Below are 141,749 nucleotides of genomic sequence, written 5' to 3'. Positions count from 1 at the left end.
TTACACACATCACCCTGTTCTAAAAGTACTCAGGCAGGACATCAATGACGCAATTTCACATTTAGGTAAACAGATTAGTCTTTAGTTGTCAATCGATGACTAAATGTTGGCTGTTCAACATAACAAGTGGTTTCTAAATGTCACATGATGAAAGTTATGGCTTAAGGGGTTGTTTTGGATTTGCATATTGATACTGATGCAGGCGCAGGTGTGTGTCCATTAGGTGTTTTACAGCAAATTCAAATTGAGCTCGGTCGATCAGAACTAAGGGCCATAACTTTGTGTTTCAGGGTGATAACTTCCAATATGTCTGTATGTGTTTCAGGGCTGTCTTCCTCCTCTCTTCTGCCTCTGAAGCCATGGACTAGAGCTGTGTCTGGTCCTGACAGTCCCACGGTCGTCAGATGGCTTTTCAACAACCCTCAGCAAAAATACAGAAAGTATGTGTGATAACTAACAGAACCAAGTTGAATCACAGTCATCCCCATTGTCACTGACGGCTGCTAAATAACGCTAAATGGATAAAAAAAGGCTAGAGGTATTCCATATTTCTCTAATTACTAACAAATGAAAAGACCAAAACCAACAATGAGTTGATCTTATTATCTAGTGAAGTCTGTGTATGCAAGGACTAATTTATAATCATGTGCCATAGAGCTCCATTGTTGACCAAAAACTAATAAAAACATACAAATACTATTCATAAGTACAGTACTTGAATAACCGTTGTACGTTTCACTACTGAACCCAGTACACAAATTGTGTCTGAATCCACCATTTGAATAGAGTGCCTATTTACTCCTGTTAAAGTAATTTTCTGTGTTTTAGGAGATGACTGAGCCTTTTTTTGTCTTTTTTTTAATAAACTACTACCAATTATAACGTATTTATAAAAAGATTTACATTCAGTTGGAAGAAGCAGAGTCTAAAAGCTTTAACAAACAGATTTAAAGCGATGTTGGTTCTTGTCTTTTCATGTCATTTGTTAAAAATAAGAAAAGTATGTCATAGTTCCTACTTTTGTTTGAGCCAAATACCTCATGTGTGTGACAAATATGCAAATTGTCATCATGAGTAAAGAGCAGCTGGACAGTCACAAATAGAAACACATTCATTAGGGAGTTTCTGAGTCATAACTACCTCCCACAGGGAAAGTGATCTGAATGAGGCTGTTCTTCAAGGAAAAGATGAGGTCATGGCTTATAATGACTTATAATATCCAGCTACTCCTGTGAGTATAGATAGACTCAGGACTTTTCCCCCTACAAAGCAATACTGTGAGGCTCGTTTTCTTTTTTCCAATCATTTTAGTTTAGTTTAGTTTTGCACAGGTTTCAAGTTAAATGACTCCAAAAGAATAGATCATAATGTAATAGCTAACCATACAAACAATCAGACTATACAAATAATATATATATATATATATATATATATATATTTATATATATATATATATATATATATATATATATATATATTTATATATATATATATATATATATATATATATATATATATATATATATATATATTTATATATTGGGGTGATTCTCACCTGATGGGCAGTCTATTATTTTGTACAGAGGTAAGTACTAAAGAGGGTAATTTTGTGTGCATATGTTCTATCCTTGTCTCTTGAAATTTAATTAGATTTCTAAGAAAGAAGTGCCAATAAGAGAACGCTACATTAGGGGTCACCTTTGATCTGATAACATGAAGTTTATCAATCACAATCTCATAATCTTTGACTGCTCCAGTGCATGGAACACAATGCGAGTGGCTGGCAGTAAGTAGGTCAGCTAAACTACAGCTTAAGTGCGGCTTTGACTCATTATTAATGCATATGATAAAGACTAAATTTGCTGGGTCTTGAACAAAGATATTTTCTCTCTGATGCCAATAATCAAGCAGTGCTCTGATGTCTTTTTATGTCTTGAACTTTTCATTTTCACGTCATGATAATACTAACTGAGAGCACGTTCTGAGATTGTTCTGTCATGGTCAGTTATAGATTTGCTGCAATGTCCTATCCACCAATGTGTATCCGCTCATACGTCTCAGAAACAGGAAACAACTACATTTTGTTTTGCATCAGCTGTATTTCCAGAGCACAGTGTCTGTGCCAAACTAAGCCAAAACCGGATGGACGCCCGGAGTCGGAGCTGTGATTACGGCTCAGTGATGTGGCCAGAGTATCAGCATGTCTCCAGCTTGCTCTCACTCCTCTTTAGGTCAAAGCCACAGACCTGAGCAGCCTGCAAACCTCTGGTCTGCACACACAGAGTCCCGGCGTCAGAGCTGCAAACCTGTGGGTGTTTGTTTCTTCACTGACAAACGCTCTGAACCCACACAGCCTCCAGAGGAATGAAAGCTATGCATGGGCTCATTCGTTCCATGTGCCGAGGGAGTGAACACTTGTGCATCAGAGGAGTGATGTTTAAAATTTAACAGAGACACGCTTGTTGATCATTAGAGCCGTGATGTTAACATGTTCTCTAACTAGGATCATACTAAGTAACATCACACTGAATCACTCCACAAACAGTTGCTAGGCCTGCTTCCTTGCTGTCCAGCTCATGTGGTTTAAGATACTGGATCATACCCAGAAACCCTTGGTTGGCACTCAGTGGCAGGAAGAGGGTTAGTGGGGTTTTACATCACGAGAGGTGGGCCAAAGGCTTTTGAGATAGGCAGGTGTGTCCTGGATACAATGCCTGGTCGTATTGTTGATAGTACGCCTGTGCTGTTGGATTTTATGTTATGACTGTTAGCAAGAGCTGGGAGGAGTTCTGGGAGTGGAGTGTTGTTCACAGTACTGTGTACTTCCAGCTTAAAGCATTACACATCAGTACAAGCAGGCCGAGACTGCCGGCTGGGATAGGAATACGAAAGAGGGGCCGACCAGCTTCTGTTTTCTCACGAGGTTAGTGAGTGATGGGTTTTTCAAAGTGTGGCTGAAATGGATTGACTATAAAATGGTGTCTTTTTCCAGATGACAACGTGAAGGCTGGCGTCCACCAAGGCCACCGCTGCACCGTGGGCAGCGCACACACATGATCACATGACTCTGGACATGGACGCGGTCCTGTCAGACTTTGTTCGGTCCACAGGGGCAGAACCGGGTCTGGCAAGAGACCTGCTGGAAGGTAAGTTACCCAAACTATTTTATTTATATATATATATATATATATATATATATATATATATATATATATATATATATATATATATATATATATATATATATATATATATATATATATATATATATATATATATATAATAAGAGACTCAATCTGTGGAAATTGGTGTTTTGATCGGCTGCTCCCTGTTGCGCTGTGGTTGAACTCAAGCGAACAGAGGAGAGCGAAGAACAGAAGAGAAGAGGAAATGAGCAGAAAAGAAAAGAAAGGACACAAAGGAGGGGAGGAGAGTAGTGGGGCCTGTAACAGTGAGCCAGCTTGCTGATTTAGAGGCCAGTGTGACGGTTTTACGAGTGCACTCCCCGGGGAGAGCTTTTGTGCCCATTCATTGGAACTCATTGAGTAGCAGAGTGCTACTGGCACTTGTATAGCTTACATACAGGTCCACTTTAGGGGAGAAAACAGGAGAGAAAAAAGTGCACACGGCAACTGAAAGCCGCTTGATGGTCAGTTGAATTAGCTTTCTTGAGACAGTCAAGTGAGGTTTGTTTTTTTTTTTCTCCCATTTTTTTTTTTGCAGCAATTTCACTTTCAGATGATTTCGCATTGCACTCAAGCATCTGGTCAAACAGCAGTGAAGAAATGCTGAACTCTTAATTTAGATCCCGTTTTGTCTACTTTACAGGAATAAAAGCATGCTCCACACAAATCAGACTTCCATTAAGGAATGAAATCCGTGTGCGTCCTGGAATTTTTTTTTGTCTCTGTGTGTTTATTATGCAGCTGGTGTCTAGTCTGATAAAAGAATTAAAGTGTTGGGTGTCTGTCTCTCCCTCCCCTTCAGTCATTTTTTTCTGATTCCGCTTTGGCACAAAGCCACAGGGACACTAACAAGACACCAAACAAGACACAGCACTCAGACAAGACAGACGTGGGCCTTGATGTCCTATTTCAGTATCAAGCCTGCTGCCTCTCTCTGGTGTTAGCTTAGCTCTCCAGACGTGCATCAATCAGCTGTGACCCGGTGGTCAGGATGTGTGTGAGGAGCACAAATATGACAGCTTGACCTGTGGTGCTTCCCCCTAGAGGTTGGTTTATGTACTGAAACATTTGTTTGGACATTTGTGGATACATGTATTGACAACCAAAACATTTCCTCTGTTCTGGGGGGGGAGGGTTTTACATCTTCAGAATAGGTAATAGGGTTAACAATAGGGTTAACCCTGCAAATGAATTTATCAGTGTTTCTCATCGCTGATGACAGCCATGTAAAAGGAAAGAGCTGAAACAATGCTTTCAATGTCGCAGTAATAGTAGACTAATGAGTAGACTAATGTATAAGCATTTAAAGAACATGTATTAGGTGAAGGTGGCTATGTTGCTGGACCTTAAGTTGTATTCCTGCATCTGTGCAGCTCAATAAAGTAGAACCAGTTTAGCATTGATCGACGTGAGAGGCAGTGTTCAGTGGCGCCGGGTTTCATGTTCAGACTGTCGAGAATGGTCATGTCTGGAAGTGAGGAAGAAGACAACTTCTTCTGGGTCTCCTGCAAAGGGAGTCCATTAATGGATCCTGTCTCACAAACATGCTCAGATTACATGCAGGAGCCCTCTGAATGTTTGCAATTTTTGGCATTGATGTGAGTTTTATAGACTTTTCTGCAGAAGGTTTCTGTGACATCATGAGGAGGCACACAGTTGTATAATAAGACTGAGGCTCGACTTGTTTCTCTCAAACCTGCTGGAAGGGAACTCTATTAGAGAGACAGCATCCGGGGGGAGGGGGGGGTTGTGCGTGTGTGCGTGTGTGCGTGTGTGTGTGTGTGTGTGTGTGTGTGTGTGTGTGTGTGTGTGTGTGTGTGTGTCCTGCACATCAGGATATTGCTGTCACCCTTTTAAATGATCTATCTCCCCTCAGCGTCTTCATTACCTCTAGTTATTCTTCTATCTATCTATCTATTTATCTATCTATCTATCTATCTATCTATCTATCTATATATCTATATATATATATATATATATATATATATATATATATATATATATATATATATATATATATATATATATATATATACATATATTTCAAATGTGTAAAGAGCTGTGATTTTTATCAGAATTTATTTATTAAAAAAATACCATTTGTTCACAAATTCAGGATACCCTTGACTAAATATTCAAAACAATATCAATATGATACCCTTCAATAATCAGACACAATATTTGTTGTTGATATTTGTAATCTGTGTGGATGTGCCATGAACCTGACCTTTTTGTTTGTGTCTCGCAGGTAAAAATTGGGACCTCAGTGCCGCTCTGAATGATTACGAGGAGCTCAGGCAGGTCCACACTGCCAACCTGCCGCAGGTCTTCAATGAGGGCCGCTACTACAAGCAGCCAGAGACACGTGACACGCCCAGCCATGTCAGCAAGATCGACCGGCCATGTGCCCAGAAGCAGGAGGACAATGCACAAGGTACGAGGGCTCCCTCAACGCCATATTGCCACCACCAATGAACCCTACCAGTTGTGTCTTTCTTCACTTGCTTCCCGTTCATCCATACAATTCTTACCTCTTCTCCCCTCTAGAGAAGCGTCTGTCCCGCGGGATCTCCCACGCCAGCTCCGCTATCGTCTCGCTGGCGCGGCTGCAGGTGGCCAACGACTGTACTAACGAGCAGTTCCCTCTTGAGATGCCCATCTACACATTCCAGCTACCAGATCTCAGCGTGTACAGCGAGGATTTCAGGAGCTTCATAGAGAGAGACCTGATCGAGCAGTCCACCATGATGGCTTTGGAGCAGGCCGGTGAGTCCTACAGGATATAACATTATACAATACATTCTGGTATACTTCTCCTACTACTGATATGAGATATGTAACTGAATGTTATGCATTTCAGTATGTCCTTGGTTTAAATTACACTGAAATGCAGCAGACCCACAAAGCAGTAGCAATGAGAAAATACCATTGAAAGTCATTAATGTTCACAGAAACTGAAAGTAGAGAGCGAAGCGGCAGCGTCTGGAAGCAAGACGACAACAACTAATTCAAAGCATCCGGGATCCCGAAGGATTCATCTCCCAGCTTAAGTTTTGAACTAACAGAGAGAAACTAGTTAGTGACGTTTCAAATCTTCCTGCAGATTTTTCTCACCCAGAAACTTCAGATAATGTAGTGCTGTTCTCATCTAATTCTGTCCAAAAAGAATATCTGGTAAAGTAAAAATATTGACTTTTTCATTTCTGTCTTTCATAAACAAGTAAATAAGATAGAATATGTTGAATAGTGTGTATACTTTTTCAACCCTCAAACCAGAAAATCTGATCTCATGTGAAAGATCTCCCTTTTCGTCTGGTTGAATATCAACCAGCACATTCATCATTCTTGGATATAACATCATTTAACAAACAGTGTAATAGTAGTCCAAGTTTCAAGAAAAATGTACTTCATATCCAAAAAATCAGGGGGGAAAAAAATGGAGAAATGCAAAACATCTGCATTTTCAGCCCATCCACACTGAGGGGTAAATCATTCAGAGCTTCTTCTGTGTTTACTGTTGTTAAATAAATGATGCAGTCAGATCACCCCAGGCTCAGAGCGATGAGGCTTCCTGCAGTAAAGCAGTGTGCCGTGCCCAGGGCCGTGAAGCAGTCGTCTCTCCCTCAGGGACAGTGGCAGGGCGGAGATGGAGCAGAAACTGGAGATACTGTAAAAGTCAGGCTGAGGAGTAAGATACTCTCAGTGGGTTTTTGAAGGGCTGCTGGGTATTTGAAGTGGCGTCGGAAAAGCATATGGCGTGTGCTAGTCATTGCCTTCAAAGTTCAGCTAATGAAGCTAATTATGCTTGTTGTATAATTGTCCTCATTGGGCCATGACTGGTACCTGCTCCAGTAGGGTGAGACTGGAGGTCATTAAGTTTACAGGTTCATCTGACGAACAAAATAAAATGAGAAGCTGACGAAAAGTTACGACGGCTCCGGTAAATATTCATAGTACATTTATGACAGATGGTTTTTTTACAGAATCTGGAAAGACCAATTAGACTAGAAACAGCCTAGAAAGCACAAATTGACAAGATGGTTAATTACATAAATCTCATGTCTAAAATAATATAATCAGGATATAAACTACACTCAAAATTACAATAATTGCATGTTGTTCAATTTGTCTAAATAAAGTATCCCATAATAATGTCATAAATAATGAAAAGATAATGTGCTAAAGAGTTTTTTATGGATCTGAGACTCATTTATGTATTGTGTTGTTCTTGCTTTATCTGAAATATGCCTTCTATTTACCTGAATGTGTTTGTATTTATATTCCTGATAAATGAGCACATTTCTGTTTAATCATTTGACCATTTCACCTATGGCCCCTGTTACTTCATCTCTTGGAATTGCCTCTCCCAAAAAATGTTGTTATGTGCTATGACACATTTTGTGTGCTATGACACATTTTGTGTGCTATGACATTTTTTTGCAGAATGTATTCTCCTCTTCGTAGAGATCTCTGTAAAGCCCAATTAGACATTATATTGGAAACGCACAAATATATTGTTGTGTGTGCATTTCAATTTGAGTAAGTTAAAAGAACATTAACTTGAAAATGGATTGAAACTAAATGTGTTTGCTCCTTGTTGTTACTCAGTTTTGTGTAGAATTCAAGGTCTTATAATGTCGTACGTGTGTGCAGGTCGTCTGAACTGGTGGTCCACCATGTGCACTAGCTGTAAGAAGCTGCTTCCTCTGGCCACCACAGGGGACGGGAACTGCCTCCTGCATGCTGCCTCTTTAGGTGAGCTGCTCATGTACACTTAAGCATGTCTAACACATGATATTACCATATCATCCATGACAACTGTCCAAGACAGTGTTAGTGCTGCGTCACAGTTGCTGAACCAAGAGGAGAGAGTACGAAGAGCAGAGGAAGCAAGGAAGGGAAGGACATAACTGACCTATACATTGCAGGAAACTGTCAGCTGCAGGGTTCAGAGGGTTGACAGTTTATTCAGGTCCGTGCCGAAGGAGATTGTTGACTTCCCAGTGTGAAGACTGCTGAAGCAGGAGCTGTCAATGTTAGAGGCGCCAGAGCTAATGCAATTCATACTGACAGTCAGACAACTAAGGCCCTTTGATGAATGATGAAAGACATTTTGAGACAGAAAGTTTAAGAGCTGGAGGTTTTCTCAGAATGATTATATTGTTTGGCTGTGTCATTCTTTTATGTCCTCAATCTTAACATGCAGTAACTGTGTCTTGTCAGGGATGTGGGGCTTCCATGACAGAGACCTGATGCTGAGGAAATCCCTGTATACCATGATGAAGAGCGGCGCAGAGAGAGACGCTCTGAAGAGGAGGTGGAGGTGGCAGCAAACCCAACAGAACAAGGAGGTTGGAAGAGTAAATGCACCACAACCACTTTAACGAACGATGCATTAATAATAAATCCGTAAGCGCAAGTAAAGAGATGAGCCACATGTAACTCTGTTATTAAGCGCTGATTTTAGCCTCCTTGCTGAGTCGCACATTTGGATTTTTGCTGCGAGGAAAATAGTCTTTTGATGATACCAAGTGTGCATTAGTAGCAGTGTTAATACTGTCAAATCCTCTGCACTTCCTCTTCCTTCTCTTGATGTTCATGGATTAAAGTATTTGCCAATCTATTAGAAAAATTGTGTCACCAAAGATAGCTCAGGCAAAGAAGTAGTCCAGATGCTCATATTTTAAAAATGCCTGGGGCGTCCTGGTGGCCCACTGATCTAAGACGCATCCCGAGTAAACGCAGCGTCCTGGTTTGTTGTCATCCATCTTTCTCCAATTACCCATAATCCGTTTCTGTTTCTTTCATCAAACCATCCAGGAACATCAAAAATATGACAAAAAATGACCCACATTTGTTGATGCATAAAGCTTCTGGAAAAAACGACGTCGATGAATTACGATAATGACAGTAATATTGTGTGGGTGAACAGAACATCAGCCCGTGCTTATTAGAATTTCTCTATGTATGTGTGTGTTGGTGCAGTCGGGGCTGGTGTACACTGAGGAGGAGTGGGAGAGAGAGTGGAACGAGCTGCTGAAATTGGCCTCCAGTGAGCCTCGCTCTCACCTCAGCAAAAACGGCAACACTAGTGGAGGGTAAGCGGTTTGACTCATATTTATCCACAATACACTCCCAAGACATGACGCATGTTTCATTCCTTGAAGCAGAATCCAGCAATGTTTGCTCCGTAATCATTGTATAAGATTGAGAATGGACCGAAACAGAGCATCCGTAGGGAGTTGCACAGCTCTCGTCCCACATCATACATTACACTCTCCTGCTGTGTTTTGAATGGCTTGTACGTTGAAACACTGCAGGAAGCCCACAATTAAAACAAAAGTGACCTTCTCACTACTATGGATCTGTCAGGGAAACTAATTGTTCCCACTCGCACTGTTGCTCCTTAAAATTGACTTCTTGATTTAATAACATTGTTGGAGCTGCAGTGTGCCATCTACTGGCGGCCAGTATTAATCCTTTGTCCCCTCCCCCCGACCCATTGCATAAACAAGTGTAAGAGTGGGTTAACATAGGCTACAGAGGCAGATTGAAAACTAACTCTAGTTTCCTCTTCCTACGCACAGAAACCTTCCGGTTTGTCTCTTGTTTCCATTCTCACTGAAATGATCATATCAGATCTCTCTATCTGCACGATGGGCATAGCAGCTATTTTGGTTGAGAAAAAACAACTCTGTTGAAAATAAAAAAACTTAAGGTTTCTGCTGTTGATTGGAATGTCATTTACTTTACATAAAATATGATTTCTGAACGTTGTGGTTGTCTCAGTGCTGACTTAAAAGATGAATGTAAAAACCTCCGTGCGAAAACAATGAAATAACTCTGTTAATTAGCTGACCTCGCCAGTGTTGACTCGTCCAGTACAAAGCCCTCTATCGCTGAATATATCCCACAATTTACTCATTTAGTCTGGTGGTTTTAACCTCTCATTGAGCTGGACTGTAATACAGTAATCAGGTCAGGGACGTTTGATGGTCCTAGTGTGAGATGAGCCCCTAAATAGGATAAGTGGGATTCACATATTAAGAGGCTCTTTATTAGAGTGAGTTTTGGCAGCGTGGCTGTTTGTGTGGCTGACAACTTAATTGTTGCACATCCTCTGGTTCCCCAGTGGTTGCATGCCTGATAGCTCTGCCTCTGCTTTTTCTCTCGGTCTCATCCTCCCTCCCTCTTCATTTCTCCCGCTCGCTTTAATTCAAACTCATGTACAAACAGATGGATTTTTGTACAAGTCCCTTAAAGGTAACCAGAGGGCAAAATGGATCAGGTTAGATCTTGCAGGCACATGATTTGCACTGACGTTAACTGTTTTGGCAGATCACTCAATTCCAAGTCAGGAAATTGTCATAGTATCCCATGATCCCACTGTGTTACATGGTTGTTGTTGTTTCTCTGCAGGGTGGATAACTCTGAGGATCCGGTCTATGAGAGTCTGGAGGAGTTCCATGTGTTTGTGCTGGCCCACGTGTTACGCAGGCCAATTGTAGTGGTGGCTGACACGATGCTCAGAGACTCAGGAGGAGAAGGTAGACTGACTGCATCTTGCGTAGATCTTCTACAATACAGTAGGATAAGCAATGTACTGACACTAGATGTTGTGTTCCAGCGTTTGCTCCCATCCCGTTTGGAGGGCTCTATCTGCCTCTGGAGGTTCCTCCGAGCCGCTGTCACTGCTCCCCTCTGGTCCTGGCCTACGATCAGGCTCACTTCTCTGCACTGGTGTCCATGGAGCAGAGAGACCAGCAGCGAGAGCAAGGTAAGCAACTGTGCATCCTCACAAAACCACTGACCATCTTGACGTGAAAATTTGGTTATATACGCAGATTGGGATGTGGGATGTAAACCTTTTCTGCTGTTCTTAAAAATCCCAAGTGCTACCTGCTGTAATGTGCATTAGTTAGGCAGTCTCTGGTTTAACTTTAAGTGGATAGATGGCAAGAATGAGTGTGAGTGGTCTTCTTGGAAGGTGAATAATGTATGAAACAGCAGTCTAATTACCTGTGATCCATTATTAAAGCAGGCCAGTTGACAGCAGCAACCAGGGAGTGGCCAACATGGATGGGAAATGGACAGCAGGCCACTTCTTCTGACTTACTGAGCTCTTATCAAATCAATTAATTGTATGTTATTGTGTGTCAACATTTTTCTCTCAGAGGTCACTGTTTGAATTGAGATGGTTGCAGTAGGTGTGTCTGTTTAGGGTTTCTCCTTTCCACGGGTCTGTGATGTGGTGCAGCGTGGAGCATACTGATGCTGTTATGTCGTGGCGAGAGGGTGATGATTTTCCATTTTGTTTGAGTGACTCTTGTTGTGCTTCCACTCCGGAAGTGTTGCTTATTTCTGCTCTGAGTAATCTTCACATGGAGTTCCTTTAATTGACAAATAGAGTGGATCTCCTTGACAACCTGTCCTAGTAGTCACGGCACTCTTCTTCATCTGACTCAGCGGGTGGATCTCACTTGCGCGGGGGTGCCGGCCAACTCCGTCCCTCTGCCTCTTCTTTTCCCTCTCAAACACAGATACACTTATGTAAACTGTTTCTTTCTCCATCTTGCCATCTTCCTTCTTTTCTTGTGCGTTTCCTATTCTCGGCGTGTAAACACCAACCTAGTTATTAAGTCGGGTTATGACCACTGCAGACTAGCCGACAGACTTGATTACTAACCTGCAGCCCTCTGCCCTGAAGTCATTCCTTTAATGCAAGCAGCAGATCAAAGGCAGCCTAGTATACAGCACATACTATTCAGTACACCCACCTTCTTTTATTTGGGCGCAGGGAGTTCCCTTTATGTCCACCAGATGGTGCATTTGTCAAAAGAACCATCTGTAGCTTGATTGCTACACTACTGCATGACTCTACTTTTTCATTCTGGTACACTGTGTCCTGTGATAGGATCTGAGTGCATTCTGTCTGCATTCTCTCTCTTCAAGTTGTTATGAAAACATTTGTACGCATAACTTGTATGTCATGTGATGAATCATTTTACACAGCAATGATACAAATCTGTGCTGCTCCTGGCACGTAGTCCTGCATTTGTTATGTATGATGAAGTAATGTGTGTTTGTGAATTTTCAAAAATGGTACAATGCTTTCTTCTATCGCTGAACAAATGCCAGACAGACAAGCAGAGGGTCAGACAGACATACAGACAGACAAGCAGAGGTACAGACAGACAGACAGACCTAATCTTCCACTGCCAATTAGGACGGAGCAGCGCCAGCCGGCCCCTAAGCCCTCACTACATCACCACATATGGGCAGGGTCCCGGACTGGGGCCTCAACAAACCAATGCTCTCTGCTTACAGTCAGGTCAGTGTGTGGACGTCTCAGGTAGAGGGTTTGGTCTCAGTTTCCCCCGGCACAGGGAAGAGCATCCGAGAGGTCGTCGGCCCTGTGTGTGTTCAGGTGGCAGAGGCTGGGTTAGAATACTGGCTCTTTCTTCAGCCGTCTGTATCGAAGTTTAGAACGAAGCTCCCCCCCCCCCCCCATCCCTCCCTCAGTAACCCGATTCTAAATCCCACTGACACATCACACTACTGACCCTTATATGGCACGGCTGCTAAGGCTATATTGATGGTGGATTGTGAAAAACAAAACAAAATGGGGGCTAGGGGTTCTAAAGTCAGAGGTTATTTTTTTAGGATTTATTTAATTTTTCTCCCTCTGGACACATTCCAAAAGCATGGTCACATTTTCTCTTCTGTGTAAGGCAGTCAGTTGAATCCAGAGCTTTCTATGTGTTTTTGTATCAGCCCTCTGCTGCTCACCTGCTGTGTGATAATGACTGGCTCCTCAGTAGACGGCGTTGGCAATGTCTTTTATCAGCGTGTTTGTGCTTCTGTGGTTAAACGATGTATGAATGGAACTGGACCTCTAAAAAACGAGTGAGCTATTTCAAGCTCATGGTCCCAGTACCAAAACACTTCCAGGTTTTCTTTGGCATCCCATCATCAACCCCCTAACACCAATTTAAATAAAGTAAATGGTCGTCTTTTACACAAAGACCACCTACATAACAGTGCTGTGTAACCATCCAGCTCTGGCCAGGTTCTACTTCTCTATCTAATAAAGACACCCAGTGTGTTTCTCCACATGCAGTTGGCGTAATTAAATCAATATGGCAGCCAGAATTCAAAAGCTATTTGTTGTGGTTTTATATGTTACTTCAAATGTGACGCTCTTGTAATTACCACCGTGGTTCCGCTGTTAAAATCGGTGGCAAAAAAAAAAATCTCAGGCTTGTTTATATGCATAACTGCTGTTTAGTCTGCTGAATTGGGTCCTTTAAATCTGCAGCTGTGCGGAGTGACCAGTCAAGGATTCAAATGTGCATTTTCCAGACAGTACAAATTGTTCTTGAATTGCAAACAGAGGAAACATTGGCTCAGTGTTCCTGCTGTGAATAAAAGCTTGTTATGGATGAATTTCTCCTCTGAAGGGAGTAAAAGAGGAGAGAGAATCATCTCTCTTTCTACTCTTATGACAAAAGGCATGATACACATATCCATGTTAATTTTGTGCAAGCTAAAAAAAAAAAAAAAAATCCTGTGATGCATTCTTAGAAAGGTTATCTACCTCATTTCCAACAGCTGTTTCCTCACAGGTTACACCCAAGTTCTCCCTCTGAATCAAAGATGCAAACTGAGCGAGGCGATGCAGACTGGCAGCTATGTTGCTGAGTACACCGCTCGCTTAGCGCAGAGGGCTATGATGTCATCCATGCATAAGCTATGGGAATCGGTCATTCAAGGACAACAAAACAGGGCTGCCAACAGGGATAGTAAATACATTACAGCACACTTTAGTCCCCCAGAGCTCAATTGGCAGTGTTGAATCTCTGAATCTGGACCGGGCCCAAGTGGGAACAACAGCACACACAGCAGTTTGGAACGGCGTGAACAGAGGACAGCTGCATCGTGGGAGCCAGGACGCCACCTCACGGACCTCCGCTGCCTGCTGCATGACCCTTAGTGGGAACTGAGTGGGAGCTGGTTAACTGCCTTCTGTCTGTCTGTGTGTGTTTGTGATTATGACTGATTTTTCTGGGCAAGAGTGTTCTAGGAAAGACCCAAGAAAACCACTGCTTTTTTTCTCCCAGTGTTCATTGCTTCCATTCCACTGCTCTCATTACTCTCTGTGGCTACAGGCAGTAGTATTGCTTTTTTTTTGTGGAAAATGTTGTAAAAATACATTTAAATTTACAGGTATGAAGCAAAGTCAACTTTGGCATTAAGGACACGTCTGTGGACAAGTCTAGTTTGTCAGCACTGCTATTAGTGACTCAGCTGTTGGAATTTGTTTGCTGGGCGACTAATGGTGTCAGATACAAATAAGTGATCATGTTTGCAGTGTTGAATTTGCTAGCATGGGAGTTGCCTGCACTAATTCTGTTTTAAAAAAACGTAAGGCATCATCACTATGCATGTACAAACACTTTTTGGACACGTCATGATTAATAGTGTACTTTGCACCTGTGCATAGACACTTGAGAAGAGACCCAAGAGGGAAAGAGTGAGTGTTTGACCTGCAGTTTCATCAGGGACACAGGAGGGGCGGTTGCATGAAGCCTGCAGAGCAGAGTAGCCCATTGGAGGTGGAAGAATTGATCAGGCAGGGAGGAGACTGTATCTTCCATCTGGGGCTGACAGTGAAGGCTGGAATGTCCTCTGCCTGAACAGCCTGCCTCTCTCTGCCGTCATGTGGACAACAGCCCCCGCCCAAGGCAGCCCGAGGAGAGCTGTCATGTGGGCCAGTGGGGTCTAGCCAGTCCTCCTCATACTCTTGTTTTGAAAAGCAGTCATGCCCTCACACACAAACACATACACGCCCGCACTGTGCATATCATATCAGCAGATATTATTGAAATTATTTCAACACTCCTTCTCTTTTTCTGTACTCCTGTGTCTGATTGCGCTCTCTTACTAAGCTGAATCATCACGTACGGCCCTGAACAACTGCAGAGCTACTCAGTTCAATGTAAATCGTAACCGCAGTCGCATCATGCCAAGCTCAGACTATCAAATCCTTTCGCTAAGGGATGGTTTAAGTTTGTCACAACCTGGGTCCTATTTTGGTAGTTTTGGCCATCACTTCTTCTGTTCATGATAACACATTACGTACTCAGAGGTCTGCAACTTCTCTACACAAGGCAGACACCCGGGTTAGCTTAATTTATGTGGAAGAGAAAACAGAGACAAACTTGATCACCGTTTACAGACTGACTTTGTACTTCAACGTTGACCAACATACTTCTCATAGTTGTGCCTGCACATTTTTTTTATGAATCAAAGGATTATTACCAACATTTTAAGTGTACTCAGTTTGGATTTGACTCCAAACAAAGTGGCTTAGATAATCTAACTTAACTGTTGTTCTTTTTTCCCTTGCTCCATTGGACTTTGCTGTAGAAATGTCACTGTGTTCCCAGATATCAGTAGTAGCTCGAGATCGCAGTGTTATCATTGCAGATAGTAAAGATACTTATGAAAATAGGACCGAATTTGATAATTAATAATTCATTCTTGACCTTACTTATCAAAGCAGTCTCAGCAAAAGGTCAATTTAGTAAGCTTTCAATAATTAAGCTTTCAATTGTATCACATGATCTTCTTCACTCAGTGGAGATGTCATAAAACTGTAAATGTTCAAATTTACAATTTGTCTGAGGACTTTCCAAAAGTTTGGATTAAAAACTAAACAATCCAACTGTGGAAAGAAAACAGCTACAGCTACAACCCAAATTGTACTAAACCTGTTTTTTCCCTCCTCATGGTTTAAAGTAGGTGGAGTGGTTTGACCAGAAAGGCCAGTTTAATGTCATAGAACCGGGGTAGCAACCAGTCTATGTTATAAGAGGAGCAACCAGTAGAAGTTAAAGCTGGTGACCGAGGCCCTTCACGGTCTGCATGAGTCAGTGTGAGTGACACTCACTGGTCACGGTTACTTCTGACTAAAAAATGGACGTCAGATAGAATGTACCACAGTATACTTCACCCCATGCTGATGGGCATCTGGGATGATTAACATGGCATTATTCTAGTATGTCATTATGGTGTCACTCTAAAACCACGGTGGCCTTGGGAGAGAATGGGTGGCGTGCATCGTAGACTCTGGTGGTAAAGCTAGACCAAACTAACCTTCTGATAATCCCATCTCTTCCAGCTGTTATCCCTCTGACGGACTCGGAGCACAAGCTGCTGGCGCTCCATTTTGCTGTGGACCCTGGCAGGGACTGGGAGTGGGGGAGGGACGACAATGATAATACCAAGCTAGCCAAGTAAGTCCTGCATAGCATATCGCAGGGTGTTGATGCTTATCAACAAAGCACACGGTGGCGCTGACTACGAAAGTCCCATGAAGGGTGAGAAACTGCAGGCCAAGGCAGTTCTGTTAGTCTACCAACAGAGCTGTATGTTGGGGATTTAACTCTCTTTATGATCTCCGAGCTCAGGTCACTTTAAAGAGTGAGCAGAGAGAGAACAAATTGTGAGATATGTCAGTCATCCATAGGGTTTCCCAGGAATGGCCTCACTAAAGCACACATGCTGAGTTTACCAAAGAGTTTATGTAAGGGTGTCGGTTTCACATTCCTGCCAGTCAGGGGTTCAGCTTATCATTTAAAGGAACAGTTCACCCCAAACTATTCATCCTCTTTCCTGTAGTGCCATTAATCAATTCCAATCATTTTGCTGTGCGTTGCTTACTTTTGGAAATAGCGCAGTAGAGATTTCAGCCCACTTTTGGATGTATAATTTGGGACGAGATGCCACTCCGCTTGTGGTGAAAAATTACAGCAATGTCTCTTTCCAGATACACCTGCCAACCGTAATTTCTTGCTTCAGGAAGGGTGCATCTATAATCGATACTGCTAGCATATATAGCACCAATAAGCAAGATAATGTTACAGCTCAGCCAAGGAGGACGCCATTAAAGGTTACATCTCATCCATGAGTAGATGCATGCTTCATTTTGCACACTGATACCGTTGGTGACTGTAGACCGTGGCTCTATGGATTAGAGTGACCAGGTCATGTTTCTGGAGAGAGATAGCGCTGTTCTCAAATGACTTGTTTTGGCACTTTGAGCACCACAAGCTGAGTGTCCCATAGTCACATTATATTGAAGAGAAGGCAGACATCTCTACAGCCAATATCTCCAAAACCAGGCATCTCTGACCAAAGCAGTATAGATTGAACTGTCCCTTTTTAAGAAGCTCCATAATGAGCAATGCAGATATACATGAAAATAATGTTCAAGGACTTATAACACCTCTTTATATTATCCCTTAATGCGTTGTAAGCATTCATAGTCTATTTTAATTCAATACTTCCTAAAAATGTCATACTCTGATCAATTCATATGCTATGTATGCCATTGAACAATGTCAACTGTGTTACATCATGGCTTGTTGTTAATTATGGACACATGTTCTCCCACAGTCTCATCTTGTCGCTTGAGGCCAAACTCAACCTGCTGCACAACTACATGAATGTAACGTGGATCCGGATTCCATCTGAAACAAGGGTAACTTTTTCTCACACGTGTTTGTGGTTCGTCACGGTTAATTTTGCCCAAGAGAGACTTCAGGTTCCAGATGTTTTTGAAACTACATACTGTTCATTGAGTTTTATTTAGTGTCCGAATGCAGTAATCCCAAGAATTCACATATTTGCATCCTAAACTGAAATCACCAGAAATCAAACAAAGTACTTTTAAAACATTTTTTGGGGGGGAATTTGTCTGGAGTCCCTGAAAAATTTCCCTCAGACCTCATTGCTATTGCTATGTTCTGTGTTTTACTCATTGCTGTATATGTTTGTGTATTTTTGTGCAGGCTCCCCTAGCTCAGCCAGAGTCTCCCACAGCCTCTGCAGGTGAGGATGTCCAGTCTCTGGCTGAGTCAATGGACTCTGACCGCGAGTCTGTCGGCAGCAACTCTAACGTCAACAACGGCAAGGCCAGCAAGGAGAAGGACAAAGACAAGCAGCGCAAGGACAAAGACAAGAGCCGGGCTGATTCTGTAGCCAACAAACTAGGTAGCTTCAGCAAAACCTTGGGGATCAAGTTGAAGAAGAACATGGGAGGTCTGGGTGGCCTTGTGCACGGAAAAATGAACAAATCCAACTCTGGCTCAGGTCGTAATGGAGAGAATGGAGGGGAAAAAACAAAGAAAAAAGAGTCTAAGACAACCAAAGGGAGCAAGGAGGAGTCGGGCCAGTCAGCCAGCTCCACTTCCTCTGAGAAGGCCACTAGTCCATCCCCTACAGACAGAGACGGACCCTCCAGCTCCTCCCCACCCGGGAGACACGACAGTGCAGCGAGAGACAAGACCCTTGAAAACTGGAAATACAGCACCGATGTTAAGCTCAGCCTCAACATCCTGCGGGCTGCCATGCAGGGGGAGCGTAAATTCATTTTTGCAGGCCTTCTGCTTACCAGCCATCGACACCAATTCCATGAAGAGATGATCAGCTACTACCTGACCAACGCCCAGGAGCGCTTCAGCCAGGAGCAGGAGCAGAAGAGGAAGGAGGCTGACAAGAAGCCGCCTGTCAGTAATGAGGTGACCTTGAAGAAGGCCGAGCATGAGTGTGTCTTCCAGAGGGAGAGATCAGACAGCTCGCCACCGGAGAGCTGCTCTCCCGTCCTGCCCCATCACACCCACACCTACAACCACAACTCCCAGCCCCCGCTGGGTCTCAAGATGCAGGGCAGGAACAGTCCCACTCCCGCAGCCCCTCTCATCTCTGTCCCAGTACCTCCTCTCACTCCGCCGATAGCCTCCCACCATGTCCCCTACTCAGCCCCAGCCCCTGCGCCTTACTCCTCCCCCAGTATTGGTGCTAAAAGACCCGGGACCGTTCCTGTGTCAGCCCACTACAGCCATACACCGCCCATCCAGCGGCACAGCGTGATTCACTTACAAGATGTCAACATACAATCCTCCATCTTCCAAGATGACCCCTATAAACCTGTGGTGGGCACCTTAAAGACATGCGCCACCTACCCCCAGCAGAACCGCACACTCTCATCCCAGAGTTACAGCCCTGCTCGTCTGTCTGGGGTCCGCACTGTTAACACCATAGAGACCATGTCCTACAACATGCCTGGCGAACACAAGTCCCACACCTACACCAATGGATTCAATGCGGGGGATATTCAGGACTGCTTGGAGTTTGCTGATGAGGACAACTCGTCTCATACCTGGCTCAACCAAGAGAAAACCAAAGGGCGGAGCACTGGAAGCCCTTTGTACTGCTTTCAGCAGCGCCGCTGCAAGAGGGAGAACTGCTCCTTCTACGGCAGGTCAGAGACAGACAACTACTGCTCCTACTGCTTCAGAGAGGAGCTGAAACGCAGGGAGAGGGAGAGCAAAGTGCAGAGGCCAGCATAGCCATCACAGCCACTTCAGCCACTCGTCAGCAAGGCCGCAGGAGACTTGAGGGAGCGACACCATCTGCACTCTGCATTTAGAATAACATGATGGCAAACGTTTTCTTATTTTGTGGAAGAATGCTCTTGTATTCCTGTCAACCCTCCCTTGTCAGTAAAGAGAATTACTTTATGATGGGGAAGCAGAACTTGAAACAGTGAGCAGCTTTGGCCAGAAATTGTGCTGTTTTGTTTTAGTTTTTTTAATTTTTATCATTGAAGTTAGTCTTTTACTTGTTTTAGAGTAAAAGTCATCTCTCTGTGATGTAAGTTTCTGTATGTGAGGGAAAGTTATTTATTTTTTAAAGTACAAAAATATTTGCATCTCATCAGGAGGGAACATTTTAGCTCTTTTAATCACTTTGAATGCAATACCTCTGCTTGGTTCTTCAAACATTTGTAGTTGTTTTGCAATCAAAAGAAATTCAATGGGAGATTAATATTAGACTTTAAAGCAATAAATTGGTGATTTTTGCTACACCCTCTCCCAATTTTGTCTATGCACCAATAATATAGTTACTGTAGGTTAACTGTGTCTTGTAAATTGTAAAGGATTGTCACGGTGTGCTTTTGTAAACAAATTTGAACTACAGGAATTAAAATGTGTAAGCATTATAGATTGTAATGTTGGATTAGGATGAAAATGTAAAACTATCTCATTTGTTAAGTGTACCTTTGTTCTTGCCACAGTACAAGGGTTTCCTGTGTCAGAATTGGACTCAAAATAATGTGTAAGATATCATTTCACATTTGTACCCGAAGTCGACCTCCTTAAGACCACAAGCACTGCCAAACTGGCTTCCTTAAAAAGATTACAATTCAAATTTTTCAAAATGTTTTCTGTGGCAAACACCGAACAATGTGCATAGGACGAATTGCTTCTAAAATATGCAGTGTTTATGGTGTGTTTCTCTGAGTCGCCTGTTAACTTCTCTATTCGGTTAATGTATTAGATGAGAAGAATTGTGGGTAGTAAGAGCAGGCCGATGCGTATTTGTCTGAAGTGTGATTTACGTGTCTCTTCCCCTCTACACAAACAACACAATGTGCAATCATGCTATTAGCACTATGTGGTGACCTGCAGTATAGATGTGTCACCGGTCCAGTGTGAGACTGTCTGTCTGTTCTTCTTCCATATCTAGAGGCCGTCAAAAGAAGCACCTGCTGCTAAGAGCACCTCAAGCCTTTGTGATCATCAGTGCTTTAACCAATCAGTGGGTTTGTAAAACCCCGGGCCTCCAAGTGCTTTCTGCTCATTCGACATGACTACTGTAAAGACGCAGTGTTTGTGTTGCTGTTTGTTCTGGTGATGCTTGGATAATGTACCATGCTGTCCTTACCTAAGTGTGTCCTGGCCAAGGATGTCCACTGCTCCCTGGGTTTGCTTCTGTCTCTCTCCTGTACACACTGCAGTGTTGCTCCTCTTTGTTTCTATGTGACAAGTTCATGGACTCTCACCATGTTAGGACTGTAAGATATGATTTTGTATTCCTTTAAGAGTTTTACACTACTTTAAATTATTAATTTGCACATTAGGTACAAATGTAAATATGAAAAAAACATAGTTTATTGTTACAAACATGGTGTGTCTGTGTCTTTTTTGTTTTTCCTCAAGAAGGTTTTTATCAGGTAATTTTGGAGAGTATAGAGTTTATTTTTAGGCTGTGGATCTTTTACCATCAATATTCAATCAAGTTATAATGGAGATTATGTTGTTTAGCTTTCTCTTGATCCACATGTGCTACAATACACTTGTTTTGCTATCTATTTGCTTTTATCCTCTTCTTTTTTTCGAGTGAGGACTAAAAGCAAACAATAACTGGTTAAATTACTGTATTAGGGTACCAGAACTAATCAAAATGTAATGTGACTATGTTGTTTTACACAACAATCACTGAGGATGATCATTTGAACCGTCACACTTTTTCCTGAAAAGTATAACTGGCATGAACAAATTTAGCAGCATCCTTAAAGGGGTTCTCCACTTTTAACATTGCACTTCCATATTGTTGGTGGACTTGAGAGAGACGCTTAAAGAAATGTATTGTCAAAATTGATTTTACAGAAACTAAATTTGCAGATTTTTTTGTTGCAAATGTGGGTTAGACTCTAGACAGACTCTGGATCCTACAATACCTAGTTTCATGGTTTGATTTAACAGTTTCTATTATAAGACATTTCTGGTCATAATACAACTGCAAAGCACACTGCAGTACCCTTTAAGAGGCCATTTGACTTTCTCAAATGAGACAAGTTCGATGGTTATTTGAAAGACTCTGCATTAATGGAAAAGGGTAATTCATCTTGCTTTTTGAATGAGTCAAACAAAACAAAATGATGGGGATATTTCCACCAAAATTCTTCTTAGGTTACAGCGTGGAGATTCCTGTGAGTGAACAGACAAGTAGGGCAGCGCTCCAGCCATGGAGCTCGAACTCTGCTTCCTTCCTCCAGAGATGCCCTGACATTGGCATTAGGATCGACACCACGCAGCTAAAGAGGCTTTTGAAAAGCGGCAGAAAATCAGCAAAGGCATTCATGTGAGAGTGTCCTCCATCCCTGCCAGGGTTACATCTGGTCATGGCTTGCTGCATGAGAGCAAACGTCACACATCAAGACAAATGGTATCAAACGTTACATAGAAATGACTTGGAGGATATTCAAAGAGATGGTTAATTATTTATTTACCTTTGTAGATATGTATGGGGGAATTTAATAACAGTTTAATTAAAGCTTCAAATGCTGAGAAAAGCAGCTTGTAGGAATAACAGAGTCAGAAGGGATTTGTTGTATTACATACAAACTGTGACCAAAGGCTTCCAGTCAAATTAGTATCATTGGATATACATGGTTAAGTAAATATAATGTCTTTAGTGATGTTGTTTTTTACATTTCCAGCCGACAGCATGGCTCTACTGACTTCAGTCAATCAGTTGCTTACCCACTATTGAATATATCGTCATACATCCATATATGGATATGGTAAATTAATCCTAATAACTTTAAAGATCTTTTGACTTCTCATGCTACTAGATGGTCAAAAATTCCACTTATCTGGTGAAATATTTCAACATCTCTCATGGATTGGTGCATCTTGTACAAACATTAATTGTTCCCAGAGGATGTATCCTGTATACTTTGGTGATACCTTTTCTCTCGCCATTTGTGGTGTTGATTTAAAAGTCTGCAACAACAATTTGAAGGATGACCACGAAATTTGATACAGACGCATACGTTCCCAATCATTTTACCTAACTTTACCTCCTTGTAACTCTTTTTGGTTTATGAATGAATGACAGTCAAACTATCACATCAGCCTCTGCTGTACTTGTGTTCAGTGCTAATTAGCAAGTGTTAGCATGCCTAAATGCTCTGCTAAGCTGATGAAGAAGGTCAACATTTTAAAATGTTCGCATTAAACTCAAAGAAACAGCGCGCTAAAGCCCCACAGAGCCTCTGGCATGGATGCACACCGTACAGTCTTGTTAAACTATAAGCAATGCAATACATTTCGGTAGAGTAACAAATCTGTCAGAACTCCGATTGCAAATGAGCTCATGAGGGTTCAAAAAGAAAAGATTTTTCAATAAAAAAAAAAGTACAAAATATAATTAGCCTTCGCTTTTTCAAGAATCCACAGTCTGTAGGGTAGCAGCTGGCTGAGTTGGTGGAGTGAGAGTGAGGAGGCCGTCGCTCAGTAGGCAGTAGCCTTTAATATGTGGGATGAATTGCATACTTCTGACTGAGATGTAGTCTCGTGACTGGGCTGCTCGAGACAACAATGTGGGTTGGACTCGAGACTTCTCCAACTGTTTCCCCATGCTTCAAGTCACATCTGTGGACTGCGGCTGCTAATAATATGGACTGACTTGTTCAGTTTTGAAGATGAATTACATCTCCACGTGATGTGTAATGTTAGTCACACAATGGCACATGAGGGGCTCTTTCTTCCCAGCAATGTATCCCAGAGCTCTTGAATCCTGCGTCCTCCATAACAAGTACTGAATGAGACAGAGTACATTGTCTTCTTTCTTGGATCCCCTTTTCTCAGAATTCCCTTTGAATTTGCATGAGGGACCTCCCTTTGCTTTTCAAAGCAACAAAGAGCTCTATCAGGCATACGGCAGTCGCTTGGCAGGCCTCTCATCCTCTCAACACAGCCTCCATGTTTAAATTCACTCAACTCATTTTAAACTAAAACACCAGCATATAGTGATTCTGAATTGCCTATTATTTCTCTTTCAGATGCATCTGTCTCCTTCCTCACATCATAAGAACCCATTAGAGGCCCTAGTGCAACACAATAGTTCATAAATATTGATTTTTTTTTTTTAATGGTAAGCAGTTGCCCCATTAAGATGGTGAGAATAAAATGTGTGTATATGAATAGAATATTTAGATCCTCTTTGCACAATTCAGTTTTTTTCTATATTGTAAGGCTCTACCTGACAGTATTCATGGTAGTAGTGTTTTAGGCAGGTTGATGCCTTTGATGCCTCCGCTGCAGTGAGTGGTAATGCCAACCCCCCCCCCACTTCCATAGCTAAGCCTTGTTCTCAGCCAGTGCCAGCCTCCAATATCTGAGCTCATCCCACCCGCTCTGCAGGATCTAGCGCCAGCCCCGCCGTGCACTGCACTCGAGAGTGGGTGGCATCACATGGCCCCTCAGCCTGCCTTCTGGGGCTTGGCATGGAGGAAGAGGGACATACACACACACGCACGCACACACACACACACACACACACACACACACACAGGTCTCTGTGTGATTAAGACCACTACTGCTGCACTGCTGACCACATCTCACCCTCCTTTTTCTGTGGATTAATTCCACTGAGTCTCAAAGTCAGAGATGCCCACACACCTCAGTGGAGCATAGACCCTTTTCAGCCCACAATGCCTCCCACGCGCTCAACTTTGAGTGTGTCTAGGTTGGGTGCACAAATCAGCAGCGGGTAACACTACCCACCCACCACCTCATCCTCATCTTCCGTCTCTCTCACAGGATGTACTGTGCTTTCCCTTCAACAATGCATTTGAAATAACTCATGCTTGAGGTTTTCACCCTGTACTGTAAATCACTGAGTTTATTCTGCGTGCAGAATTTTCACCTGGAAAATGTTTGCTCGGGAGTTGATAATCCAACGAAAAGGTTTGACTGAAGAGATAAATCAGTCAAACTGAAACCCCCTCCGCCCCCACATCCTGTCTGCAGGGTGATACCTGCCGAGATGTGCCGTCACCGCTCATAAAACTGTGTGTACTTTGCTCCCCTTCTGCAGCACTATAACTCACTACAAAGGAGAAAATGTGTCATCCTGAGAATAAACACGTGATTGAAAGACATGCAACACAGAACGTGCCTCTCCCACACAACCACCAAAACCTGAGATCTTCTTGTAATACAACAAGATACGTGTGAATGAGCTCAGTCAGTAGTCTACTGAGGGGCCACAGGCTCCACTTTACACAGAGGAAAGACACAGGATTTGTACATTTTAAAGCCCAATTTTCTTTGACGACAGCTCCTTGCCAACATTCAAAGCTTAAAACATTTATTTTTTTTAAAGAGGTAAATATAAACGCAAAACGAACTATGCAGAAGTCGATCATGTTGCCACACAAATATGAAAAACAAGCTCTGGGAACATGCCGGCTGTGATGGCACACCAAGTTGTGTGGTGGTGCCAGGGGTGGCAGCTTGTCTGTTTGTGTAGCGTGGTGCGCTGGTAGCTCCAACCTGCCCGGAGACAGGAGGTGTACAGATTGAGTATGGAGAACACCAGGCTCCTCGTCAAGAATTGTAATGGTTCGTTTTTCCCTTCCTTCCTGTCTCGTTCCGCGCTGCATGATTCGTCATGGAGCAGGAGAAGACACACCTGCAGTCTCTGCATGGTGTTGGTGGGCACACTTGGCTTTGAGGGTGGGATAAATACATGTTGGCGGGGATTTTGCAGAGCAACACATGTAGATGGAGTGAGAAACAGCTTTTTGTGTGTCACACATGTTTAAAAGTGCACTTTGCTCAGTGGGACGCTTCAATTGGTAGTGAATTATCCATTCCTCTGTATTTGCAAGTGCACTATGTACAGGAAACCTCTCACAAATGATCAGTCTATCTGGCCTGAAACACAATGAGGAAGGAAGGAGTCCCCAGCATTTGGTGCCCCGCCCATTGTTGATACCTCAGCAGTTACTGTAAATATTTGCATGGGTGAACTGTGGGAACAAGGTGTACTTCCTGTTGCAAGAATAATACTGAAGCACATGGCACACTGCAGCGCTCTGCTGTAACTCTGCTCTAATGTTTACAATACTTTCACTTATACACAAGGAACCTCTTTTGGTGGGTTCTGATATCTGGAAAAAAAACACACTCTAAAATTATAATGTTAAAATTATAAGCAATGAAATGCACTCAACAGCTTGTTATGTTAGATTATGTCAGTAGCATAATTTAACATAACAAGCTGTTCTTACATCTAGTTGCCATTTCATTTCTTGCTGAGAATTAGATGGGAATATTTATACCACTTTTTTATCTGAACGGTAAATATATACAGCGTAAAAGACTGGAAACAGCATGCATGGCTCTCTCAAAGCCTCCCAGTAGCGCTGAAGTTCACCAATTAATGTGTATCTCATTTTTCATAGTTCTCAACCTGTTTCCTCTGTGAAATATCTTTTTGAACTGAGTACCTCCTAACCAGGTAACCAAAGCATTTTTGGTTAAACAAAATCAGTTTCTGATTTAAAAAAGAATGTATACAATTACTTTTATGAACTTAGTTATAAATATTTATGAAATAATTATGTTTAAAGGATTTTTTAATGGATGCTCATTTTAAATTTTTTTTTTTTAAATCTCACGTATCCCCTGGAGTGCCTTCACTACCTCAGGGTTACACGTACCCCAATTGAGAACCACTAATTCCTACAAAATGCTTCTGATGCTGTCTTAGCATTCATCATTATTCCAAAAGTTACACAATCATCACTGTATCACTGAAACAGAAAAGGAAACATTTTAGCTGCTTATTTTATGAATTTATTTCCAAATGTAAACTTCACTATATCATGCATACAAGTTATGACAACATACATTATTCAACAATCTGTTATTTTTCATATTTGCATAGGACATGGTCACAATATATTGTCTAACATGTAGAAAATAATGCCATAAAAAGGTACAGCAGAGCAGCTAAGACCAGCACATTAAATGTGTGTAGAATCCGAGGAACTGTACAACTGTAATACTTGAATGTAGTGATTTTGGTTTGCTGAGAGAAAAAACAAAATGACACCTGAAGGTTAGAGTGAGGTCATAAGAAAATGTACTGGCCATAGCTGAGTCGAGAGTTATTTACAGATTAGATTATACTGGTGCTGAAAGGGGAAGCAGCACCATGGAGTCACTACAACAGGCAACTGATGGTGATGGGCAGAGGACAAACACACAGAGGTATCAAGAGAGCAACATTACACTGAGGAGGTACACTGAGGACAAACAGGTACAGGAAACCAAACCAACAGGCTGGTGGGTGGCTCTCTTCGTAATTAAAGGGAGGTCATTCACAGCACTGCGTGCTGCATAACCTGGAACAGACTAGTCTGTTATGGGCAAAAATATTCCAAGCTTGAGCAAAAGACTTTTTTTTTGTCGGCATGCATTTCTACAGTAAAGAGCAAATGCCGCACAGTGTCTGTTTGGGCAGTCAAGCAAGACCACATGGTCAGTGAAGGGTACTGCCAGGTGTGGTCTACTGAACTGCATGTTCCTACTCACTCTGTCTCCTTTGTTTCTCGTCTTTTTACTCAGTCAGAATTAGTTTGCTCGTAAGATTTAACAGGTTTTGTTCATTCAAGTGATTTGAAAAGAAAAAAAGAAAAACAAAAGTTGCTTATTTGAGATGTAGAAAAAGGTCCATATCAAGCACAACATCCATTGATCAACACTTACAGCATATAAAGTTGAACCCAAATGTCCAAACTGGGTTGGGTTCAAAGTTACTGCCACATTCATCTTTCCCTTCATAGCCTTTGGTAACAACTTGTAACTGTGGAGCCTTTGATGAGCTGCGAGAACTCAACACTACTTCTCGCTCTGAAGAACCACTCTCTCCTGTCATGGCGGCCTCTTAAAACATTACTCCCCGAGCATTGGGGCTTAGTCATAAGGGAGGACACGTATTGGCATGTCCTTGTCTTTTAAATATTACATATTATAATATTTAACTAAAATATTGCATGCATGTTGTTCATTCAAATTGGCTTAGCCCACAGAGCCTGCAGAGTAGGAAGGAGAGATTCAACCTGGGAAATGTTGACAATGAGAAACGTACCTTGTGCACAACTCACAATGTGTAAAACCTCACAGTCAAGACAGACTTTGATTCTTAAACCTACAAAAATGCATCTGGTCCATGAAAGCAGCACATTTATAGCAAATGCAATTTTCAATCCTTTGGAATGGTTGGGCGTTCATCATCATTAAGATTGTTTTTGTCAAAAAAAATACCTGCAATAAGCCATAATACATTGCTAGAATATTGTACAGCAAAAAAAAAGTAAAAATTAAATAACAAGAACCAAATGAAAACAAAGCTACACAAACAAAATGTTTACATAAAGCAGAAAATAATTATTTAACTTAGAGCACTTGCATATCAAATATGCAGAGTTGCTTCTTTAAATCCTGTACATTACATAAAAACATGTCACACTTTATAAAACTGTACACGTTTGTTAAATGTCTGATAGTAGCTAGATTTTTTTACCCTCACCTTTTGTATCTTTATGAAGTTACCATTATAGTTTTGGCACACATTTGCATCGGACATGCTTGCACACTGAGACCAGTCATGAAGATGGGACGATCTGATCAGTGATATATTTATGTAATTAATATGATTTAAAAAAATAAGATTCATGTTAGTTCTTTACATACTAGGCAGCAACCAATTCACTATAAGATCATTTTACAATTAGCAGAATAACATATTAACTGGTACACCGTTAGCATGTTGTAGAAACCTTGTGTTTCCATTTTGTTGTTTTTCTTTGACAGAAGTCCAAAGCTGTAATGTTACTGGGATTACAATCATAATGTTGGATTAAAAAATGCTGAAGTGGAGTTTCGTCAAAGTAATTTACAGTTTACATCATCCCTCATGTAGAAAATGGTTAAACTAAGATACATATATGGAGCTCAGTAGAGGGGTGTATTAAATATCTGTGTAACATAAAATAATAAAAATAAGGTTTTATTATTGTTTCCTGGAAAGATTACATTTTTAATCTACAAAGATGTGCAAGACCCTGACAACATGGGATGATTATATCAAATTTTGCCCAATGCTTTTTTTGTTGTTTGTTTTACAGGAAAACAAGTTTCTGTTTTCTTTTCTGTTTTACTTTCTTCATTCAAGTAGGGAAAAATACAACCACTAACTATTTGTGCTACTCATCAAGCAAACATAAGCTACATGATGGATGTTTTGAAAAGATATGAAGGTACAACAAAAGTCAAATATTTCAAGAGGTATGATTTTTAAAAAATATACAAGCATTTTATATAAGACAAATAAAACAATAATACAAAATTATGACTACATTGCTAACTCACAATGCTGTGGTCTCTATCCTTATGGAAAACTTTCAAAAGAATCTAAATATTAAAGAAAATGAGTCACTCTATATGAAATTGTCGAACATAGAGGTCAGGACGTTCATCACCACAAACAATCCTTTCGTTTTCTGACTTGGAGGAATTTTTGGATAACAGGCTAAATGCAATAACCTGCATCCTGACATCAACAGAGTGTTAAGTGTTTCTGATAGAAGGGCTAACACCCATTTACAGGGATAAATGTATTATCTTTAACAAAATATGGTGCCTTCAAACAGCCCGACAAAAAACAGTCTGTGATATACACACGAAAGAGATGCTGAAATGACCTGAAGACAATGGAAAATCTAGAAAAGAAACCCGGAAAACAAATCTAACTGACTACACACCTTTCTCCAAAGGATAATAATTATTTGACAACAAAAGCAAGTACAGTAAAAATGGACATGTACAAAACTGTGTTCAATGGCCTTTTGTGTTGAATTATTCAAGTAGATTTGGTACAGTGAGAGTAAAAGTTATGGGACACTCTGCCTGTGGAGGCCTATATGTCACTGGTGCAGTCTGGATGGATGGATAGACTGGGATGTTTACACTGTCACAGTCAGTTTATTTTCAGATGGTAGGAGCTTCCTGCCTACTGTAAGTCCACTGACACCAAAGGGTCAACGGTGTTTAAAGGGGCGTTTCACTAAAAAGAGTGCCAGAGTGCCCAGTGCTTTACTAAGGCACATAGCAGGACTGTAGGATGTTATGAATATATTGTAGGCAGGAGCTGGGCCCCGCAAGGAGGCATTCCTGTGTTTCTAGTGTGGTCAGACACTGACCAGCAGTGAGCACCAAGCACCCGGAAACACTGGGGGGATGTTACAACAAAATCCACAAACTGTCCCATATCTCCTTTGCAGGTGTCAACCCTGAGGTAAATGTACAGATTATGGATTACGAAAGTGATTCATGAAACCTGCTTGAGGGTGAGCTACTCAGAATTTTTTTTTGCAAGAGAAAGTTACACTACAAACCAAGTCAAAAATTGACTACGACAAAATAAAACAAAAGAGTCATCGATAGATACGACAAAAAGCTGATCAACAGCGATTTGAAGAGTTTGTTGTGAGTTTTTCCAGAAATGGTAAATGTACAAGCCTCTCAGTGCTTCTTTCACAAAGAGCTGCTGATCAGTGGCATTCAAAGTGTCCTTTTTCAGCCTGGAAACTATTTCAACGTTACAGACGGTTGTTTTTTACATGTTTTTAAAAATGTGGTGTTTTGCGGAAACTACTGCATTTGATCCAAATAAGGGATGTTTTCTTTCTGGAAGATGTGACAGAGTTGATTCTTCACAACTTTAAAGAGAGATGGCTGCTGTGGAGAACGAGGGACAAGGCCGGCCATTCATGATTTACACCTGCCAGATCGCCTCAAAAAAGCTCCATTCTTCCAAGGCGCAGTTGTTAACATGCATATAGTGTGAAGCACTGAACTGCAGGGCAAGAGTCGCTGGTAGAATAAAGCTAGCACATGCATTTCATGATGACACAGTCTGGAGGGGTCTGACAGAACAAAATACATGGATGCAACCATTTCCGGCCACAGTGCTAAAGCATTAAAAGAAAATGTAGGCATAACACAGACTGGCTGGGCTGCAGCAGTTTTGATAGTGGTTCCCGCTTCCATGGAAGGTTTACTGTGCCTTTTGCCTGACTTATTGAGGCATGTCTGTCTAGAAACACAAGTCAGCTTTCTCACGGGACATCTGAGCTTCATAGGGAGGACGACGAGAGGCTGGTGCACTGCACTTTGCTGATATGTTCGTTTTGGTTCAAATGTTTTTACAACAGTTTAAAGCCCCCTTGTTGCGAGAGAGAAGTTTGAAAGCAGCTGTTTTAGACCTCTGGTTTATCACTATGAGTTCGAAGTGACATTTTCCTTGGCATTGTGAAATTTGACTCTCCAGCAGTAGTAGAGGATTTCTCCCTGTGCTTAGAATGGCGTTTGGTACGTCCCACCCACACTGCTAGCGTTGTCTAGGTAGTACTGTTGTTCATACACTTCTCTTCCTACTCTTATCCTACAGGTTGAACAAACCCGCTAACTACAGCCAATTTTCTGCTTACGGTTTTGACAGTTGGAGGGAGGAAGAAGGAGGAGATCGGGGTGTTTGCGACTGGGTGTCTCCTCCACTGTGCTGCTCGGCTCATGATAAACTTCTCCTTTTTTCAGGACCTGCCCTCTCTTGCCTGTCTGTTGCAGATAGCTGCTTTGTGCGTTCTGTGCTCCACCATGTCGCAGTGCAGCCCAACTCTGCCCAACACTTTGGCCTACATTTGAATCCCCTTATGCAATTTGGCAGAGTTGGAGCTTCACCCCTCTCTGACAGGACAGGTAGAGCCAGATGGGCAAGGGAGCACGCCCAAGGAATGTCATGTTAGCACTCTTGCAGCGGGCTGTGACTAGCTTCTTGTGGGCTGCAGCTGTTTCCTTAAGGGAGGCCATGAAAGGCAGAGCCACGAGGAGAGAAGTGAGCAGGCTGTCTGGTTCTACCTGTGATACTGCCAACCACCAGCCACGGGCCTCAATGAAGGGCAGCTTACAAGACTGAATAGAAAGCTTTCATTCACTCTTGTCTTTGGTACTTTTTCCTATGTGCTTCAGAGAGGGATAAACATTGTTTCAACTAAAGTCCCCTTTGTGTCCATTATGTGTGAAATACTGGCTGATGATATGCCACTTTAAAAATAAAAAACCACAAACAGCTGCTTTAAAACTTAACTATCTCTATTTAAAGGCTATAACATTTCTTAAACTGAGTAAAACTGTTAACCCAATATAACCCTGATCCTCCCACTAGGCAGATTTACACAGTATATACTGCACATCGCTGTTTAATTAAATACATATTCAACCCAGTGTAATGGCAACTAAATGTTGACGTTGCAATGGAGCAACAGATGTATTTTGTTTACTGAGGTGAAGGTTTGGGGATCGTCTTGTTAACACACAGTAATTGCATTACATATGAACCCCCCGGAGCATGAGGACATGAGTTCTGTGTACGATTGACCGTATGACCGCAGGGCTAGTTTTCTCGACAAAAAAAAAAACAAAGAGTGCAAAATTGTGTTGAGTGTAAGGCTGCTATATATGTACTGTATGTTTCTCTTCTCCGTGTTCATTCTTTCAAGCTAACAAGGCCATCCCTGAGCAGGGCGTAAAATTCAACCCCTGTTGAATTTCAGAGTAAAGTGATGAGTATATTGTGCAGTCAATGTGAGTACTGTGAAGTACTGTGGTATTACAGAAATAGCAACTGTCTTCAATCCTGAGGTGTGTGTGTGTGAACCCCTACTCCTCACCCGTTCAAATAAATCAAAGAAAACCCCATTTTGATATGACTTGTCAGGGTCTGTTGTCTGTTTTTTCTTCTTCTAAACCTTGTTTAGCTGACTGAGAACATACATTGGACAACTAGCCATGATCAGAAGCTAAAAAAATACAGACATATGGTACAGAATGTAAATATTGCCATCTGGGAAAGGCATTACCTTCTTTTAGGATCACACAAGTAATTGCACTACAATAAGCAGTTATGTACAGTATGGTACACCACAGCAAGCGCAGGAATAGCAAAAGGGGGGTTGTTGACAACTGTGCAACACAAGTGTTAGGACAAAAACACAGGCCTCGCAGGTCAGAGGCAGAAAGTGCGACTGGGTTTCAGTTTAAGGCGAGTTGGCTGGGCTGAGGGCGGGGCTGAGGGTGGGGCTGGAGGCATCCGAGCGACTGTAGTCGCTGAGGGAGCTGGGACGTTGGGTGTTGCCGCTGCAGCCGCCATGGGGCCTCTTCAGCATCCCGGGCTGGAAATCTGAGTGGCGCCGCGCATGCTTCATGAGGTGGTCGCTGCGCATGAAGCGCTTGTCACAAAGTGGGCACCCAAACTTCTTCTCCCCCGTGTGGGTGCGGTAGTGGCGGGCCAGCTCATCTGAGCGGGCAAACTTCTTACTGCAGTCGGGCCAAGTACATGGGAAAGGTCGTTCTCCTGTAACACACAAATGGAAGGAGAGAGTGTTGATTCACACAAGAAGATCGCAACTTGGCATTAAGAACAACAAACCTTTATGTTAGTTCAGTTTGTCTTAGCGCCTGCTTATTGCTTACCATCTTCCACACATTTTGGACAATTTATCCCCATGTGTTGGATATTTTACCACCTATGCAGGTAACCTTTTTTTCAAATACACCACACCTCTGTTACATTCTATGCAGTCAGCATTTTACACTTATGTTTTTTTTTGTAAGCATCCAAGCTTTGATATGCAACAGTGACATTGTCACATTAACAGAAAAAAAATAGAAATTATGTGCACTTTAGTTACTTATCTCAAACTAACTATAAGTCTCTGCAAGTTGACCGTAACACAACTTGGAATAAAATTGCAAAAAAGAGCAAAAAAAAAAATCTAAAAATCAAATATTCTTGGGGAATGATGGGTAAGAATGTAAAGTGTGTGATTTAGGTTGTGGGACTGGTTACAATGGACAATAAACTGTATATAAGTAACGTATATACAATAAACCAAATACAAATTGTTGATAGTGCCAGTGAGTGTAACTCCCAGTGATGCACCTGGCGCTCACTATGATCCAAATGGCTCACCACAGTGAGAGTAGTAACTCATTATGAAGTGTTATGATGTAAACATTCAAGAAGACTGTTGTGTACAGCTAACAGACATTTCCCGAGCGTGCTGTGTGGTTTTCTGTGTCTAGTGGATGGAGCCATTAAAGGATAATGATCACAAGGTCATTGCTGGGCCTGATAGGTCAGTAAAGTGAAGGGTATCAAAAACACCCAAGAAATCTTCAATATTAAAAAATGTGAGATAAAAAAGGGCTGTCGTGAGACATGGGACTCGAGCAGTAAAAATTGGAACTGTGCAGGACAAGCTGACGCAGTTTAATTATCTAAGCTCCAGATGCTAATCACACTCACAATGGTTACCGAGCCCATTTTCTAACATGCAACTATCTGTGACTCGGCACATGGGAAATTACACCCTTCCCCCTCAATCAGGCAATAAAAGTGGGCTTTGACACAAATCTACTTAAAGCCAGATGGTAATATATATCTTGTGGTTTACTTCCACGCTGATGTGGAAACAGTGTGCATGGAGCCTGAATGCAGCGCTCTGCATCCACTGCCCAACGTGGATAACACTGTATCCCATTTAGTTCCATTTCAGTGAGTTTCTGCCTGACAATAGCAACATCGAGCATTCTAATTTTACCGGCGTGACCTTGCAGTACTATAGTGAAGGGCGGCACTCTTTTAATCTTATGGCACTTTTCTGAAAATAAGGATAGTCAATCGTCATGTACACGCCCACGTTGGGGGATTTGAGTCATGAAAAGGAACAGAGAGAGAGATGCATGCATGTTTATAGGAGGCATGACAAGTATATAACAACAGCCCTGCCAAACATTTCTTTTGTTCTGTGGTTTCCCTCAGGGCCACAATGGAAACAGTGCTGTTCAGCATAACACAGTCATATGCTACCTGATGCCTGTAAGTCTCAAAAACAAGAACTCTGTGCACTACCAGTCTCGGTCCCTTCCCCACTCATACTGCATGGTTACAAAACATGCAGACAGACAGAGCAAGTCCAGACAGCCCCGTCTGTGTTCCTGCCTCTGACGCCTCACCTCAGCTCCAGACAAACTCAGTCAGCCCTGCCCACTACAGAACCTGCAGGCTCAGTGTATGTAAACTCTGTCACGGACATAAATACATTTGCATACACACACACACACACACACACACACACACACACACACACACACACACACACACACACACACACACACACACACACACACACACACACTGCACACAGCTTTGTCTCCTTTTTCTCCCAACACATCCAAACTGTTCTAGCTCTGCTGCAAGAGTTAACACACAAAGAACCAATCCATCTGCTCTGCATTAGTTACAATTGATGAAAACAAGTAGGTGGCGGATGTTTGACCCTATTTACACATCCTGAACTAAACCCGAAGGAAAAGGAGGCAATTTAACTTCTAAGACACTAATCTCATTGAAGAGACTCATGATAGTCTGATTTCATACCTTATTAGCAAGAGAAGCAGCCTGTGCTGCCACCTGGCACTGCAAAATGAGTTATTGGCTAAAAAGTGGAGCTAAGCTCTGCGGGCTGCTTAAGGCTCAATAACCAGTGTAACGGATCCAACTACATTAATATTTAACCAGACACCAGAGAGCTAGGCTGAGATACCCAGTCTAACTTCCCTGATACAGTAATGCAGTCATAGTGAACGCATCAGGTATCGAACAGCAACTCACAGAGACGCATCAAATTATTTAGAGCTCAGTGACTTCTTAGAAAATGCAGAATTAACACATAGGCTGCCCATTTGCAGACTCCCACTAAATTGCTTCTGGCATTTAGGTCAACGATATGAATATGCATAAAAAATCCTGCTGCTTTAATGTCAGCCATGAAAGGGTCACTAACATAAAGCAAAACATGCAATGTCCCAATTAATAGTTCTTCTTTTATAATCTGAGGATTAGTATTTCCATGAGGGCAAGTAAAAACCAATTATCCGGTAGCAATGAGGTTTAGGGAAAAAAGGCTTTGAACCGGAGTGGAAATGATGATAGGGGTTATTAGCCTCAGTGGTATAAGGATGTCTCACTCAAAGATATTCTAATGCACTGCAGATATTACTCAGCATCTCTGTGGAAAGTAGAATGCTGTAAACTGCTCCCCTTACTCTGCTATTATTCCCATTATGAATTGTCACAGCAGGCAATCGTGACGCCAGCTCCCACCGATTGGCTATCCCATCTCTGGCAGCGTCCAAATCCATGGTGTGGTTTGTGTTTCTCAGAATGTGTCAGTTGCAGAGGGCGAGGGGCGAGGGAGGGGGGCGGGGGGGGTAATGAAGGAAGCTCTTCCCTAACGAACACAGTGACCCAGTTACCCGTAAAGTGAGTTACATCATGCACCCAAACTGTATCTCTTCTAAGCGCTAGTGTCCCCCCTCCAAGGCAATGCGATTATGTCACAGGTACACTTGTTATATAACTGTTCTCTCCGAGGCCACTGGGTCAGTAAATAAACGGCTCATCTCTGCTACTCTCTCATTCATACCTAAGAATCTTCAGCTCCTCAGTTTTTGCAGAAATGTTTAAGAGAAATGGAATCTGAGTTAGTCTCCCTGTTGTAAGGGATGCTGTCTGCAAAGGGGAGATTGAATCTCTTTTTGACGTGCGCAGTGGCGCAGGAACTCCACTCGGTCACCTGCTCCAACAGCTACCAGCATTTCAAACAAGAACAGATAACATTCCTGGTGTGTCCTCAGGCATGTGCCAAACTCACACATTGTACAGCTGAAACGTTCATGTGAGCCTGCCATAAGAGAGCTAGAGTAAATAGCTCTGCAGGGTGAGTGGAGGAACAAATACAGTTTCTGTGGATACATAAGAGATCACCTTGAAGTTGACTTTGCTTCGCCTGCACGGTGGGAACCAGAGTAGGAAATATCTCTTACAGAGCTCAGAACATTAACAAGGGCCACACTGAAGCTGCATGAGCTTTTGCAAGCAAACAGCTCGAGCAGAGAAAGTTAAACTGGAGTCAGACTGTAGATCACAGCTCATTAGAGTTTTAGTCACCTCACTTCAGCGCTAGCTTAGTGGCACAGTCAGCTTGGCAGCATGAAATGAGAGGGACACCACTAACTCAAGAGGTAGGGCTCAGCACAGTCCTGTAATTTGGTTGAATGTTTACAACAGACTATGACCTGTAACCAACCAGGAGCCAGCAGACAACGATTCGTGGGATTTGGGGTAATACTAAAATGACTGCGTCCCTCATCAGCATAAACTGAAGCAGACAGGGCTAGCCAAACCGAACCCAGCCTCTACCTCTAAAATCACCATCACACGCCAAAATGATCTGAAACAGACGTGTGTATGCAGAGCAATGCATATACATTATGGCTTTTGCAGCTCCTCTTTTCATTGCTCATGCAGCAGTATATGCTGGCTTTGCGTGTGCAAAAATAACAACAAAGTTCTGTGGTCTGTGGAGATTAAAAATAGACAATACTTTATGTGACACATTTCTGTTTACATGGGTACTTGTCTAAGGCAAATCTTTGAAAGAAGTCAAATTACTAAGAAAATCTTTCTATCAAAACATGTTTTTAGAAGCTTCATTTAGACTTTGTTTCAAACAAGAATACGTAGTTACTGCAGGAGAAATAGAGGAGACTCGAAGGGGTCAGGTGCTCGTGATGAGGACTGTCTCAAGTTTGGAAAAAAGCTCAGAAAACCGGGAGGATTTGATCTATTCTCATCTTTTGTCTTTATTGAGAGGGACCTTGCTTGTCGTTGAATAGCATGCTGCCCCTTTTGGGTTTATGGCTGGTTGTGAACAATAGCAGCAACCTAGCTCCCAGCAGGAAAGGCACTCCTGTAATGCATTTTAATCAGACAGGCTGTGCGTACTAACCGTAACTCACTCCCCCTGGTCTGCACTGCACAGGGTTATTGACATTCACCCGGAGACACGGAGCTGGGTCGGGTGTGAGCGTCTGATTCCTGCACACACTTAACCATACATCACTTCATCCATCCCCTTAACTCTTTCGGGGAAAGGTAAGGGTAGCCCGCCTGTATTGACCAGCTCATCACAATGGCCTCAATTAGTTAGAGTGGGCACTCTCTTTCAGCCTTGAGTGTGCATGCTAAAACAACCTGCAACCATGATGTGTTACAGGTAGTCTCCTTATCTTTTAAACCCTGGTTAACCAAAGACATTCAAACAGCTGCAGCCATTAATGGGTTTACAGTTGGTCTGCAAAAGCAGGTGGGAGTAGGGATGCCCCATCATCTGTGACTCTTACTCACACATTACAACGCCAGCTCATTCCACTGATGGAGTCTGACACTGTAACTCAAAAGGGATAGACACCAACCAGCATTACACAAAGAGTCATAGCCCTGCAGATCGTGAGAGGCCTCACCACACTGCAGTAAGAGGAGATACAGGCTGAAAATAGTGCCAGCTATCCAATGTTATACCTGACACTCTGGCGGCAAGTGGAAGAACGATATTTCCGTGTCTTACAGAGAAAAAGGCTTATGCCCTCCTTCCCCCACAAGACTCCAAAAAATACTCCTCATCTTGTACCCAGTGCCACACCCTTGTGTTGTGGTCTCCCACAGTCTGATTAATCACACAGAGAAAAAGAACACACCTTACATACCGCAGGGAACATAACAGACCAACTAGAGACAAAACACTCCCTCTGACATTAGCTCCAAAGCCTTATTACCCTTATTCCAGTTGAACTGAGCTCAACACAGTGGATACAGTCAGTCTCGATCTCAGATAGGACCCTGTGAGTGCCGGGCTGACAGGGGTGTTCTCTGCTGCAGAGGTCACAGCCCTTCGAACCTTAATCAGATTAGCTGCAGATGCAGCTGAATAAATGACCTACATCAATGGAGGGCATTGACAGTGGATATCCCGGTATCTTACCCCACCCCCCACCCTGCCGCACTGTATATTCTCCATCTTTGTACTGCAGATCCCTCCCTTGCATGTGAGATGCAGTTGGTGGTGTGTGAACAGGAGAGGTGAAAAAATGCTCCACAGGTCTGTATCCCTCTCTTCCTGCCGCGGGTAATCAACACCACGCCACAAGCCGTGGCCGGGCCTCACGACACAAAATGCTTCAGCACCTATTTTGCTTTGCAGGCTGGAGAAGATGGGAGGGGCTGGTGGGGGAATAGACAGAGACGCTTTTATAGAACTACTCCAAAGCCGACTAAAGAATACATGAGCCCTGTGAGCCACTGAAAGCAACAAAGCCAGGGAACTGCCGGCAAAGGCCTGTTAGTATTAGGAGTATCCATCATGCATGCTGTTCAATCAGTTCTATTAGATTTACATTCCAACATTAGTGAGGAACTATCCTACTGTGAGCTTTATGTGTCCATATAAGATAGCATGTGGACAGCATGTGCCTCAGAGATGTCTGGAGCAGGAACGCTGTGCCTAAGGATTAGAGCAGGCAAGATGGTGGCTCCAGTTTGGTTTATTTACATCCCGAGGATAAAGTAGATTTGACTAATGCCTTGTTTCCATTTGACACATAGTGTACTGCTACACGTTGCCTTCACAGGCAAATGTGTTATCTTGCAGTAGAAGAAAACGCATCACTAAGACTACGAGTCTAAAGTAGCAGATCTGTGGGGATTTATTTAGGCTGAAATGTGCATTGAGCACTTATTAGGTGTTGAGACTAGACCAGTGGAAACTGACTAGTGGGTCAAGAGGAAAGGTCAGTGGATCCCCAAAGTCAGTGAAGTCCATCTGTGGACCATTAATGTCCGTACAAAAAACTCATGGCAATCCATTAAATACTTAAAATATTTTAGTCCAGACCACAGTGGTAGATGGACTGATTAAGTCACCAGAATGGGGACAAATGGAAACTGTGAGCATATTGCCAGAGGGGTCGTTGTTTTATTACACAACAGGAGAAGAATGGCTCAACTGGGTGGGATGTTGGAAATCCTGCCGTGTGGCAGGTAGACAGACTGACCTCTTGTGCCCCAGTAGAGTTTGCACCCATTGCTGTGCCAAGGTCAGGCTCTAGCAAGAGCAGGAAAACCCCATCTCCACCCTGCTACCTCATCAGTGCCACCAGCCACACAGGAACACTGTGCACTCTGTGTAGCAGGGAAGCCAAATATAAAACCCCTGGCAGAGATGCAGTATTTATAATCAGAGACTCCTGCTTCTTTTTCCATGAGGAATTTGAGACAATTTCCCCGTTTGAAAAAGTGTCATTAACCACAGTTATTTGGCTGAAAATAGAAAGCATGCATTGATAACTGGGTCTACATGACAGTGGAGCGGTGCTGCCAGGTGATATTTTAGAACAGACAGAATAGGGATTTACAGCCATCTCGCGGTATTCGATGTACCCCCAGCGGAACACAAAAGAGGTCCAGACAAAACGTCAAACCAACTGAAAAATATGTCATTAGACTCTTTGTCTTCGTGAAATATTGACCCTTTTCGTCCCGGTGATTCAAATAGTTTTCGAAAAGGTCCTGGACACTGACAAGATGGTCTTTTGTGAGGCCCAGCTGTGGGGGGCACAGAGGGCCCAGGCTGTTCAGTCTGAAGAAGACTTGTAATGAGCTTGTCAGGGGCCATCTCCCCTTTTGAGATGGTCATCTGCATGACTCGACCAGAGCAGAGTAATGAGGCTTCACAGAGAACACCATGTACTTCGTGACCACAGGACACCTCTTGGGAAAGTCGGTTATGCGTCTTAAGACAAAGAGTTGACAAAGAATGAATGAAAAGAATCCAGCTGGTGCTGGGTATAGTCTTCAGAAAGAATAAGGGTCAGTTTCATGTATATGACCTTCATTTGTTCAATTTAAAACTGAGTTGATCTGCATTACATGACGGCATTTTCCACACTAGAAGATAAGTGCATGTCGGAGAAAAGCTCCACCCCCCAAACCAAGAGCCCAGACAAAAGCTGTCTGGTAACCTCAGTGCCCCGAACTGTGGAGATTCCTCGCCATCAAACTCAATGCAGTATAATGAGCGATTTAAATTCAACGTGTTCCCACATGTCTCCTGCATCCCGACGTCCCTCTTACAATGTGAAGACACTTTTGTGAACCCACTTCAGGAGACTCTAAACCGGGTAGTGTTTAATACCTTGAAGGGAGATAGTTCCTAGTTGCTCAGGATAATCTATAGGCCTAATTCATTTTTTATATCTCAAGAAAATTGTTCACAACAAGGTCTGTGAACTATGCTGTATATTAATTCCTGAAAACCCCATTGCTGTTGAGTTTGTTTTGTAAATGATGCTTTGAATACTTTTAGTCACTTAATTGTACTGGAGTGGCAGAATAAAACTTATCAGAGGAGCAAATTAAGCTGAATATATCTTCATGGCTAAGGTAACACATTTGTAAGCTGACCCATACAAATGTTTCAATAGTTGACAAAAGATAAGATGCAGTTTACTGGCTGATATTAGTAATAAGTAAAGTACATTTTGAGCTGTAACTGGATTGCTGTTCTTATGGACTGCAGACACTGCATAAAAAAACAATGTATCTCAGGTTTCAGCTCCTCTTACACTCTGACAAATCAGACACAGACACGCACACGCACACACACACACACACACACACACACACACACACACACACACACACACACACACACACACACACACACACACACACACACACACACACACACACAAAAGGCTTTGAGCGTTAAAGAAGTTGGGCGAGGACGCCTTGTCCCTGGCTCTTTGTTGAGAGTCAATAACAGTGTTTCCCTCCCTCAATTAGATAGCGGTGTTTGGCCGAGACAGACTGAGCTGGAATCCATTCTCTCCTGACTCTGCTAGTAGGGGCTGAAGGGAAGCTCACTGAGAGTCTGGCTCTGTGGAAGCACTGCAAGGTTGGCTGAGGCAGCCTGCGTGAACTCAGATGACCACATTCTGAGACTATCCAATCAAATATGCAGAAAGAGACATTATTATCAGAATGTACGGGACACAAACCAATCGAGAAACGAGACGCCAAAGCGCATGCAAACAGAGAGGCAGGCGAAAGAAGAAGAAAAAAAGGCTTAATTAATGGGAAAAGAGACAAGGGCTGGGCTTATACAGAGGGAGAAGAATATCTGCTCTAAAAACACATGGTCGGGACTGAAGGGGAGCACAGTGAGCACCGGAGGCTGGCTCTCTGAGAGCACCACTGCAAGTTTTGGACAAGGAAGCTGAACTAAGATGACTCACGTTCTCTCACAGTCCAGTCAAATAAGTAGACATCTTATATAAAACATTATAGGACACAGACCAATCACAAAGCCATAGGAATGAGTCCCTAAAGAAATGAATGGCTTAAAGGGAAAAGAGACATGGGCAGGGATGATAGACAATAAAAAAACTGCACTAAAATAATCAGTGTAGGAGACACAGGCATTTTATGCCCTCCATTTAAATAATAATACTGGAATATTATGGACTACTTTATCTATATCTATAAATCAAATCGGTGTCTCATTCCTGTTGACTAACACTGATTATACACTACTGCACCAAGCTGCAACAGACAAATACAACGTTGTGATACTATTCTTAATAGGAATTAATACAATTGGACTAATCTATGAGAGAACAAAATCACCATATAGCAGGTGTGTCTTATTACAGCTTTATTGTGCTTTGTTTTTTTAATCACATTTGGCATCAATATGAAATTCTTCCAAAGGATAATACATCTGGTCATACACAGACACAAAGACAGGCGGGGAAGTATATTCTAATACAAAGGCAGATGAGGAGAGAGGAATAGAGACAAGAATGTACCCATGTAAGGATGGGTCACTGATTTTTTTATTTTCAGACAAATGAGGGGGTGAATTTTGCAAAAAATAGAGGGGACTCAATGTCTAAAAGGTCCCCGCATATTTTTTGGTGATGTGTTTTTCTTGCACACATTTCTGTGAAATTAAATGTATATATGACTTAAATATGGGTCAAGCTGGGTCAAGCTGTTCACATGAGGGCGTTTCTTGTGTGAACCAAAGAGATGTGTTTTGTTTCTGGGCTGTCAGGCTGATGTACGCGCGCGCGTGTGTGTGTGTACGTTTACGTGTGTTTGCGCGCGCGCCTGTGTGGATGCGCGTGCATGCGTGAGAGAGAGAGAGAGAGAGAGAGAGAGAGAGAGAGAGAGAGAGAGAGAGAGAGAGAGAGAAGAAGAAGAATGGGGACAGCGGCGGGAAGAGGGAGTGAGAGCTGCAGTCTACAGAGCAGAGAGAGGGAGAGGCTCCTCAGTCGAGGCTCAGCTAGCTGAGTCTGTTGCTGGCCAGATCAGCTGGCAGTCTGTCTAGCGGGGGTGTGGCACATCACAACAAAGGGCTTTGGGCAGACAGGCGACTGCACAGCTCGTATCAACCCCCTCAATTTGAGTCGATCCACATCTTCCCCCCCTCTCAGTAGCCTATCCTGCGGAATGCAAAGAGCAAATACGGAGGTATGGACCTTCAAGAAAGCCAAACGCATCACATTGCTGATGTGGAGCGCCTTTGATAGCCCTTCAATCCGCAGGGCGACGGTACACAAACGGGATCGGTCTTGAAAACTTTTTGCATGCCAATGTTTGTGCACACTTGGCTTATTCTGTGATGTGCGCATTGTTGTTTCTCTCTCTCGTGTCGCCAGAGTTGGCTTTAATAAGTACGCGCGGAAGAAGACTGGAAACCTGATCCGTGTAATTTCGTTCAGCACTTGCACTGCAGGTTCGGTTTGTACATACTGTCCAACGCAGGAAGGAGGGGGGGGTTGCAAGAGGAAAGCAGTGACAAAGCTCAGAGGCTTGAGTGGGAGTGGCACAATGTGTGACTCCCTCCCTCTCCCGAATATAAAAGAACATTACACAAAGTTCATACAACTTAAGGAACAATGCAATTGTGAAACTACATGCACCAATTCTGGCTTTTACTCTAGGCTACTGTGTGTGTGTGTGTGTGTGTGTGTGTGTGTGTGTGTGTGTGTGTGTGTGTGTGTGTGTGTGTGTGTGTGTGTGTGTGTGTGTGTGTGTGTGTCGATTATTCCAAAAGGGTGGATCCGTGAATGTCCAGCCTACACACATGACTGTAAGGAAACACAGCAGTCAGTCCCCCTCTGTAGCCTACATATCGGGCTGGATGTTACATAAACCACACTTCTTATCAGTATTCTCAGTTTTACTGATCCGTTCTCACATAGGCAAGGGAGCTACGATAAGTCATGTGCACAGCAACAAACAATCGCATCCAATGAAACTGACCTGTGTGTGTCCTTAGATGAGCTTTGAGGTGGGATGATTTGCCATAAACTTTTTCACAACCTGAATAGTGGCATTTGTGCTTTTTCTGAGGTGATTCTTGCTCAGTTCGACCTCGCGATCTTTTGCCTCTTTGTTTGAGCGAAGGATCGGAGATGGTGGTAGGTGTGGCAGAGTTTCCATCATCTATGAGGTTCGGCATGCTCTCATCCTTTATTTTTGCCTGCTCGGCAACATTGTTGGGAGTCTGCTGGTTAAAATCCGCCAGAATCCGCGCCACCACAAAAAGAGAGGAGTTATCTTTCACCAAAGGTTCTTTACTTTCCTCTCCGCTCTTAGACGAGGACGGTGCTTCTGGTTTAATCTCCCTATTCCCTTTAGGAGCGTGAACAATTGCACGACTGGACATTGAAACAAGGCACTCTGCTGCAAAGTGATCCATTTTGTCTTTGAAACAGCCCCCTCTGCTTCTTAATGACATTCAAAAAATAAAAATGATGGCGTGAGAAAAAACTTGTTCCGTGGTTCCCTTTGTGTGGTGGCGATAGTGAGGAGGAGGTCGTTGTCATCAGAGAGAACTGACTTTATGATCCTACCCGGCTTTCCAATATTGTCAACATCCTGTGAGAGAAACGCCTCGGACAAAAAAAAAAATTGCAGACAAGCTCCTTCAGAGGAAAAAAAAAAATGGAGGAACCCGAAGTCTTTGTTTAGTGCAACGACGCTGGTGACAGGACCTCTGCAAACTTGGATGCGTTAACTCCCATCGCGGCTTCAAACACTCTCCAGCATAGTGGATGTGTCTCCTGAGCGCCTGTTCCTGCTGGTTGTATCCATGCTGGGGGCGTGTCGACCGGCAGCGCTCGGCAGCATCGTCAGCGCAGCCGCTCATTCATTGGGTGCTGCGTGTCCCCAAATGCACCGAGCAACACGAGTTACTTGGAAGTTTCACCACAGGTTGCCTCCGTGCATTCAGATGATGTATCTCACAGGCGACACGGTTTTGCACTGCAGAGACCTTCAGGACGAGTACATGCGTTATTTGAAGGGTTATTTCGTTCCGCAGCACCACGAGCTACTCTGAATGCGTACTGGGCACCTTTAGTGAGGAATGGAACTGTATCTTGCCCCACTAGTCATATGTATGCCTCTCTCTCTCTCTCTCTCTCTCTCTCTCTCTCTCTCTCTCTCTCTCTCTCTCTCTCTGAGAAACTGTAATCAAATAATTCATATTGACTTCCCCTGTTTTATATCATTCAATCACAAATAGGGAAAGCATGAAGAAAAGCCCACCCATCACTAATGTAGCTTTCCTGAGGGGGTTGTCTTTTCTGCAAAATGGGCAGCAGTTCATCATCAGCAACATGCTTCTTATAGTCTGAATGTCAGCGTGTCACCTTCTTGAGCAACCCGTACACTCTGAGGTCATTGGCCAACGAGTCGATGTACAAGCAAAGATTTTTAATGCTTCCAACTGTCACATCGTTGGTCTAGCTTGATAAAAGTTTAAACAAGCCAAACATAAGTATTCTTCACAGCCTCTCAAAGCCTCTCAATTCATTTCTAGATTGTTAATTACAGGCATATATGCTTTACTGTACTGCAGTCTGTTTTATTGTAATGCTCAATTATTTTAAATGTTTAAATGCATATGACAGACAGAAATAAAAAGTGATGTCTGTTTTTGAAAAATCAAAAAAGACATTCAGGATGCTTTTTGATTATGACCTATTTTCAAGATAATTATTCTGCTCAATGTAACGTCAACAGCTTGTACATTTCTTTTGAAGACGGCAGCTTCCTTTCAGCAAACTAGCGATTCACCTCAAACCCCTCCTCTGAGCAACTCTGTGGTCTCTGCCAATTGAAACACAGCCAGCCAACACAGGCCGTGTCTTCTTCAATTTATCCTCCAGCAAGAGACAAGTGACACCATTGTGGGGAGGAAAGAGTCAAAGTTGTGCGTTATGGAGGTTGTGTCATTATTAGACAATCCTTCATTTCATGGTGGTAGTTTTACAGCTGGTCAATGTAGACAAAGTATCAGACACCTGGAATTGAAGCTATAAAAGGTGACCTCTTCACCTCAAACTTTTCACTCATTTTAAACTTAAAGATTTATAATCCCAGAAGCCAGCCAGGTGTGTGAAATAGCATGCCACAAGATACAAAGTCCTGCAGAACACAAACCAGCTGATTATATTGATTAGTAGCTAAGGACATACTTGAATGTCCCTGTTAACCCCATGCGCCCACATTAACCCACTGTTTCCAGGAAAAAAAACAGGACACGTTTTCAGGATGCATTTGTCTCAAATCAGAAATATAACAAAATGTTACATTGTACGTAATGTTTCCTGTGACCAGTGATACATTTCATCTCTTATGTGTTCTGTTTGAAGCCCGATCAACACAAATAAGCAAATCCATGAAGAATAAGAATAAACGTGCACTCTGGTGATGCAGGATCAGACCTGCTTTCCTGCCACAGCTGATGCTCTCCTGTGAGAATGAATGCATACTTTCAGCACTGTGCACAAAAGCCCACACTAGAAAGTTCCCAGTGTTCAGTGTGAGCAAGGCGATGTGGCATTCAGAAGGCCATCTGGCTGTATTATTTTACATATTCTTTCACTACAAAAAGACGGTGTTCTTGTGTTTCATGCGGTGCATTGGCGATCTTTTCGAACAAGAGCACGACAAGAGGGCATGGTTCCTCTTTCACAGGGTTATTTCCCAGAGTTCTGTAGTAACTGCAAGTGTTTATCAACTCCCACTGGGTATCAAGAACAAGAAGGCCAAAAGAGACAGTGAGGAAATCAGCTGAATCTTATAAAACTGAACCTCTCTGCAGGTAATACATAGCAGTAAAAGTGATCATTTAAAAAATAAAGTAAAATCTCACTCAGAGGGAAACTGAAATATCTCTCTCTGTGGCTGCAGCAGCAATGTGATGATTCAAGAGACCTTTTGTATGTTCCCAAATCCCAGCACCAACCCCCAGTGTGTAGTGTCCAAACAGCACACTGTCTGGCACTGACACAACGTTCTCAGGCAGGAACAGCGCTGTGATTGGCCTCTTCACTTCTGTTTGCAATGGGAGAGATCCTCTTTAAGCACAGGACAGCCTGACCACTATAACAATCTGGTGGGGCTGTTGTGTCAAGGCCGGGCTCCCAAGGCAGAGACAGAGAGAGAGAAAAACAAAGACCTATGAAAGCATGAAACACCACAAGTGTAGTTAAATTGTTGGCAGAGTTTTCTCTTCCCTGCAGCAGGTGGTGATGTTCAGTGTTCAGTGGAGGGCAGTGACCTTTGGCTTGTGACCTGAGTTTGATCCCCACATTTGGATAAAAGTTAAAACATTGAGTCAGACACAGAGTTGTCGTTAACTTTAGCAAGAGCAGTTTATCTGTGCTTGTTCTCCTATGACTATACTTCCTTTCATATTCAAAACTAAATCTTTGTTTGAGTTTTGCAAAGGTAAGGAAGAGAGAGACCCATAGTACATGTTTCAACAAGACTATAGCCATGCTAGCTGCTACGTGAGGAGTCCACTTAGGCAAAGTTGTGCTTTGAGGTACATTAAACTAACTTTACAGACATGCCAGCAACAAGTGAGGCTTTCCTTAAGCACAACTACATGGTCACAATTTCAATGCCAGCTGACTTCAAGTTTACCATGTTCTTCAGCCTAGTTTAACATGTGAGCATGCTTTTATTGGCTAATTATCGCAAAATAAAAAGTAGGCTGACAGCTAAGTTAGAAGGGAGTGGCATTCGTTTTTGCATGTCATTGTCTATATATGTTGGACAATGATTGACCTGATAATGGCTCTAGATTTAAAATTCAGGGCTCACTATTATTGCTGCTAAACAGTCAAATGTAACTGTACTCATTGATCCAGCATTTATTGACTTCCTTCTGGGATTCCTTTAATCTAGTGCTGACATTGCAAGGGCACTCCAACTTGTCAAACTCCCCTGAAACGAAAATGAACATATCCTTATCGGAATAGAAGAAGTAATAAACCACTGGTGTTTTACTGTTGAGCCAGTCTTACTGGGAATGTCATGTGTCTTAACAGTTATTGAGTTAGAGAATAATACTGGTTGAACTTGTGATTCGATGTAAATCAGAGACATTTATTCACTGATCAGAATAGTTAGGTGAGTGATAAGAACTGATAAAATAAATGGTGCTAGTGTTCTTACATAGTTGTATGTTGTCTCTCTTTCTTTGTTGTTGATCTGCTTATTCATCCTGTGACACATCAACAGTTGGGCCAACAGTTGGAAGATAAAGCAGGCTGTAATTTTACCTGTACAGAAAAAAGAGGCGTATTCATACAAAAGATAGTGTACAGCTGTTAAAAAGCAAACCTGTAAATCAACAGTGAACACTGAACCAAACACAGACTCTCTTTAACAATGTGGCTCACGTGTTGGAGTTTCAATAAGCCACAGGTTAAATATTGTTCCTTGTTTCTTTGCTTTGACCAAAAAGAACAGCATGTATGAATGCAGTAATGACATAAGGTCAAATGAGTCAGTCAGGCGTAGCTGAGGCGGGTAAACAAGTCCAAACTACCTGTTATTGTAACAAAGTGTGACCTAGCTGCTGTCTAGCAGGATATACTTGTTACAGTGTTATTGGGTTCTTATCATCAAGACTAGGGGCAAAAGTGAAAGACAAATAATTTCCTGACACGTACAGATAAGATCACATGTCCCTGCTCCTGTTCTATACTGTTCTCAGAAGTCCTCCAGCTTTTCTCAGTATGGATTATGAAAAAATATTTTGCTGCAAAGGATTTTTGGCGATTTCCCAAAAAGGACATAGTGTTCTTTTTTAAGTGAATAATACTATTGCTCACAAAAAACATTCACTGTAAGATATGATGAATATCAATGTTATTATTGTAGTTTGATACTTACCATATCAAAGAAGTGCTGGTTGCTGATCAATTTATTATTATGATTTTGATTTTGTTGAGTACGTCAAGGATATGGTGAGTGATATGATAATTGTGATTTTACATTGAATTATGGGCGGGACAATTTTTTGCCGCGCAGTGTGATAACCAGGATGCTCCGTTGGTTGTCTGGTAACTTCAACTTGATTATAAGACTCAAAGAAAATCATTGTACACGGCGTCCTCTAATCATTAGCTCAACAGTTTGATCTCCTGCTCCTCCAGTGAACATGTTGAGGTGTCCTTGGGCAAGATACTGAACCGCAAATTGCTCCCGAAGGCTGTGAGTGTGTGTGTGTGAATGTTTAGTTTAGATCTTGATGAGCAGGTGGCACCTCGTATGGCAGCCTCTGCCATCAGTGTATGAATGCCTGTGGGAATAAGTGAATGTTGACATGTAGTTTAAAGTACTGAGAGTGGTTGGAAGACAAAATAATTTCTGTATCATAGTGAGTACAAGTAAATTTGCTGTATTCAGATATGTAAATAAATGTACAAGCTGTTGATTTGGAGGAATCCTACACACTGATGTTCAAAAGATTGTAATAAACATAAAAGCTTGACTGGCTGAGAGGACTACTCTTTATTTTTGGCTATATGTTGTAAAAACTAAAGCTGTTTTGTTTCCAAAAGCAAAAGTCATGTTTTTTACCAAATGCTGTGAGTTGGTGCAACCAGTGGCAAAAGACAGGACATAAAGAGAGACAAATATACCTCCTAGCAACAGTTCAAAAAAATCACTAGCTATTTGTAAAACTAATTGGAGTCTTAGCAGGAACATTACTTAAAAAGGATCATGTGTCTCTGTCAGTGTCAAGTGCATAATAATGTATCATATAACAAGCTAGAATTGACAGGCGTGTTGCTTTAGAAAAGGTATTCTTTTAACTTCACAATATAATTAGAAGGTTAGTCTGGGGTGAGCACTATTAGAACTGGATCAGGTAATATTAGTTGAACATACCATGGACTGACAAAACACAGTTCAAACCTATTCAATTCAGTTGCACCGTTGTTGGTCAACATTGATCGAGGCCCAGGGTCACTTACATTGTTCCTGAACTGGAAAACAAATTCCAAATCGAAGTGGTGGGGGAAGGGTTACGACTGTATTCTCCGGTCATGCAACACTAAGAGGACATCGACGAAATGACATTTTAAATTACATTAATCACTTAAATGTAATTTCTTTTAAGATTAAAACTATTTCAGATGTTTCAGAATATTTTTGATGTTTCAATTATACTTTTTGTTTTAAATCTATGTTGAACTGCAGTGTCTAAAGAAATATAACAGATTAACCCAGGAAAACAGTCCAGCACAGTTTGTTTCGATAGTTTCAGGCAGGTGTCCTTCTTCAGCAACAACGACCGGAAGGAAGAGGGGGGAGCATTGTAAAGTCTGATGGCACAAAAGAGCACTCTGAAGGTGCTCTGTGAGCCACCTCGCAGGAAGTAGGTGGAGGCTGAAAGGGGGGAAAGGGAGGCTGCATCAGTTCATACAAGAGTGGGAGGTGTTGTTTAAGCTGGAGTTCAATTTGGCCGTCATCCTCCCTCTGCCAATGCCTCCAGGCTGTCCATGTTCAGCCACACAACAGAGGCTGCCTTTTTCACCAGTATGTTAATCCTGTCTGCCTCCTCCGCCTCAGTACTGCCTCCCCAGCACACCACCACAGAACAGAGTGCTGCCCAACACTTATTGAGGGAACACGCTGAATTGTTGCATAATTTGAACACATTAGAGCCTTCTCAAGACTGCAACTCTATCCTATGACGTGAAAGTGACGACTGCCGTGCACGTGGAGTTGAATACAGAATCTCAAACTGAAATCAACGTCACTCACTTGACCCTACGCTGACGCTGAGCCATGACTATGTACTGCCATCATTGTTCCTTCACATCACAGCGTGGTGGCTTTGTTCCCTCCACACAATACAGCTCAAAAGAGCAAAGTGAAGCGGACACGGTTTTTGTTTTTGAGCCCATTTGCTGCTGGTTAGTCCTGGCCCTATTCAGAATGCATTGATCAGTGCAGTGGCTGGGGAGGGATGTGCCTCGCAGGCAATGGTGAGGGGACTTGACTGTGACATACACCATTCAGCGGAGTTGTGGGTCCGCAGGCGCTGCATTAACTAGCCATGCTGATGCTATAGAGATGAGGGTCTCTTTTCTAAGGCTATTCAACAGAGGCACTTATATGGCATGTTATCCACGAGGGATGAACCGGCACCATGCTCGAGTCTGTGCAAGACTGCACTGACCAACATGGAAAATACATTGACATATCTATCTTCATCATCAACTTGTTTGTGCAAAACATTACACTTATCGTTGTGTCAATAAAATATCAGTAAATAGTGAGAAATGCGTATCTTGAGCCAATTTGCTTATTTTATTTGACTAAACCCAAAGATATTCAATGTGCAACAAAGCATATCCAAATGTGCCACAAAAGCATATCCAAATTGGAAAAGCTGGAACATGCCAATACTTTTTTTTTTGCTTGCAGAAATGGCTGAAATGATTAATTGATTACAGTCATCAAATGAGTAATTGTTTGTGATCAATAAAACATGCCTTTGGCTATCATGCAGATACAAATCCACTTTTCAGTCTGACCTCCTTAGCTAAAAAACTGACTTGGTCTTCTGGGGAAAAGCTTCACAATGAGTCCATCTGTACTTTATGCTTGACTACTAATTTGACCACTGGGTGACATAAATAAACATTATGCTCCATGACCCTCTGTGTCTGAGTTATCAATCAACTTTTTAAGTCCACGTGTTTTCCAGACTTGTGTATTGCCTCTAGTTTTGGGGGTTAATCCACTTTTTCTCCTTCTTTGTCTTATTAAAAGTAGGTTTTGGTTTAGATTGCACCAACTCACGTTAAGTCGCGATCGGTCTGTAAGTTGGATGGCGCAGCCTCGGCTCTGCCTCTATGTGGTGCAGAGCGAGTTCAAAAAGGAAAACAGCAAGGTTACATTTCAAAACATAAGATTTGCAAAGCGGTATACTGTTGCATCACATGGCTGTTTTTCTTCTTCTTCCAGCGCCCGGACTCGAGAGCGCTCCCATGTCACCGGGTTCACGTGTGGGCGCGGCTCCACCAGACCAAAGCGCGCGGTGCGCGACCTCAGCTCGGTGCATGAACGAGGCTGACCTCGGGGATGAGCCCGGCTCTACGGAGAGGAGGGGCTGTGAGTGGATATGCGAGAAGTTGCTGCGTCCCCCTTAAAAAACTTCTCGGCGTGCGTCGTTTCGTCGCGCGCGACGTAACGACGCCGTTTACGAGGGAGCGCGGTGTTTATCCTCGAATGACCCCGATGCTGAAGCGAGAACATCCCGTTCCTGAGATATTAATAGCTCCCCTTGCGTCACCAAACTGTGGAGCACCGCTTTGCTAGACACGCAATGAAGCCACGAACTGTGGCAGCAACACATTTTCCTCCAAAGCAAACATGGTTATAAAACAGGTAGTCATCATTCTCTGCCAGCTGTCTGCGGTCGGTCCAGCCAGCGTGATTACCACTTGTAAGTGTTACACACGTTGTTATTAGGGTGCTGAGAGCGGAGTCTGGATGACAATAACTCAGCCGGTGCACACTTTGGGAGTTTAATGTCAAACTGACGGGCGATTTATTCCATGAACAGAATATGGGTTAGTGCACCAGAAAACACATAGGTGCACTAAAAAAGGTGTACAGCACAAGTCTGCAATGCAAATTTGCAGCCTAACGATCCAACACAGTTTCGCGCCAATCTGAGAGCCTATCCTAACCCTGAAAGCATAGCGCACAATGCACAATACGCCATATGTTAACTTAGTCCCTTCCCCCAATCCTCGAGCCAAACGAGGCTGGAGCTACAGAGCCTGGCCTGCATAGCTCCAGAGGGAGGGAGGAGAGGGAAGAGAGGGAGGTGGGAGGAGAGTTTCTGTTGCTATGTTCTCTGGGAGTCTCCTGTCTGGAGGATCTATGGGCTGGCTGATTTTGAGGGCTGACATGGCAGTGTTGTATTTAGGTCAGCAACAGTAAAACAACTTCGACAACCCCAAAAGCACACTGAGGGAAAGGTGTTGTCATGCAATGCCTATACTGAAGTGTACATCTTTACATTTGACCAGTATGCAAAAACCTGACTTGCAGATGGTCTCACCCAGTCTGTGAACTGTTATTTCCTCTTTTCCGAGCATGCTATGTGCTAACTCCTCCACACCTGCATCCACAAGCACAAGAGCTGGAGGCCTGGTTGAGCATGTTTTGCAGATGCCAAATAAAATATCCAGTGGAATCATTATAATTATTCAAAATTAAGTCATAGTGTCACAAAAGATTTCTATATGGAACTTTTTTTTTATATAAACGATTGCAACTCAAGAACCACTTACAAGCCTTTTCTGGAGCTTTTGACTGACTGACACGGTCCTCATCAGATATATAATTTCCTCAATTATTGCTATTTAAATACATCTCTTTTTTCCGCCCATGTTGACTAAGAAGTTGAACTTGACAGGTCATTCTCAATCTGGGAAACTATATAAATAAATCAACCTCGAGCCAGGACTGTTATCTGTCATCTGCTGTTTCCAAGGTCAAGAATGAAGTGATCTTAAATTGATTGTGTCCAGAGCTTCATTTAAACTAATGCTTCTTACTTTAAAACAGGGAACTCCTTATTAAGAGTGACTATCATAAATATCTTTTATGGTTCTTTTATATGAAGTTTTTAGTGCTTTATAATTATCAAGGTGCATGCTTTGCTGCAGGGAGTTTCTGTATTACGTGAGCTTTGTCCCAGCCAAACCCTACTTCCTGTAGGTGTGAGGAAATCGTTTATATTTTATGGTTTGATTTTAGTAGACAACAAAACCTCAGCAGAAACACAGGCCACATGTTGAATTGAATGAAGAAGCTCCAGTAAATGGGACTGATTAGATTAAATGATATGAGTGTTTAGCATTAGTCAGCGCAGCTCTTTAAAGATTTGTCTGTTCCCACAAACCCAACCGATTACCTTACTGCCGTTCGCTTAGTCTCCAACTACCATCTGTGTTTCAGATCATCCAAGGCAGTTCTAATTAATGACAATGCTGCTATGATCAGCAGGATTAGACATTAGGCTTTTATGGTTCCTAACACACACTAGACGATCGACGAGGACACGAGAAGCTCACTTGCTCTTTGTCTCCTACTCACATATATTAACAAAGCAATGTAATGTTCGATGTCACCATTTTAGAGGCTTGTCTTGTGACAATTTGATTATATTTGGTGATAGTAGTTTGGAAATATCCATGTTGAATTCACATGCAGTTGTACATTTTACCATTGTAAAGATTGGTTCTGTAAATGAATACAACTTAAACTGCTGAAGTGTGTCTCGGCAAACTTTTAAAACTTTAATTGAAAAACTAAAATCTGGCTTAACATTCTAAGAGATAAAAACACTCAAGTAATCCATTTCCATAATAGATACTCAATGAGCTTAATTCCTTTTAAGGTTGATTTACTTTAACTGTATGGAAGGTATAGAAACCTAATGTTTATGTAATTTTATATTCCGGTTGGATTCAAAGACTGAAGAGCCCTACTGTTCTTAGGGATCTCGTGACCTTTGCTCCTGTGTCATTTGCAGGACATTTATTTATCATGTTTAAGAAGAACTTTACACATTGTGTGCTGTTTGTTTCGTCCAACACTTTTATAGTGTGGACTGACAATGACTAGTGAAGCTTTAGACTTTTAATTACATTTTTTTTATGAGCATTTAATCAAAACCACGTTCATTTGTGCCCATATGAGTGATTGCCACAACAGCTTTTGGTTAGAACACATCAACACAGTTTTATTAGCTGCAGAATATGTTTATTTAATCATTTGCTCAGATGATCCAGATCAAAAAGAATATTGTATTGTATACTTTTACACTAATTCAGCACAATAAACCACATCAATGTGTTCTGGTGATTCTAAATATTTACTGTATAAATGTCTGCACTGCTTAAGATCCTGCAAATTCAGTCCGTTGAGGCTGGAAACGAATAGTCAGAGATCATGTCTTTCTCATGCCAGATAAAACTGTTTCAGTCATGGCCTTAACAGCTGCACTCAAAATATTGACTGTTTTGAGCTAACAATGCAGTTATCCCACTTATTGCAGCTATTTGGCCGCTGAGGTAATCAAACAAGCACAACAATGACTATTGATTTAGCTTGTTTACATCTGATTCTGACATGTTTTACATCTATTAAACTGTGGTCGTGGTCTGACACAAAGACAACTGCATCATGTGGCTTTGGTTCATGGTGCAAAAGTGTTGACCAGCAGTTTTGTGCTTTTTGTCTGTCTAGCTATCTGTTCCTGTCTAGCATCTCCAGAGTGTTACTGCAGGGCAACTCTTCCTTTGATCAGGTTTATGTCAGTCCCTTAGAAAATGAGGAAAAGTCGTTGTAAATAAAGCTTTTGAGTGTGAATCCCACATGTGGATGTTTGGATGGTGGACAATGAGTTGATTCTGCAAGTTTACGCAGCTGAGCCTTGGCCTCAACATCCCCTCCTCCACTGAGACAGATCTGCTTCACTGCTCACTTGGGAAGGCTTATGCGCTTCCCCCTCTGACACCACACACTGCGATGGCAAACATGGAGGTTTATGAAACTCCTTGGATCAAAGGAAGGAGCCACTGTTCACTTCAGGATGACATATTGTGAAATGGAGTCAGTGGTTGGAGTAACGTCCTGCAGGTCAAAAGAGCTGCTGTTTTACAGCCCCACTGCAGCATATGGATTCCCTGTTAACCTTTGTGTGGGCCCAGGGTCAATGTTGGAAAGGACTTACGCCAGCACGTGCACTCTGAAGAGCAGAATAGAGATACGTATGTATGCTGAGGTTCATGGAATGCATTTTTCCCAAGGGGCGGGTTTCCAGGAACAGTTTTGCTTTGGTGGTGTGCAATGAGCCGGCCCGAGCAGACGCAGGCCGCTGGGTGTACTGTACACAAGCGTGCAAGTGAAGTTGTTAGCCAAATGGACTAGTCTGCCACGCCTACTTCCCTAAAACCCATTTAGTACAGAGGGACCACTCCTATAAACATATAGACAACATCAGTGTTGTCCTCATAAGACGTAACCTTCAGGAAGACCTTTAGCTCAACACTAGTGCCTATTTACCCTTCACCACATTCTGGCCCCTCCTGAGCCCCAGACATTGTAAACATCCTCTTTCTGACATCGGTGGACATCCCGAGACTCGAAAGCCACAGGGAGCTTCATCCTTTACCGTTAAAAGATCTTTGTATCATTTACACATGCATCACTTCCAATAAAAAAGGTTTGAAGAACAGAATTATTGTTTTGACAAGAATAACCAACATCATGTTTTGCTTTAAGAAGAGTAAATATACTGGTTGTTCCCAGAATCCTCTTTTATCTTTACACTTTCAGGATCAAGGTGAAATAGTTTAGATTCCTTATCTGCATGTTGTGACATCCACGTGACTGAAGAAATACAGCAAACTTTTGTGGTCTGTCATATTGTCAAAAACATAACTATAAGTAAACATATGAAATTATTATCAGTTGTCAAATAAATTTAAAAAGTGCAATATTTTATCTGGAATGGAGTAGAAGTTTAAAGTGCAGAAATGTGGATCACTTATGGGAGGTGTAACTAAAACACCCACAGTAAACATAAGTCCCTTTTTGATTCATTTAATTTGTGCCCAACCACTTATATCGTGAACAACTACAGCTTACTGATGACTTCATATCTGCAGTTTATGATTTAAAGTTAGGCTGTGTTTGATTAATATCCATGATTGGTCCACATCTCATAAATGTGCTGGGTGTAAAACATACAAATCAAGTTTGACTGCGTCACAAGTGGTTATTATGTAGGGGGCACAAGGTGCCGTGAAAAGCAAAGAGCAGAGGGAACATGTGCTGACATGACCCGCTCTAAACAAACCACTAACGACCATTTCCCTCTCTTAAGTTCAGGCAGAGTGTTTGGTCTGTGGAGAGAGATGACATGTCAGCACTATCACATCATCCGCGTGTTGTTATCTTTCCCTACACATGCAACCTTTTTTAGCATACATTTGTCAAACTGTGTGCATGTTATTATCAGCTGAACGTGTTTGCCCTCCTCTGCGGCACTGAGGGACCGAACACACCCGGAGAACCAAGGTCTCAGGTGAGGGTGTTGTCTGTTTCCTTAGCAACCAGGAGAAACACTGCTGCTGAGTCAAAAACACATAACTTTTATTTTTTTGTTACTGTAGGTCATGCTTGATCACCTTGATAAAAAAAAAATCCAGAGCGCACACAAGCGAAAGAAGACGTCGATGATTTAGTTTGGTGTTTTTTTGCCTGCATGTTTCTGTTGTACTCTTGTTCCTTGGTACATATTTGGGTTTCCTGGCCAGGAGTGGTGCCTTAAGTAGTTCACAGAAACAAAGAAGGACTTCCACTGCACAACTTGAAACATGTCCTCTTCCTTGAACGATGTCTCCTTCCAGAGAATCACATGTGGAAGTCGTTTCACCCAACCCTGTTTTCCAGTTGCTGGGTTTATCCCATCTGGCTTATGTGATGACATTAGTCACACAAGACATTTACAAATGATCAGGTCAAACAATCAAAGATAAATTGAGGTTAATGCCACAAAGCGGAAGCCTGACATTAAACTGAAAACCAGTGTACTGTTTCTGTTTGTGTTGAGTATGAAGATTTCATAACACAAACAGTTCTGGCTGAACTGGTGATGACCTTTGAGACAAGCTGAGAGTGTTAAAACACAACGTGTTTCTTTCCCCATGGTCAGAGAGCTTAATGCACAATATACATGGCCATACAAGAGGCTAGAGCGCCCTCTTGTGGTAGAAATTGGGAATTAATTGCTCTAAGTAATTTTAGTTCTGTTTTAAATAGTCGTCAGTTTGAGGTAAAGTGTATGATGCAAGCTATAATATACTGCTGCTGGTAATGCAGGTAATGCTAGCAGCCATGTATTTTAATAACATAACCTTACCCTAACAAGGGAGATATATTTCTTGAGTACTAACTGGAATGCAATCCCTGCCTCATGCTGAAAGATACATTATGTCAGGTTGGATCTACTTTAAATATGATCCGTTACCAGTTAAATCAGATAATGTCAACTACCTGTCGTTCAATATTTGTTTCAAATACCTCCTGTTATAAATTGTGCCAACAATGAGTTTAGCAGCAAATGTCAGCAGTATATAACCAATATAATAGACACTATTAAGCATATTTTCAGCAATATCGTGTTTAAAAAGCAAGTGTGGCTCCTCAAATCTAGATAAGAAAAGAAGATAAGACTTATTGCTTAAACCTTTTTTGGCCTTAGCATCAAGCGTTCCTTTCCAGACGTACATGGAAGCATAATTACAAGCATTCATTTATTGAAATACCTAAAGTTGCGCATAGTGATGAATTTCACGGTCATGTTCTTTGGTCTAACCACACTTGTCAAAGCCATATAAGTTGCGCTTCTGCTCCATTCAGTGCTCTATCTCTCCCTGGAGACAAATAATCTCCAAAGCCCCAGCAGATCATAAAGCTCATTTGTGTCATGCTTACTAGGAGAAATTAGGCATGATCCATTCTTAGAGGCAGACAACATCGAGACACATGGCTGGAATGGAGTAGGAACAAAATAATTCATTCACTGCCAAGTTTGAGATGAAGACAAGTGGAAATTTTCAAACTTTCCTCACTGACGAAAACAGGTAAGACATCAGAGCAGAGATGTGGAGATTTCATACTGTGGATTAGTAGAATAGTTACTTGCTGCACTTACTCATGCTTCAGCTGTTGTTTGTTTGTCACAATGTGTTTCTCTGAGCTTCTATTTTAGTACAGGATGTTGTTTATTCTCATAAACCCTGCTGTCCCACTGGTGGTCCAGTCAGTAAACACTTCTGCTGTGCAGGCAGACTTTGTAGAGGATATCTAAATGTTTGTGCAGCTGTAAATAACTTAGGTTTAAGTCTTGGGTTTGAAAGTTGTACTGAATATAAATATCATACTGTGGTTCCACTTCCTGGTTTCCATGAGCGTTTCAATATTGCTCTGGGAAATGTTGTCTATCATGATTCCACTTATCCAGTAGGGGGAGCTGCTGCATATACTGTATATAATCTGTCTCATATGGAGTGAAACGTAAGACTTTTTCCATCTAAAGTTCACATACTTTTCATTTGATGAGAAGACAAAGAAAAATCAACATAACATTGTACTTTGTTTCCTTCTTTCATGCAGCATCCTGTAACATATATTCTATAAGGTAGCAGATAGTTTAGCTTCTTAGATTTATATGTTGAGACACTAAACATTCATAATGCCAGAATGACGTTGCATAACATGTTCCAGTTGGTCTGGAAGTGATAACATCAACATTAAAGTGATGCAATGCATTACTACTAATGCTTTTAATATTTCTAGCTCTGTTAATGAATATCAAAATGTCTGCTATTATTCGTCAGCGTAGGCCAAATAATGCAATGTGGTATTAAGCCTTAATTTTTTTTTTGCATCATTTAGTTGGTGTTATATAAGAGGTCAACCTCTTAACAATACTTAACGTCGAGCTGCTCTAAATCTAAGACTATTTTATATGGAACAAAAAGGTCATGAAGTGAGATATTTCTGAAGAAGTTGAACGATGTGGGAAAGTTGAAGGTGTGTAGTTTGAAGCAATCGGCGAGACTATTCCTGGTGTGTTTCTACCAGATAACTGACTTTATGCACATTCAAATTAGAGTGTTTTAATTCTGGCTTTTGACTCTGCATCCCACTATGTATCTGTGCTCATATCTTTCTGTGTGTGCCCTGATAGGACACTCCTCAGATTCACTTAGCCCCATCAGGTGGGACAACATTTGGCTTTCCACCGGCTAACTTCAGCCTCACAGCTTGCATGGTTTCTCTAAGCCTGTTTTGGGTCTGTGTTGTGCCAAAGTAGATTTACCTTCAATAACCATTTATTAAATCTCTATCCATTAGAGTCTGAGGCTTCGTAAGAGCCGGGTGCATTAAGCCTGATTATGGGATGGCCGGTAGAGGAAAAGGGTCTATGTGTCAAGTGTGTCATCGAGTGATTTATATCCCTGGCTCGGATCTCTGTCTTGTCAGTCGGAAGTAAGCTACAGAGAGGAGAGGGAAGCGCTGTAACCTTGAATGATGTAAAACTTTGAATCCTGAGGTTGCTGCCATGCCTTGGTTCTGTAGTGGGTATCTCAGGTTTCTGTATGGTTCTGATGTTGATGTCGCCGCTGAACCCTGACCCCATTGTCATTCTGAGAGGATCCCCTTCTAAGTCAGTTTGACATATCTTCAATATGGACCCCAAGGGCCAGGGTGGCAACTTTAAAAAGGGCTCCCTTAAACGCACCGCATCTGGCTCGCAGAAGGTAAGAAGAACCCTGTTCTGTCACATTCGGCATCTCTTTACTGAGATAGATCTGACCTGGAGTGTTTTCATTTGAGTTTAATGTGTGGCATTCATTTTGAAAGTTAACACATTTTTTGTAATCATATGGTCGTCAAACCATATGATCTGGCCACATTAGTTCCTAACCAATCGTTTCACAGCCCCTATGGCACAATGACATGCACCATTCAAGACGGATGGTTGTATATTAGTGTGCACATGGTCTGCACTCCATGCACTGCAAACATACTGTTTAATGGTGTTTAGGGCAGAGCAGGCTTCTAAGAGCTGCTCACTCCAGTGCCGCAGTTTAATCCTTCATAATGGCCCAGTATGGATGACCACGGCCATGACAGATTAACAACGTTTCTATATTTCTAAAGTCTGCTTTCATGTGATTAACACACTCCTGTTATCATGTCCGTGAAAGCAAGAAAGATACATTTTTTAATATGCATGCTTCTGCTTCAAATCCAACAAGCATTGCATGCTTGGATCAGAGTTTGCACACTGCAAAGTATCAAACACTGAATTTGTGTTGCTTCTGTGTTTTCTTTTAATGCATGTTAGCACAGGACAGTGGAGGATGAAGAACTACACAACTTTCCCTTTTAAATAGTTTTAAATAAATGATAACTAAAAGATGGAAAATAAACTGAACTATCAAACATAACATTGAGCATTTAGAGTTAACTCTTTGTAGATTACCTCTCCGTAATCAACTTCACAATGTGTGGGGGAACATTGTTCACCCTGTGGTTAAATCAGTCCAACTCCTGATGGATATATCAACAGAAGGCTATATCTGACACTGACATCGATAAAATAATTTAGTGTGATGGGTTTCTTTAATTTACAGCATGCATTATTTGGTGAGATTAATACTCTTCGATAATCCACAGCCTTTTTGTAGGAGGTTTTACTCTGGAACACTATCAGCGGTGCCATGCCTCTTCGCTGCACTTTTAATGAGATCTGATATGTTGCTAAATAAAAGCAAATTTCCTGCACAGACCATACTTCTGAGATATCCGGGTTTTTTTTTCTGATAATGCATATTTGTCATGTTATTTGTAGTCTTACATTACGGATTCATCTGCTTCATTCAAATGATAAGTGCATACTTCATCATTCACAGTGGGTCATGGTATGAAGAAGGATTTATTTTTCATCAATGGTAGAGTGCACCAGAAAGAGGTGTAAATATAGAGGCGATATCTCTTTGAATCTGGGAGCCACATGATCTATGCGATTAGAAATTGGGGTAAAGTTGAAATACTCTCCAACAAAGAGCACATTCAGTTAAATGTGTTCACATGATATCACCTTGTTGCCATGAATTAATTTGTATCTTTTCTGTCTACAGACTAAACACTGTAATTTTGTAAATAAGCTGCCTCTGCTCTTACAGAGAAATAGTAAGTAGGGAAAGAAATGGTCGGAAAACATCTAATGGGTTGGAATAATCACTGGACCCATAAAGAAAAAAATCAATCTATATGTGATTAGGAATGGGCAAGATCATATGACCGTGTGATATAAGCATGAGGCTCAGGTCAGGTGAGGCCCAAGAATCCTTAAAAAGCTTTGAGGCTCCGGGGTCAGAGGAGGGACTAGCAGATCCCAAAGTGTCTGAGTTAGCAAAGCTTATGAAAAATAAAGGTTTAACCAGTAAGTTCTCTAAATGTTGCAGCATAGTGATGTTAAACTAGTGTATTGTTACTTAAGTACTCGAGTTAATGAATGAAACCTAATAGATCTTTTTTTTTTAAGTAGTCAAATCAAAGGGAAAATTGCCTCAGAGATTTAATTCTGCTAATGAGATGAAAAACTCTTACACCCCATAACATAACATATCACAACAAGGTTACATATATTTGCTGCTGGTTGGCCGTCTGTTGATACACTATATTTTATTAATTTCAAAACACCCCTTGAGATACATTATTTAATTTTCAAGAGGGTCCTCAGGCGCAAAAAGTGGCAGTTAATTAAAATGTAAGATTTCATTTTCAGATTGACATATTTATGTTGCAGAATAATACAAACATGTAATATCATACCTGTTAGTTAAGTGTTGCAGTGGTAATACTATCTGTATTCATATGATAAGGCTTTCACATACAACTACTGTTCGAAACCTTTTAAACTGTGTGTGTGTGTGTCTGCGTGTGTGTGTGTGTGTCTGCGTGCGTGTGTCTGTGTGTGGGTGTGTGTGTGTGTGTGTGTGTGTGTGTGTGTGTGTGTGTGTGTGTGTGTGTTGATGGTTAAAAAGGATCTGTCTTAGACCTGTTTCCCTGCTGTGAAAAGCTTCTCTTCTACTACAAAAAACTGAAGACTATTTATTAGTTTTTACAAAGGCACTATCTGTATTCCAGTTGTCTGATTTCATGTTAGTTAGATTTGCACTCTTTTTCAGTCAGACCCTCCTTTGGGGCAAACCAGCAACTTATAAACATGTCTCATGACTCCCTAACTCTTGGCGATAATCAGTGACATGTTGGACTCATGTGATGGCTAACTAGATTTTCAAACCAGGAGAAACAATGAGTGCATTTACAAACAGGGCTGACTGAAAACAATTTGCTTCACAGCTAATGCAGATTGGCCTACCCGGAGCCCATAACTCAAGTGCGTCGTTGCGTCTAAATATCTTTCCCCCTCGAGTTAAAATATGTAAAAGGAGGCTTTTTATTCGGTCCACGTGGGATCGACCATGGGTCTGAAGTATTTTTTTTAGACAGTAAAGGAGTCTACATGGGCTTCCTTCCTGTCACACTGCATCAGGCTCTAACCACATCACCATTCAATACCAAAGCCGAGCAATTAGTTGCTTTATCTTCAACCCTGGTGACATTCCATTAGGACCCCCAAATCCTTTCTGATCCATTTCACTTGTGCTGATGAGGCTTTTGCTGGGTGAAGTCCGTCGTTACTACAATATTCAGAATAAATCCCACGTATAGTTTTTTACTCACCGACGGTAAACGATAATGTGTTCAAAATGCAGTGAAACAGACCGGGTCAGATGTCAACGTACAGAAATAAAGCAATCTTTATACCTTTTCCTTATGACGGTTAGGAGCTGAATAGTCTGTGTAATTGTAGCAGCACTGGAACAAATTTCCTCTGATCTGGTTGCTCACTAAGCTGAGGGTCAGGAGACCAGGACCATGTGATTCCAGTGCAAAAAGGCATGAATGTATGGCGTACATCCTGACTGACACAAATACCGGGTCTACCGCCAACTGGGTGAAGTAATTATTCTGAGAGAAATTCAGGGTAGAAACATACTGTGTTTATATATTTTATACCTTTTCTGTGATCCTTATCAGCAATTGAGCAACTATTATTTCTATTCCACACAATTGCACTTTGTCTTGAACGGTCATTTCCTCAAAACATGCTGCATGTTGGAATGACTGTCGTTTATTGTTCAGAGGCTTGTTGTAAGTCTCGTTAATTTGCCCGGTGTGACACAATCTGATCCTGCAGTATCTAATTCTTGAAGGTTTTTGTTGTTAAGTGCTCACAGGCAGCTCTTAACAAGGCAGCTGGTTGCTGACTGGATTTTGGTTTTAATTGCTGACGTGAATGAGTTTAAGTAAGCTGAAAGAACTGCGACATAGTCACCAAAACCTTCTGGAAATGTGTTTTGTTGTCTTTGGCGGCCCACGTGCATTTTTAACCAGAGCAGGACACAAAAGGCTTTTTTCTCAGTGTGTCTTTCTGAGTCGGTAACCACCAACCTCCCTTGTCTTTTTCACAGTTACAGTCAGGCTCAAACTGCTCGCTTCAACCATAAAAGGAGAGCTTATTACAACATTTCACATTTCACTTTGTGCTTGTTAACGCCATCTCAGCTTCTCGCTCACCTAATTTCTTCCTCTAGCTATTTAAGCATGCTCCCGAAAGCGCTTAATGACTTTAAATAGTCTTAATTAATGAATTTAATAAGTCCAGCATGTACAATAAACATGATATCTTTAAAGAAGAAATAGGTAATATTTGTCCCTGGTTGAACCCAGAGTTTAACCTGTTGGATATCAGATAGAAGCCATATACATTTTCAGCTCTGCCAGGAGGCTATTTATTATACATAAGTAATAATGATAAAAAGAAAATCCACTTTACAGGAGCAAAATTAAAAAGCAAGATAATATTGAATAGCTGGTCTGCTGAGTCTTCTTTTCCTCCACAAAAACATGGTGGATGGAAATAGAGATTAACTGCAATTAGCATTGATTGACCTTGCCCCCGACTGGAGACCAGTCAAGTCTTAACAAGGCGCCTTCCAAAAGAATGCCTGCATCCAATTCTCTCAATTATGCAAATTGGGTTGAAATCAAAGTCGTTGGCGGGGGTGAAAATATTTCAAATGAAAAGTTGGGGAGCCTCTGAACGAGACTGCAGTGCTTTCAGGTTAGCCAGTCTGCACCATCTTCTCACACAAGCTAAGATCTTCCACACTGTGAAGTGAACACAAAGAAAGGAGTTTCAACAAATTGGGAGATTAGGGGCCAGTTATCAAAGTAGATTTATTGTGCCTTGTTCAAGCGAAGGATGAAAATACCCTGTGGGCATGGAGAAGGGGTCATGGGACTCCAAAAGGGATTACCTTGAACTGGAGTCATGAGACTTGGGCGAACAAAGACCCTGCTCACATGTTCATCATATTAGCTGGCCCTCATAAAGTGAAGAAGTTTCATGTCTTGTGGGATTCAATGAGAGCTCTTGACTGGGAGTGCAGCACCAGGAGAAAGCTCTCCGGCAGACTTGAGACTTCCTCTTGGCTCTCTGGCTTAACCACCAGCAGGACTAGAGATAGAACTCTGCAGCTCGGACAGAAGATTGTGTGTAAGTGTATCTACATTCTGAAACTTTAACTCTTTTTAAATTAATTTGATTACTTTTATGGCACAATTAGTTAGATATTACAGACGTGTGGAACAAATTACAGATCATGGAATTTGAATTCAGATGTGGTGAGTGAGACTAGGCAGCCATGTGTGAGTTCTGGGTGTTTAATGATGCGTGATAACGCGGGATGGAAAACTGCTGGAACAAGAACGACAGCATTACATGTTGGACTTTTTGAAACTACAACTCGGTGGTATATTTATTTCCGAAAGGCTACCATATAAAAGTATTTGTGAATTACATTCAAATGTATTCACTATTCAAATGTGTATGTCTTCCTGCAAACAATCAGTTGAACATTTAAAAAAGAAAAATGTAATGATGTCATTGTAAGTAAATACTTAGGAATATAATGTTATTTTTTATCAAAACATCACTTGGTGATTTTATCTACTCAACCAAGTTATTATCAGATGACTCTTGAATGAGTCTATTGAGTAATATCAGGTCGTAGCAAACATTATAGGTGTGCAGAAAAGAAAAGATATTTATTTATACAAATTTAAAGGGAAGGATGAAAACTGTGGATTAATAATAAAAAATTGCAGCAGTATTGTTTCAGTTCAACTCATTAAGACGAGCACATAGTAACATGTGTATAAACTAACCATAAAAATGTAAAGACAGGTCGTAAAAAAAAAACTATTGACCTGTTTAAATGTTTTTTCTTGACTTAATGGAGAGTTTGTGGTTTTGCAGCCGGCCTGCTGGCTGAGACCAATTAAGTCGATGAAGAGAGAACAGTAACTGTACTGTGTTATTAGAACTTGTGATTGCTATTCACAAGACTCACAAGTCTTTCTTCTATACTCATATGACTTCAGACTCATTGGTGACGTTGAAATACTTATTTCACAATGTTTCAAGCTATTAATGCTGTTAAATATTAGGATGATTTTTTTATTTTGCTCACCACATTCGACGTCCGAGTTTTTCCTTGGAAAGATTTGCTTTCAGTGCTTTAGTTTTAATTGGGGCTCCATCATCAACAAAGGCTCTTTGAACTTTGTTATTTTTGCTCAGCGTTTGAAAAAAAACAACAACCGACAGCAATCAAAGCAGGATTTGACAAAGTGCGTGGGCATAGTACTTTTGTGGGATGATTTTCACTGGCTGCTTATCAAGCTCGAGCAGACAATAAGATGTGTTAGTCCGCATCTGTTACTCCCCTGTTAATACCAGTCAACACGCAATATAAACTGTATTTCTCTGCAGAAACATTTTTATTTCAATTTATATTTTCTGAGCGCTCACTAGGTTTCTTTACAGGATGCATAGTCTTCATCTTATTACTTCCAAAATGATTTTAATAGTGACATTTAAATACAGGTATGTGCAAAGACATATGTAGTATGACACTATGTGAGCTTACACTTTGTTCTCGCTTATATTTCCTCTTCACAGGCCCAAAGAGTTTGGATTGAGAGGACCTTTGTTAAAAGAGAATGTATTCACAAATTTCCCACCAAGGACCCGACCAGGTACGGTCATCACACTGCCTTTTAAATGTTTTTGTGTTACTTGTGGTGAATATGGTCTGAGCCATGAACAGCCGCTATCTCATTATCATTTGACTCAACAAAAAAAAAACATTAAAACTAATCATCAAATTAATTTCAGTTGCTCCTTTGTAGAGACAGCTTATACAATCAATTTTAAATTTACTCTCTAAAATGTGAAACACAAAGCAGGTTAGCTTTTACTTTACTTTAGGAATATGTAATGACAGTGTTATATGTGTACATTCAGCTCCGTAAATACTATGAGTATTATCTTGCAGTGTCTAAATAAATTAGAAATCCTTTCAATTTAATTAATCATGACACCTATGACTGCAGGTTATCAGACCTTTATTAGGATTATGTTTCAGAGTGCATTGCAGGACATGGTTACTGTCCTTGGCTGTGGAAGCAGCCAGGCGGTGCAGGCCTTTGTTCGCTGAGGCACACATTTCCCAGAAATGGGCACACAGTCATGAAAGAGCCTATACAATGCGTGTTTCGAGGAAAAGACACAGCCTTCATGAGCAGACTCACAACAACACTTGGCTCAGTTGCTTCTAGTCATGATTCAACACTGAATAGGACACTGCTCAGGAATTTCTAGGAATAATCAAAGCACGTTTTTTAGTCTACATCAACTCAGACTGGCAGGTTTGTTCTGTGATCCATGTAGATGTTCCTGTGGTCAGCTGATGGCGCAGCATGTGGCCATCCCTGCTGGTGCCAACTCGCTAGAGGAAGCGAACCAGCTGGTGCAGATTGATACCCCAAAGGATAAATGGAGTGTGGTCAAGCACACCAGGACCTACCCAACAGACGCCTACGGCTTAGTTGAGTTCCAGGGTGGAGGATTCATCAACAAGGCCATGGTGAGTCTAAGCCATTGACAAATGTATTCAAGGTGATTGTGCTGTTTTGATTGGAAATAACTCACAATACAATTATTTTCCCTCATCTTCTCTCCTAGTATATCAGAGTCTCCTATGACACCAAACCTGACAACCTCCTGCATTTGATGGTGAAGGACTGGCAGTTGGAACTGCCCACCTTGCTCATCTCCGTCCACGGAGGTCTCCAGAACTTCGACCTCCAGCCCAAACTCAAGCAAGTGTTTGGCAAAGGCCTGATCAAAGCTGCCGTCACCACCGGAGCTTGGATCTTCACTGGTGGAGTCAACACGGGTAGGGCGCTGATAACGCTTTCAATGTTCACTTCACAAAATAACAATTTGTGACATTAGAAGATTACCGTTGCTCTAAATTGTCAACACATAATACCTGGGAGCAATTTGACTAACCCATTGTCACAGGTTTAAGCACTGTAATTAAAGCTTCTGCTGGGAAAATTCATCAGAAATGACAATCGTGTGGATGTTGCCTGCAGCAACAGCATTGGATCCCATAATGCCGTCCCATCAGGCAGTTGGAAGAGTCATGCATGTTGTGATATTCTGTTCTTTACATTTTAGGGGTGATCCGTCATGTGGGAGATGCTCTGAAGGACCATTCGTCCAAGTCACGAGGGAAGGTGTGCGCTATAGGAATTGCTCCGTGGGGGATCCTGGAAAACAAAGAGGATCTCATCGGAAAAGATGTGAGAACATTTTCTGTTTTTAGTATCCAGAAAAAAAAGACCCTTTCCTGCAAATTTGTCTTCTTGAAACATTTCATACTAATTTCTCTTTCTTTTCCCAGGTAAACAAACCCTATCAGACGATGGCGAACCCACTCAGCAAGCTGGCTGTGCTCAACAACAGCCACTCCCACTTCATCCTGACTGACAACGGCACCTGCGGAAAGTACGGCTCTGAGGTCAAACTCCGCCGGCTGCTGGAGAAGCACATCTCCCTGCAGAAGATCAACACGCGTAAGTCAAAAAGCACTCCGCAGATGTCACAAAACATCCATGGTGTGTTTAGGTGTGAGCCAGAGTCTTGCTGGACATGCGGATGGAGAGCTCCTCTGTGGCCTGTGGGCTTCCCTTTGTCATCCTATGCCTGGAGCTCGGATAAGGCAGGGACAGCAAAGGGATGCTCAACTGTCACCACTGACTTCACTTCCTCCTCCGGTTTGGTCTGTTGGCGCATCAAATCAATGTGTTCTGCTTCAACATTTTTACAAAGTTCTGTTATAAGGTGACACTTTGGTGATTAATGGATGTCTGAAAGGACTGAGTGGTTCTGGCTGTGTGTTCCAGGTCTGGGTCAGGGGGTTCCTCTAGTGTGTCTGATAGTGGAGGGAGGCCCCAACGTGATCTCCATCGCACTGGAGAGTCTGAGAGACGATCCCCCTATCCCCGTGGTGGTGTGTGACGGCAGCGGCCGAGCTTCCGACATCATTTCCTTCGCACACAAGTTCTCAGAGGACGGAGGGTGAGCTTTTAGATGATTTCTCCTTTACTGTACTCGGATGTCATTCTTCTGGTAAAAACTAAAAGCTGATATGTCCTCCTTGAATCTTCTTTTTCCAGCCTGGTTAATGATGATGTCAGAGAGCAACTTTTGGTCACTATTCAGAAGACTTTCAATTATAGCAAAAGCCAGTCGCAGCAGATCCTGCTCATGGTTATGGAGTGCATGAAGAAAAGGGAACTGGTGAGTAGGAGAATACACTGGAAAATAAGGTGTAGATATCTTCATGATATTCCACAAGTGATATTTGAAAATAACATGTCTGTGTGAAAAATCAATAAATATTTCTGAGTTGTGAAGCATCTGGTCTCCATCATCATTTATCCATTCCACTCATCTGGATATTTCCATTACCATATTGAATAAACATAATCCCCACAACGTGCTTGTCATCTCTCCTTGTGGTCATGTGTCATATGTTCATGTAATCTGGGGCACTCGCAGCTTCACTACATCATCAATCCTCACGTATAAGCACACAGTTGTAGAGGGAGATGGGTGTCTGATACTAGGTAAACTGTACTTCAATGCAAACAATGCAGTTGGCTTCACTACAAACACACACTCTGATGAGAGTCTTCACAGATATAGAAGATTAATCCCTGAGCTGAGTGTTGCCCCAAAGTGTTTCCTGGGGACCCGGGAGTGGCAGCATTTGTGCATCTCCATCAGATTTGCGCAAGTGATGTGATTAGTAGTTTTTAATACCCAGCGTATATTTAATCTCCAGACTATATACATTTGGGTGGGAAAGATCAGCTCACACCACCACCTGTTTAGCAGAGACTCTTACTTCATCCATCCACAGTAAGCATGCAGTACACAGATGGAGGAGAGGATTCGTCTCTCTAATCCTCGGCCAGGTTCTCTTTCCACTCCCCATGTTTGTTTCAGTCCTCAGAGGCTATCGCTTCATCAGCGACTCTGCATCCTCTATCCCCAGTGTATTAGACTGCCTAATGCCCCAACACTCCCAGATAAGCAACTTGAACTGCTGTTTCAAAGATCATGGCACAGTGGGCATTTGGTTTTCGCTGATACCCAACCCAGACAATGTGACAGAACCGCCAAGTAGTTTGAGCTCTTTATACGCAACTAAAAGGCCACACTGCTGCCTGCTTTTAATCTAAAGTGCCATGACTAACCTACAGGTGAATCAGTGTCACCGTTTAGTCCCCAAATAATCCTTTCATCCTAAGTGCATCCCATGTGAACAGCTGGGATAGACAAATAGCAAAACTGATTCAGAAGGCTGAAATTTGCTGTGATGTAACTCCAGGCTGCAACATTTAACCGAATTATAGTTCACCATTCTAACTATAATTATAATCTCTATTTGCTAAAAAGCACACAGTGTGTCCTGCAACTGTCTGAAAGAGGAACACAAGTTTTCAGTCTTCATTATCAACGCATCCCAAGACCAGCCCTGACCTCTCTGGCGTCGTGCCACATATTCATGCATCTTAATCACATTTACCATGGCTGCACATGTGTTAGTGCCGTCAGCGTAATTTAATTTGATATAGTCAAGTCCATAACAAGGAAAACACTATTGCACTGTCTGACTAGTAAAATGAGTTTGTCCAATGGTCAGCCTGCAGTGATAGGACTAGCGGCAAGACTCTCCCATCATTTCACAGCTGCAGTTACAGTGGTTGATTCATCCATCCATTTGTGTACTTGGTTTGTTCACCGTTACAGTACATGGCTTCACATCTGCTGTTGTTCCTTCTCTTTTCGTTGATTTTTCACTTGTAGATCACAGTTTTTCGAATGGGTTCTGAGGGACAACAAGATATAGAAATGGCTATTCTTACTGCCCTGTTAAAAGGTATTATCTGGCTGCATCACAACATGTGTGTGTACTATTACATCACAGCAATACTTTTCTTGCGATGTACTTACATGCTTCCCATTCTCTGTCTGTCCTTCCGTTTCTTTTGCATCAGGCACAAATGCATCGGCAGCTGACCAGCTTAGTTTGGCTCTGGCCTGGAACAGAGTGGACATTGCTCGCAATCACATATTTGTTTACGGGCACAATTTACCAGTAAGTGGGCCTCACATGTGACTAAAGTAAAGGAATCATCCCACATGAGTGCAGTTACAAAGTAAACGATGTATTTAGTACAGAAGAAAATATGTTAGTTTTGAAATGAAGTTGCTTAAAGTCCCCCTCCACTCAAAATGTGTTTGGCTCATTATTTCTTCACTTAGTGGGAAACACAGATATTTATTCATACTATTCAAAGAAGAGTATTTTATAGGTCATTATATATTGGTTTTTATAGATTTTATAGGCTATATCGGGTGGGGATTTTTGAACAGAGCGTATCCTCCACTTATAGCAGAATCTCAGAGATATCTCCTATAAACTGTGTTGTGTGTTTAAGATACACACAATTCCAATTATTTTATGCAATGAAGTACTAATAATAGCAGAAATAAATAGATATTTTGATGCTTAAGATTTATTTATTCACCTTATTTCCTGCTTGGTAAGCCTGCCGGTGCCATGGCCAGCTCTACAACCGCTGCAGCCCCGGCTCAAGAGAAGCAAAAGAGTCCTGCCAGCGCTCCTCGAAACAAAGCCCGGGGAAAGAAGGGAAAAGGGAAGGGAAAGGCAAAGCCTGAACCTCCAGAGGAAACAGACCCGAGGAAGTTGGAGTTGATTCGTTGGGTAAGAGTGGGGTTCATGGCAAAAACTCTCACTTGAGTTTAAAATATGAATGTACAGTGAAAGCTGTGATGTGTAAATGATAAGTCATCTATCTTAGGTGAACTCTCTGGAGCAGGCTATGATGGATGCTCTGGTGCTCGACCGGGTGGACTTTGTCAAACTGCTCCTTGAGAATGGGGTCAATATCCACCACTTCCTCACCATTCCCAGACTGGAGGAGTTATACAACACGGTGGGCCTGACATACCGCAGCGAATGAAAATGAGACCGAACCTCTTTAAAATACAGATCTGACAAGTAAAAATGACAAGAAACGTTCACACTAATTACACAACCTTCTTCTTTCTCCTCTTCGCTATTTCCTCAGAAACTTGGCCCCGTTAATTCACTGAACGCCGTGGTCAGGGATGTCAAAAAGGTAAAATGATCTTTCCAATGACATGTTTTTTTTTTGCATAATGTCTAACATTTAAGACTTTTTCAGATGACATATAATCTTGAGACACTTGCTATATTAAATGTTACTCTGGTGGTTTTGCAGGGAAACCTTCCTCCAGATTATCAGATCACTGTGATTGATATTGGTCTGGTGCTGGAGTGCTTCATGGGGGGAGCTTACAGGAGCAATTACACCAGGAAGGCTTTCCGCAACCTCTACAATAATTTGTATGGACTAAAAAGGGTACGACTGGGTGGAAGGAAATAACAATAACGGCTGAATAATACACTGAGCAAGCTTGAACAGCTTGTTCATCATACATGTTAAAGAAAATTTAGGTAATACAGATGTTTTTTCTTCTTGCAGCCGAAGGCTCTGAAGCTTCTTGGAATGGAGGTGGGGTGTCCTTTCCACAACTAAATATGCCAAGTCGCTAAAGGGAATAGAATCAACACAGAACAATTATCTAACATCATGTCTTCATGTTGTTAGGATGATGAACCGAGGTCAAAAGGCAAGAAAAAGCCAAAAAAGAAGAAAGAGGAAGAGGTGGAAATTGACGTGGATGACCCCGAGGTCTGTCGATTCAAGTTCCCCTTCCATGAGCTGATGCTGTGGGCTGTGCTGATGAAGCGCCAGAAGATGGCGCTGTTTCTTTGGCAGCGTGGAGAAGAAGCTATGGCGAAGGCCCTGGTAGCCTGTAAACTGTATAAAGCCATGGCCCATGAGTGCTCTGAGAGTGAATTGGTGGATGACATCTCCCAAGACCTGGAGAACAACTCCAAGTCAGTTCATTCACTATCTTTCACAAATGTAGTTTTCACAAGGTATTTTATTCCCAAATAAAAACAGACAGGTGTAAATCTCTCTAATTTGTAATCTTTACATTGGTTTCCTGTCCTCAACAGTAATATCTGGTATGTTATTATTGTAATCAACAACTTTTATTTGCATTTTTTTTTTTTTTACCTCGTCAATATTATGGTTTCCTCTCTTTAACAGAGAATTTGGCCAGCTCGCCTACGAGCTGTTGGACCAGTCCTACAAGCACGACGAACAGGTAGCCATGAAACTCCTCACATATGAGCTGGTCAACTGGAGTAACTCCACCTGTCTGAAGCTGGCTGTGGCTGCTAAGCAACGTGACTTCATTGCCCACACCTGTAGCCAAATGTTGCTCACCGACATGTGGATGGGCTGCTTACGGATCGGCAAAAATCCCGGCCTCAAGGTTGATATCCCAAAATGTTTTCTTTTAGGCATCCATAAAAAAAAAAGATAATAGCATCACTCGTTGTAATACTTGTAGTATTGCCTTAAAGTAAGAGTAAAATAACAACAAACTCATTGTGTCTTATAAAAACGTTTTTTTTACCAAGGTTATTCTGGGAATCGTCTTTCCTCCTCTGATTCTACTGTTGGATTTCCGTCTTGGAGATGATGCATCCTATCATGCACCTGGAGACAAAGAACAGGGAAAAGAAAAGGACGACGACGCAAAATCCAGCAAAGTAATTCATTACTTGGACACATACTGTTTAAATACCTTTTTTTGTTTAAAGTGAAAATGATAAACTGAAACTGAGAGTTCTCTGTTATGTTGTAGGACCCTAATAATGATGCAGTTTCCCGGAAGGGGGATGAAGAGGAGGACAGCACTAATGTACGCAAAATCCCCATTGCCAAAAGATTCTTTGAGTTTTATAATGCGCCATTCACCAAATTCTGGTTCAACACTGTAAGTTTCCTTCATGCCAACAGGAATGATTTATTATCTTTTTCACTTCGAGTGTAGTGACTTAAATGCAACGTAATTTTGTTATTTTCTTCTTCCGACAGATTTGCTATCTGGGATATTTGATGTTGTACAACTACATAATCCTGGTAAAAATGGAGCGATGGCCATCTTTACAAGAGTGGACTGTTATTGCATACATCCTCACACTTGGATCAGAAAAAGTCAGACAGGTACAATCCATTACATATGATTAATTTGATCTGATTGAGTCCTTACATGTGTAATGTGTACACATGTAATACATATATGGTGCCATCTGGATGACCTTTAAACCCTGATATGTCTAGATTCTGATGTCAGAGCCGGGGAAGCTGAAACAGAAGATAAGTGTGTGGCTGGAGGAGTACTGGAACATCACAGACCTGGCTGCCATTTGCACATTCCTCTTTGGCCTGATGCTACGGCTGCAGCACGAACCCTACTTGGGCTACGGCAGAGTCATCTACTGCATCGACATCATCTTCTGGTACATTCGTGTATTGGACATCTTTGGAGTCAACAAATATCTGGGACCCTATGTGATGATGATAGGGAAGATGGTAACAACATTTAGTGTTTCACAAATCATGCGGAAACCACGTGACATGCAACACAAACAGAAGGTTGCACTAAGTTAAAATGTATGTTTGCCTCTTGTCTATCAGATGATAGATATGATGTACTTTGTGGTGATCATGCTGGTGGTGCTCATGAGCTTCGGAGTGGCTCGGCAAGCCATCCTTCACCCTGATGAGGAGCCAACGTGGCGCCTGGCCAGAAACATTTTCTACATGCCCTACTGGATGATCTACGGAGAGGTTTTTGCGGACTCGATAGACCGTAAGACTAGAGTTCATAGTAAGATTCTGTTTCCTGATTCTGGGCAGATGATCAGTGTTACAGTATTTTTTTTGTTGTCTCAAATCATGTGATGTTTATTAATAATATATTACACTGTAGCCTCTCAATACTTTGTCTCCCTCTGCTGGCATAGTTATTTCAGCCTTTAATAAATGTTAATCATTTTTGCATTGAGGAAGAGCAGGATATGTATTATTATCTAACTTCCTCAATCATGATCATCTGCCTTCAAGTAGATTGTTTGTCGGTGTTTCTTCTGTCAGGGTGAAGGCAAAATGCAGCTATCAAAAAAGCCTAAATTAGCAGGGTTATTACAACAGACGTTTTCTGAGGAAGTTGCTGATCCCTCTGTTTGTTTTAATATACAAAAATAGGCCAGAGATATAACAGAAATAAACTATCTTTTGTGGTTGATTAGTGGCAACATTGTGATAACACCTGTCCACTTTTTCATGGACATCAGCTTGACCTTGACAGAAGTGTGATATAAAATAAATTGTGTTTATTGATGTTAACGCTTTGTCAATGTTTCTCCAAGTCTATGCGATGGAAATCAACCGTGAGTACAGTCTTCAAGCTAAGAATGCGTTTCAAATCAGTTAGTTGAAGAGATCAGAACAATTTCTCTAGCGAGAACTGTTCTTTCGCTGCAGCTCCATGTGGTGAACATTTATATGACGAGGATGGGAAGAAACTGCCTCCATGTATCCCTGGGGCCTGGCTCACACCTGCCATCATGGCCTGTTACCTTCTTGTGGCGAACATTCTTCTGGTTAACTTGCTCATTGCCGTGTTTAAGTAAGTATACGTCGAACTGCTCTATTGTTTTACCAGAACCATCGGCTACGACCATGTGTACTCATCTCACTGGTCTCGGTTTCTTGTCCCACAGCAACACTTTCTGTGAAATCAAGTCCATTTCCAACCAGGTGTGGAAGTTCCAGAGGTATCAGCTGATCATGACGTTTCATGACCGTCCCATCCTGCCGCCACCTCTCATCATCTTCAGCCACATCTACATCCTCCTCAACAGGCTGTTTCGGCGGTGTGTCAAAAAGAGACCAGATGGAGAGCTGGATGAGAAAGACCGTGGACTCAGTAAGTCACACAAAATATTTTTTTAAAAGAATACACGCAAATTATCCTGGATCACAAAATGAAAGAAATCCTGTTGCAGCCCATATACAATACAACAGTATTGGTTCTGACTGAAAAACAAAGACTGATTTCATGTCCTGATTTGTTTCTACCAGAACTCAGGTTGAATCCAGAGGAGCTAAAATGTCTGTATGAGTTTGAAGAACAGTGTGTGGAGGAATATTTCCGCGAGAAAGAGGACGAGCAGCAGTCGTCCAGTGACGAACGCATCAAGGTTACCTCAGAAAGGTGAGCACTTCTTTAAAGCATGGCACGGACATTTCTAAGCGTGTTGATTATGCTCACATCAACTATTGTTTCCCTGGCGTTCTTGGCAGAGTTGAGAATATGTCTATGCGTCTGGAGGAGGTAAATGAGAGGGAGAACACCATGAAGGCCTCCCTGCAGACAGTGGATCTCCGTCTGGCACAGCTGGAAGAGATTCACGGACGCATGGCTGTTGCCCTGGAAAAGCTTGCAGGGGTGGACAGACTGGAACTGACCAGAACCTATTCACGAAACTCCTCTGTCTGTGACCCCTCCTCCCTACTGCGCCAGGGCAGTATTAACAGTGCTGATGGTTACAGTCTTTACCGCTTCCACATGGACATGGAGGAGTTTGCGTCGAAGCAGAAGGACACAGATGAGACAACTAAAACGGGTGTAGAAAGACAGAGGAGTCTGCGGCAAGCCCCCAATATTTGCACTCTCAACACAAAGGAAAGTGGTCAGACCTTAGAGGTGGGCGGTTTGGAGAGATCACTACCAAGTTCATGTGTGGACATTCTCATATCTCCATGTGAACAAAAGCCTGTCTCTGCAGCATCGAGTCAAGAGACCCTATCTAACCTAAAACAAGGCAGCACAATGCGGCTAGACAGACTAAAGCTGTGTCCTTCACCAAAAAGAACTAAATCCTTGAGGCACTATCCAGTTGAAGACCAACCTACTTCTCCTTTGACAAAGAAGAGGGCTCAGAGCACCATCATTGTCAGCCCACCTGATGAACCTGAGGAAGCAGATGAGCCTACAAAGAAGGCACAACTGCCACCTGGAAGCTCCTCTTCCCCAAAGAGGACTAAATCATTGAGATATCCCCCGACGGAAATCCAAAGCCAGACTTCCCCTATTACAAAGAGAAGAGCTATGAGCGGCATCATCTACAACCCAGCAGAGGCAGGTAATGATGTGCAATCTGCAGACTACAAGTCAGTAGTGGAACAGATTACTAAAACACCAAATCAGTGGCCGGAAAACTTGGAGTACCAGGTGCACCCGAGCACTATTGGTCACATGCCAAAAGTGTCAACTGTCAGAGCTCTGGCCCAGCAGTTTCAAGCTAGCGCTGCACCTACAGAGCCCGAAAAAGATGAGAATCAGACAAATCCTATTCCTTTGGAAAGCAAGGAAGCTCGTCCAGCAGAGGAACCTGCAGGAGATCAAACAGTGATGAAGGCCAAGCGGAATCTCTCAGAGACTTCCGGGTGTCTGACTGTAGCTGATGAAAAGCATTTCCCGTCTCACAGATCGCAGAGCTGCAATGTCAGCGAGAGGAAAGCAAAGGTGGTGAGCAAGGAGCCCAGAGCCTCAAGCAGCGAAAGAGACCTGGTGGAAGCCTGCAGGGATACAGGGGACGATGTGGCGAAGATGATGAAGGCCGAGACGAAAGAAGATGAGAAATAAGAGCCACAAAGAGGAGAAACAGGAAGAGGAAAACATATACATATATAGATGAGGAATTGAATGCTATAAGCGATGCAGCGAACAAGCCTGCCTTTCGACTGGGGATTACAGAGTTAATGATTTCGCATTAATGATAAAGAATAGAAGGACTAATGAAAAATTGTTACCAAACTGACATTTTCAGTCATGCATTTAATGTTAGGCAGTGCAGAGTTGTGAAAAATTAACACAATTCTCTTTTAAATATCCTCTTTCCTTGCTGTCTTTCATTGTTTAACATTAACAGTAACTCATAATCATTCACATTACATCTTTCCTCACCCCTTGTGTTTTCATGTTTGATATCTACATTTTAGGGTGAAAATAAAGCATATACACACATCAGTTAGTTGTGCCAAATCATGACACTATGTGAACATCAAAAACATTCATTTAAATATGATTGACAATTTCAAATACTGTCTGTAAACATATTATTTTTAGATACTGTAAAATGTGCTTACTAATGTTCCACTCAGAGGTAACCATATAGCTTTCATGCAAATACTGACAATCGCATAACAATATGTAGTTAGGTACAGCTCCTAAGAAACAAACTACCTTTCACAGTTTCATTTTGACACAAAATCTGTTTAAATGAAGGTTTCCTTCAAACAGCAGATTATATTTATACATATTTTTGTCTTTTCTATCACAATACTGTGACTCCTTTGAGGCACGCATGAACAAATAGAAATGGTGCCAGTGCAAAAGAAGACTGGAGGCATATTAGTATACATAAATTCACACAGACAAGTACAATCAATGCTGAGACGGGATATCTCCATCTGACAGCATCACCATGGTAAATACGATAGTAGATAGTGTTTATAAAACAATGCTACAATGAAAGAATTTATGAAAGAATCTGCATTTTTCTTTTTTTCCCCCCATTAATAAGACAACTTTGTGGAACTGCATCATATTAAATGAAGTCTATTTTCAGGACATCCAACAGAGGTATTATTAATACCAACCGAATCCCTGTCTCCTGTGAGCAAACTCTACAGGGCCAGCTACAAACCAATTCTGACGATCACACACAGGTCTTTTGCATGAGAGGATATACAGTGTCAGGCTTCATTACGTATTGATCCTCTTCTGGTCAGCAGCAGATCAGAATAGCATCCCAACCCCTAGTGAACCTGTGAGCTTCAGCTGGCAGCAAGTAACTCTGAATATTACCACTGCTGTCGCTGCTGGGAGGATGCACGGAGGCTGGAGCCAGAAACAGCAAAGTCACGCCAGAGCCGTCACCGCTAGAGATGAGCGGCCTAGAGGAGCGAACACTTGAAGAATTTTATCCTTTTCGACTTCTTCTCCGTGATCTTGACTGGTTTGCTTGATCCATTGTTGTCATTCTATCAAGAAAAGATGTTATAGTAGAGAAAATGTAATAAATAAAGTAGGGCTTCACATTAAGTGTAACACCTGTCTATTTGTATGTTTAGTTCCTGCATTAGATTCATATCAACACAGCAAACAAACAGTTATGAAACAGGCTATAAGAAATAAAAAGATGTTATGTTTATTGCAGTACTATTAATGAACTGTTATTGATTAAAACATTTGTTTTTCATTAATAGAGTGCTCATACTATGAGAAACATATACTGTAGTATAAGCCTCTTTACAACTAAGAGCACAGTCCAGGTACAAACATCCACCTATCAGAGGGTGAAATACAAGCACTCGCTACTGCTTACGATGCATATTTGCTGAGTGAAGGATCGTTGAAAGCAACCTAGATGAGCATGTCATCATTTTTATCAGCTCCTCTGATCTAAAAAATGGCAGCTTGACAGTAAGAAGACTGATTCAAGAGACTACAGTGTAAAATCCCATTTTTTAAAAGTTACACCATCCTCAGTGTAATCTATAATACACAATCATTTAATCACTTACTGTCTTTGAGCTCAGATTATGTAATATGTCTCTCCCCATGTTATAAAAAGCCTGGAATGACAAAAAAAACATGTTAATTTTACATATTTATTGGCCATGTCACATGGTTCTTTCCAGGTTAAAAAAAAATAGCTTACCTCTTCCACATTTAGGCTAGACTTTGCACTTGTTTCCAAGAACTTAACTCCATAATCAATAGCCAGCTGAGTGAGATAAAAAAAAAAATAATAATAATGTTAGTGTGTCACACAACATGTAGATCTTTTTAATTTGTTTGGGACTACTTCTTAGTCATGACTGGAAACTCACTTTTTCCCCTCTGTCTTTGGACACCTGTCTCCTGTCAGCCATGTCACATTTGTTACCCAGTACCATCTTCTCCACATCAGACGAGGCATGCTGGGAGTTAAAAGACTCATTATGCAAGGTTGTGCATATGTAGGCAAATTATCGGACAGCAATTTGAACCAAATATAAACCCATTGTATGTGAAAAATACGTTTACTTCTACAAGTTCAATTCAGTGCTCACCTCTTCAATGTTTCTAATCCAATTTTTTATGTTTTCGAAGGACTTTTCATTGCAGATGTCATAGACCAACATAATGCCCTGTGAAGAAAAACAATCCTCCGCATTAACACTAATTCAGATAATTTGATTTGTAAGATAAACCCATAGAGGAGGTGCAGGCTGAAGTGCGAACATACCATTGCTCCTCTGTAGTAAGCTGTGGTAATGGTGCGAAACCTCTCCTGCCCTGCAGTGTCCCTAAAAACATTGAATAAGTGCAGACTGGTGTTACACTCAGATTTTTTTGAAAGAAAGACAAAAAGATTTTAAATAAAACTTACCAAATTTGAAGTTTGACTCTCTTTCCATCCAGCTCTATTGTTCTGATTTTGAAGTCTATTCCTACATTAGAATAAACAAGCACAGACAGAGGTTGATGCTTACTGCATTGATAAGCTACATGTATATTATAAAACATGTTGCTCGTCATGATTAACATGCACCACAAACCGGGCACCTCAGCAATACACAATATGCCCTTTGCGGCAAAATAACTTTTTAATAGACTGTTAATCTTATATCAAGTTTTAGGATGACATCATTCAATGTCACAGGACAAATAGCTGCTGCAGCATCCCGTGGAGCTCAATGGAGGACATAACAATATTTTAGCTATTCTAAATGGAAAAAAAGGTCTTGTGTTTCAAAAAGGTTTCAAAAGGTCGAAAATCATGAGTACAGTTTTTGATCTTATTTCGTATTTAACCTCTGATGCCTATACATGAGCCATCAAGGACAGGTGATCATTATAATGAGTATCTCCCATTGTCTTCCTCTCGTGCAGCTACTGTCGCTTTAAACAATATGGGTCTGTGAAATATAAGAACATATAAATAGTCCTTTATGTTGACCAACCACCGTGCAATGCCGCAAAGCACATTCGGTAATAAGAGCATGCATTATGTCAGATGTGTCTTATGGGGCGGCAGCAGGGTACTCACCTATTGTGGATATGAAGGTGGTGTTGAAGGAGTCCTCGCTGAATCTGAACAGCAGACATGTCTTGCCGACTCCACTGTCTCCGATTAGCAAGAGCTTGAATAAATAATCGTACGTTTTCGCCATTGGACACAGTGTAGACTCCAACGTTTTGCTAATAATAGGCCGTATCGAGCCGGGGTCCCCCGTCTGGAAATCCTCAGCTGTCTGTAGGAGACTGGCAGCCGACCGGTGCCGCGGAGAGTGTCGTCACTTTCTGCTTTGCATTGTGGTCAATGCAGTTTAAAGGGATGAAGGTCGAGGACTCGCTTTACGTGTATTTTTGGTTTGTTTTTGTTTTAACAATCACTGTATATATGAATGGACAAAATACAAACATTGCGGTCGGTCTAATATGTCATTGAATATTTCAGTATATTTTTGATCAATTTGATCAAAAAATGTCAAAAACATTAGCCTACCAGATAATTGTGGGGTTCTTAGTGGTCCAACGATCGTTATAGGTCTAGGTACCTCCAGTCATAGAGTTCAAGTCACACGTAAACACATTATACTGTATCATTTAACTGCAACAAACAAACATAGGTGCCAGACTTTTTTTTCTTAATTTAAGTAGATTATAGTTAAGAAAATGACCACAATGTTCAAAAGGCAATATTGCAATCGGATTGCAAATCATCTCTATTTTCTAAAACATATTATTATTATGTTTTACACTATCACATTAAATGACACGCTCGTGTATTTTAACACATCCTGTTTACATCCAGTTCAACAACAGATCCTGGATCTGCTCAACTCTGTCTCTGTGTTACCAGCAGCCTACGTGTGCGTAGGACAGCAGAGCTTAGCAGTGAACATGCCTGTGAGTTATAGGGTTTTTCTGGGGTCCTTTCTTTTAGTGAATATACAGTGTCGTTAACTGTCGATGCTTGTTGTTGTCGAGTCCCCGCGGTCGCGCGGTGCCGTTGTGTTCGTGGTCCGAAACCTCGGAGTTGTGTTATTGAGACGTCGCAGCACGTGGAGCGAAAGTTAGCTAACATCATGGCGTTAGCCTGTCTGGCGCGCCGGGCGGCGACTACTTGCTGGAACGCAACTGTATCAAACGTGTTAAATAGAGCCAAGAAACAGTCTTAACAATGACGTGTATATTCATTCACACAAGGCGGTTACCGGATGCGATATACAAACACGAAGACAAATGAACTATATTTGTATTTGAAAAACTTCAGCCTGAGTTGTCGGTAATAATGTTTAGCCTGTGTCCATGGCGAGTTATTGCTAAAACGTCAGCTAGTTAGCTAACATTTTAATTTATTTGGCATTTTCTGTCATACAAACGCTGGATTTAATGACACACTTTTAGACTCGACATTACATTCTCCAACACAGGAGTAATGTTATTAAAACATTTAATTAGCTTGTTCGTTGTTTTGACTTATTTGACGAAGCATGGTTCGGGTTAATTTCCAAAAATCTGTCAGTCAAAATAAAAGTCACTTATGAAATATATATTTATTGTAGCTGGCCAGAGACCTCCTTCATCCTTCAATTGACCTTCAGAGGAGACAACATAAAAAGAAAAGACTCGTCCAGAGTCCTAACTCCTACTTTATGGACGTGAAGTGCCCAGGTACAGTGAATTGTTCCTAAATGTTGCATGAACAAAAATAGATGTGTGTGTGTGTTGGAGGGAGGGGGGGGTCACACATTGGCTCATGTTTGCAGTCCATCTTTTATATCACATTGCATTCATTCATGACAACTTCAGTTGAGTGAATTTAGAACCACAAACATGTCTCTATTGTTTGATCAGTTACATTATGTTTCTTTGCAGGCTGCTATAAGATCACCACAGTGTTCAGCCATGCACAGACCGTGGTGCTCTGTGTGGGATGTGCAACAGTGTTGTGCCAGTCAAGTGGAGGAAAGGCCAGACTGACAGAGGGTAAAACGTCCCAAAAACCATTGCTAGATAAATTATTTTATAGATGTACATGTCTGTTTTAAGTAGAAGGCTGCCTCACTCTTTTATTTTTGCTTTACAGGGTGCTCTTTCAGGAGGAAGCAACACTAAAAAAGGATTGCAAACAATGTCTGTAACTAAGCCATGCTGTTGATAAATCCCCCCACAAATTACAACACAGTTGTGCATTCACCATTGGCAGGTTCTGTCACTGTACAGATGTCCAACTTTTATGATACATTTATAAACCATGGAGCAACAATTTTAAAATAAAGATTTTAAAAAATCTCTCTAATGTAATAAAGACATGTTGTAAAATTTGAAGCATTCTGGGATTTTTATTGAGAAATAAACAAAACCGTTTGTCACAATTGAAATTACCTTCACAGAAAGCATAGATTTAGTCCTTTGGGCTTCTGAAAATATGTGCCATAGATTTCTTAGGAAACACAGATATAAAAAACATGGATCTTAAATACCGAACATATAGGACGGTGAGCCAAAATACAGTTTTGATAAACTTAGGGAGCACAAATGAAAAGTGTAATGAGTACTCCACTTGCATATTATGGAACTGGAGAGTTGCTCAAAACTGTTTTAAACCTAATGTTACTTATTTGTATTATATTACTCTGAAAAACAGAACTTAAAAGTTTGTTCACAAAAAACAACAAAAAAACCCACATGCTCTACAACATATATGTTTTATGATTACTGTGTCTGACATTGCACTCCGCTTCTGGGACCCTCCTCATCTTCCTCATAAGCTTCCCCACTGGCACGTCCCTGTGTTCGCACATCCACCTCACTGAGTTGCACCTCCTCCATGTCGTCTGTAATCATCAAGTCCTCCCTGGGAGGAAGCAGTCTTTCCAGCTGGAACACAAGATGCTCTGGAAGCCAGCCATTCTCCGGAAATTCCACCTGTTGGATGAATTACAATTAGTTTAAATTAAAGAATTTAAATTCAGCGTTTTGTTTCACTGGTGAGGTGTTTTGTGTTCCTTACTTTGAAATTAATGAAAAGATGTCCCTTTTCAAAAGGCTCCTTGTAAATTGGCATCCCTTCATTCTGAACACATTTGAGGTCACCGTGCTTGATTACTTCACCTGTTGATGAAAAAATAAATGAAACACATTTGTTGACAAGATGATAATCACAAATATAGTCTACCAGACAAGGGAGCACTGGGGACCAGCTAATCTCCATCAATTACCTGGCAGTGAGCTAATGATGAGCACTCTGTCGTCTAACGTTTGAATAGTCTTCTTGAAACCACACAGAGCCTCAGCAAGTTTGATGTCCATCTTCATTGTCAAATTATGGTCTTTTCTCTGGAACACGGGGTGCTCCTCCTGATCCAGAACAATGATTACATCCCCAGGCTCCAATCCAGGTTCCTGGTCGCCTTCTCCAGTGAATGTGATTTTCTGACCATCTCTCATACCTGCAGAGCACATTTATCTTAAGTTTAGTTTGCACTGCAAACATTTACCCTACCAACTACAATATCAAATAGAATATGAGTATTTGATGGTGGAAATAACATACCTTTGTCAATGTGAACTTCAAGAATTTTCTTCTTGCGTTCTACTTTGCGTCCATTGCAGGTCTTGCAGCGGTCTTTAGAGTTAAATTTCTCACCCTGTCCCTGGCAGTCGGCACACATGCTTTGGATCTGCTGTATCATGCCTGGCCCAATCTGTTGCACCTTGATTTGAACTCCTCTTCCTTTGCAAGTTGAGCACTTCTCCATGGCACCTTTCTTACCACCATAACCTGCATCAAAAAGGATACTGTAATTTATTAAAACGTAGGGAAAAAAAAAATTGCATTGAATATGAGATTCAAAAAAACAAAACACTACGAACCTTCACATTTTTCACAAATTACACTCTTTTGAAGGCCAAGCTTCCTGGTGCTGCCTTTGTACATCTCACCCAGTGTAACACTAAGCTGATGGACAACATTCTTTCCTACAAGAAAGGCACATATATATATATATATATATATATATATAAGAAGTTAAACAGTTTTGTAAGCTGTGGGTATTCATAGTCTGCTGCTAGAGTACTTAAATCCCACCTCTTCTTTCTCTCTGCATCCTTCCTCCGCCTCCAAAGAACATGTTGAACATGTCCATTGGGGAAGTTCCTGTACTCATGCCTCCCTCTTTGATTGCTTGTTCTCCTCCATGGTCATACAGGTCTCTCTTCTCTGGATTTGAAAGCACTTCATAGGCTTGAGATATAAGCTTAAACTGTGGTAATAAAAAACAAAAGAACATTAAGTTTTTGATAACAAGCCTGCATCTAAAAGTTTTCATAAACAATGCATCACTCGACCATCATTTCTAGTAAGTGCCAATAAGCAATTAAGTAAAATATAGATATATAGAGACTATTTCAATATTTATGGTGTACATTATAAGATTATGTAACAATAATGACACCAAATGTGCAGATGGCTCGTTTCTGTAATGCGTCACGTTCTTCCCAAATTTATCGTCCTAATGAACCCTGAAATATTAAAATGGTCTCTAAATGGACAGTGAAGAGCCACTTCCTTTTATTGTAATTTCACAACTTCTTGACATGCTCGATGCACTTCAACCAGTGTACTACATATATACACTTCATGTACATATAACCACTGCACATATTTTGCATTTTTACACTTTCTTTATGGCTTATATTCTCTTAAATTAAACAAGCAGTTCTGTTGTATATATATATATATTGAGTATTTTTCAAACCTAATATTTATGTGTCTAAGTAAATTTGCTTGCTGCTGCTACAAACAAATTGCCCCTTGGGAATGAATGAAGTATCCATCCATTCATCCATCCATCCATCCACCTAAACAGAGGAGCTCATTCCAGAAAGTTCCAGTAGGGTAATTCAACAAGGCGTGCAGTGTAAAATTAGAAAGGGCGTCCCTGACGTCCATGAAGGGCCGCAGGGACACACGCAGAGACACACTTAACGTTAACTGTCTGCAACTAGCGCCCACTTACCTTCTCTCCTTCATTGGGATTCTTGTCGGGGTGATATTTCAGTGCTAGTTTTCTGTAAGCTTTTTTGAGCTCATCCTGTGTGGCTTTGGGACCGACACCCAGGAGGTCGTAGTAGCCGGTTTCGTGAACCATGGTGGCAACCTGAAACACAATCAAGCGGATACACATCAGCGTTGTGTAGATCCAATGCGACAATCCGCGTAGTCAGAGTGAGCTAACCTACATGACAAACATCTGATATCAACGTTAGCTAACGACGGTAATACTCGGCAACTAGCTAAAGGACGTCCGCTAAAATGGTTACCAATAATAATAATAACAGTAGCTGCTGGATATAATACAGTTCACGCTTCCCACGGATAACGCGACGACACGTTATATAGCCGCTGGCAGCAGCACGTGGACATTCAATGTAAATTCCTCGCAACGATACAACGATCGTTAAATTACGAGCCAACGTTAAACTCGAGCTTGAATGAAACCGCTCGCATTTATTAGCTAGCGGTGTAGTTAAAGAGCTGCTCCAGTCACCGCGTCGTGTACTTACTTTCAAGTTGATATTCAAATTCTAGCTTTCGCTCGAGTTTCGCTGTGGACGGAAGATGGCTGGTTCTTATAAAGGCTCTACAGCGCAGAACTTTCTGGAGAGCTGCGAGAAGAGTGGCCGGAAGTGTCGTTAGACCTGTGAGAGGGTGGTGGGGGGTGGGGGGTCTCTCTCTCTCTCTCTCTCTCTCTCTCTCCCTATCTCTCAGACTATTGAGAGATAGGGAGAGAGAGATTGAGCGAGAGACTGCTGAGAGAGAGAGAGAGAGAGAGAGAGAGAGAGAGAGAGAGAGAGAGAGAGAGAGAGAGAGAGAGAGAGAGAGAGAGAGAGAGAGAGAGAGAGAGAGAGAGAGAGAGAGAGAGAGAGAGAGAGAGAGAGACCACTGAGAGATAGGGAGGGAGAGGGAGAGAGAATGCTGAGAGAAAGGGGAGAGACAGATTATAGAAGTTTCCTTGGTGTAGTGATGTCGTAAGTGTGCCAAAGGCTACTCAGATCCTTTAACTGTATTATTGATGCATTAATGTGCATCACTTTATGTTGCAGCTGAGGAAGTTGGGGCAGATACATCAGCACTATAGTATCTATATTATGTAAGTAAAGTGTGAATACCACACAATTGTACTTAAATACAGTAAAATTGCTCAAATTGAGTATACTTGATTTTATATTCCTCCAGGGTCATATACTTGTAAAGCATTTCACATAAAACAGTGGGATACTTAACAGACTTTAATTTGATCAAAAGTCAGTCCCGATTGTAAATTTGAATGAAGTACACGTATACATAGACGGTATTTCCATTATGAAAACAGAAGCTTTTTACACTAGTTGAATTTTGTAAAGTTCCTCTCTTGAGCAAATGAAGTGGATTAATCCCACATTAGGAGATCTATAACATATACAGTGCAGAACTGTTTCTGATGAGCAGGTAGAGGATCAACTTGAGCTACAAGGCAATTTAGTCTCATTTACAGACTTTTTGTGTTTCAGATCAGACAAAATGTCAATAAAAATGATATTTGTATGAAGGGAGAGTTGACAGTCTTTCAGCTTTCATTGAACACATTCTGTCAAACAAAGGAGGTCTTAGCTCTGACAAAAGCCTGACATTGTGTATGTTAAACCACAAAGCTGAAAGTTAAACCCATGTGATGAAATGAAAGCCTATTTGCCACAATGTGAGGTGGAGGGTTTCCTCTTCAGAAGTGTTTGCAAAATTAAGTTTTAGTTAAATAATTATCAAATGTAAGAAAATCTGGGCCAAACCAAACGAAATATGTAAACACATTTTTAAAAGACAGAATGTTATATTGATAATCAACTTTATAATTAAAAGCTATTCCTCCTCACTCTAGCTGCGCTTGGCCTGTCTTGCTGTCAGATGTTTTTCGGCACAAAATGGTCAACGTAACCTTTGATGAGTCAGGCAAAATAAGCTTTTGGGGAAGCAAAATTGTCATGGGTTTCCTCAATATGGAAGACAAAACAAAAGATGCCTTAATAAAAGAAGGATGGCTGCATTCTGGAGATATGGGGAAGATTTATTTTACATTACATGGAGAAGAAAATAATGTGAGCAAATTAAGCTATTTTCAGAAGATGGCTCTTCTTGGATCACCATTCTCACATTCTGTTCATGTCCATATTGATCTGACCAGAACATGCAGCTCTATTATCCGTGTTATGAGTCATGTAATGTCAGCGTGCCCTGTCGCTCTCTTCATTCAGAGGTGATTATCACAGCTGGAGGGGAGAATGTCCCCGTTCCCCTCGAGGAAGCTGTGAAAAAGGAGCTACCTATCATCAGTAATGCCATGCTCATTGAGGACAAGAGAGCTAGTCAATGCTTTTAACACTAAAGGTAATGCCTTATTATCCAGGTAATGGAAAATGATTTGCTGCATTCGTGACATTAACTATATCTCTTGTGAGGTCATGTGATATAACTGTATCTTTGTGAATAAGCCATTTACGGACATACATTAACATTTATTTGTAGTTTTATTTTATTGTTCTAGTTTTATAGTTGTATAGTTTTTTTGGGAGAGATTTGTAACAAACCAGGGGGTATGAGGTGAAGCAATTAAAGTAAATGGTTTAACAAATTACTGCAATTATCATGATTTATGTAGAAATATGTATGACCCTATAACTCTGTGTTCCAGTGTTGTAGCAACACAGGAACCATGGAGCCAACAGAGGAGCTGAGCATGGAGACCATGCAAGCAGCCAAGGTGTCTGACGTCATCGGGGGAAAGGACAAAGAAGTAACCAGCTGAGTTAACGCAACAGCCCCCGCTAATGCCCAAGTGGACTATTCCTTAGAAAAGACTTCTGTTTCTCGAGCGCTGGGTAGGTTTGGCGGAATATGGATCAATAGACATTGTTAGGTACTCAATAGATTATTCTCTTCAAAGCCATGCAATTTTAAAGAACTGTAGCAAACTTAATGCTCATTATATTGTTGTCAGGTTTCTAGTCCCACAATCAAGCACTGTGGCCCTCTCGTGTTGGAGACAAGAAACTTGACTCTTAATAGAGGCTGGCTTTGGCCTCTATTAAGAGTCAGGTTCCTACAGAACGACTGTTACTATGAAAATCACATCACATATGTCATCATCATTCTTGTGGGCATGCATGGAATTGAATCATCTTAAAAATAATACAGGAACCAAATTGTATTTCCTAGTGAGAACATCATTTTGATAAATCTTCTCTTTGGCAGAAATATTTCTGATTCCTATTAGTTTCTAGTAAAAAAATGTGTTTGTACTGCTGTGAAATAATACCAGTTACTTGAATCACAGGATCCTATCCGGTATATTTTGTAAATATGTGGTATTCAGTTTAGGGTTTATACTAATTTGGATAAAAATGTAACATTGACTTCCAACAGGAATGTAATTACACAAGAGTCATCGTCATAGCAGCTGAGTTTATGACAAACACAAACACTGAATAAAGTCATTCATCATTTCTGATGTCTTTATAATATTCTTTTTTTTATACATTCATTATATTTGCAGTAAGACAAAAACAGTATGAACACTTCAGTGAAAAATATCTTAAATTTGTATAATAGAGAAAACTATAACAATTACCCGATAATGTTTAAATCATTAAAGCTTAAGTAAAAGAAAGGTCATAAATTAACATGAAACATAACTACAAACATATTTGACAGGGGTCGACCCGTTTACATTTTCTCAAGTGTTCATGGAAGTTACGGATTGCATCTTTTATGTAAAAAAAAACAGTGTTACTTACATAAAACAGTTGAAAAATAGTTGAAATTCAGCCAATAAATAGACAATATCCACTACAGATTAAACGGTTCAAGAATAAAATATCACACACATATACATATTTGTATATATATATATATATATATATATATATATATATATATATATATATATATATACATACATACATACATACATACATACATACATACATACATACATATATATATATATATATATATATATATATATATATATATATATATATATACATACATACATACATACATACATACATACATACATACATATATATATATATATATATATATATATATATATATATATATATATATAGTAACAGTTGCTCAAGAGACAGTGCAACAAGGACAATACAACATTACAATTTCTAATCCCAGAGTGCTTTTTTAAATACATATCATGGTTTAAAATGTGCAGATAGTACTTGAAATGAAATAAAGTGACCGTAACAAATACCTTGTGGTCTTATTAAACCAGATCCCGCACTCGTTGGCATATTGCTTCTGTGAATTCTGAGCACTTCGAGTTCCCTCCCAGATCTTTGGTTAGAACCTTGAAGACAGATGATAAAATCAAAAAAACAAAACAAACATAAACACCAAAATAGCATTTTGGAGTTTGTTGCAAAGTAGATTACCTTTTTGTCTCGAATGACGTCAAAGCAGGCAGTCTCAATCCGTTGGCCGTGGCCGTGTAGGCCCATGTGCCGCAGCATCATGACAGCACTAAGCAGCAAAGCGGTCGGGTTGGCCATGTCTTTTCCTGCTATATCTGGGGCAGTTCCATGAACCTGACAGCAGAAATACATCACAGTTGAGAAAGATGAGAAACACGAAGAAGCCTAAATTTGATGTGCCACAACTAACACTCAGGCACAAAAAGAGGTATGCCCACTCCAATTGGTTTATTTTTCTTGTAAGGCAACATTTCAATCTGCATCATCCTCTGCAGGTAAACGTGAAAGAGAAAACAAGCCTCTCTGTACAAGTAGCCATCAGTCCCGATCACTATCACCTGTTAGTCCTCAAACAACAAGCAAAAAAATATACCACTGGGTAGCAATACTGTGGGCTACAGTGACTCAGTGGTGAGCAAGGTCGGCGGTTCAATCCCTGGCTCCGGGGATACAATGTGTCCTTGGACAAGACACTTAACCCCAAATTGACCCTGTAGCGGTTCTACGGTGTACGAATGTATGTAAATGTTAGTTAGCCCGGATGGGAAGGTGGCACCTTAGCCACTGTCATCACTGTATGAATGGGTGAATGATGACAAGTAGAGTTAAAGCGCTTTGAGCTGTCGAAATACGAGAAAAGTGCGATAAAAGTACAGGTCCTTTTACTCATAAACACCAGGAAGACAAAACTAAAAATATGTCTAAAAAGTACAATGTTAATATGACCTAAAAAAAACAACCTAAAAAACACATGGGGGTTATTTTCTTCCCCTGCTGTATGCTGACCAGCAGGATAGCGATCTGGGCGACAAGGGAGGCCTGTTTTCTCTTTCACGTTTGCCTAATGGAAGATCTTTGCAGATCGTAACAAGAGAAAAAGAAATTAACCTTTTGGAGTCATGTGGAACTGTGTGCAGTTAAGCTTTTGGTCTTGTATATTATATATTTGCCAGGATGTGGACACACCTGGTCTCTCTTCTTAACAAACTCACCGCACACCATGAACTTACTGTGTACTTTAGTCATCACTGTGAGGAAAGAGAAAAAGATAGGGAATAAAAAGAACATACCGACTCAAATATAGCAACACCATTGGCACCAATGTTTCCACTAGGAGTGACTCCAAGACCTCCAATTAGTCCAGCGCAAAGATCACTGTAATGGTAAACACACTGTTACCTTGAGATGTATTCTTGTGCATGAACATTAATCTTGCTAATTAGATTTTATATACATCATTTGCAAGTGATGCAGAGTAAGAGGTTTACTTACCTCAAGATGTCTCCATACAAATTAGGCATCAGTAATACATCAAACTGTGTGGGATCCTGTACCATCTATAAGAACATGTATAAAACATGCAACTATTAATAAATAAGCAAAAAAAAACCTTTATATTCATCTAAAACAGTGTACGCACAAAACAAATTAATTTAAAGCTACTGGGACTTACATTAAGGCACACAGTATCCAAGAACATATCGTTGAATTTTACATCCTTGTGCTTTTCAGCAGCCTCTTTGCATTTTAGTAGGAAAAGGCCATCAGACATACGCCTATAAAAAAGAGAATTACAACCATTTCACTTTAGAAAACCGCTTTGAAAAATGACAAAATTACTTCAAGTAATCAGTACTAAATAAAACTTACATAATATTGGCCTTATGCACAGCAGTAACACTGGCCCTCTGATTATTTTTGGCATATTCAAAAGCATAGTCTGCAATGCGTTGGCTGGCTTTCTCTGTAATAAGCTTAATACTCTGTACAACCCCATCAACAATCTGAAAATATACAAATCCAAGAGACATTTCGATAAAATATGTAAAGTACAACTTGTGTTTGAGATATTTCAAAAACAAAATGCGAACAGTTGAAAATTTCAAAAGAATAAAAACTGTAAACAATGTAACAACTAAACAAGGTATGTGTTGTTAAAGGGTCTCACCACATGTTCAATCCCACTGTATTCCCCCTCAGTGTTCTCCCTAATGGTGACCAGGTTCACGTCAGTGTAGGGAGTCTTATAACCCTCAATGGACACACAGGGGCGCACATTGGCATAGAGGTCAAAGGTTTTCCTCAGCAGGAGGTTCATAGAGGGATGGCCAGCAGCTATTGGTGTCTTCAAAGGACCTGTAGATTGTTAAGTGATTCAATATTATTCACTAGAACAAAAATACAACTCCTTTTTGGATGGATATGATTGAAACCAATAAGTCATGTTTGTAATTAATAGTAAAGTATCTGTCACTTGTTTTTTTAACCTCTTTCCAAAACAAAATGATGAAATGGTTTTATTGTGTTTTTTCTTCTTCTTTTTTTTAAAAAAAAGAAGTAATTACAAGCCTATTAAGCAGGTTACCTTTTAGGCCAATTTTGTTCCTGTCCATGGATTCTTTGGCATCAGGAGGGATCATCCACTTACCACAAGGTCCTTGGATGGCTGTAACATTTCTCTCCTCCCACTGAATGGGTGCCTGGATTAAATAAAAAAGTATATGTATATTTAAATCACTTGATTAGTTTAGCAGCTTTTTCCAAGACTTTAATATTTTTTCTGATTTGATCTAATTTGGCTCTTGAGTATTAGTGTTGATGTAATGCATATATAGTGTGATCTATCGTAAACAAAAAACAAATAAAAATTGCTGGTTAATGTTCCTGGTCAACAATGATGTTTGGTTCTGTTCATCCAATACTAACTTTAGCTACTTCAAATATCTTCATGACAGCAGTGGAGATCTCGGGACCAATTCCATCCCCAGGGATTAAAGTAACAGTATGAATCTATGAGGCAGAACAAAGACACAACATTTAATGATACAAGAATAATTACCCATTTTGGAGTGAGTTTAATACAACCGAAAAATTACAACAATGGTCTTTGAGATGCTTTGTGCAATAGAAGAGGCAAGATAGATACCCCAGGCATGAATGTCCTGGGTTGCGGAGGCTCTTTCTTGAAAGCCCCAACCGCTCGTGACACCTGACAATCAAAATGGTCAAGGTGAGTACTCAAGAAGTGTACACTTACAAGACTACTTAATCTAGATGAACTATTCCCTAGTACAGCACAGTTTCTGACCAAAAGGCTCATAATTACTATTGTGTCAATCATTGGTCCAGTACATTTCACATTTCTGAACATGAAAAGCATTATGGATGGATGGATGGATGAATTCACAGTAGGAGTTCCTGATTAGCATTCATTGTATTCATTCCATCATAAGAGGGTAATGTCGATCACCAATAGTAAAAGCCACAGGTCCCCTTTAGCTTTGAAACACACCTGGCAGTTTAACTTTGACAACAACGTACGATAACATAAGACATGTAACAGCTATCTAAGCGAGCTAACTAGCCGGCGAGCTAAACAGTCAATGGGCAGGTTGCTATGGTAACAAGCAAGTAGCGCTTAGCTAGCTAGGTTAGCTAAACGGGTCGGTCACGTTAACGTGAATTCCTGGACTGCCTGCAGTCTTAATGTGACTGGATTAATATAAACATGATATTATGAGTTTGACGCAGCACTTAAAACGCTATTTCCACGTTCTCCCCGTACATACCGCTGACCTCCACGCCGTCCCTGCCATCTTCAACTAGCCAAGGTCGATGCAGCAGCAGCAGCAGCAGCAACAGCAGCAGCAACAGCAGCACTCGTGAAGCTCACTGAAACTCAAAACGGATTTCCGTTCGGGACTATTTGCCATACAAAATCAACCCGTATTAAACAAATCCACGCATTAGTTAGCGTCTTAATTTGATGACAATTTACATTATATTTGTATGGATGCGACGTTCAGTAAAACACGCTTTTACTTTATTCTATAACACTGAGTCTTTTCACACTTTATGCACCTGCCAAGGCAGGACTTCTGCATGCCCTTATTCTGTATGTCATTCCTGGATTAGCAACATTTAAGGAAATTACTTTATGTGCAGTAATGTGCGGTAATACTACACTATGAACAAAATAAATACAAGCTTTTGAGATGAAAAAGCGATCTTAAACGATCGTATTGCTGCTATGAAGTTTGGATGGACTGCGACTAAAAGTTGCTTTGAAGGACCACCACCAGGTGGCGCCACTGGACTGATAGATAGATAGATAATTGCTATTGATATGTGATTTCTTTTGGTTGTAATGTGCAAACAATGTACTAGTTGTTATTATGAGAGAAAAAAATCAAAGATGTGAAGCACGATTTTATAAGCATTGTATTTGCCACGAGGCAGTTCCACTCAAAATAAACTGCATGATATAAAACAAGTAGAAACAGCTGAAACAATCATTCAATAAACTTTTGCAAAAGTTCACCTGACAAAGAAAGCATACAGCATGGGAGACATTTACTCCCAACATTATCCAGCAATGCAAAATGGAAAAAGCTCTTAATTACTTAAAACCTATAGAAAATCTTAAGCAGCATATCTTTCAGCATAAATGCAGGCTACAACATGGTACAAAATGCACACTGTGCAAGTAAAGACATCTTTGAACCAAACTGAGGGGTGTCAGTATGGATAAAGGTTTTCAAACCACTTACATGTATCCTCCAATACATAATGCATAGGATGAGAAAGAATTTCAACAAATGCCTCACACTGCAACACAAAGCATGTGTCTGGCAATGATACTTATCAAGCATTTGGATACAGCTTAGTAATTTGAAAAACCTACAGTACATTAGCCACGGTATATCATACAACAACAACTTGCACACATATGTGTCTAAAATAGCCAGACTCAGATAGCATACTGCTTTGGCTGCTTCTTCAAGCTCATAGATCTTTCAGTTTGCGAAATTACATGAGTGGCTCTGTTGTTGAGGAGTCTGCATTCATGAAGTACATCTGGAGAAAAACAATTTAGAGAAATGATTACATAGGATAAAGTGGAAACACAATATAGTTGAGTTGACTTGCTAGTGAAGATAAAATGCAACACTTTTTTTTGTACAAATGGCTCTGCAGAGGACCTCTTACCGTTAAACTGTTTGTAGGCTTCTTCAATAATGGCATTATTTGATCTTTTAATCTCCCAGTAGTTATCCTCAACCCATGGTTTGCAATCTGGATGTTCAACAAGCTGACCGTTCTTGTATAAACCGGCTGGACATTGATAAAAAAGAAGACCACTTCAGTAATATTTGACTTGAATATTAAAAGGTTTACAACTACAACTGCATCACAGACATGTCAGGGATGCCATTGGATGATTGTGTACGCAAGATAAATACTTTTTTCAACAACTGAACCCAGACTGATTAATGTTGTTGTAATATTAAGTTACCAGTCATGATATAGTCACACACTGATTAACAAACATACCTTTGATGGTATCATCAATGTCCTTACATAGTTGGTACAGCTCACTCCCACGCCCGACCACTCTTTCACCTACAGTTGAGAAAGAGATTCAAACATTTAACAGTCTATGAGTTAACCTTATGCAAGAGATTAAAAGAAAAACAAAAAATCTTACCATCCAGCACTTTGATGTTGGGGAACATCTCAAGAACTATGTTTCTATATGATGAGTTCCTGCACACTGCACGGAGAAAGCCATAGTGAGTTAGTTATCTTATCAAGATATTCCATTCATTGGGTTGTTTTCAAATAAAGTTACAAAAAATGTACCTGGATTAGTATAATTGTAAGTGTTGTCTTTAAGTCGTATATTTTCTAGCTTCCTCAAAGGCTGAAGGCAGTGTAGGCTCTCAATGCTGTTGAAAAACAATTCAGGATGTTACACTTCAAAATATAATTAATTAAATATAGTAATATAGTATTGTGTTGAACAGCACTGACACATTACGCATGTTATTCCTATTATAATTGTGACATATACACAATCTTAGTCATTGAGGGAAAGCATTTGGTCAATGGTTATATTGCAATACCTGGATATGATATTACCGGCCAAGTTTAAATGCTGTAAACTCTCACAAGTGCGCAGGGGCTCTGAAAGCACAAAAGCAATACAAAAAAATATAATCATATTCATGTCAGAGATTTCTATGAAAAGGGAACATGCAGCATGGAACCAAAGAATATGTTGCTCCTGAAATCTTACCTAAATTAGAAATCCTGTTGGCAGACAATCCGAGTACAGAAAGAAGCCGAAGGGATGCCAGAGGAGCTAAATTTGTGATGTTATTTCCAGAGAGGTCCAGTTTCTCTAAACTCATACACTCCCCAATGCATCCAAGATCGTGGATTCCTGTAAGAAACACAACTAATCATGACAAACAATATGCATTTTGAAGGCATTAATAATAGATGCATTAATTAAATCTTACCAAGACCTCTCAACTTGAGAAACAGTATTGACTCCAAATCAAATTCTCCTGTACGTGACTTGAGCAGCAAAGCAGTTATCTTCTCGCAGTCTGCATCTGAATGTATCACGAGAAACAAGACTGCTGCATAACAAACCACATCCACGTTTCTGTCCTGCTATATGCAACACAATCACAGTGTTCTTAGTTGTGAGTCAGTGCTGCAGAAGCAGAATGCTGGAAGCAATGTGTCAGCTCAATTTAAGGCAGAACAGTCAAACAACCCATGTAATCATCCTGTAAACAGTAAATACCATATACACACATATATCAAGCAGAGAGCAGAGTTGCATTATCTGGCAGCACACTGAGCTTGTCTTCTCCCAGCTCTGGATAAATGGGACACAAACAGGCAGGCGTGCTGTTTGTGTGCATGTTGCATCTTGCATGTTGTCGCATGCATGAATACCAACTGAGGAAGTTATATTTGGTTTAATTTCCTCAGGCAGAATCTGTCCCTAACTCCAACTGCACATGAATATTCTTTCATGAGCCTGAACAAATGAAACACTGACTCCCTGACAGTTTGACCATGAATAATGATGCCGGGTGCATTTATTTATGTATTTACATTTCATCCTGTGATATTGTAACCTCAGGTTTATGAATTTACTTAATGAAAAGGACTGAAGGACAGGGTGTTTTAACTCCGCTACAAAAAGATGGGAACACTCATGTGTTGGACAAGTAGGGACATCAAACACATCGTGAAACTCATCAACACACGCAGAAATATATAATAAAAGAGAAAAGGTGACGGTATTTAGCTTAGCGCGACGCCAGTAAGTGTTGTTAGCTTATGTTAGTAGCTGCCTGCTTCTTGGCTTCGGCTGTGTGGTTTCACGAGCATGATTCAGCCGGATGAGAGTGGGTGGGTTAGTTAATGAAATGATAATTGTTCATGTCTCCTTTGACGATGACACGCGCGCCCAATGTTATGTGACGGACGATGCGCTGCTAGCTGCGCGTTAGCCGCAGCTAGCTAGCGCGGACCGCTGCTGGGTAGCATAGCAACAAGCTATCCGTCACAACTTACCTTGGTCTTTCTCTCGCTTTGAGTCCATCGCGGGTAACTTTGAGACTTTAAAAGCTACTTATTGCACTAAAAGGCGACGGTTTTAATCAACGCAATGTTAAGGGACAATGCAGTGGTTGTATTTTGGAGGGGGAGTGTGAAACTGAAATCTGTCCTGGGGTGCAGTCAGGACATGCTCACTATGCTGTAACAGCACGCAGGTGGATGAGAGAGACGGGCTCTGCCTCTGAGACGGAGGCGATGCTCTCCATCAAAGGGAGGACGAGGACGAGAAGATCGTTGCACTATTTATTAGATGTTATGTTTGTGCAACAGGTTCGTTGACATTAAAAGTTTAGTATTTTTATACAACGATGACAAATCAGCTACTCAATGTTTTGTGTGTGTGTGTGTGTGTGTGTGTGTGTGTGTGTGTGTGTGTGTGTGTGTGTGTGTGTGTGTGTGTTGTGGATGTGTATGACGTTGGTAAATTAATTAAACTAAGAGGATGGAAGATGGATGAGCTCGCAAAATCTAATCCAATCAGCGGTGAAGTAATCCATGTAAATATGCATTTCTAATATGAGTTCATTTGTTTACAAAATAAAGGAGCTGACAAATATGTAAAATGGGTTTATGGATAGTGTCATGGCCAGACATCATTTCATGTTTGTTTTAGTACTTATACACACATTTCCAGTGATGGGAAGTAACTCAGAGTAAAATTTTAGGAACTATCATGGACAGATAGTTATTGAGGCTCATGCCACATCTAAAATTACTTTAAGCATAATTTGTAGTTTAATATTGTATAAACAGCATGTAATACTAATAATGGTAATATACTACTATTAATACTACTACTACTACTACTACTACTACTACTAATAATAATAATAATAATAATAATAATAATAATAATGCATTGTTATGCAATTCCATGTTTGGTTTTGTTAACAATGTATAGACGACATCTTCATTACCAAGGCTCTAGATTATGTATGTATTTATTTATTTATTTACCCGAGGTCCTATTGGTTTGCCTCTGGTGGACAGCAGCTGCCTGCCTGCCGCAGATCCGTCTGCAGCTCCAGGTCTCTGCAGACAACCTCCACTGGCTCCGACACTGGACACTGGTTTTCTACTTTTCTTTTCCTCTTCATGTATTTTATGCATATCCACGTTTTACAAGCATGGCGGACATCTCCTGTAAGGACAACAGAAACAACCTGTCTTAAGACGTCGTCAACTCATCCTGTGCGGAGACTTTGTCTTTGCCACGGACCCCCTAAATGCCTCCCATTGAGAAAAGGCTCCGGACGTTCAGTGTTGTAAGTGTTTACGAGCAACAAATTACCTGATTAAGATGGGTAATAAGCAAACAATATTTACCGACGAGCAACTTGATGCCTACCAGGTAAGTCCACCTGCATAAAAAAACATGTTAAAGCATAAAATAAGACAAGACCGATGCTTATGCAGCGTTGTAATGCTCTTATTTGGTGTCACTGTTTAAGTACTTAATTACATGAATGTGCCACTACTTTTTATTACTATTCCATTACTTTATTATTATATATCACTATTTATCTTTCCCCCTGATATTATCCATGCCATGTCTTGATTTTACTGAGTAAGCAAAAGTTACTGAACATTTTGTGAGATTGAGAAAAAGGCTCATAGATGAGTTCAATATGGATCATTACCAGATGGCTCTGATCCCCTCAAATAATGATAGGCAATAATACGTTTCCCACTAAAGCATGGTCAGTTATGACTCTGTTTAAATATGTATGCAATCCTGGGTGTGAACAGAAGGTTTTGATTTCACTGCAAACTGCTGAAATGTTGAGCCACTATCTGAGAAGATCTGGCCCTTTGTTCCTTGCAACAACAATCCAGGTTTTCCTGGGAAGAAACACATCTTTGTGTGCACAGTTAACATGTGATAAGGTGTAGACTTAATAATTGATACCAAACCGGTGTGACATGCTTTGAAACTCTACTCTCAGGAGACAGTTTGGTTCTCAAGAGCCTCTCTGGTTACTCCTGCTGCTCTTCAAAAAACGTATTAACCCTGGCTTTCTGCTTGCATTAGTGTATATCATTTATAGTTTCTGTTTAATCATTTTTCTCGCATCAGATATTTAAGGTTTAAGCCTACGTGAGTGAAGTTGTTTGTTTCGTAGTTCACCACCCACCGACTTAATAGTCCTACACAATGGAGACTAGGTTATGATGAATAGATATTGCTTGTATACAGTTATCATTAACCCAGATTTCTTCAGTAGGACTGTTTTGAGTGTCTCATGCTCAGCTGACTTCACTCTGCTTCTCAGCTTAGACAGAGTGAATACAAGGGAAAATATAAAGTCCAGTGCCTCCCGTATAGCTGTTGGATGACGTGTGTGCCAACATAGTGCATGTGAGACAATAGCAGATAATGTTCCTCTTGCCACATCGTTCCTATTGCAGGTGGCAGGTGATAACACTCACTTACGTCATCATTTACGAGATACCAGATACGTCGACTAGTGTTCACTGGAGTTGTGACTTCAGAAAAATCCTGTTGTCAAATGTTCATGACTCACAGATGTGTCATTGAGAGTGTTTCATAAAATATGTGCATGTCTATTGAATCATACATAATTTGCCATACAGTTTTTTTAATCAAAAGTCCCTAATTATCATATTTGTGTTTTAATATTTTGTTTTTCCTCTCATTGCAGGACTGTACGTTTTTCACCCGCAAAGAAATTCTTCGGTAAGATTTTTTTTCATCAACTCTGATTCTGATGCATACACAGATGTACTGTTATTTTTGTATTTATTTATATTTTTATTTAAGCAGCACATGGACTGTACCTAGGTTATAATCCACATGTTCTAACCACAATATTGGTGTTTAACATATCATTTATGTATTTCCATCTCAGTGGCTACTACATTTTCCTTGTACGGACAGACATCCCAAATGATCTTCTTAACAACCCATTAATTATCTTCTTTTTGCTCCCCATCAACTTAACGTCTCAGCAAACATAAACAGTCTGCAGCATAACAGCCAATCCAAACATTGCACATTGTAATGTCACAGAACATCCATTCATTGTTCATGGAGATTGCTTAAATCCTAATCTTAAAGTGTTTGCCAAAGAAGATCTAGAAGCTTCTGTCCTGTAGCATCAGTATGTTACCTAAACCTTTGGAAGTCATGTTGACCTTTTGACTGTGGTGTTGTTTTCAGTGTCACATTTCTACCTCTTTCGACATGTGCAACCTCAACACTTACAAAAATGAAATAAATATCTATCTACTCTTAGTGATTGGGAGAAGGTATCAAGACTCATCAGGCCTCATAATTTCTCTCTAGCGGTCACTCACCCCCTTGATGACAGGCATACATTAAACAAAACGCTTGCTTTTCTTTTTAATGGAATTAGCCGATGATGCTCGTGTTTCAGGATCTTTTTCAGTGGTTCGAGATGTTGGAAGACACATCACTACTTAAATAAATTAAAAGCTGATACTCAAGAATGTTGTAGTGCAACATTATAAAAGGATGAGATTTGCCACAGGAATTTGGGTTCTGATTTGTACACTAAAGATTGTTTTTTAAATGATATCTGGAACAATAACACATTAAAGTCATGTGTCTCCTGAGGAGCATTAATTACTGGCTTCTAAAATTACAAAATCTATCAAGGACTAATGAAGGACTCAAATTAGTACAAAACCGATTTCAACAGAAACATGCTTGTTTGATCCTACATTTATTCAAACCAGAGGTGAATGAATCACGATTAAAACCACAGTAAATCTATTTTTTTACATACAATATTTCTTTGTACTTTTACTCTGCCTTTTCCAACAAATAATATGCATGTACTTGTTCCTCATTAGTGAAATTGGCCTGACATTGATTCCAAGGACATCATTGAACTGGAAACAAAATTGATAATCAGCAGAGGGCGTGATTGGGTCCTACACTTTATGGCCTTCATAAAACACTTCTTATTTCTCTCTCCAGCTGCAACGGTGATGTCATCAGGATTTGAACCCCTCAGTCTTGTCATATCACTAAAACATTCTTGTGTAATCGTTTTCGAAATGAAACCTAACATTATGAGGCCAACTTTACAGAAGCTGTTTGATCCAAACATTTTTTCCGGTCATGGTACATAACAACTGCAGGTTTACCTGCTCATTTATTCAGTGTACCAATGAAGCTCCATCATTTTTGACAGGTTTATCTAATTTAATTGGAGCTAGTTTGTCCTCTAAGACCAGTGTTCCTGCTGATAGATGGCTGTGCTCAGGCAACGCTGGTACCCCATGACAGGATTAGTCAAAGGCCAGAGTGTAGATAAGCACACACTCTCCGGACGTTGTGTCTTTTATCATTCACATAGCTTCAGATATTGTTTTCAATAATGAATGACATAAAATCCAAGGTTTTCAAAGCACAAGAAGACAGGGGCAAGAGAGAGAATGGGAGGCTTACTACATTATCTTACCAAATTAGCTGTCCTTTAAAATTCTGTAGACATACATAAATAGCCTGTACAATTTATCTCACATGAAAGTATATCTTGAGTTAACTTAAAGCTTGTTTTTTTTTTAAAACCTGTATATTGTTGTTTCCAAATGCCATTAAACAAGAAGCATTATTCTTTAAAATGTTTTTTTGTTGTTGTATTCTAGGTTACACGGCAGATACCATGAGTTGGCTCCACATCTTGTACCGATGGACTACACCAAGGATCCAGATTGTAAAGTGCCTTTAGCCTTAATAGTCAACATGCCAGAGTTAAAGGTAAAAATCTGTCTTTATCATATACCTCAGTAAGTCCTTTTTCCTAATGGATCAGCCACACTTTGCTTTTCACCAGCCTGTGTACCTGTGTTGTGTTTTCTTATTTTGGATTGTGCTATAAGGACACTAAAACCAATGTGGCACCCACAACTTATGTGGGCAGACATCTAATCAATACGCACTCTCTTTCAGCAGACAGAATTGATTTCTCACCATCGTCATCACTGATCTGATTGTATGACACCACTCTGTGAGCTCATGAAAGTTAATGTGCCATGAAACGCTCAGCCTTTCTATTCGGACTGACGCACCCCCCCCCCCCTATTTTAAAGCACCTGCCATTTGAAAAGAGCATCCAGGAATCCTGGATTTTGCATGTTGTGTCACATTGCAGACGCATTTACCTCCATTTTATCCTGCGCACCAGACACAAATACCACACAGTTACATATGGAGTCCTTTTCCACCAAGGTCTCAGCACGGAGTGCCTGTAGAACAGTGACATGATTGCATGGTCTAAAAGGATGGTGGGGAGGAAAATGGTGACCACTCAAGGCAGGGTTGAGGAGACCTAGACGATACACAATCACCCAAAGTGCTCTCTAGCTTCATAACCATAAATACATTCATATCTGGCTGAGTTTTAATGAGCTGAGATGATAATGAAATGGCTGGATGTCACAGGCACTGACATGTATCAGGATATGCCGTTAATAAATGGCGTTGCCCGAGAAAGCTGATGGCTGTTTATACAAATGGCTTCTTTTGCTGGTCTTGTATTATGCTCAAACATGCCAATGGTCTTCTGGAAAACAGCTGTGTTTATATTAGATTCAAGTTAGTGAGATTCCAAGTCTCTTTAGTGTGAATTTATTGTGTCAAATATACTACTTACGTGGGATATAAAATATTTAGTAGCAACTTATGGTTGAGAAACAAAGGTGAAAATATTGGCTTCACCGTTCATGCACAGAGCGACTGTTAGCCCTTTTCAGATAAACTCTGTGATCAGCAGAAAACACCTTTCAGTTTATACTTCTGCGAATCATGTGTGAAACAGTCGGTAAAAGCATGTCACTGATAGTTCCTTTAGGGTGTTTTTAAGATATCTGTTTTTCTTATCCAAACCACCTGGTATTTACATTGCAGTGAATCTTTAATTTACAACAAAGAGAGTGGCATCCTTTGTACTAAACATCTATGTAAATGTTGTCATCGCCTTCATCCGTAGGAAAACCCCTTCTGCAGCCGGATTGTAGAGTCTTTCTCAGAGGATGGTATGGGGAATCTCAGCTTCAATGAATTTGTGGACATGTTTTCAGTCCTCAGTGAAATGGCTCCTAGAGAGCTCAAGGCAATATATGCCTTCAAAATATACGGTAATGATGAATTTAGAAAAAAATCTGTTATCATTATTTAAATTTCAGAAAGAAAAATGTGTTCGTTATTTTGTTATACATCTCTGTTGCCCACAGATTTCAATGTGGATAATTACCTGTGCAAAGAGGACCTGGAAAAGACTCTGAATAGGCTGACGAAGGAGGAGTTGACTCCTGAAGAGGTGCAGCTCGTGTGTGAGAAAGCCATCGAGGAGGCAGATTTAGACGGAGACAACAAACTCTCTTATGCTGACTTTGAAAATATGATTACGAGGGCTCCGGACTTTTTAAGGTGATTAAATGATTGATGAATTTGTTAACACGTTGTATACACCTCATTCTATATGACAAGCATTGGGCCTTTAAAATCAGGTGATTCATGCATTCACTCGCAGTATACTCACTTATAGTTTTCATGGATGGTTGGTGATCATTTTCCTAATTTAACTATCAGCCTAACAATCAATTGAATCCTGAGCCACCACTATGTACATTTACTTATTTTAATGGCCTGTGGACCGTCTGTCGGCACTTGAATGACGAACACATCTATTCTGGATTCATGTGTGTTTATTCCCACCTCTACAGTAAGTCAGTCTCTTAACATGCACAATGACTAAAACTAGTCTGTCATATTGTCTCTTTTGTCACTTCAGTACCTTTCATATACGAATCTGAGAGGGCTCTGTGGAAGTTTTCCAAGGTCGACAGCATGGTGAACCTCAGGACTACCTGCACCCTGTCAAGGCCACAGCACAGTGCCTGTCTTCCAATCCCAACGTCAAAACAAATCTGACCTCCCAAAGCAAAAACACTGGATACAGCTGTATTCCAAGGACGTGTTATTTCTTTACTCGATGAAAATGTATTTTCCTTTTACCACCTAGGAAAGGGCTCGACCTGGATTGACCTCTTGGAGAAAGACAATTCCTTCCACATTTTAAGGTTGAATCATGGTCAATGAAACACGTGTGAACAGAGCCAGACTCTGGATTGATGCAGAAAAAGCTCATCTACCTACAGTATATTGCACATGCGTTACCCCAAGTGAAGTCTTCCTACACACTAGATATGTTGTATTCATGAGGCTTGAAGTGAATGAAAGCACAGTATTGGCATTAAGGGCATACAGCTATTTTATACGAGCTATGCACTATTTAGAAATGCAGTGTATTGCTCAGAACATTTTGGATTGTTTTTCTTTGCTTGTGGAACTGATGATGACGACAATCATATCTTACTATTCTCCAGTGAAATGAAGGGCTCTGTTGTCTGAACAAATGTTGATAGCTTTTGTCTGCCTCAGCCATTATCATTAAATACAGCCATCTTTTGGATAAACATGTTACAGTATTTAATGTGACTTCAGGTATTAGTCTTACTTAGAATAAATGTGTTTTTCTGTCTTGAATTTCTTTTGGTGAATGATTTGTGATGTTATTTGTTGTCAAAGAGAAAGCATGAAATTATCCTTGTTGTTGTTAACCAAAAATGAATCATTTCAATTGAATAACCTGACCTGCAATGTTAATTCAGTTCAGTAATGTCCATATAACCAATTTACCTAAACCCACCCATCGATGACGATAAGGAGCGTGCACAGCAAAGACCAAGACTTGACTGCATCTCTGCATAGCCCATCATATGAGCAGTAATAACTTGTAAAGCAGGATGTGATCATTAGAAGTGAGCTGCCTCAGCACTCGCAAGCTCATTACATCCTGCACACACAGTTAATCTCAAGCTGCAGGAAATGGCGTTGTTATTTGATTCATTCTAGTCCCTTGGCAGTAGGGTACAGATTTGCATCACATACAGATGGAGTACAGTCAGTAACACAGATAACTATATGATGTTTTCAGCTAGTCAAACTGTGGATCCTGGTTAATTGCATCTGAGTCTGACAAATACAGAACCATTACAACATTTAAATTGAGACACTGGCTGCGACATCTCAAGTGGGCTGTGAGGCAATAGTCTCTCCTGTGTCAGTTATATTAGCGAAACAACTACAATGTGGTTGACTTTACTAGAACTGTCATGGCAGTTTTGGCTGGATATTGTGTGTGACAGCGGGCAAAACATATATAATATATTTCATGTGTATGAAACAGACAGGGTGGTGGATGGTATGATTCTTTTCACTAAAACAGCTATGAAAAATTAGGAAAAGATGATACTGAGTGTCTTAATGTGCCTGAAAGGGTCGGGTGTTGAAGTCAGTTAAACAGTGTGCAGTCATCAGAGCAGCCAGTTAATTCTTCCTTTATCTCCAGGCCTCTTTATGAGGGCAGCACCAAATATTCAGAGCAATGCAGTGCTGATTGTGTAGCTTCATTAATTACTGGTCTCACAGAGAACATCTGGTTAATTATGATTCGAGCAGAGAAGCTTCTGGTGCACTGTGATACTGGAGCTGTAAAGCAGCCATTACTAGAAACAAGTTTCAGTAAGTTTCTGTGGTGGAGCGTGGCCAAAACTCACTGTTTTCACTCCACAGGACCTTGTCTGTTCTAATTTGATGGGATTAAAGATGGTGCTTTATGCTTTCACAGCGGGACCACAGTGGAGCTATGACAAACTGCTCGATGGCCAATAGAGAAATTTAGGTGTGTATCAAAATATCCTATTATTTCTATTTTGTAAAATTTGAACCCCTTCGCTATTTAGCAGTATTTAATATGTAATGGATTGACAATTATGTTAAAGAGTTACAGTTATGTTAAAGCTGGTGTATTAATATGAGTGACTGACAATATGTTTGAAAACACATTTGTTATCAAACATATGTTTCATATTCTTCATCAGTATTCATATCAAGTTTTTATTTTGCTATTCATATTCATTATACATGTTTTGTTTTTTATACATTTTGTGAACTTCCTTTTTTTGCGAAGCTATATTTCTGACACTAAACCCTACATCTAAATGGTTATAAATAAAGGTATTGTAGGGGTTAGAACAATTCTTCTTCTTCTTATATCGTAACGTTCTCTATCCACACCACAGCGCCACACAACTGGGTTTCTATGGTTGTAAAATTAGGATATGTTTTCTCTTATTTTGCATCTACAGAACCAACTGCATTGTGTTATTATTCACAGGTGCAGAAACCCACTGATACACAATCAGGAGTTGTGTTTCTTTGTTTTAAGAATTAACACACATTTTCTTTTCCAGTGACAGTATCATCTTTAAGTTGTGAAAAGAGACCGTGACTGAAATGTCAAAATATTGTTGATCCTATAAGCCAAATTACTTATAATTAGATATTTTAGTGAGTTATAATATCCTGGTTTGCTTTCAGTGGAAACATGTATTTCCATACACCTGCCAACCAATTACATAAAGAAGTACTGTATCTGTTTCCGTAATCACTTTTAAAACTATAACCAAAAGCATTCAAGTTCACAGAAAGGTTATACTGCCATTTCAGTGCATTACACTAAAACTTTAATTAGAGAGTAATAGAGCAGTACATGATAGAAGACAATAAACTTCATTTCAACATATCTGAAAGACTTCCTCATTATAGCTGTATGCAGCCTTTTAAAAATCTGTATGCAAATAAAGTTTCCTGTGAATGAAGTGCAGCATTGATGGTAACAGCCTGTAGGCAAAATGTCTCTAAAGATCAACCGTCAACACAGTACACCTTTTTTTTTCTGAAGAAGAGTAAAAAACAGTTCCTTTTTGAATCTGTCATTTATTTAAATATTGAAAAGAAAATCTAAATACAGCATACGTTTTTTAAATAAATACATTTGAAAAATAAAAATACAGAACATGTCATTTGCATAGCTATGAACAAGCCAACGTTGAAAATAAGCTGGTCCACTGTAGTGTCACAGTAAAACTAGTGAATATTTGTATTAATTGCTTGGAACATCTTCACAATTTCCTCTTGACCTCAGGGAACAGCCATTTCCATTTATCATTCTGCAGGAGGTAAAAAAGAGTTAATAAATAAATAAAATAGGATTAAATGCATCCTTTTCAAGTGTTTAAATTAAAGCTTTTGACAACACTACTAACCTTGATCCCACAGTACGAGTGCTTGTGTTTGGGTCTGATGTCCTTCACAGACTCATAAGTGTTGCTGTCGGGCTCAAGTGCGTCCTCGTGGCCAGAAATGAGCTCATACGTGTTGTCACCAGGGAATCCGCCAACGATGGCTTCAGTGGGGACCTCGGCGTATGTGGTCCCAGAGGATGTAGTGCGTGGACTACCGGGCCTGCCAGCCAGGTGATAGACAGCACTGTCACTCGTGCGTTCTGGGCTGTGGCTGCCGCTTGCTTTGCTGCTCGAGTCTGTCCTCTCCGTCAGTGAGCCAAAGCAAGTGGTTTGTCTGACGGGTTTCGGGGAAAGTCTCGGAGGAGTGTGGGGTTGTGCATTCAGCCTGTAAGACTGCACTCCATCAGAGATTTTGTCCTGAAGCGGGAGAGACCTGCTCTTGCTAGAGTGAACGGACTGGGCTCCGGATGGAGGACTTAACCTGCTCTGATCCGGGGTTGTGGATCTCTCAGCTCTTCCAGCATTATCTCCGGGGAAATCGTCTTGGCAAATGTGTTGAAATCTCGGGATCTCCCTGGGGGATTGCTTCCGGATCTGAGCATACAAAACCTTGTCCGGGTCGTTCAGGGGGTCACTCGTAAGGGCCCTGCTCCTTCGAGGCAAAGGTGGTACTTCCTGTTATACAAAACAAGCAAGGTTCTTAATGAAGTCAGCTTGGGAGGGCAGCAAAAAGGTCTGTGTCATACATCAGAATAATCTTCTTGCATTTCACGGACTACTTGCCTCCATTGTCCTGTTGCTCTTTGGTGGCCGGGCAGGCGGCTGCTCTGAGGCCAAGTTAATCTCTGGTTTTTGGGTGTTCTTCACAGCTCGGACAGTGGCGACAGGCTTTTCTTTAGGGCTAACGTCAATGATATCATACAGCTCTTGGTCCAGTGCCTGCAAGAACAAAACACCAGTTAGACCTTCATTCTCGATTAATGTGTTACTTAAAGAAAATGACTCAGGGGGTTTCGTCTCACCTCAAAACACGGAGATGCCAGGTACTCTCCAAACGGCTGAATGGGGCTTGACTTGTAGTATTCTATGAGAGCAGAGACTGAGTTGTGTCCCTCAGCTTCTCCACACACTAAAAACTGCCCTGATTCATTTTGGTTTATCACGAAATGTCGACACCGATCCCTGCCTCTGCAACAGGGAATAAAAATGAATTAGATTTTTAAAACAAAACTATTTAAATGGGACTTTGATTAAAATCACTGAAATAAGATCTGTGATTTAAAAAAAACAGAAGAAAATAAGATAGGATAATGTTTCATTCAGGAACTTTTTTAAATAAATAATAATAATTAAAATTTGTAGAGCTGTTATAATTTGTGAATATACACATGCAAAAACCCATGAATAGTATGCATAATAAATAATAATAAATGTAATGCATTTAAACCACAGGAAATGTTTGGCACAACATTGTATTCCAAAACATTATTATTGAAATAAGCTCACTGTAAAACAGAATCCGAGGTTGTTTAGAGCAAACCGATACTCACTTATAAGACAGTATGTATCCGATGGCCTTTTCACTGAGACGGATCAGGTAACAGCCCAGCTCCTTTTCTCTGAGTATTTCTTCTGCCTCCCTGTAGATAGACCACAAACAACTTTAAAACACAAACTGAAAAGGGTTTCCCAAAAGCCCATTTTGGCTTTGAGTTTACAGGAACAAAGCGGCGGATTTAGAGCAGCGTAAGACAGATTATGTAATTCCCCTTGGAAATTACATAGCATCAGAGGAAAATCCATTTGGTTTCAGGTCATTTGCGCACAACATGTCATCTATCAATGTACCGCTTCTGTGGTTGTCTACTGTATGTCTGCCAGAGGACAGATCTTCAATGTCTGCTCTACTAAAATGTCACTGCACCTGATGTACATGCTAATAACCTCCAATTATTTTCTTCACAAATATAAAACACCTTGTATATAAAGAATGCAGCAGGTCATTGGTTACTACTCTGTGATAGAGTTTTATAGTAGTTATATATTGGTAAGATATAATAGTGTATTCTCTATATAAATATGACATAATAGCCCTTTGGAAAAATGAGTTTCTTTGTTTTCACAAAACAATGATTCTAATATCGAGTATATTCTAAACCTTAACCACAACAATTTAATGAAATGTTTCCTCAATGAATACTTACTTTCTGGTGATGAAGCCCAGGAACCACGTGGGGAAGAAGCCGTTGTGAACGATGAGTGGCACTTGAGTCTCTATGAACCACTTGGAAGCCAGTTCCCTGAGTCTTCCTTCAGTCCCTTCAACATGAGACTCAGCTGCTGGTTCCCTTTGCTCCATCCTTGCCTGGTCCTTATTAAAGCCACACAGAGAGTCGATGAAGACAACCACCATTCATTTTGAAAACACATACAGTATGAGTGCGTTTTAACCGACTAATTTGTTTATTTTCCAGGAGGCGTCGACCTAAAATCATAGCTCACTATTTTCAGCCTTGCCCGGAATTAACATGTTCAGTCGTGTGTGTACTTCATTTTAAATGTTAACATACTATGTTGTATTTTTTAGTAACAATATTTCATTATTTAATTTAACATAATCAAAACTATTCAGAATTCACAATGTCCAAAGTCTATTTTCCCTCGACATACAAATATGTCTGTTTTTCCTTTTCATATAGAAGACTCATGTTCACCGGACCTCCTCTACTGTGATGTCACATTGATGTTACGCAAACTTCTACTTTGCATGGAGATTATGTGGTTAATAAGTTATTGACTAAAGCAGGAGGGGACCAGTTCTAGTTAAAGTACTCACCTTGAAGCAAAATGTCAGACAGGTCCTGAGGCAGGGGGATGTTGTATGTCTCTGGTCTTTTGTCCGTGACCCTGAAAAGTGGCAGATCCTCTCTGATCTGGGTTTCTGATGTCTGTACAGCACGCAGCGATGTCTTTCATTCCCTAAAAAAAAAAACAATTACAAATTTATTTTCAGCTAAATGTAAATCTCCAAAACTCCGCTCTGAGTTATTTTCTTTAGTTGAGCTGGAGTACATACCTTTTCCTGAGCGTGTGTGGTTTGAACCTGCTGTCATTTCAGCGAACATTCAAACGCTTCTCTCAACTTTTGAACCGTCTGTAGCTGAAGGTGTTTTGAGGGAGTGAACCGACAGTGCATGGGAGATATAGACAGATGACATTTACTATTACACATCTATTTTTCCGTTGGCTTGGAAAGCGATGCTGCTTGGCAACCAGACAGCAGAGTTCAGGCAGCTCATTTGCATGAGAGAGACGTCTGAACCAAGCTGGAGCTTCCTGAAGAGAAACGGAAAGTAAGCTGTGGTTTGTGCGCACATGAGTGCGTTGGTTTGCAAAGGGAGATGTTTTACCCACAGACTGTTTGATTACTGTAGTAATGGGAGATAAGTTGCGTCAGCAGTCGATCTTTTGTGTTTTCTGACCTGGTTTTGGATCATGGCTGACAAGGCAGGAGCAAATGTGTGAACAAATGGAAATGTTTCGGAAGATCTACAGATCCTTTAACAAAACTGTACTAAGATGAAATGTTTCCCAGCCTTGGTTTTAAAATTGTCACAAAACCAATTGCTAACTCATTCCCCCATGGCCGAGACGGTCGTTGTGAATCATGTTTTCTGTTGGTCCCTGCTCACCGGTGAGCAATAAGTTAAGGGGGAGAGACCCTAACCAGAAAGAGTTCATGTCATACTGTCTCTGATTAGACTGAGATCTCAGCATTCCCCAAAGATAACGGGAAAGACACACAGCTGCTTTTCCCTATCAGCAGCTGAGTGGCCCTGTCTCTGAAAGTGTGATCAGTTTCATTCTGAATGTTTACAAAGTTTCTTTTTTCTAAAATGTTCACATCATATAAGGTAAAAGCCTATTATCGACCGACCCAGCCCCTGTTTATGCAATACTTTTACCGTTATGTTCCATGTATGACCAAGTATTGCCACAGGACCATGCCATAGAATTTCAACATCATCTCAACAACACTCTGTCAGTTTTAAACTTCTTTGTGAGTCACTATGCGCTCCTCTGGGGGCGTTGAGAGGTTTAGGGTCAAATGTTATCACTGTTTCTGTGCTTGAAAAGATCCAATGTTACAGGCGTAACATTCTATATATAATAACCACTTATAAAAAATATATGTTATCTACTGCAGCTGTGAGGTAAACAGATTCATATAAAAGGAGGCAGATTAAGACAAGTTTCCGGGCAAAAGAATCAGTCTTCAGGCAACATACGAGTGGGATGTGCATCTGTTAAAGGTCACACGTCAGTTGAGGTTTGTAAAATGTAATTTCACTAAAACTTCAGCACATCACCTTTAAATCTGGGGGTTCAACAAGCATCCTCACAAACAAGGAAGCCAAAATGTAATGTGACAACATAATAACATTAAAAATAACACAAGTTGCACAGCTAGATTGCTGTCGGGTTTCACTGTTGTTTCAATGGGGGAAAAAGGTTGTATATTCTAGCATAAGTCGAGTCATACATGTCGAGGTGAACATTCATCATGTCTGAGCATGTTCACATATACAACCATCAATCAGCCTGAAGCCTGTCGAGCAGCTTTCTACAGCTTCACAGTGAACTGAGCCCAGAAGGAAATACTCAAACAAGCTAATCTTTGTTCTGTTATAGACCTCCATGTTATTGTGTAAGTCACAATGTGAATGACTAAGTTAAGCACAAGTCAAGATCACAGATTGTAGATGATACAACTGCTGTGGACTAGAGTGATTTATTGATCAGCACACTGTACCTCCAAGAAAGAGTGAAAGATAAAAAACTAATTTCATTTTACATGCTCTAATAAAACTGTCTTGTATTTTACCGCATCCACTTTTAATTTACTACATAATTTGGATGAAAATGTCAAAGGTTTTTCATGTCGTTGTTGTCGTCCCCTTATTGATAGTAGAGGTAAATACAGGAAATGTGCGGAGAGAAAGAAGGCAATGGCATATGCAAAAAAATAGTCCCAGGCCAAAATCTAACCAGGACATTGAGAATAGGCATCCAAACAACTCGGCCATTGCTCTTTACCTCACTGCATTTATCCATGGTTGCAAAGTTATTTTGCTTATTACCTATTATTTTAGTTTCTATTGTAGTCACATAGTGCACATGTTTAATATTGTTGTTTTAACTTGTATTATTCCACTTTATACTTGTATTACACTATATTTTAGAGCCATATTTACTCTCCAAAATGTAAACCAATTGAACAATATATGGAGCTTTAAAAATAACAAAATACATTTAAAAAAGTATATATTAACACATCCATAACAATATAATAATAAAATGTTGTGACACTGGCAGGACCCATTCTGCCTCACATGCACATTTACAAATACTTTTATAAATACTTTTGTTAGTTTTGTTGCTAATAGTTCAGTATTTTTTCCAAAAGTTTTTCATGGAATACTTTTATTTGTAGTTGAGTACTTTTCTTCTGTAGCTTTTATCTTGGGATATGCACAATGTGTAACTCAACAGCACATTTTTGACCTGGGTTCATGCCCCCCGACAATTTTAAACATTTGTATTTTATACTTCCAATTTTTGGGGGGATCTTCAAAATTTTATTATGACCAAATATACCAAAAGTGTCTGTAAATCAACAACCAAACAGCTGCGGTCTCTCAGGTCGCACATCTGGTGTAACCACACCGCCGCCCAGCGGTGCTGCCGCGCCGCACGCACTCACGTGTGACGCACGCGCGTCACCATTAAAACAAACTACATCTCCCATGCTGCCCTCGCATAGAGGCAGGCAGTCATGCGGATGGAAACAGTAGTGGGCATCCGCTGGGCTGCACGAACACACTTCGAGAAAAGATGCACGAAGAGGAGGATGGCAGCGAGGCAAACCCGTGCACAGCTTCTCGGATCGTGGCCACCAAGTCTGTGGATGTGGCCGAGGTCGAGGGAGCGAAGGAGCAGCCCTCCAAGCTGTGCGGATACTTAAACAAACTGTCCGGCAAGGGGCCTCTAAGGGGGTACAAGCCGAGGTGGTTCGTGTACGATCCGAGGAAATGTTACTTGTATTACTTCAAGACTCCTCAAGACGCCTTGCCGCTCGGGCACATCGAGATCGGCGACGCGTGCTTCAGTTACGACGTGGAGGGGGAAGAAGGTCAGTTTGAGGTCCGCACGACCGGGAAGGAGATCCTCCTGAAGGTAGGAAACTTTTCAGCATGTGTTTGCATTTCTTTGCTGTCATTTGCCACTTCCTTTCTCGCGGCGGAAACGCAGACACACTCATTCTAACTTGTTTTATTCTCAGCTCTCAATTTTATTCTGAAATGGAAAGAGTTCCGCTGACACGGTTGTGATTTAACAACTTTTGAAGCTGGCTTTAAAAAAAAAAAATCAATACAAAATCAATTGGGACACGTGTTTTCCAGACAAGAGCGTAATCAGCCCATTACTTAACTGAATGCACCCTCCCGCCCCACACACACACACTGTCAGTCCACTATTTATTTGTAGAGATAGTTTTGGATTGACGTGCACGTGAGCTCATCTGCCCCCATGACACCTCTGCTCATCTCATGTGATGAGTCTTCCTCGCTGTCACATGACAGTGACTGGTTTCAGGCAGCAGACAGGTGTCTCTGCTCTCACTGAAGTCTGGATCATGGACAGCAGATGGTAGGAATGGCTAATACCAAACAGCTTGCAAGGCCTGAGGCTGGAACTGAGACTGAAACCAGCGTCTGTGCTCATTCACATGACCGATCCTAAATAACCCGTTATCTAAAGTGCTCTTGGGCGGTTTCCTGTGCTTTATTTATTTCCACAGCTGTTATTATTATTTGTATTCAAGGTGTTGTTAAATGTGTTATTGGTCTCTCTTTCTCTAGGCCCCCAGCAGGCAGGTGATGCATTACTGGCTGCAGCAGCTACAACAGAAACGTTGGGAGTACAGCAACACACGAGGCTCCGGTCAGAGAGACAGCTGGAGCTCCCCGACCCTGGCCTACGCTCCCACGGGCCTCGTAGGCAAAGACAATGGTAGGCAGGTACACACACACACACACACACACACACATACGCACACACACGCACGTACATATACGATATGTATGGACACCAGTTTCATCACTCGCAGGCACCAGCTGAAAGTAAACACCTGTAGCTGATAGATTAATATTTACACAAGTGCTACAAACACAAGTCAAGTCATTTTGTTGCCAGGTTCCTGAGTTCCTGCAGGACGAGCATGAAGGAGTGGTTTTGTAGAGCAGTGATTAAATGAGTAATGAACAAACGGGATAATCATTTACGTCTACTTTATCTGGGGTGTGTTTAATTCAAATACATTTGAAAACTGCTTGCTATTTTATAAATGCAGCGCAACAACATTTGCAATATAAATAAGACGATACAGTATATTTATACAGCATAATATATTATTAACTCTGTCGGGCCCTTATAAAGTCGAACATGTTAGTCAGATGGTTTGACTGAAGGAAAAGTTGAGTTGTTGTCACGATTTATCTATTTTTGGCTTGCAATTTTGTCACATCATTTTTCAAGGCAAACCTACATTCTATATGTATTTAATCCATCTTAATTCTTAAATGCAACTATTCACAGCAAATATTAAGATAACAACCCTGGTTAGACTGGATAAAGAAAATGTGCAAGACACACACACTTGAAGCTAGTGAGAGACTTTGCAACTAAGATAAATACAACAACAAAATGTTTGACCTGTTATTAAAATAACAACATAGGATCTTTGAAAGTTGAGTTATTATTCTACGGAAACATAGTTTTTGTTTTTTTGGTCTTCAAGGCTGTTTTCATTTTAGTGACAATTATTTAACATGTTCTGACCGTTCTCGTGAAATGAACTGTGAATGCCTCAAGAGGCAGTCAAACTAATTGTTATACTTGATTTTATGAAGTATTACAAGACTAATTAACATTCCTACAAAAAAACTATCAAGGCATATAAATAGAAAGCAAAAGTTAAAAGTAATCAGGTGTTTTCAAATGCTTTTTAACACCGTGTGTTTTTTTTTCTTCTAAAAAAGTCCTTGAACCTTTGTCAGCAAACTCTGAGTAAATACATGTGAAATTAATAATGTCTCGTGAACTGGAGTTCTCCCTCTAGCTGTTGAGAGGACATTAAATATTTCATGTCTTTTTGCATGGCCAGTGAAAGAGATTAACATGCCTAAGCTTCTCTTCACAGTATAACCAAGATGCAAGAATACATGATAGTAGCTACTGAGTATAAAGGTTTAGGTACAACAAATCATGCTGTGACATGTTAAACTAATTGCTGTATTAAATGAAGCTGGCACAGTTTTAGGTTTACGTGCACAGAGGGTGACGACAGGGTTTATTTCTCTTTTAAAAAGATTTGTCCTGAGCAAAATAAGTCTGATCATTGTTGTAGTTTAATTGCAGTGCAACAACACCTATGTGGTTGGACTGGCTTCCCTTTTGGGTGTGAAAGCTGTGGAGCTGTTTGACCTTTTTTAGAAAATGTTCCCACACTTTCCAAGCAAATTTTATACAAAGAGGAAACTTTATATTTAGCCCTATTGGCTCAAAAAGGCTACTTAATGTATTATTTGGCTGTTCTTGAAACCGCAGACATCCACTCTGCTGTGAATATCATTTCGGGTAACTCAACATATTGCTTCACTGAGCACTAAGGCTCATGATCATCACATTTCCTAAAAGAAACAATTGAAATGTAGCTGCGGTCCAGCAAAACAGAAGTGGTGATCTGAGTAAAACAATAGTATTATTGAGCTGTTTCAATGGTCTCTATATGTTTTATTTCAGATGCACCTATCTTTGAGAAGCTAAGTGAAAGCATGGAGAAGGTCCGCAGCGACTTTGCCATGGAGACGGAAACCGATGGCGGGGGAATGGTGGGTATCCAGTCAGCCAGAGGGCCTTCTGCTGCGAACCCCCTCAACTTCTCCCTCAAAAACTTCGGTACAGAACTCAGGTAAGACTGAACAAAAGCTTTCTGTAGGATGATATTGTACCCAAAGTTTAAAAAAAGGAAGTGTATTGTTTTTTACTTCCTGCAAAACTGGCACATGTTATATGCTCTATGCCGCAATATAGCCGTTTGGAGTAACAGAGGTTGACTCAATGAGAGGAAATGGTCACATCCATAGTTCATTGGTTGCTCTAATGCAGCCATCGACCGTTACCCTTCAGGGCCCTAAAGCACTTCTATTCAAGTGATGCAAAACACTGAAATGTGGGAAATGCAACGTGTTTTGGAGTTTGCTTTGTATCTGTGATGGAAAGCGAGGTGCACAGAAATATTGGCGAGTTTCCGCTGCCATGCTTCCTGCGCCTTAAAGCTTGTGTCTGTAGTTTGTTTGGCCTTTTTACAATGATCAAGTTTCTCCTATTATTAAATGCATGAAGCTTTATAAGAGTTTCTGCAGGTGTAACTCCTGAGCACAGCAGAAATGCGATCTTAAAAGAAGCCATGGGTCTCAGCTACGCTCATAAAGCCAGTGTGTCAGTTGTGAAGCTGCTGTTGACGAAAGCTTTAAATAAATTGAAGTGTGTCTTTTCGGTCACATGGGCGTGAGGCTAATGACTGAAAAACGAGGATGGAACATGCTCGGTGTATAAGTGGTGTGAGGAAGGCAAGAACATGCATTCAGCTGCATACGAGCGGTCATGTGGTTGCAGTGATCTCACATAAAGAAGTGTGAAAAACACGAGTCAGTAAGGGTCTCTCTTATGGTGGACTGTTCATCTTACATTCAAGAATGCCTTCCGTTCATGTTATTTTACATTTTATTTTATACAGACACTTGCTTTGTAAGTTATGCTCTCCCATCGAGTGTCACCTGGACACCTCGAGCTGTTTACTTTATATACAGCCACAATTCTGTGAGCCAATGTGTGTAAACTATAAAGACCTCAACAAAGGCTGTTTGTGCTTGTGTTACATTTACAAAGTAGCAGAGGCATCACACTTCCCTGCAGTTTGTCCTTGGTCCCTGAGGATTGGAAAAGCACTCACACTGAAACTCCATGTTCTTACTCACCCTTTCATCTGGTTTCTGTTCTGTCAGGAACTCCATGTCTTATCTGCGGCCGGGCCGAGGAGGGGAGAGCAGACGCAGTGTGTTTTATACCAACAGCAACAGCAGTGCAGAGGAGTGGGAGCTGGTGGATGCTCCAAACAAGGACTTCCCTGAACACAAACATCATCCAAACACACACAGACGTACGTCCACTCCACGCTGCCTTATTCTCTTTCTGGACAGCGTTTAATACTTATTATACTCATCACATTCTACTTCAAAGAATTGTCCGTTATTGCTCCACTCATTTGCGCAATACTATGACAAATGGACAAACAATGTATTTTTCCAAAATGTTTCTGCCGGCTCCAACCCCCCAATTTACTTTTATTACTTCTTTATCTCCTCTCTTTCAGATTCCATCGGGTCAGCGTTTACTTTCGACTTTGTGCGCAACTCTGCGCGTCCTAAGAAGCCTTTGCTTCGAGACATGATGGGCTCTGGGCGGTTTGGGCGCACCGCTGAGACGCGCAGTGCCGAGAGCTCCCCAGTGGAGTTTAACGGCAACAAACCATTGGAGATGCAGCTTCGCCTCCAGAGCCAGCAGGAGGAACTGGGCCGCATGCAGCACGAGCAGGCCAAACTCAGAGAAGAGCTGGCCAGTCAGAAGGTACAGTTGTCTCACTCTCATTACCTCACCCAGTGTAGTTGCATTTAAAGAAAGAATGTCGTACACGTATATGGATGACTTGAAAACATGACATTCAGAGGGTTGAGTTGTTTCCAGGGAGAGTATGGGGAAGTGGTTGCACAAAAGGATGTCATCACTTGGTGCCTGAAAACATTCTTGTCCATTCACTCTGTTATTCATCTTACCGATGGTGTTTTAAAAAAAAATATCCCAAAGAGGCGATAGTTTTCACATGCACCTGTAAATCTCCAGGATTGATTTAATGTGTTAATTATCCACTTGAGGGGAAATACTATGCAGCTTTTACTCTCATCTTTTTAGTTATGCATAAGCCTGAGATTGTGGTTTCTGACTTAGCGGTTTGGTGCAAACACTAATACAGGAAGACGGGAAATGATTAGTCACGCTCAAGCGAGAAGCGAGGACACGGCAGTCCTACTCACAACAATCGCAGCTGTGTCGTTCTTTCCCATCACTCTGTTCTTGTTTTAGTGTTGAGACCAGACGATTGATCCCAACGGCTGTAACACTCGCCAGATGAATATATAATGTACGGGTGTGTGCTCCCCCGTGAAGTGGTTTACTGTCAGCTCAAAGTAGGAACAATAATTAACCCAGTAACTCTGACTATCTGACTCCACTGGCTGTAGCTGCATTAGTGTTGTTGGAATTATTCAGACACAGCTGACATTGTTCTGCTCAAGAGGACCCGCTCACATTGTATTGTTACAACTACTAATGTATGGCTCCAGGTAATGTTTAGCCTCGGCTGAATTAGTTCGTAATGTTGCAAAGTCCCCACATACTCTCCCTTGTTTATGGTGCTCAACGTGTTTGAATACAATGGCAATTGTTTGTGACAGAAACAATGTAGGCTGTGCTCAATTTTGTCCTCAGACCTCTCTGTTTGCAGTTTGTTCTACCAGATAGTTGGCAATGAAAACTGGAAGTTTAATTGTATGTCACAGTATATCTGCAGCACAGTGACTACTTACTAACCCATAGAGGGAATGTGTGAGCCAAGTATTTGCAGTATTTGCATCAGAGGTCTTTGTGAGAAAGAGGAATGTAACTGAATCGTTTTTACATTTTCTTCCTTGTACTTTTTGGTTTCTTAAACGGAGTAAACTAATCCATTGTTGTTTGTTGTGGAAAATAAAATCATGTTGTATGATATAATATACATGTTGGTGTTAAGCGTAAAAAAGAAGAAATGTAATTACAATTCAGTTCATAAATATGGGCAGCAGTTACGCAAGTATAATCTCTGTATACAGAATATGCATCTGTTCTTGAAAAGAGCCTTCACATTTTTTTAATTCAATGTTTGTCAATTTTCCCCGAAAGGACAAACAATGAACAGTGAATTCAACATATGGATTTTACTGTGACCCAGACGACGACATTTTAATAATGCAATGTGTGTACATCCTCGTTATTCATTCAGGAGTTGGTGAGACTTTTGCAGCAGACTCTGAGAACCTCCCAGTGCGATAGACAGCCAGTGCACCGTCCACCCCCGGCTCCAGATTCATCCACAGCTTCAGACCAGACTCAAGGTACAGAAGTAACCCGGCAAGAGGCCGGCCAGTTGGAGGCTCTGCTTCAGGAAAGAAATGGGCAGATCCAGGACTTGTGTGGCCACATGGAGCGTCTCGCCTTAGAGAAGGAGAGTCTGCAGCAAGAGCTCAAGGGCCTGAAGATAAAGGTGGGGGAGATAAATGACCAACTGGGGATGCTAATGGAGACCATCCAGGCCAAGGATGAAGTCATCATCAAGCTGTCCCAGCAGAGTTCAGAGCAGAGCGGCACTCCAAACGAAGGCCCGCCATCCCCCAACAAAGATCAGGACGAGGTGGACATCCTGAAGGTACAGGAGGACACTTTTAAACCAGATATATAGCTGAAATACATGATACAGATGATAACAACTGGGAGTGTAAAGCACTATAGAACATATCTTCGGTTATAGAACTTATCTTCTCATTGTCTGATTAACTGCTCATGTGTTTCTTCAATTTCAGGACAGTCTTCAAGGCTACAAGTCCCAAAACAAGTTCCTGAACAAAGAGATACTGGAGCTGACAGTATTACGCAGGAATGCAGAGAGTAGAGAAAAGACTTTAGAAGCAAAGGTACTATCCTGTGTGTGTCAGATAATTGTGCATTATTCTGTTGAAATAGAAACGGGAAGTCTGAGTAGCTTGTAGGGGAAATCCAGTATTGTCTTTAGCTGGTGCCCCTTAAACCTAAAAATGCCAAGTAGGAACAATGAATAATAAACTATAATCTTGCTGCAGTCAGTTATATTAGCAAAGTCACTGATTCAATTTCTCTGTTGTCTTTGCTGCAGTATACGTCCCTGGAGGCTAAGCTTTGTCAGGTGGAGAGTAAGTATCTGGTGCTGCTTCAAGAAGTGAAGAACCCCGTATGTTCATCTTCGGAGCAGAGCCCAGCCCGAGAGGTCATCTCCCGACTACTAGAGGATGCACTGCAGGTGGAGAGCTCCGACCAACAGGAGCACCTCATCTTTAAACCGAATATTGTCAGGTACGGACAATGCCTTTTTCAAAATTCTACTATTGTTGTTGTAAAGCAGATTAAAGAATTTTCCAGCACTACATGTTTTTCCAAACATATTCATTGCAGGATGTAGAAGCGCAACACTGGTATTGCCGTAATAGCCCCAAATGTAATGCAGTTCTCATTTCTGTTTTCATTTTTCTTGACTGGAAAAACTGGCTCTCCTAATTGGTATTTTGCTCGTTATTTATGCTCTCACTTCTTGGCAAGCGCGATCTTGTCCTATGTGACTCGTTAAAATGTATTGCTAGAGATTCAGTGATGTAGCAGATTAAGCAAACGTGGGTCCCACTAAAAGTGTGATTGAACATCTTATTTTTCTACATTTTCTCTCTTTCTTGTTCTGACATCAGTGAGTATGACACGTTTGGCTTCAAGACTGTCCCCGAGGAGGAGGAAGAGGAGGAGAGGCTGGTTGCAAAGGTGAGAGCTCTGGAGCTGAAATCTCTATCCATGACGGATCAGGAGGTGTCCGTCGGGGTGAAGTGGGAGAACTATCTGGCCAGCACCATGAACAGAGACCTGGTGCGCTCCCCTGAGCTCAAGGCCCTGTTTCGGTACGGAGTGCCCCATGAGCACCGGTCCCAGGTGTGGCGCTGGTGTGTCGCCTTCCACGTCAAGAAGTTTCGTGACAACTTGGCACCTGACTACTATGAGACCTTACTAAATGTTGCAAGGGACAAGCCCAACCCGGCCTCAAAGCAGATCGAGCTGGACTTGCTGCGTACTTTGCCCAACAACAAGCACTATTCCTCACCGAGTGCAGGCGGCATACAGAAGCTCAGGAACGTCCTGATGGCTTTCTCCTGGAGGAATCCAGATATCGGCTACTGTCAGGGGCTCAACAGGTACAGGAGGGCTTCTGGTTTCTCTCCCTCTAGCCTGTCCCTGTCTGCCTTGTAACGATTAATTGTTATTGCATTTGATGTATTCAGGCTGGCAGCTATCGCCTTGCTCTATCTGGACCAAGAGGACGCCTTCTGGTGCCTTATCGCTATTGTGGAGGTCTTCATGCCCAGAGACTATTACACCAAGACTCTGCTGGGCTCACAGGTGAATATGGTTATATTCTAGCATTGGGAGGCAGAGGGAAAAGTTCCTTACTAGAGTTTACATGTTTCTCTGGTGTCAGGGATGTCATAACCATGTGACTGTGCGGCTCATGACTGATCATACAAAGAATGTGTCACAGTTATCGGCACTGTTTGCTTTCTCGCTCTCTCCTGGGTTTGACCTTTTCTTCTGCTGTAAAACGCAATGAAGGATGTAAATGTGTGTTGTTGGTTGTCTTTTTGCAGGTTGACCAGCGTGTGTTCAAGGACCTGATGAGTGAGAAACTCCCTCGGCTTCATGTCCACTTTGAGCAGTACAAGGTGGACTTCTCTCTCATCACTTTCAACTGGTTCCTGGTGGTGTTTGTGGACAGTTTGGTGAGCGACATCCTCTTCAAGATCTGGGACGCCTTTCTTTACGAAGGTCCTAAGGTAAGGGAGCTGAAAGAAAAAGTACAAGATCTGTCTTGACATGTTGGCAGAGCTCTGAAGAAGGCTAGAACGTGAGATCAGGAGACATGTGTTATCTTTTATTTTGCTTTCCTAGATAGTATGTCGGATTAGTTTCCTGTAAACAAGTTCCGTAAAAAGGACGGTTTATTGGTCGGACATTTTAACCCACTGTGTCTCCAACCGTATCCAACCTGTGTTTGTGTTTGGTTTTTCCCAGATCTTTTTTTTTACCCTGCAAACCACCATGTCTATACAAAGTTATAACTCTACTATTTATTATGTTTGACTAATAATGGATCAAATGCCTATTTTTAATGATTAAAAAGTCACTTTGTAACAACTACACAGCTCTGTGGAGCTGAGTGGAACTGCAGGGTTGGGTGATAGTTCACTGTGGACTCATCACTATAACACTGTGATCCATTGTTGACAAAACAATTGATTATAGACACTTTATTAATATTTACCCTATGTAGAGGTCTGTGGTGGGAATCATAATTTCCCGGTGTTAACTAGTTAAGTAACATTTGCCTCATAACAAGTCAGTAAGAACATTTCTGTGCTGCAAGTTCAGACATTCTTCTCAGAGATAAATAGGGTCACACATGGAAAGTTACGAGATATATATCACAGCTTTGTTCATTTTCCTCCACAGATCATATTTCGCTTCGCCCTCGCTCTCTTCAAATACAAAGAGGAAGAGTTTTTGAAGTTGCAGGACTCCACAGCCATCTTTAAATATCTTAGATACTTTACAGGCACAATCCTGGATTCAAGGTACAGCAACTGGAATTTGTTTTGATATTTTTTATTTTGAGACGTGCATGCAGTAATAAGGAGAAAGATAATTAACCTGGGAATAGCTTATCATATCTTCCTGCTGCACGAACAAAACAACTGGTTATCTACACTTAGTGAGGATTGCAATTGTATACATAGCATCCTAAAAAAATTCAAATAAAACAGGGAAAACAGGATGTCAAATCTGCACAGCATACAGAACAATAGAAAACCATCCCATACTGACAGGCCTGTCTTTTTTTCCAGGAAGCTGATGAGCATTGCCTTTGGGGACATGAACCCTTTTCCCATGCGACAAATTCAGAACCGCCGCACCTTTCATCTGGAGAAAGTCCGTCTTGAGCTGACCGAGCTGGAGGCGATCCGGCAGACCTTCCTCAGGGAGAGAGAGACGAGTCAGGACAGACGCAGCTTCGTCAGCGACGATGAGGAGGATAACTGATACTTCAGGTTGTGTGATGACAAAAAGATCTTCTCCATGCGACGGGCATGTGTTGCAGTTGTCAAGGGATTTTTCTTAACAGATAGTTGGACCTAAAGTCGGACCAATTAACTTTCTATACGATTTTGACTGAAATCGCATCAAAAGACCAAAACATTCCAGGCCGAATGGGCTTCTGTCAGTATTCCTTCCACGTATATGCTTTATTTGTTGTATGCCTGTGTGTGTGTGCCTCATGCACAGCTTCAGTGCCAAGCTACACTCTTACAGTCCAAATCAGTATTTTAAAAACATGGCTATGATCTTTTAATAGTTGGCAATTTTAGGTCTGTTGAAGGAATGTTTTTTTTTTTATACTTGTTCTTTTTTGCTTCCTCTGCCTCTCAGTCCCGATCATGCATGTCTTAAAGTTGTTTACCGAAATATTTTTTTTGAATTTCCACAATACCACTCAACAACACATCTTTTGTGTTTGATCCATGTGTCTCTTGATGCACTTGAACCACTTATGCTGGAATTCAAATTTTGCTGAAACTTCACATTCATGTCTTTGAGCCTTCTGATCACTAAGCCGCTTCAAAATTGTTTATATAATTTCTTCCTCTAGCTTTCATGAAGATTTTCTATCAAACTTAGCATCAAAAACTTAATCCTCCAATGTATTTTCACTCACATCAGCATGTGGAGTATTTTGGGAAAAGAAATGCTTGTATTTCTTTTATATCTCAGGATTCAGATCATATGACTAGATATGCTGAATAATAAGCCATCGTACTAACAAGGCAGTCATTCCAGACTATCAATCTATATTTGAGAGGTTGTTATTTCAAGGTATCACTCTCAATATGTTATTTTATACTTAACGGTCATTTAATTACTTAATATTCCAAAACGCACGTGTGAATATCTCAATCAGTTTTGCCCTTTCATCTGTACTTAAACTAAAGACAAAATTGTGTCGGAGAATATTTAAAGTTGGCATTAAGTATTCGAAATCTGTGTATTAAGATTAATTTGCCTTGTTTTAGTAATGTTCTTGATTTTTTAAAACTTTTTTTAAACATCTTTGTGATTATTAGGTGCAAAAAGGATTTAATTCCTCCTGACTAAAACCTATTTAGCAAGATATGTGCACTACATGCATGATGCTGGAATTCCCTCAGATGTGTTTGCATTCATTGTCCTCAGTGTGGCAGTATAACACTTATCTGTCCATTGTTTACACAAGTTCACATTTACCCGTGGAATGATTTTAGAGTTCATGATACGGTATTGATAAAATGGCAGTGAAGTCAACGATGGCTTGTAATCTATGAGGGAAGTGTTTCAGGAATGTGGCAACATCTTTCCGTCTTCCACATCCAGGTACTTAAAGAAGACGGTTTCCTCTTTAGCACTTTTCACCATTACACTTGTTTTTACCATTTTTACTGTTAAATATACCAGTATGAAACAATGAATTGCTTAGGACGAAACGTTTGTATTAATCAACAGTGTACTGTTGTTTGAATGGTGATCTACAAGAGAGGACGCCCCTTCTCTTCTGTGTTGATTTATTGTTTACAGTTTGGTATAACTTTCAATTTTGAATAATTGTAGTATTTCCTTCATTTTTATAATATTTGACTCTACTTGCTGTTACCATATTTTTCTTTGCTGTTACTTACATAATTGACTACCTTTTCTCTGTTATGTTATTGTTAGCACACACACGTTTTTTTGTGGGACCACCTGAACTTGTGAACGAATTACATAATTGTGGTTGTTTAGTTGGTGTGTGAATGAAAAAAAAAACTTGTAGAAGAGATTTACTTTGTCTTCATGGGAGCAGGTCTTTCATGAGACTTGGATCAGTTTAAGAGACTTGGATCAGTTTAAGAGACTTGGATCAGTTTAAGAGACTTGGATCAGTTTAAGATGGAAAGATGTCTGAGGTCCAGTCATTTTGTCAAAGGGCTCATATACAGCTTTGCTCATATTTTTAATACATATATGTTCTAAGCATGGTTTGCATGCCTTTTCTTCTTTTGTGTTAGAATCATATTCACATGTAATAAGCTATGTTTAATATTATCACCTATTCTTTAATTTCTTTCTTTTGCATTTCCCTGCAATGTATTGCACATGTTTAAGGACAAGGTGACTTCAGAATATTATAGGGCACTTCACTTTGTGGTATGTAAATCTCTATGGCATCTTTTTTTTATTGTTAATTTGTATCATTTTAATAAAAAGCTTTTATGTTACAAATTTAAGTATATGCCACTATGTTTTTGTAAAACCAGTTTCAAGACAAATTCAATGAACAACAGCGGACTGAGTGTGATCTGACTCATCTGCAGGTGTTCATAAGAAGTAAAAAAAAATTAAACAGCTGTACTAATCCTTAATTCCTCAAGTGCTTATCCAGAATAAACACCAGAGGTGTCGGTCATCTTTATTGATAGTCTGTCTCCCTCATGCATGCAGTTTCATAATAGAGCCATCAGGGGGAGGGACTTCTGCAGACACAAAAGCCTGATGGCGCTGCCATCGGTGGCAGAGAGCAACAGAGACGCTGAAGGAGCAGTTTTGTGAACGACAGCCATGGGGAGAACAGACCGGCTGTGAAGACGTGGAAACCGATGCAAGTTTATCGTCAGCTCTGCGTCTGACAGGACATAAGGTCAGTTTGTGAAGCCATGAAACTTATCGGACAGCAAGCATGTTGTATTTCAGTTTTTTGTCTTCATATTTTTTTTACATGAACACAAGTGATCTCACTCTTTCAGTGTCCACTTACTCAATACTATATATTTTTATTCAAATTCATTGCAGTAAAACGTGTAATGCTTAATAGATGGAAAGCATATTTTGCTGCCGACGTCAATCTTTTTTTGTCAAATAACGTTTCACAAGAGCACATCTCACGTATCCTGTCCTAATTACCCCAAAGGCTCTTTTCTTTTAATTAGTTATAATCACAAGAACTAGCCACCGTTACACAGCCCAGCTTGGCACAGTTGAGATGTGCTTGTTAAATTTCTAAAGCCAATAATCGGAGTTTAGACACGGAAAGGACTCTTGCTGGTTAACTTTAAAGTGTTAAAGCTTTCTTAAAAGGAAGGTGAAAGTAAGTCAACTCCGAGATGGAATGCTACACAAGCTGGAACATGTAAATATTTGCATCACTCCAGTCAGAAATCAACAGGTACACCTCTTTGTATCACCAGGGTTGGACTTGAACACGCTGGATAGACAGGCTTTACTGTATACACCAAGGAGATAAACTACATCAATGAAGACACCTGGCATGGCGGTATTCAAGCAGCAGCCTGTGGATGATTTCTATGAAATTGGAGAAGAACTAGGAAGGTGAGTAGTTTTTTCAAAGATGTACAGTGGAGCAGTTTGTCTCGCAGAGATGTTTCATTCCACCGTATGGAGAATGATCCTCCTTACTGTGTGATTCAGAGTGAGTCATGACTCCCTGCATGCCCGTTGACACCTCGGTCCTCGCGTGTACGTAGGAACGCAAACAGCTGGCCTGTTTAAGCTTGAGTTGGGGTGTGTCGCTGCACGCGTTGAAGGAGGTTGAAGTTTACAGTGAGAGTTCAAGTTTCCAACACACTCTCAGAAAACAAGCTCTGTTTGGCCGTGATACGTCCAAACCAGGAAAGAGAATGCAATTTGATATGTTGCGTTTGCGAGAGCTGATTCTGGGTGGATCAATGTGGACGAAAAAGCCGCACATCGAGGAAACTGCCCCGTGGGGAAATAGTTAAAAGGAAGTTGACAGGTTGCAGTTTAGTTTGGGGGAAGCTCTAAATCAACTTTGCACGGAAAGACGGCTTTGGGTTGTGCACCACTTGCTAACAGATATACAGGGTGTTTAAAGAAAGTGTTTGACTCCTAACCTTTCACTACTAGTCAAGCGATGCACTATGTCCTGGTGTTTGCTGGTCTTTTGCTGCCCAGCTTCTTTGACACACCCTGATAGAAACCAAGAGCTGCTGTTGAAATTGGTGCTCCAGCTGCATTTATACGCCTCCAGAGGAAGAGTTTTGTGTCCAGCTTTGACCCTTTCATTGTATTTTACATTGAGGTTCCTCAAATATTTTCCTCATGAAAATGCATCTGTGTATGAAAATATTTCACATTAATAGAATTGGGAGTTCACTTAAATGATAATGAGTGCCATTTAAAAAAAATAAATAAAACACAATGTATTAGTTACAAATAAAGCTTTATTAAGTGTTCATAAATCGTGAACTCATCCTTTATGGATCAGTTAAGTCAACTTTAGGATAATACCCTATCAACGCTTTTTGTTTTATTTGTTTTAACAGTGCATTTAAGTCCATATGCTGAACATATGGACTGTTATGATTGTACTTGATGTATTATTTCCTTTGTCTTGAAGTATTGAGTTATCACAATTATAATGGCAGATTATTTGACAACATTAAAGGTGCCCTTCCTGACTATTTAACTATTTATTTATTTCAAGATATTGGGCAAACGCATTAAATAGAGAGTGTATTTAAAGTCTTTCCTTAAGTGTTTAAGGGTTGAGAGAGTGATTGAGGAGAGTGATACATCAGCTCTTCTGTCATGGGAAATAGAAAGCTAGCGTGGTTAAAAACCACAGATGCCTGCAACTGAAAAAAACTGAAAAAAGCGTTTTTATATTTCTATCACCGATTCAGCAGCTGGATGTTTTTTTTCGCTTGCTGTTCTGCTTTATTGTTGTGTTTTTGGACCATTGCAGCCTCCACCTCGCCCCCCGCCCACAGTTAGATAGAGCCTCATGGGTTCAGACCTTTCCGCAGTACGCCCCAATGGAACGGTTACTCAATCATCCTCCTGAGAGGGTGGGGAGACTTGGTGATGGGGGCCAAAAGCTAATCTGTGTGAAGTATTTAAGATGTTCTGTGCTCTATGGAACTATTGAGCCATTCGCTACAGGAAAGTCCATTTATCATACTGTCTACCTACTGACAGTTTGATGTCACAGGGCCCCACACACTTGTACTCAATGTTTCTTTCCACTACTTACGTGAGTTTGTAAAACAACCCTTTGCTTCCGATGTGAGGCATTTACTGACCTGTCTTGCCATCCGAGTGCTGACGCTGATGACGACAGTAGGAAGTGTCACAGTGGAAACCCACTGCTGCCACCAACCCTCCCACGGGACAGGTGAGCCTGTGGTGAGCTAGTAAACATGCGACCGTCAAGGCAGATGTGAACTCTAACTGTCAAAAACAGATACATTATTGTCCAGATTTGGTCATAACACTCGAGAACTACCGTCTTTACTAGACGCTGAGACTGTGGCGACCACGAATGAAACCACATCACCTTTGTTTGTCATCGTCAATGAAAGGCAATAATCCTCAGGGTGAAGGCTTCTATAGGTCCATCCTCTACAGGCTTCATATTGGTTAGAACATAGCGGCTTCAAAGAGGGAAATATTGGTTTAAAATGTCTCTGCAATTATTGGATGGATTGCTGTTAAATGTGTCCATAATGTTCACATTTTCAGTTAGTGCCACCACCAGTTAGTCAAAACGTTGGTCAAATCTTTTTTATACAAATTGTACTTGTTGTTCTGAGTTTGTACTTGCGGTTAAATGCACTTATTATTAGTCGTTTTGGATAAAAGCGTACATGTAATGTTAATATTTCAAATTAAAATACTGTAATGTACAACCAAATAGCTGAAAAACATTCCCCTCAGTGCCAAAATTACTTTTTTTCTAATTAGCAAATGGTAATATAGTAAAATGCTCAACAAAGTTAGTGAACATGGTACACGTCATCATTTAAGCATGATCTGCATGTTGACATGTTAATGTTAGCATTTACCTGAAAACACCTCTGACCCAGAGTAAAGCCTCAAAGCCAAATATAGTCCCTTGTTATTATACTACTCAAATGTCTACTTCCAACTGAATGCAGGAACACTGAAAAGGTCACATCACACTTGATGTGTAAAGTGTTTCCCACTTTGTCTCTGGATACTGTGGAATCTGTAATTTCTAGAAATACTCGCCACATTCTTGCAGAAGGAAATTAATGAAAGAAATTTTCAGTTTGCAGAAGTTTGTTGTCTTTGGAGAGGATGTAGGAGTGCCAATGGGGCAGATTTTGGGCTCCACCCTTCAAAGATTAGATGTGTTGGAATGGAAAGAGCAGACAGGTGTTGCTGATGAGCGCAGTGAAGTGCTTGAATTTCTCCAAAGGCAATCACTGATACATCCATAGTACATAGGCCTGCATGTGCAAGGAGTGGGACATGATTGAATGTAATCAGCTCAGAGTCATTTCTGCTGTTGAGTGGATGAATAATGTATTTATTCAGTGCAGCGACGCAGGGAACTCCACGCACCAATACTACTACTCCCCAGATGCATTGTTGACCTTGGACCACTTCAAACAAGCGGGATACTAAAGTGTTCTGAACATTTAATGTGCTTACATGTTGAGATATTTCATGAGAATATCAAATAAAGGGTATTCAAACAATGATGCGTCACATTTTAGAAGTTTGAGCTGCTTTTCAGGGGTGGATAGAGACCGGGCTTGGTTCATTATAAATCTGGCACTCTTGGTCACGCCGCTCCAGAGGTTCAGTTGAGAAATGTGTTTAAATATTGGTACGGCGCCACTTGTCTGAGCATTCCTCCAACCTTGGCTGTGGATAATGACCTTCAGCTGTTGGATGTGGAAACTCTGCAGGGAGATGGTACTTTCAGTCCCACTGGCCGGCTTAGAGCTAAGACAACCGGCACGCCTGGCCCGTTGTGGAATACCACTCCCAGCATCACCGCTCTCATCACTGTTACTCTGCACCTCGTAACACCGCGAAAGTAAACCCCTGGCAGGCTGACACTGACATTCGGGCCACAACACACACACTAGGAGGGGTCGTTACGTTCAGTTTTATCTAACAGGCAAATCAAGGACATTGTTGATGATGCTGACATGTATCAGTTCCTCCCCTCAGGTTGCTTGATTTTTGTTTTTGCAAGTGGAATTCATTTAGCGAGTTACACTCCTCCTCGGGTCACACATTGTTATGGTCGTCTCGAACAGGGTCAGCTCTTGAGGGATGTCTCATGGGTGGAAATGTCCTGTGAATGGAACAGATAAAGGGACCATTTCAGAGTCAACGCTGCTGTTCTGCTTCAGCACCCCTCCCTTCATGTTTATTTCTTAGTGGCATGTGTGTGACTCTTTGAAGAGCATTGTTATGATGTACTTCTCTTTCTTTCTCTCCCACTTTCTCTGTTGGGTCATATTTACACAGCTGACCTTTTAATGTTTTGTTGCCATGATATGAAGTGCCTGAAATTATTAACTCCAAATTACAATGTATTATTAATAACGCCTATACTGAGGATCTTTTAATCGAATACAGGTGCCCAGCAGCTCGTTGTTTGTGGCGCTTGTAATCTAGTTTTTGTTTGCCAAAGAAATATTGATTGAGACATTTGAGGTCAGTGTTTGCAGTGTGGTTGTACTTGATTGCATAATATTGGACCTTGTACCCCCAGTGTCATAGTTGTGTTCTGGGGGTTGTGTGGTTAAACTACACCTCAGTAAGTTTTTGAGCAAAGTATCTTAAAAAAAAATCAAAGTCTTCAATGGAGCAATTTCTGTAGAATTGGACAGGGCATGGTGTGCCTCAAAAAGAGCCAACTGTCTCAATTGTCCCACACAAATGTGCCTAATGAAAGGCTGCTTTGTATTCAATCCATGTATCAGTTTTATGATGAGCTGGAGCTTTCTCTGTGTGTAAACTGATTTGTAAAATGTGAGAGGCAGAAGCACACAACCTGGACAACCTTTTTACAGCAGCTCGAGCTCGGCAAGCTTTCCCCTTCTCCCCAGTAGCAGCAGAGATGTAGCAGGTGGAGAACGAGTGTTTGGGCCGTTCTATTCTTAGCCCCCTAAAGACACCATGATGATAGTGGACGCAGACTGGACAGTCTCTCACAGCCACTCTGGAATCTCTGTGTAGACAGTTATGTCCAAAACATATGCCTGCCAGTCATTATCTCTGTCCTCTCCCTGTGTGTTCTTTAACAATGTCTAAAAATACAGCGTGTCTTATGTTGCATTGAATCATTTGCAAATATGCAATACATTATTAAGTCAACCGGCTTTATTTTGTTTTATCCAATCGCAGTCACTGCTGGTTGTTCATGTTCTGTCTTGTGAAAGATAGCGTTTATCTTCCCCGAAACCTTTTGCCAGCTCTGCTGCCCTTGTGTCTTTCTGTGGCCTATTACAGAGGGATCAGTGACTGAGAGGCTTGTTTTTCTGGATGCACAGAGTGGGCAGGTCAGCCCACAGCAGCAGGAGTGACAACATACTGTGACTGAAAGTGCTTGTCTGATAATGAAGCCACATGTATTGAACTTGGCGACAGTGCTGGAAGATCCTTTTCAGACTTGTCAATGTTATGTTTGGGGGACAGTTACAATGGAGAATACTACATCTACTGGTGGAGTCACTCCAGTTTTTTAAAGATGAAATGCCGATTCTAGGTTAGTAAAGCTCAGGATTTAAACACATTAACTGTATGCCCTGATCACTTGTCCAAAGGCTGTAGCATACGCTAGAAGAGCACAGTGAAAAGTGAAATAATAACCCACTAAGAGAGGGTCTTTAAGCCACACCTCTGTGGTGAAATATTCAGAGTTTTCAGTGGACTGATCTCTCTCGGATGGCCAGCAATTTGGCAGGAACGTTGCTGCAGTGGGAGGAGAGCAGCTCTGTCACTGCCTGTCTGATTGTTCTCTGTCTGGCAGGGAAACAGGAAGTGATGAAGTATACCTCAATATTTCAGCTAGTTTTGACACGCGGCTTCCTCTCTGACGTCTTTCTTCACCCGTAGTCATATCCTGTTACTAATTGTTAAAAATGTCATTATTAAAATTATAAAAAAACACAAGAGGGAGAAAACAGAACTGTAATTAAGTAATATATGAGTCTTTTTTTCTTCTTTTGTGTTTGCAGTGGGCAGTTTGCGATCGTAAAACGTTGTATAGAAAGGAGTACAGGCAATGAATATGCAGCCAAGTTCATCAAGAAGCGCCAGAGTCGGGCCAGTCGACGTGGCGTAAGAAGAGATGAGATTGAGAGGGAAGTGGACATCCTGCAGCAGCTCCAGCACAACAACGTTGTCTCACTACATGATGTGTACGAGAACCGCACAGATGTGGTGCTCGTCCTCGAACTGTGAGTCATTTCACGATCTAACAATCCAACACATTATCTCAGCACTACACCTCAAAACATCCAAACATCTCCACACAGTATTTGTAGATGCCAGAAAGAACCAAATGCTTTTCACAGAGTCAACAAGGGTTGTGTTGAAAAAGAGGCCTCCGAGGAACGCGTTTGGGTCCAGCGACTGCCTGGCAACATAAAGGGCACAATTAGGACTAAAAGAAAGCAGGGGTCAACTGACTGACAGAACAGTTACTGTTCAAGGCTCACTGTGCGTCATTCAGTCTACTATGTTGTCTTCATAAGAATATCAAAGAACATCATGTTTATCCACTAGCAGCTGGTCAAAGGACTCTTTATACTACCTTTTCATAATAACATGCTTTTCAAGCATGTTATTATGAAAACGTTAAGAGCTAGAGTGATTTTTATGAAAGGCAAATTGTTACCACAAAGTCAAGGCATCCTGAACCAGTGCATCCAAATCCTGCTAACTCACTTTAGATAATGTTCAAGAGAGGTATGCTCCAGATTATCTGAGCCTACAGGATGTCTCTAAGTATCTCTGAGTGTGTCTGTGTCTCTGTGTGTGTGTGTGTGTGTTGCAGGGTGTCTGGAGGGGAGCTGTTTGATTTCCTAGCTCAAAAAGAGTCTCTCAGTGAAGAGGAGGCTACTCGGTTTATCAAACAGATTCTAGATGGAGTTGAGTACCTCCACTCCAAGAGGATCGTCCATTTTGATCTCAAGGTACAACATGCTCCATCTGTGCATCAGTAAATCTATATTTGTCTTGCGAGAAAGATGATATTCTTTACCGCCACTGCTAAGGTCAAGCCTGACTAAATTCCAAATATATAGAGCAGGTGTTTAATGTCTCGTTCTTCTGTATCACACATCCTTCCTGTTTTCTGTGGCTTAAGTCCAGATACATATAGACACCACAGCGTTATCTCTTCGCTTTCAGAGAGCGCTGTCGCACCACGCTGCTGATGGTCACCGTCCTGTTTTTCCGCAGCTCCTCTTCCCTCTTCATGCTTTTGACTTGGCAATGTAGAAAAAAGAACATTCAGTGAAGGGCTCGATTCAAACCTGCCTGAGGCTGTGACCTTCACTTCACAATGACAGATCTGTGCACTCATTTTCAGAGGGTTAATAGTTAGTCGAGGAACATTTTTTAAACTGCCTGTCCAATCAGTGCGGATGTGACCTTTGTGTTGATTTATAGAAATCCGGAGCCACACTGTCGCTACGCTAATCTCATGAATTAAGTGTGAAAGTGACAAGTTTACTGCTTTACAATGACTTATGTGCTGAACTATTTCCCAGCAATTTTTTGGTTGGGACAACAACAAGACCGTACTGGTCCCACAATAAATAATCTGTCCGATAATAACACCCATAAATGTCAAAAAAAAAATTTCACGCTTATGTGAGGATTTCATAAATTGGACACAAGGTGTTAATTACTTTCGAGATGCCAAAGGTTTTGTTCCTTTTGGACAGAGGCAGGCGAGCTGCGTCATAATGTGTGCAGTCTTTGTGCTAAGCTACAGTAAATAAGCTGCTCGCAGAAGCTTCATAGTGAGTGTACAAACACGGGAGAGAATCAATCTTCTCGTCCAACTCTTGACAAGAAAGAAAATAAGCACATGTTCCAAAGTGTTGTTTAATATTTTGAAATGTCACACTAACAAGTCTGACTGTCTCTGTTTCAATGTTTTTCTTTACTGCTTACACAAAAGGTGATTTTAACCAGGTAACTTGTTTTACTTGGGGTCATTCATGAATGGTCCAATATTGGTAGAAATCTGCTTACAAATAAGCCTGTTTTTTTTGTGTTTTTTTGTTTGTCTTTTGTCTTCAACTTTAGCCTGAAAACATAATGCTGCTGGACAGGAATGTTCCTCTACCCCGCATCAAACTCATAGACTTTGGACTGGCACACAAAATTGAAGCTGGGGCAGATTTCAAAAACATTTTTGGAACCCCTGAGTTTGTTGGTAAGTGTTTTTATACGAGGTGTTTGCAATGGTGAAGCTTTAAAGAAGAGGCTTGGTGTTTGGCCTGCCACTGTTTGTGATGCAGGAGTGTTTGCTGTCTATTTTCAGCTCCAGAGATTGTCAACTATGAGCCACTGGGATTGGAGGCAGACATGTGGTAGGAGATTTTAGTTACCTCTGACTCGGCTGCCTTCTATACATCAGGCTTCAGCGCATAACTTTGGATTAACCTTGTGCCGTTCTTTCACAGGAGTATTGGAGTCATCACATATATACTGTAAGTTGGGATGATTTGTCCTTTCGACTGAGAATCTTAATGTACCTCAAGAGATTATGGAGGACACTCAAAGTGTTTGTGGAAATGTTGTTTTAGTTTGAGCGGCGCATCGCCTTTCCTCGGTGACACGAAGCAGGAAACGCTGGGAAACATTTCGGCGATGGACTACGAGTTTGACGAAGAGCTCTTCAGCAATACAAGCGAGCTGGCCAAGAGCTTCATCAGACAGCTCCTGGTGAAGGACACAAGGTAAAAAAAAACCTGGCAAACAGCTGAAGGCCAAAGATCAATTCTGACAATACAACGCCCAGTGTTAGAGGTTACACCGCAATAAACCTCAAGCACACATAATGTGCTGATCTGATCCAAATGAGAATAAAAAAAACATGAAATCCAGTGCAAGGATTTGTTTTTGTTACACAATATTATATACTTAGTAATACAAACTAATGACAAGCAAATCACTGTGCTTTACTTTGTAATATGTGATATTGTTCTTGTTGCTTAACATGTGTTTCCATTTAAATGCAACTCCAGGAAACCAAATATTTCTGTGAAAGTTATCCCGGTGTGAACGTATTCCTGAGAGATTTACATCCTAAAGTGTATCTGCTGACCGTGCTCTGTGTGTGAGCTTGAGTTGTATTTGTTCAGCTGCATTTTCTTTCTCTCATCAATTAAGAAAACGGATGACCATACAAGAGGCCCTCAACCATCACTGGATTAAGGTATGGGCTTGATATATGTGTATGGCAGCATGTTTTTGTTCTCTGAATAACGACTGACAGACCCACTTCCTACCACATGTGAACACAATATCTAACTGTTGATCTCACAGGTGTGTTTCTTATTAGAGAGGAAAATGCATCTTTAAATCTGCCAAAACATTCATGCAGAAAAGGTTCACGCTAACTTTACACCACACCTCTGAGAACGTTTTGTAGTATATTTAGAATTTCAAGTGATTCAAACTGAAGCAATATGCCACTAATTACGTTTTTTAAATGGCATGAACATTTAACAACCTGTAATGTTGGAGAAGTCAACTCCAACATTTGACTCTGAGATGCATGTGAACGGTGTTTTTGCGGCGCTCTGACCTGCCATGGCTTTCGCTGTAGGGTCACACACTAATCCTCGTGCCACGGCTGCTGGGATATTCACCGCTGTGTGTGTTTTCAAGCTGCAACAATGCGACAGCCTCTCACTCAGTGTCCCCCCTCCCCTTCACCCTTCTGTCTGAAGTCCTGGGACCAAATAGAAGAGGAAAGCGCAGCCCGTGAGGCTGAGAAGAAAGCGGAGCAGCTGAAGACGAAGCGTCTAAAAGAGTACACCATTCAGTCTCACTGCAGCATGCCCGTGAACAACACATATGCCAACTTTGAGCGTTTTGCCCATGTGGTGGAGGATGTGAGTCAGATGGAGAGGGGGCTGTCGGAGGTGGCAGTAGCTCATCACACTCTGCAAGTTGATATAGAAGCATTGCTGTCCATCTACAATGACAAGGAGAGCTGGTTCAAGGAGGAGAGTGAGACTGCGAGGAAGCACCTGTCCCAGGTCCGCTACGAGTTTTGTAAAGTGGAGTCCACAAGGAGGCTGCTGCAGGAGGACTTGAAGTCGATAGATGCCAGTCTGGAGAGCATCAGTGGGAAGTACAGCCACAGGCAGAGTCAGCTGGATGCTCTGAGGCAGGAGCTGAACTCTGAGCTACAGTGGCTGCAGGAGGTGGTGGGCTCTCTGCATACGGAAGAAGCCAACGGCAGCAGTATGAGTACGGACGTGAAGCATGCAATGAAGGAGCTGCTACATCAGTCCTGCAGGAGGGAATTGAGCCCTAAGGCCAAACAGCCACTCACAGAGTCTGGCTAACACATAACAAATGAAGATACACTTCAATTTACCTTATTTCTTATTTATTTTTTAAATGATACTGTTTGAATTGTCCCCTTTTTTTTCAGCAGCACAAGATGAATGTATATCTGTGTAGTATTTAGATTTGCTTATTTTTCCAATTTGAATGTATTTCGTGAACTCTGTAGAACGTTGACAAGTTTCAGTTAAAGTGATCGTAGGAATTGGAATTTGAGGAACTAAACTTATTGCGTTCACGATTATAGCCGGAAATATTCTAAAATGTAATTGATTTTAACAAACAATTTTGCTCTTGTTTGACTTGCTCTTTAATTTGAAGAATCAATATTGTAGAGGAATGTAAGTTATGGATGGTTTATTGATTTATTTTTTCATTCCATAATTTTTATTTTATTGTATTGACTGTAAATATTGATAAGTGTATTGTTTTTTTTCACAAAAGTTGTAGTCTTTTTTTCTGATGATCTTCTTCCGTAGATGCAAATGTGCACTTTTACTAAAGACTAAATGTATTTAACTAATTATTTAACTTTTTTTTTCTTTCTTTGAGATGTTTTATGAGACATCAGGAACAACAACTTATATAATAAGACCACATGTGTTTCAAAAGTATGTCTCCTCCTTGTCAATGTTTAAGCATCACAACAGATGTTCCTGTACACGGCTCACACTTTGGGCCTTCGATGTACACACTAACGTTTTCCACTGTTGTCTTAACACTGAAATAAATGTTCATCATGTATTATGCATCTGGTTGGCAGATTCTTCTATTTTGTGATCTTTGATTTGAATAAAACCAGTGCCATAGCGTTAATGTTTTTGAATTTACTTGAACATTTTACATTAATATTAAATATACTTTCTCTGTTATTTTATCCCTTATTGTGTTTCTGCAGCCTCTAAATACCAGACAGGCCATGGTGAAGAGATTGTCAGTGGTCAACTTGGAGAACTTCAGGAGACAGTATGCCAGACGCAGGTGGAAGGTACGGCTTCAGTATTTGTTGCAGTTTGATTATTTCCTTACAGTGATCAGGGCTGAATGAAAATGTTGCTCTTCAGGTCTTATTCTCATTGCAATCATCTGTTCAACAGCTGTCATTCAGAATTGTGGCTTTGTGCAATCACTTAACGCGGCTCATGAAGAAGGGGTCCAAGCTGCCTGAGCAAAATGGGGTAAGAAACTTCATTTGTAAAGATAAAAGCAACGGATCAGTCCTCTCTAACATCTGCATGGTAAATACGAAGCTACGGAGGCTGGAAAAAGCTTGCTGACTTTGTCTAAGAGTTCCAGGAGCTTTGTGTCACTGTGAGGTTGCAATGAAACGATGGAGAGGAAATCACTCTTTCCCAGCCAAGGAATAGTGCAGCACATAACTACTCATAAAACCGTACATTTTTACACTTCAGGTTTTGTACAAATTAAACAAACAGGGTATACAGTGTCAATTTTGTTAACTTTGGAGTTGCTGATGGATGTTGTTATTCAGACAAAGCCAGGTAAGCTGTTTCCCCCGTTTCCTTCTGAGCTAAACTAAGCTAATCGGTTGCTGGCCGTAGCTTAATATTCACCACCACCCTGTACAAACAGAATGTCAATCTCAACTAATGCTCGGCAAAAAAGTAAATGCGCACATGTTCTGAAATGTCTACCAGTTGCTTTAAGAGTAACTGTTGTGTTGATAATGCAGCAGCTACTATCTGAACTTTACATGTTTACGCTGTTATTTTGCAGCTAGTTATTCCTGGAGCCTGCTTTTTTTGTGGGGTCCTTGAACTGTCATCACCTGTCACCACATAATCTCACAGCTGTTTTCTCAGCTCAAACATTTTCATTATTGCAGAGGGATTGTGAAAGTGATCAAGAAGAAGAAATCCTGAAGAGGAGGCCAAGAAGCAGAAAGAGAAGCAGCACTTCCTGAGAGCAAGTGTGCCGGTCAACCTTTTTCCGGTTGCAAAATAGTGACTTTGCACCTTTTTGAGGCACACTCTGCAGCTATTGCGTGTCATGAAGAGTGATCTTACACTGTCTGCTTGGGTGACTGCTAAAAACCCATATTTTCATTGGGAAAACGTGCTTCTCTTGATGACCCACAAAACCAACAGATCTGCCGTGTGTTAAATTGTGTTCTCACATTTCTAAATTCAAGCTACCCTTTTCTGACATAAAAGATATACCTGCATTGTTGTTGACAGTCCAATGTTAACCCGCTCATAAGAATGTAGGCAGCTACCTCCTATGACTGTAGTCTTAAAAGTCCCTCAGCTGTTGTTTAACCCTCTGAGTATTGACAGAGTTAGATTATTTTATCTTTATCATGCAGGCTGCATGTTTGGATTTACAAGATGCAATGACCGATAAATAAAATGGTAGCAGATCTTCATAGCCAGATGTTTACATTTCGTTCTGCTTAACATACATGGCATACATAACACATTTTCAATTACTGTCAATTGTGTGTGCCCAATGTAGCAATAAATGCATTTCATATTGTGCATACATAGAGGCAGTATAAAATACATTTAAAATACATTGAATTTTTAAACAATTGTTAGATTGTGATGTATTTATAGTGTAAATATAAAATCAGCCAAATGTCTTAATATCACTGTTACTTATATCTCAGCTCATTAAAATTACCATACACTGTTTTAAAAACACAGGTTTTTTTTTTAAATTCACTTGTATGTATTGTACATTGAAATTGTGTTGAATAAATGACTGAACATGATTTTTTCTTTGAGTTTCTGTAAAGTAAACAAACAATCAGGACTCGGAACATATGAGTCAGTTGTATCAAACCTTTTTTTCTTCTAAGGCAATGAGATTATAATATAGTCTGTGTGACTGTGATCTCAACGAACAGTTGTGATTGAGACCATATGTTGGGCTTGACGTTTCAAAAGAGTATCAGCAGATGACGCCCAAAGACATCTTTTAGCACATCCAACAAGACAACCATGAACTGTACACATGTGAGGCCTCAAGCCAATGTTCCTGTCAAACCACATTATGAAACGTATTTGAATGTGGCCCCTGCCAATAAATACATTATTAATTCTCTCAACATCAATGAGCAGTAATTGTGATGCACTCCTGCTGATTATCCCTGCGGCCACTGCTCAATTATTGAGTATCACAACTAAAATGTTGTTTGAGCTCAGTTGGGCTGAAGGAGATTGGAGGGATAATTTGACCTGAACTAAATACATTTTTGGCAGAGACACAATGTTGGCCTATTACACACTGATGGTAAGACAGAGTCGTTATCAACAATTGGGTCAGTCTGAAATCTGTAAGCTGGTATTTATACACTGCGTAGTACTGCATGTTACAGTCTGAGGAGATTAAAGGGCATTTAGAATTGCACTTCCATTAAGTTGAGGGCTCACAAGAGACGCATGACAAACAAAATGGTCAAAAAAAAACAACGTATTACACACATACTCTCACATTACCGACAATGCAGCCAGTAACATCTATTCATTTGACCCTCCCTGCATGATAAAGTAAGTAAGGCTCTTTGCTAAAAAATTGTAGGCTTTGAGCCAAATAAGTTTTTTAATATATTTTTTTGACACCCAGAATATACAAGAAAGAAAATAATGCAATATGCATATAATGCAATGTGGACATAAAAAATACTTTAAGTATGGTAACACCTTTTTTTTTCAGACTGAGTAGTACTCCTCCTCAGAACGCTGCAACTCGAGTCCTCACTAAGACCAGAAAAATGG

At 41.0% G+C, this 141,749-nt stretch overlaps 12 protein-coding genes across 16 annotated transcripts in view; 6 read left to right on the top strand and 6 right to left on the bottom strand.

Moving 5' to 3' along the window:
* The window catches only part of otud7a (OTU deubiquitinase 7A), a 33,305-nt gene extending 12,043 nt beyond the window's left edge, over positions 1-21,262 (top strand). The window contains exons 2-13 of one of the 2 annotated variants that reach the window (XM_068603808.1): positions 326-440; positions 2,993-3,146; positions 5,434-5,619; positions 5,733-5,951; positions 7,839-7,940; positions 8,409-8,536; positions 9,171-9,283; positions 10,605-10,732; positions 10,813-10,962; positions 16,369-16,483; positions 17,646-17,730; positions 18,041-21,262. In XM_068603808.1, coding sequence (XP_068459909.1) covers positions 3,062-3,146; positions 5,434-5,619; positions 5,733-5,951; positions 7,839-7,940; positions 8,409-8,536; positions 9,171-9,283; positions 10,605-10,732; positions 10,813-10,962; positions 16,369-16,483; positions 17,646-17,730; positions 18,041-19,600 — 2,871 coding nt within the window. In that variant the 5' untranslated portion in view covers positions 326-440; positions 2,993-3,061 and the 3' untranslated portion in view covers positions 19,601-21,262. Of the gene's footprint in view, positions 1-325; positions 441-2,992; positions 3,147-5,433; positions 5,620-5,732; positions 5,952-7,838; positions 7,941-8,408; positions 8,546-9,170; positions 9,284-10,604; positions 10,733-10,812; positions 10,963-16,368; positions 16,484-17,645; positions 17,731-18,040 lie in introns of both variants that reach the window. The other variant, XM_068603807.1, reaches the window with a different exon arrangement.
* A 5,415-nt stretch (positions 21,263-26,677) lies between these two features.
* klf13 (Kruppel like factor 13) lies at positions 26,678-45,050 on the bottom strand. The gene is made up of 2 exons (XM_068602693.1): positions 44,187-45,050; positions 26,678-33,308 (listed from the first exon to the last, which is right to left on the bottom strand). Exons 1-2 carry the CDS (start codon positions 44,662-44,664, stop codon positions 32,992-32,994), a joined length of 795 nt encoding a protein of 264 aa, XP_068458794.1. The 5' UTR covers positions 44,665-45,050; the 3' UTR covers positions 26,678-32,991.
* A 15,476-nt stretch (positions 45,051-60,526) lies between these two features.
* On the top strand, positions 60,527-78,027 carry LOC137803736 (transient receptor potential cation channel subfamily M member 1-like). Its single transcript, XM_068602452.1, has 27 exons — positions 60,527-60,598; positions 66,943-67,019; positions 67,714-67,909; positions 68,008-68,221; positions 68,509-68,633; positions 68,735-68,906; positions 69,237-69,411; positions 69,510-69,633; positions 71,209-71,281; positions 71,400-71,500; positions 71,954-72,130; positions 72,228-72,362; positions 72,498-72,548; positions 72,672-72,812; positions 72,936-72,965; positions 73,062-73,354; positions 73,572-73,800; positions 73,949-74,080; positions 74,176-74,307; positions 74,409-74,537; positions 74,655-74,906; positions 75,012-75,204; positions 75,746-75,766; positions 75,861-76,005; positions 76,100-76,305; positions 76,461-76,593; positions 76,683-78,027. Exons 1-27 carry the CDS (start codon positions 60,527-60,529, stop codon positions 78,025-78,027), a joined length of 5,073 nt encoding a protein of 1,690 aa, XP_068458553.1.
* Positions 78,028-78,199: 172 nt separating this feature from the next.
* Positions 78,200-82,015, bottom strand: LOC137804012 (ras-related protein Rab-8B-like). The gene is made up of 9 exons (XM_068602934.1): positions 81,941-82,015; positions 81,482-81,738; positions 80,822-80,882; positions 80,678-80,738; positions 80,502-80,579; positions 80,280-80,369; positions 80,108-80,173; positions 79,971-80,021; positions 78,200-79,427 (listed from the first exon to the last, which is right to left on the bottom strand). Exons 2-9 carry the CDS (start codon positions 81,603-81,605, stop codon positions 79,341-79,343), a joined length of 618 nt encoding a protein of 205 aa, XP_068459035.1. The 5' UTR covers positions 81,606-81,738; positions 81,941-82,015; the 3' UTR covers positions 78,200-79,340.
* Positions 82,016-82,251: 236 nt separating this feature from the next.
* On the top strand, positions 82,252-83,769 carry rps27l (ribosomal protein S27 like). Its single transcript, XM_068602935.1, has 4 exons — positions 82,252-82,344; positions 83,004-83,112; positions 83,317-83,427; positions 83,528-83,769. Exons 1-4 carry the CDS (start codon positions 82,339-82,341, stop codon positions 83,554-83,556), a joined length of 255 nt encoding a protein of 84 aa, XP_068459036.1. The 5' UTR covers positions 82,252-82,338; the 3' UTR covers positions 83,557-83,769.
* Positions 83,770-84,130: 361 nt separating this feature from the next.
* Positions 84,131-87,159, bottom strand: dnaja (DnaJ heat shock protein family (Hsp40) member A). Of its 2 annotated transcripts, none has more exons than XM_068602932.1 (8): positions 87,010-87,159; positions 86,463-86,603; positions 85,532-85,706; positions 85,318-85,422; positions 84,998-85,225; positions 84,663-84,893; positions 84,455-84,555; positions 84,131-84,369 (listed from the first exon to the last, which is right to left on the bottom strand). In XM_068602932.1, the coding sequence occupies exons 2-8, from the start codon at positions 86,592-86,594 to the stop codon at positions 84,157-84,159; spliced, it is 1,185 nt and encodes a 394-aa protein (XP_068459033.1). In that variant the 5' UTR covers positions 86,595-86,603; positions 87,010-87,159; the 3' UTR covers positions 84,131-84,156. The 2 variants fall into 2 exon arrangements, with proteins under 2 accessions (XP_068459033.1, XP_068459034.1); XM_068602933.1 differs by lacking the exon at positions 87,010-87,159 and adding an exon at positions 86,686-86,971.
* A 3,455-nt stretch (positions 87,160-90,614) lies between these two features.
* On the bottom strand, positions 90,615-94,657 carry idh3a (isocitrate dehydrogenase (NAD(+)) 3 catalytic subunit alpha). The gene is made up of 11 exons (XM_068602921.1): positions 94,539-94,657; positions 93,896-93,958; positions 93,676-93,759; positions 93,335-93,449; positions 92,918-93,105; positions 92,620-92,753; positions 92,423-92,525; positions 92,242-92,306; positions 92,040-92,124; positions 90,931-91,083; positions 90,615-90,845 (listed from the first exon to the last, which is right to left on the bottom strand). The coding sequence occupies exons 1-11, from the start codon at positions 94,563-94,565 to the stop codon at positions 90,762-90,764; spliced, it is 1,101 nt and encodes a 366-aa protein (XP_068459022.1). The 5' UTR covers positions 94,566-94,657; the 3' UTR covers positions 90,615-90,761.
* A 515-nt stretch (positions 94,658-95,172) lies between these two features.
* lrrc61 (leucine rich repeat containing 61) lies at positions 95,173-98,536 on the bottom strand. The gene is made up of 9 exons (XM_068603220.1): positions 98,350-98,536; positions 97,275-97,370; positions 97,049-97,195; positions 96,876-96,936; positions 96,613-96,698; positions 96,458-96,523; positions 96,304-96,372; positions 95,959-96,084; positions 95,173-95,826 (listed from the first exon to the last, which is right to left on the bottom strand). Exons 1-9 carry the CDS (start codon positions 98,375-98,377, stop codon positions 95,720-95,722), a joined length of 786 nt encoding a protein of 261 aa, XP_068459321.1. The 5' UTR covers positions 98,378-98,536; the 3' UTR covers positions 95,173-95,719.
* A 929-nt stretch (positions 98,537-99,465) lies between these two features.
* Positions 99,466-105,803, top strand: cib2 (calcium and integrin binding family member 2). 2 transcript variants are annotated; one of them, XM_068603529.1, is made up of 6 exons: positions 99,466-99,745; positions 101,058-101,092; positions 103,033-103,144; positions 104,376-104,523; positions 104,620-104,815; positions 105,180-105,803. In XM_068603529.1, exons 1-6 carry the CDS (start codon positions 99,695-99,697, stop codon positions 105,199-105,201), a joined length of 564 nt encoding a protein of 187 aa, XP_068459630.1. In that variant the 5' UTR covers positions 99,466-99,694; the 3' UTR covers positions 105,202-105,803. The 2 variants fall into 2 exon arrangements, with proteins under 2 accessions (XP_068459630.1, XP_068459631.1); XM_068603530.1 differs by lacking the exons at positions 101,058-101,092; positions 103,033-103,144.
* A 2,611-nt stretch (positions 105,804-108,414) lies between these two features.
* Positions 108,415-111,755, bottom strand: LOC137803734 (SH2 domain-containing protein 7-like). Its single transcript, XM_068602451.1, is given in 8 exon segments — positions 108,415-108,462; positions 108,559-109,212; positions 109,321-109,476; positions 109,560-109,725; positions 110,088-110,177; positions 110,742-110,908; positions 111,374-111,516; positions 111,614-111,755. Coding segments are annotated over 8 exon segments (1,566 nt in total).
* Positions 111,756-114,367: 2,612 nt separating this feature from the next.
* Positions 114,368-125,674, top strand: tbc1d2b (TBC1 domain family, member 2B). The gene is given in 14 exon segments (XM_068603617.1): positions 114,368-114,428; positions 114,431-114,774; positions 115,461-115,611; positions 117,403-117,571; positions 118,668-118,822; positions 119,036-119,289; positions 120,758-121,180; positions 121,335-121,445; positions 121,664-121,860; positions 122,247-122,741; positions 122,829-122,946; positions 123,192-123,377; positions 124,054-124,175; positions 124,446-125,674. Coding segments are annotated over 14 exon segments (2,976 nt in total). The 5' UTR covers positions 114,368-114,373; the 3' UTR covers positions 124,642-125,674.
* Positions 125,675-127,190: 1,516 nt separating this feature from the next.
* On the top strand, positions 127,191-140,645 carry dapk2b (death-associated protein kinase 2b). Of its 2 annotated transcripts, XM_068602877.1 has the most exons (12): positions 127,191-127,306; positions 127,854-127,995; positions 133,650-133,871; positions 134,471-134,609; positions 135,733-135,862; positions 135,971-136,019; positions 136,113-136,139; positions 136,236-136,388; positions 136,822-136,867; positions 138,908-138,997; positions 139,107-139,187; positions 139,856-140,645. In XM_068602877.1, the coding sequence occupies exons 2-12, from the start codon at positions 127,919-127,921 to the stop codon at positions 139,931-139,933; spliced, it is 1,092 nt and encodes a 363-aa protein (XP_068458978.1). In that variant the 5' UTR covers positions 127,191-127,306; positions 127,854-127,918; the 3' UTR covers positions 139,934-140,645. The 2 variants fall into 2 exon arrangements, with proteins under 2 accessions (XP_068458978.1, XP_068458977.1); XM_068602876.1 differs by lacking the exons at positions 138,908-138,997; positions 139,107-139,187; positions 139,856-140,645 and adding an exon at positions 137,385-138,161.
* The last annotated feature ends 1,104 nt before the right edge of the window (positions 140,646-141,749 follow it).

Source organism: Clinocottus analis, unplaced genomic scaffold (genome assembly GCF_023055335.1).
Source record: "Clinocottus analis isolate CAN_PGR_092001 unplaced genomic scaffold, fCliAna1.0.p SCAF_6, whole genome shotgun sequence".
Taxonomy (NCBI): Eukaryota; Metazoa; Chordata; class Actinopteri; order Perciformes; family Cottidae; genus Clinocottus; species Clinocottus analis.
Note: the sequence above shows the minus strand (reverse complement) of the source record. Positions and strands in the feature narration are given on the sequence as shown.

Bases quoted from the DNA above. Each gene is read 5' to 3' on its own strand.
- klf13 (XM_068602693.1), bottom strand. From the start codon at position 44,664: ATGTCATTAAGAAGCAGAGGGGGCTGTTTCAAAGACAAAATGGATCAC. The intron at 33,309-44,186 runs GTCAGTTTCATT...TGTGTGTTACAG, and splicing joins TCATCTAAGGACACACACAG to GAGAACGACCTTTCCCATGT.
- LOC137803736 (XM_068602452.1), top strand. From the start codon at position 60,527: ATGGACCCCAAGGGCCAGGGTGGCAACTTTAAAAAGGGCTCCCTTAAA. The intron at 72,813-72,935 runs GTACGACTGGGT...TTCTTCTTGCAG, and splicing joins ATTTGTATGGACTAAAAAGG to CCGAAGGCTCTGAAGCTTCT. The intron at 73,801-73,948 runs GTTGATATCCCA...TTTTTTACCAAG, and splicing joins GCAAAAATCCCGGCCTCAAG to GTTATTCTGGGAATCGTCTT.
- LOC137804012 (XM_068602934.1), bottom strand. From the start codon at position 81,605: ATGGCGAAAACGTACGATTATTTATTCAAGCTCTTGCTAATCGGAGAC. The intron at 80,883-81,481 runs GTGAGTACCCTG...ATTCTAATGTAG, and splicing joins CACCTTCATATCCACAATAG to GAATAGACTTCAAAATCAGA. The intron at 80,370-80,501 runs GTGAGCACTGAA...TTTAACTCCCAG, and splicing joins GGATTAGAAACATTGAAGAG to CATGCCTCGTCTGATGTGGA.
- rps27l (XM_068602935.1), top strand. The intron at 83,113-83,316 runs GTACAGTGAATT...GTTTCTTTGCAG, and splicing joins TATGGACGTGAAGTGCCCAG to GCTGCTATAAGATCACCACA. The intron at 83,428-83,527 runs GTAAAACGTCCC...TTTGCTTTACAG, and splicing joins AAAGGCCAGACTGACAGAGG to GGTGCTCTTTCAGGAGGAAG.
- dnaja (XM_068602932.1), bottom strand. From the start codon at position 86,594: ATGGTTCACGAAACCGGCTACTACGACCTCCTGGGTGTCGGTCCCAAA. The intron at 85,226-85,317 runs GTTCGTAGTGTT...TTTTTGATGCAG, and splicing joins AATTTGTGAAAAATGTGAAG to GTTATGGTGGTAAGAAAGGT. The intron at 84,556-84,662 runs GTAATTGATGGA...TTTCATCAACAG, and splicing joins CATCATTAGCTCACTGCCAG to GTGAAGTAATCAAGCACGGT.
- idh3a (XM_068602921.1), bottom strand. From the start codon at position 94,565: ATGGCAGGGACGGCGTGGAGGTCAGCG. The intron at 93,959-94,538 runs GTATGTACGGGG...TTTGATTGTCAG, and splicing joins GGACGGCGTGGAGGTCAGCG to GTGTCACGAGCGGTTGGGGC. The intron at 93,106-93,334 runs GTAACCTGCTTA...AACAATCTACAG, and splicing joins GAACAAAATTGGCCTAAAAG to GTCCTTTGAAGACACCAATA.
- lrrc61 (XM_068603220.1), bottom strand. From the start codon at position 98,377: ATGGACTCAAAGCGAGAGAAAGACCAAG. The intron at 97,196-97,274 runs GTAAGATTTAAT...TGTTTCTTACAG, and splicing joins TCTCAAGTTGAGAGGTCTTG to GAATCCACGATCTTGGATGC. The intron at 96,937-97,048 runs GTAAGATTTCAG...TTGTGCTTTCAG, and splicing joins CAACAGGATTTCTAATTTAG to AGCCCCTGCGCACTTGTGAG.
- cib2 (XM_068603529.1), top strand. From the start codon at position 99,695: ATGGGTAATAAGCAAACAATATTTACCGACGAGCAACTTGATGCCTAC. The intron at 104,524-104,619 runs GTAATGATGAAT...TGTTGCCCACAG, and splicing joins ATATGCCTTCAAAATATACG to ATTTCAATGTGGATAATTAC. The intron at 104,816-105,179 runs GTGATTAAATGA...TTGTCACTTCAG, and splicing joins AGGGCTCCGGACTTTTTAAG to TACCTTTCATATACGAATCT.
- dapk2b (XM_068602876.1), top strand. From the start codon at position 127,919: ATGAAGACACCTGGCATGGCGGTATTCAAGCAGCAGCCTGTGGATGAT. The intron at 127,996-133,649 runs GTGAGTAGTTTT...TTGTGTTTGCAG, and splicing joins ATTGGAGAAGAACTAGGAAG to TGGGCAGTTTGCGATCGTAA. The intron at 134,610-135,732 runs GTACAACATGCT...CTTCAACTTTAG, and splicing joins TCGTCCATTTTGATCTCAAG to CCTGAAAACATAATGCTGCT.